The 121,896-nt window shown below is 38.0% G+C and overlaps 1 protein-coding gene across 1 annotated transcript; it reads left to right on the forward strand.

The window, feature by feature from the left end:
- The first annotated feature begins 30,628 nt into the window (after positions 1 to 30,628).
- PRKAR2B (protein kinase cAMP-dependent type II regulatory subunit beta) lies at positions 30,629 to 121,514 on the forward strand. The gene is made up of 11 exons (XM_019745385.3): positions 30,629 to 31,197; positions 53,078 to 53,113; positions 92,460 to 92,512; positions 95,089 to 95,172; positions 105,013 to 105,119; positions 108,208 to 108,361; positions 112,794 to 112,895; positions 114,075 to 114,149; positions 116,339 to 116,404; positions 116,534 to 116,672; positions 119,531 to 121,514. Exons 1-11 carry the CDS (start codon positions 30,888 to 30,890, stop codon positions 119,662 to 119,664), a joined length of 1,260 nt encoding a protein of 419 aa, XP_019600944.1. The 5' UTR covers positions 30,629 to 30,887; the 3' UTR covers positions 119,665 to 121,514.
- The last annotated feature ends 382 nt before the right edge of the window (positions 121,515 to 121,896 follow it).

Consider the following 121,896-nt stretch of genomic DNA (forward strand, 5'->3'; position numbering starts at 1 on the left):
AATAACAATTCTACACTTATATGGGACTTAAAGTGTTTTCAAAGCATTTTCATATCCTTTCTCATTTTGCCCTCTCCCAGCCCATTATCTCCATTTACCAAATGCAGACACACTCAGTCTCTCTGAAATCCAGGTGCAACCACTCAACACCATGAAATGCTATGATGAGATACAGTCCAGAATTTGGAGTAGATCAGAGAGAAACTTCTGTGACCTACCCCTTGCCTGGTTCTCAAAGGCAGAGAGCAGACCTACCACTGCCAGAAACGAGTCACCAGTGTGAGGTTCTTATGGGGGTGGACAATCTATTGGACCTCTGAGTGGAGGTAAGGACAGAGGCTTCTGTGCCATCCTGCCCTCAAATCCTTCCTTCATGGGATGAATCACTGTGTCAGATTAAGCAGAATGTGCACTGTTGTACAATAGGCCCTGTGAGGTATCCCAACATTCCATCCCCAGAGTGCAGTCAAGCCCACTGCAGAGTATGTATACAACGATCACTGTATACGTGATCCAACCTCATACTGGACTGGCCACAGTGTACAGAATCCATTATGAGGTCTACCATGAAAACCTTTACATTCTTTTTAAGGGGGGTGGGGTGGGGGTGGGGAAGGGGAACAGGACTTTATTGGGGAACAGTGTGTACTTCCAGGACTTTTTCGAAGTCAAGTTGTCCTTTCAGTCTTAGTTGTGGAGGGCGCAGCTCAACTCTAGGTCCAGTTGCCGTTGTTAGTTGCAGGGGGCACAGTCCACCATCCCTTGCGGGAGTCGAACCAGCAACCTTGTGGTTGAGAGGATGTGTTCCAACAAACTGAGCCATCTGGGAGTTCAGCGGCAGCTCAGCTCAAGGTGCCGTGTTCAATCTTAGTTGCAGGGGATGGAGCCCACCATCCCTTGCAGGAGTCGAGGAGTCGAACCGGCAATCTTGTGGTTGAGAGCCCGCGCTCCAACCAACTGAGCCATCTGGCACTGGCCCATGTGGGAATCGAACTGGCAGCCTTTGGTGTTAGGAGCTCAGAGCTCCAACCGCCTGAGCCACCAGGCCAGCCGGAAAACCCTAACATTCTGACTCTAAAATGTCCAATCTAAATTAAGTTAAAATGAGACACATTCAACATTTTCCAAGAAATGAAGTATGAGTCCATTTTATAGATCAAAGAAAGCCAAGATAACTAGGCAGTGGGTTTTGGAGAAATATAGCTCCATTTTAAAATTGAGCCAGAATTCATATCTTACCCTCTTAAAAAAATTTTTATTTTTACCAAAATCACAAGAAACTTCTAAATTTTCTTTAGAAAATTCCTAGTGTTTGTTTGCAGTGGTAAAGTGTGACACCTAAATATCTATTGGAACGAATAACTTGTTTTAGTAACCAACTTACTTTGAATAGCATCATGGCTGCCAAATGCTCCATAGGAAGTGTTTTCCTATCTGTTGTACAGGTATAGATTTCTGCCTGTCACTGTAGCATTTTTCATATTATAATTTCAGAACACTTCGAAATACTATTATTATCACCATATTTTTACAAAATGGAAATTGAAGCATAAAAAGACTGTCTAGCAATTAGAATCAGTTTAAGGTAGTGCTTCTCAAAGTATGGGCAGAGGGTCCCTTTGAGTTCCTGAGACCTCTTAGTTGGTTGGTTCTTTGGGGTCCTCAATAAATTTTCAAAGAATCTTGATAGCAAAAAGTTTGACGTCTGCTGGGTGAGGGACTAAAACCCCCCATTAAAAGAGAAAGTCAATGGGGATCCAAGATGGCAGAGTAGATAAACACTCTGACTGCTTCCTTCTGTGAACAAATTAAAATTACAACTACATTATAGAACAATCAATCTGGAAAACCATCTGAAGTCTGGCTGAACAGAAGTTTTATAACTAAGGATATAAAGAAGAAACCATGTCGACACTGGCAGGAGTTGCAAAACTGCCTAACCCCAAACTTCTGTGTGGTGGTTGAGAACTGGGAGGGATAGCTCAGCTATGGAGGTTCCCTCCAGAGGAATTAAGGGACCCCAGCCCCACTCCGGCCTCCCCAGCCCAGAGTACTGGTGCCAGGAAGAGGAGCCCCCACAACATCTGGCTGTGAAAAACAGTGGGGATTCCAACTATCTGGGTGGGACATAAGGCAACAGGAAACCCAGGAGTCCTCTTAAAGGGCCAGCACACAACTCTCTCAATCCCAGGCACTCACCTTGGGCTCCAGCAGAGGGACAGTAACTCAGGGGATGTCGGAGACATACAGGTGGCAGAGTGAGTTGTGTTTCTTCCAGACGAGGCCTGGAGGACAGTTGGCATTTCCCCTATGAGGGGTCCTCTTGCCATGTAGCTGGCAGGCAGGCACCATCTTTCCTGTGTTGAGCCTGCCCCCACCACTACCAAATCTGAATCTGATTGGTCTGATGAACTCCACTGCTCTGCCCTGCTGACTTACTGGGACCCCACTTGACCCAAATACCCCAACATCAGCGGCATTTTCTCCAAGAGCAGCCAGCCTTGTCATCATTGCAGTCTTTCTTGGAAAACTATCAGGGTCTGACAGACCACTGGAGGGTGGCAACTGGCATTGGTGTTACTCTGAGACTTTTGCTGAGTAGCTTCAGGCTCAGCACTGGCAGCAGACCAGAATTTACATTAACCTGGTACCACAACTCTTCCCACTCTAGTGACTCCTGAGACACTGATTCACCCAACTTGCATACCACATGAGGCTTTATCAGTGGCTGAACCTTAAGAGATGTGGCAGGTGGCACCAGGCCTCGAGGTATCCCAGCATTTTGTAGACCTACCCCCAGGCCAGATACTGGTGGCAAACGTCCTCGGTTCACAGTGTGGCGTCTTCCACATGCCTCCAGGGTTAGCACAGGCAGCAAACAACTGCGGATCTCTTTGTATAATAGCTGTTACCAGGTAGTCCCTGGCTGGTCACAGGCAGTGGGTGAACTGAGCTTGCACCAGAGCACTGTACAAGAGGCCCTGAAACCAACATACTTGGAGATTGGCTTCAGAACACAGCAGAGCACTGCCCAATTAGCCCCACAAGTGCCATACCCAAAGGGTGGTCTCAACAGGCACCAGAGCCCACTGGGGTGAATCTGACTCAGTGGTGTAAGCCCCCTGCACAGCGGCCCATAAGTTTTGGATGTGGCTAAACCCCACAGCCAGTCAGCCTGAGGGTCAATCCCACACATTGACATGCCAACAGTAACCAAGGATCAACTATAACAGGAGGGTACATGCAGCCTGAACAAGGGCCACTCCTGGAGCACCTGTTGCAGGTGAACAGGGAGACTGTGCCCCTGGGCCTTACAGGGTACCTACTACATAAGGCCACACAGTCAACACTTGGAGATGAAGTGGATCCACCTAATACATAGAAACAAACACAGATAGGCAGCTGAAATGAAGAAACAAAGAGATACATCCCAAAGGAAAGAGCAGGAGAAGACTCCAGAAAAAGCACTAAACAGAATGAAGGCAAGCAACCTACCAGATACAGAGTTCAAAACAATGGTTATAAGGATGCTCAAGGAACTCAGTGAGAATTTCAACAAAGAGAAAGAAAACATTAAAAAGGACATAGAAACATAAAGAAGAACCAGTCAGAAGTGAAGAATACAGTAACTGAAATGAAGAATACACTAGAAGGAATCGTGGAATAGATGAAGCAGAGGATCGAATCAACAATTTGGAAGACAAGGTAGCATAAAACACCCAATCAGAACAGCAAAAAGAAAAAAGAATCCCAAAAAATAAGGGTAGTTTAAGAGACCTCTGGGACAACATCAAGTATAACATTTGCATTGTATGGGGTACCAGGAGAAGAGAGAGAGCAATGGCTTGAGAACCTGTTTGAAAAAATAATGACTAAAAACTTCCCTAACCTGGCAAAGTAAATAGACATACAAGTCCAGGAAGTGCAGAGAGTCCCAAACAAGATGAATCCAAACAGGCCCACAACAAGACACATTATAATTAAAATAGCAAAGGTTAAAGACAAAGAGAGACTCTTAAAAGGAGCAAGAGAAAAGCAACTAGTAACTTATCAGGGAGCTCCCATAAGAGCTGATTTCTTAACAGAAACTCTGCAGGCCAGAAGGGATTGGTACAAAATATTCAACATGATGAAAAGTAAGGACCCACAACAAAGATTACTCTACTCAGCAAAGCTCTCATTTAGAATAGAAGGACAGATAAAGAGCTTCCCAGACAAGAAAAAGGTAAAGGAGTTCATCACCACCAAACCAGAATTACAAGGAATCTTAGAAAAACATCTTTAAGAGAAGAAGGAAAAATCGAAATATGAATAATAAAATGTCAATAACTACATATCTATCAACAATTACTTTAAATGTAAATGGATTAAATGCTCCACTCAAAAGATAGGGTAGCTAAATGGATAAGAAAACAAGGTCCTTACATATGCGACCTACAAGAGACTCACTTCAGATTGAAAGACACACACAGACTGAAAGTAAAGGGATGGGAAAAGATGTTTCATGAAAATGGAAATAAAAACAAAACAAAACAGCTGGTGTAGCAATACTTATACAAGACAAAACAGACTTTAAAACAAGGGCTATAACAAGAGACAAAGCAGGGCCCAGTAATCCCACTTCAGGGTATTCATCCAAAGAAACGCAAAACACTATTTCAAGAGGACATGTGCATCCATATGTTCATTGCAGCCTTGTTTACAATAGCCAAGATATGGAGGTAGCCTGGGTGTTGGTCAATGGATGAGTGAATAAATAGGAGGTGATAAATATGTACAATGGAATATTGCTCAGCAAGGGAAAGGAATGGGTTATTGCCATCTGCAATGGCATGGATGGACCTGGAGGGTATTGTGCTGAGTGGAGTATGTCAGACACAGAAAGACAGATGCAATATGATTTCACTTATTTGTGGAATCTAAAGAACAAAATAAACAAACAAAACAGAAACGAACTCATAGACACTTATTAAACAAGCATTTTGATGGTGCAAGAGGGGTTCGGGGAGTAGGTGAAAAAGTGGAAGGGATTAAGAAGTATAAATTGGTTGTTACAAAATAGTCGTGGAGATGTAGAGTACAATATAAAGATTATAGTCAATAATATTGTTGTAATAACTACGTATGATGTCAGATAACTCTATCACCCTATAGATTTATCAGGGTGATAGATGGGAGGGGGATTGGGGCAGGGTGAAAAAAGTGAAGGAATTAAGAAGTACAAATTGGTAGTTACAAATTGTCATGATGATGTAAAGCACAGGAAATATAGTCAATAATATTGCGATAATGTGGTGCAGTGTCAGATGGTTGCTGGACTTATCATTTCTTTAGGTGTATAAACGTTGAATAACTATTGTATACACCTGAAACTGATAACATTATATGTTAGCTATATTTTAATAAAAATCTTTTAAAAGAAGATTCAAAAGAGTATTTGGAAGTCCAAAATTTGTCAGCTAAATTAATATGAGCTCTCAGATTGATACATAAATTGATTTTAATTAAAAAACAAGTAATGATACAACCCAAATGTTTAATAATTGTGAATTGGTTAAATAAATGCATGTATTCTTATTATGACATATTCAGCCAACTATGTTCTGGAAGAATAGCTAATGTTCACAAATCAAAACGCTGGTTCCAAAACAATATTTGGAAAAATAAAAGTATAGAAATAGATAGGAAGGCTATAAACCAAAATGTTAATTTTGGCTCTCTCGGAATGACAATATGAGTGATCACTATTACATTTTTTGTATTTTATTGTATGCTTAATTTCCACAAAATAATAATAACAACAGTAATGTTACACCAAATTTGTTTTGGTAGAACTGCCTAACATTCTTGTCTTCTTCAGAGGGTCCCAAGTTGGAGCCACCACTACTCAGACAAGCCACACCCACTGACTCTTCCCTGGTTTTAATAAATACGCCCAGGAAACCAGTATCTTCCTTCCTCTTACAAGGGCCAGGGAAGCACTCGGCACTGCTCTTGAATTCAGCAGTTCCAGCATGTGCTAATTGATTTTATTCTGCGAATTTAGAATTAGGTAATTTGATGCAGAATGATGAACTCTCCCTGAAATAATGAATGCAAATTAATGTGAAAGCATATCCCCAGGATTTCCTGTAAGAATCTTTTATTTCAGTGACAGTTAGGAGTTTTTATAAGTACTTATCATAAATAATTTATTGCCTCTGGTGGCGTGCCAGAAACCTTATGTGACTGTTACTATGGGAACATCAATGTCCATATCCAGTTTAATTCTATTTCCGGAAGCTGAAATGAAAGTCGGCATTACCTTAATGTTACAGATGTGAGAACTGAGGCATTTAAAAGCTAAGAAGTTGGCCTTGATCCAACAACAAATCAGAGGAAGAAGAGCTGTAACTAGTCCGCTGACACCCAAGCCAGGTCCCTTGTGGCCTCTTCAAATTGTGTGCACTGCAAGCTTGTTTTGGCAAGGACCCTTCTATACTATGGTGATTCTAGAACAGCCTATCACAAGCTCAAGGTGGGTGATGATGTGGTTACCTGGAAGCAGTTTCCAGGAGTTAGAAGAGGGTGCAACCCCAAGTGTCTGAATTATCCTTAGGGGTGAAAGCCAACAAGCCAAGGCCCTGAGTAAGTGGGCACTAGCGAGTGACCCTCCTTTGCCCAAGTCAGAGTAGCGGGTATTGGCAGGAAGGGAAAGAAATGTACGTGTGCATGAAAGAGCAAGAGAGTGCTAAGAAACAGTTAGATAGAAGAGGGCTGTTTCATCTTAAATAAATGTGGCACAGGGAAGAAATGCAGAGAGAGCACATTTAGGTGGAAAGACTCAGGGATTTTTAAGTTGTCATTGTCAAAGGGCGGGAGTTTCAGCAGAGTAACTTTTCTTCTGCCTTCCCCATTATCATAAGGAAATGATGACCCTTCTTCAGGTCATCGTCTAATCCTCCATTTTGGTACAGGGGTTAAAAAAAAATAGAAAAATCCAAGTAAAGCTAGATAGAGAAGGTCCACATTTTATGTGGAGAATAGAGTCTAGGAAAACAAAATTATAGTCAAATAACTTACAAAAGAGAATTATGTTCTACAAAATTGATATAAAAGTCTACCCTCCTACTATCCACAACTTTTTATCATTTAATACTGTTTAACAGTCATAGTAACATAATAATGCTTTATGTAAATAACAAATTATTAATTAAAAAGACTATTATTTACACATGAAACTGTTTACTCTGGTCTTGATGAAAGAATTATAGGTCCCTCTAAAACAGGGGTCAGCAAATATTTTCTGTAAAGGGCCAGATGGTAAACATTTTAGGCTTTGCAGGCTACACAGCATTTCTTTAACAATGTAAAAATCATTCTAAGCTCAGCTGTACCAAAACATAATTTGCTGCCCCTGCCCTAACCTATTGCAGCAAGCATAGGGCTGTAAAGGCCAGGAGGGCAGAATGGACGGGTCATCCACACCCACCTCTGTCCTCTCCACAGACTTGGTCCATCGTGTTCATACTGTAACTCCAGCCTCTAGAACAGTGCCTAGTGTACATTAGGCCTAAACATATAATTGTTGATTCAGTAAACAGTTCTCTCCACATTCAGATGAGTGGAGATCGCTTCTTGGCTTTTTGGCTAAGTTCAAGTGCAGATGACTGGAGAGAAACTGCAATTTGTTGAAAGTCTGCAGGTCTTTTCCTCTTCATCTTTCTTGGACAAAATTTAAAAAGTAATTTGATGTTGATTCTTTTCTGCTACGAATCTTAGTGTTGAGAATCCACAGTAACAAGCCTCTGCTCTCTCTCCTGGCCAACAAGTCTTATCAATAATGAAATGCCTAAATATTATGACTTATAGCACAATATGGTCTACATGCATGAACATCTCAATGGAAAACAGTATTTAAAGGGAGTTAACACATAACAGAGACCTCTTTTATGTGCAAATCATCCTGGATGGAGGAACACAGGTATTTCCTAGTGCAGTGGAAGAAAACTAACAATTCCTGAGCCAACCTTATGCTAATGCGTTTATCACATTATTTACTATAATCTGCACATCATTGTAAGGTAAAGAATATTATATTTAATGGTACAAAACTGAGGTTCATGGAAATTGAATAACTTGCTCAAGTTCCAAAATTTAGTGAAAAACCAGGAAACAAATCCAAGCCTGTCTGTTCCCAAACTTCAGGCTCTTTATATTATACCTGACTGTGGTTGAGGTTGTATTTCTAGCTCTATCAACAATTTGTCTTGTGATCTTTAAGATGATCACTTCACCTCATTCAGCAAATACAAATATAAATAACTACCCACCTCTCAGGGAGTTGAAGGAATTCATGAATGTTACAAAATATAGCACATAGCACTACCTTGCACTCCATAATTCTATGACCCTGTAGATTTATCAGGGTGATAGATGGGAGGGGGATTGGGGCAGGGTGAAAAAAGTGAAGGAATTAAGAAGTACAAATTGGTAGTTACAAATTGTCATATGATGTAAAGCACAGGAAATATAGTCAATAATATTGTGATAATGTGGTACAGTGTCAGGTGGTTGCTGGACTTATCACTTCTTTAGGTATATAAATGTTGAATAACTATTGTATACACCTGAAACTGCTAATATTGTACGTTAGCTATATATTAATAAAAATCTTTTAAAAAAAGATTTAAAAGAGTATTTGGAAGTCCAAAATTTGTCAGCTCAATTAATATGAGATCTCAGATTGATACATAAATTGATTTTAATTAAAAAACAAGTAATGATACAACCTAAATGTTTAATAATTGTGAATTGGTTAAATAAATGCATGTATTCTTATTATGATATATTCAGCCAACTATGTTCTGGAAGAATAGTTAATGTTCACAAAGCCAAGGCCCATAAATATTTGCTGAATTTGAATTTTGTTGAACATCTGAATTGGCTGACACCCATGAGCAAGGAGAGAGGAGTAGGTGGAGGCAATGCCTGATTTAACACCTCTGAGAGGGAGAAGGGAAAAAGTATGAAGTGATTATGTAGTTGGGGATATAAATTCAGACAAAGTAGGGTACAATGCAGGAGTTAGAGAGTAGAAAGTGTTGGGTTTCTAGGAAAACTAACATCAATGTTGTGTCAATGACTTCCAAAGGATTGTTGGTTTTGCTTTTGTTAGCAACAGAACCTTTTTTCAGAAACCTTATTTCAGATACTGAGCTATTCTTTGCCTTGCTTTTGGGTTTCCATGGTGTCCCCTGAGGAACTTTCATGGAACCCCTCAGGCCAGCTCAGGGCATGGTTTGAAACTTCCTGCTTTTATATCTTCCTCCTCCCTCAACACTGAATCAAATATAGAATTTACATTGGATGAAGGGTGGATGGTCTCTTTCTCCTAGTAACAGTTCAGAGACCTACTCTGTAGAGTGTTTTCCTGTTGATGTTATCATGTCCAGAGGTTGAGGTGACTTTAGGCATGGCTTGATTCAGGCTTTATACTTTGGGGTCAGGAATCTGTGTCTCTCCATTTTTGATATTGCATTCTCCGTGAAGACTCCATTTTCAAACAGACTCTTTCTACTTGTGGCAGAGATGGCCACCAGCAGTTTCAGGCATATTTCATCCTAACTACCAACCTACGCTCTCAGGAGAGAGTGACACTTATTTAATAGCACAACTCTCCTTAAAGGACTTGATTGACTCATCATCTGTCTTGTACTCATCCTGATCCAATTACTATGGTTGGAGTAATTCAGGATTATAATTGGCCAGGCCTGGTTCACGTGCCCACCCCTAGAGCCAGGGGGAATGCCAGTTCCACCAGAACACATGGATTGGGAAGGATGGGTGTGAAGGGTGAGGCCCCAACGTCATATGAGCACAGAAGAACATATGTCTACTCTAGTGATCAGAGACTTGGTCATGAGGGTAGTAAGCAAACTCAAGACAGGGAGATTTGAAGACCAGGCTGACTGAAGTGATGAGATAAGAAAAAGGTAGAAATAGAATTTGGGAACAAATAAGGAAAGAAAAAAGATGAAAGAAATGTCCTGTTATTAGTGTGGACTTGTGCTTCCACAAGAAGAAGAAAAAAATTCAGTCCCTGAAGGAAAGGCAACTAGATTGTGAAGCCATCCAAAAGACTATTTATCATCAGAAGATGAAAAACAGTCAACAAGTGCCTACATGAGGATTTTGTGTGGGAACTCAGATTATAAGTCACTGGGGTGGACTTCAAGAGACATTTTTGCAGTGATTCAGTTGCCAAGGGTGAAAGGGCAGAAAGAACAAGCCTTAAGCCTTAAGTGTAGAGCAATTTCATATTTATTTTGGGCACAGTATCTAGAGGAAAAGATTTAGAGCTATTGGCTTGACACAAATAGCACTGTCAACCAGAGATAGAGATGACTTCCGTGGTAGTATGCCCAGTGGTTAGATGCTCCGGTTCTGGAATCAAATAGATCTAGGGTTAAATATGGACTCTTTCATTCACTGGGAATGGGACCTTTACAAGTTACTTATTCTCCCTGGACCATGGCTTCCTCATCTGCAAAATGAGGATGATAATAGTTTCTATTTCATGGGCTTTAGTGATTTAGGATTAACAAAGATAATATTTGCAAAGGACTTTGTACAGTGCCCAGAACATTTAAGTGTACATAAATGTTGGTGTTTACGTCATTTTGAAACAAAATGGTGGATAGATACGATGTAGACATTGTATAAATGATGATATCAAAACACGTCACCTAAATCAACTGAGTGAAAAACTGCATTGCCTCAGAGGGAAAAGTTGGAAATAGAGGTAAGGGAAGAGTAGACCTTTGCAAGGAAGTGACCAGAATACATGTTTTTTTGTTTGTTTGTTGTTTGTTTGTTTGTTTGTTTTGCTTGAAATAGAGATAAGTCACTGCAGTATATTTTTGCATTCATTCATTCTTCTTTCCTCATTCAAGAACTTTTTGCTAAGAGCCATTAAGTGTCAGGCACTGTGAGCAAGGTGCTAGGGGGTATAACAAAAGAAATGAAACTCCCAGCCTTATAAAGCTCATGGTCTAGGAGAGGAGACAGAAAGAAGAACATACATGATGTCAGAACAGCGTGATAAGAGTCACACAGGTGTGTTCAGAGCGTGCGATGGGAGCAGAGCGGTGAGCAGCCAACTCTACCTGAATTTTTATGGCTCTGGAGGGCATCAGAATACAATCAGCTTCAGACTTGTAGGTTGGCATAGAGACTAGGAGCTCAGTAATCTGTAATCTTACAAGGCCACATCTAGAAACAATCTTGAAGCTGGGCGACAGGGATTCTTTATACTATTCTCCCAGCTTTTATGTATCACTGAAAATTTACATTATAAAACATTTTTCAATGGCATACGAAAGCTAATTTCTCAGAGCTAGAAAAGAACCGTGAGGCAAAGAGCACTTGGCAGCAGCCATAAGCAGGAAGTTCCAGGAAATGTGTGCCTCACTTGATATGGATGGAGGAGTAAAGAGAAGAAAGTAAGGGGTAGGGACCTGAGAAAGACAACTGAAGGCAGTGATAGCAAGGGGACAAGGAATAGAAATGAAAAGACAAATGGAGCAAAACAGTGAAAACTAAACCAGAAATTCTGAACACCCACTTACAAAAAAAAAAAAAAAAAAAAAAAAAAAAAAAAAAAAAAAGGAAGGAAGAGGAGGAGAAAAGAACGGAAGGAAAGAAAATGATCAAAGCAGGACTAGATGAAAGCACTATGGTGAAACTGAGTGACAGAGGTTAAGACATGAAAAGGGATTAGGACTCGGTTCCAAATGAGGACTAGTGAAAGATAAAACAGAAGAACGCTCCAGAGGAAACCAAGTTCAGAGTGAGAGTGAGTTCCAAACAAGGTCTACAGCACGATGTTGATTTAAGGGGCTACTGTTTAAAGAAAATTTTCAAGGTGAGGTTGGGTAACTTTGGGGAAGATCCACAGCCATACGTTGCCAAATTCATCTGCTCATTCATTCATTTCAACAAATAGTTATTAATATTTTTCTGTGGCAATAAACCAGAGACAAGATCAACATGTTGATAACAGAGCTTAGAGCCTAGCAACTGAGACAAACAAACAAGCAATTAGAAGAAACTGTGATAGGTGCCAAGACAGGTAAGTTTACATGGCAGGTCCTCACAGGGCTGCCTTCATTCCATGCAGGGTGTTGCCCCTTCACAGGCTGGCCCTGGGGCTTTGTAGTAGGTGCACAACCCTGACCTGCTCCCACACCCGCATCCATTTCTTGGGGATGGACACATCTTAGCCAAGCTCACAAAGACATAACCACCAATTCATTGATTTATAGTAGGAAAAATAAAATGAAAGATTTGGATATTTGTATTTTCTGACGAGCACATCTTTCATGATGGACAAATCTAAGTGGAGTCGGGTTACCACCAAAGAATTACTCGAAGAGAATGGATCCCAGCAGCGGGAGGTGACCTGGATGGCATTAGTGCTCAGAGTCATGAAGCTGTGATAGCCCATGCGTTCCCCTGCACTCTGGTCATTATCTGCCTCACAGAAGAAACTGGTGTTCACAGGTCAGGGCGCTGTCCCTCTGGCCACTACCAGAGGAGTTGTCACAGTCTATCTTTCGCAATATCCTGTTTATAGATTCCCCTACTTCTTTTTACACATTCATTCTCCAGACATGGTACAATTTAATTAACTAAATATAATTTTTTTAGATATAATCACAGTTCAGTCTTCACCCCCTAAGGTGATACACAGATGTTATTTGAGCACCGATAATCTGTTAGGTCCTTTCTCTGTAGGTCTGATTTTATCTCTAATGTTTTAATTATTCCTATTTTCATGTTCAAACGGTAATTTTAACCTCATTTTGAGGGTGTGCTGCCTATTTTCCATTTATTAGTGTACTCTCTAGCCAGGGTTTGGCCAAGGAATGGGACATCAGAGATCAGAAGGAAGGAGGAAAATGCAGTTGGGATATTTAATGCCTCAACTCTCTCCTTACCGGGTCGCTATAAACAGGCTCCACCTCTGAGAGCAAAGATTACAACTCATGTGGGGAGGGTCCTCTCTGTTTCTGTACTGTTTTTCCTTTCGTCTTTAGGGGTGGTAACAGTTCCCTGGTGTTGCTAGTCCCAAGGTAGTGTGCTGTCTCTTGCTGGTCTCCCTAAATCCTGTCCACACCCATGTAAAATCTCTTTATTAAACTCTCCTCAACTATCTACTTTGGACAGTCTATCTTTCTCTTGTTGGGACCCTGATACAGGTTGGGGTTGAATTTAAACCCATCTATTTACAAAGGGAGGTAAAAGTAAATACAGCTGGGACACAAATATGTAGCCAACTAGATTATATAGTGATTGAGACCCAAAGAGCTCGGCATTTAATTTTGGGGGCAGTGAAAGAACAAATGTTAGGTATTACTTTCCTGCAAAATAAATAGATGAAATAGAATTTTGAATTTAAAAGAAACCTTAAAGAGTGTCAAGTTTCTTAACAGTGTAAAATTGAGGCAAGTTAGGTTAAGTGGCTCATCCAGGATCACAAAGTTCCTTAAGGACAGAATTGAGTGTAGATTTGGCTTTCTGGTTTTTAACTTCCCAGGGATATTCCCATAGTTCCTCAGCTTCTTGTCCTTTGATACCCAAATGCTTCCTTGTTGGCTGTTTTCCTCAGCTTTCTTGTCAGCTTTCTAGTCCCTACCTATGAGTCATCAGATACCTGGACTACATGGTTTCTGGACTGTTGTTCTCCACTGTCTCCGACTGATGTCCCCAAAAGGATGATGGACTCCTTCAAGCTGGGGTCTCTAGCTTTTACTTCTTCATCACTAAGTCCTGGCCCAGAGTCAGTGAGCACGATGTATTGGTTGAATGAAAGATATGATCATAAGAAACCTGGGTTCCAGCAGATGATTTTCCAGCTGAGCGTGGACCCGGCTGTCTCCCAGGCCGTACCTTGCTCACCTATATCCTCCCTGTCCTGGATCCTCTGCTGTTGCCTTTAAGGATGAACACTTCGGCAGCGTAGATAAAAGTCTCCAGGTTAGTTGTTGCAACACCCGAGTCTCCACCTTTGGGTTGTATCATCATGGGAAGTTAAAAAGGAAAGGAAAGGAAAGGGAGGGTTTCCCCTTCAGGGTTTCTAGGGAGAGTATAGGGTGGGAAATGCAATGTCATCTAAGGACAAGGAAACTTCTGTTAAGTCAAGAAGACCGGGTCAAAGGTTAGGGAAGAGACTGATATGATGACAAACAGGTTGACACTCAACACCTCAAACAGGAGAAGTGGTAGATTGCCATGTTGCGTAGACACTCAAACAACCCTATCAAGAGGAGCGAAGGCCAACTGCCAATAGTGCTTTCAGGGCTATTAGAAGCAGATTCTCCAGCCCCAGTGCAGACTTCAGATGATTGTAGCCCTAGAAAACAGCTTGACTTCAAGCCAGAGCCAGAACCACCCCCCTGAACTTCTTATGAATTCCTAACCCACAGAAACTATGAGATAATAAATGTTTGTTGTTTTAAGTTGTAGAGTTGGAGGGTAATTTGTTACACAGCAATAGTTAATTAATACAGCAGGGAAGGGGACGGAAGGCAAAAAAAAGAGAAAAAAGAGAGAAAAAGTAGTCAGCAAAAAAATGCTTGTATAATAAAACATTCTTGCACATCACAGCCAAAAATTGTTCAGAGAATAAGTAAATTAAAAAACAGTCGATGAGCTGGGGAGGTGCAAAATCAACCCACTTGGAACACAGAATGTCATGGTTTCTATAACAATATAAGAAAGAAAAAAATTTTTATAATTTAAAAACTTACAAAGTGTCACTGGTCAGATCATGATGTGTACAAGCCCAATATACTATTTATGATGGTGGAATGAGATTTTGTGGGAGAATATGATTACTCTTTATGGTACTAAGCCCTGAAGTCAAGAGAGCGTGTTCATCATTCTTAATTTCACACAAAGATATATAGACACACACACACACACACACACACACACACACACACACATCTATATATCAGAGATTTTTTTTTTTAAATATTGAACTCAATCGTTTTTTTTCTCCAAATACTGTCCCAAAAAACTGTCTCCAACCCTTGCAGTTTTTTCTCCAAAAACTGCAAGGGTTGATCCTTCTGTCTAAAATCCTTATGACATCTTTGTAGGAAATCGGGGATCCTAGAGGCTAAAGGAAGCTCTGCTAGTTAAATGTTAATATTTGGGGAAGGGATAGCTATCAGAGCCCAGTAAGTCTCCATAAAATAACTAAAATTACAGTCATTATCTCAACAAAAGATTTAATCTCAATGATCAGTTGTTCATCTTGTCAAACAATTAATTCTATGATTTGGACCTTCATAAAAGACACAAGTCCTTCTTGCTGAGTATAAAGGCTTCCCTATGAACCTCTGTCTTTGTGGTTTTATGCTATATTTAATACAGGATAGGGGGACCCTCTGAAGTTGCTGCTGAAAGACTTCTAATTGGTGATTCTGATATTTGGTGGATGTCATTCATCCTAAGTGTGGATTATTTCTTCTAGAATCTTTGATTCCTTTCCATTCAGCTTTTATCTCTCAGACTCAATGATGGACAAACATTAAAGGAGGAAAGCAAAGCTGAAGAAGTATGATTATCGTAAAAGGAAAGAACTTTTTTGAACAGCGTGGTATCCAGTATAATAATTTGCTCCCAAACAAGGAAGGATGTGTGATGAGAGAGGAGCTGCATTTCGTACTTGGAATCAGGACCATCGTTGAGTAAAACGCCTAACCCAGCATGTGTGAGAGTGGTGAGAGATGTCAGGTTATGGGATGGAGATGTCAGGAAAAAGGAAGGCGGTTTGGGGAAAGGAATCTGTGTGTGACGTCGAGGAAGCAGCCAAAAGAGTGGGAATCAATCAAGGAGAAGAAATCACTGAAAGTAAAAAAGAAATAAGCAAGCAAATTTATGAAAGGTGAAAGAGGACACTGAATCAGGTAAGTTTTATGAGAGATATACTAACATATATGTCAGATAAAGGAGAAAAAGGAGAAACTGATGCTTGGCTGGATAGATAGCTGGATAGCTAGCTAGCTGGTTAGGTAAACAACCAAACAAACAAATATAAGTTAAAAAACAAAAAGATGAAAACGGTAGTAGTCTACCTCGTGTCATTTTTCCCCCCTAGAGAATAGAGAAGTCTGCAATAATTTGTGACACCAACACGCCTGGAGAGTGATTAACGTCCACACAGCCCAGCTCTGAAAAGAGAGCCTCTGATAATTATGCAAGTATCAGGGAATGAAATAGGACTCCTTCTGATCATTAACTCTGGGGTTGTGCTGTTTATTTTCCTAATGGGAGACTAGATTTTAAGTGGCAGAAGCAAATGTCTATAGTTAGAAAGCCTAATAAAGTTCACGAGAAAAAAGAGAGTTCCTGGAACAGACTGGCTTACCACTGCATTTGCAAATAATTCCCCAACTGTTAAAATAAGCCTTTGGCAGTTATATTCAGCCTGATTCTGGAGAAAAGGGAAACAATAAAATCCATGACTCTAGTGTTTTTGACTATTTCATTTAGGGAAGCTAACAAAAAAATAGCAGTCATTGGAGATGCTCAACATTTTTGGATTCAGATTAAATTTTTTTTCATAATTTCATTACAGAGACAAGTAGTAGGCAAGTGACAGAATAACACTGCAGGCCTAAAATTATGCTACAACAAGAAGATGACAGACTAGACTTTCCAGTGTCTTCAAACCAAGAACAGAATGACTGCAAAGAGCTTGAATGGTGCCTGTGTGTCAGGAGACAGTCATCAATACAATGAGGCATAAGGCTTTTAAAAATAGAGCCAGCATATGGGTTGCTTTCTAACTGTGTCAAATATATAAAAACGCTAGGAAAATGTGATTGGAATTCCAATACATTACAGATAAAGCTCGAAATAAGGCAAGAATATTCATGCAATCTTTTGCAATATGCATAACAATAGAAAGTCTGAAAATATACCGCATTGTAAAATGCTAACGAAACATTAATAAGCAAAAATTTCTGTGCATAGTCAGTGAAAGTAGAGTTATCAAAGATTGGAAGTCTCTTGTTTAGGGAAAAGTGAAGCTATATAAATAAAGAGGACAGAAATAGAAATGGTAGAGGCTGTCTGTTTTGTGTATTAAAAAATCAGGAGAAAATAATACATAAAGTATGATCCCAAATTGTTTTTAAAAATAACAGCTTTTGTTTCTGGATGTGGGAATATGGAAATTTTATTTTTTTCTTTATATTTTCTTGTTCTTCAAATAATTTCATGTATTATTATTTAAAATATTATTTTTAAAAATTTGTACTGCAGATAGAAGGCCAGTACACCGTATAAATAAGGGAATGAGCACATGTAAGTTGTAGCCTACAAAAATAATATTATTATAAGGATGACAAGAAAAGATGGATTATGTTTTCATTTTGGTGACAAATACACAAGTCTAGATGCAATGTAACAACTATAGAGTGACTGAGGAAGAGAAGAGGGAAAATATAAAAAGAGAAAGAAAAGAAAAATAAATTTTCACTACAATCTTAAGAGTATGCATTTTTTGAAAGGTATGAAAAATAAAAATTGGAAGGAATGTTACATAAAAAGAATATCAAACAGAGTTGATTTCCTATACAGTTTAAAATTTTAACAGGTATGTACGTTGTATAGGATGTGAAGTATTTTTTTTGAGACATCGAATTATAGAACACTAGACCTGAAAAGAATCTTAGACAGTATCTAGTATCCAATCCCTAATTTTATAGAAAACACTGAGACCCAGAAAGGCAACAAAGTGACCCAAACTTAGAGAAAGTTTAGCATTTGAACACAGGACATCAGCATTCAGTGCTCCTTTTGTCTGGTTTTATCATGGTTTATATGGTATGTAAGCTTTGCAGTCATCTTACAATTTCCAAAAAAGAGAAGGCACATTTCATTAGGGCTGGGTCATGACATGATCAATGCATATTTTAAAGGGATGTGATTGACTTCTAAAATGGAAAAGGATTGGATAACTAACAGGGAACTGAAAGAAAGAGGTAAGTTACTTCTAGATTGAATGGGGAAAGTGGGGGTGTGGGGTGGGCCAGGGGGATGTCAATGAACTCAAACACAACTTAGAAACTATGAGCAAAAGAGATTAACCAGTTGAGACTGATTTGAATCAGGAAAGGAAAGGATAGAATGTGATGCTCTCTATAGAAAACTGAGGGTTGATGAAAGCAATGAAATTTGAGGTGTTTAGGGTCTAACTAAGTTTGTAGAAAGATGGATAAACTTTGAAAAATTTTTTTCTAATGGAAAGTCACATAGCAAAGTTTGCAGGAAGTGTGGAATGGAGACCAGAGGGTTAATAGAGTTCTTCTGTTCAGGGAACAATTACTTAAATAAAAAGTCGGAAGTAGAAAGAGGGTATATCACAGAGAACACTGACCACAAGAACACAGAAATACATTGGAATTTAAAGGAATTATTTGACATAAAATAGTGCATCCAAGCTTTAGGAAGAAAATGGTCTCTAATGTGTAGAAATAAAAATGCATAACAAAAAACATATAAAGTGTGGATTAGGGATATTTAAATTTAGGATTCTGTTACATAAACAATTAATAAATCTGAACTATAAAAATGAATAGAATTTCATTGAAGAAACTATCAGTATGTAAATAAGGAAAGGAGAGAAGATTGGCTTTTGATAAATACTACAATTGTGAGTATTTCAAGTTTTCTGTCTTTTTATTTCACCCAGAAAATTGTATTAAATTAAAAATACTTATGGAGTTTTATGAATACAGCATTGGCAGCTTAAAAGTTAAAAAATAAAAGATTGTTAAGTATTTGCTTCATGACTAATGCCCACTTGTCTGTCCCACTTCCCACTAGAATCAGAGGCTCCTGCAAAGTGCAATAAAGCCTGCTGGGGAGGCTCAGACAGGGGCCCTGCACCTTGTGGGAAGACAAGGTAATCTTGTGGGAAATGGCTACGTTTTGCCAACTGCTGTCTCTGGGGCTTTGGCTCTGAGCCAAGGATCTTCATAATGGTGTCAGCTGCTCCCGCTCTGGCAGACTTGCTGCCAACAGTCTCTGGCTCTATTTACTAGCAAAAGACGGCATGTCTATACACAATACCAGAAGTCAATAAAGAGGACGCATTTCCACTCATGTCCAAATGAAGTGGGTCTCACATTGTAGGTTCTCACACACCATCCTATACTCCTTCATAATTATGTAATTTGTTTTCTATGTATTTGTTTAATGTCATTCTCCCCAGCTAGAATATAAGGATAGGCACATTTTACCTCGTCCTACTTGGCCCTTTGTGTCCCCGTAACTCCTAGCATGGTGCTTTGCACAGAGGGGTCTATAAATAATGTTGACTTCCTCGATGAATTCTCTCTCAGAGCCACTATTGCTATTAAAGGAAATGTTCCTTAATCTATGTCAAACAGGTAACTTTCCATATTTTTTAATCCTGGAAAATGGTTGTATTTCAAATATCTTTCAAGGTTTATTCTTATTTATTTTGCTTAGTGCAACTCTCAGCATTAATATTTTTGATTCATTGGGATGTGTCCCCAAGATAAAGAAATCATATCTAAATACATAAATTGGCCCAGGAAGTAGCATCCTGGACATATTATTCTTATTGATGATAAACTCTCTTCCTAATAGCTTACCATCCTCCCTGGATTATTTCATGCCAAAAAAGGCATGCTTCACAAAGCTCTGAGTTCTTTAAGTGGGAGGTTCTATTTAAATACATAGATAAGCCTTGTCAGGCTGTGCTGCTGTTAAGAGTGAACTACTATTGTAAAGTAACATTGCAGTAAAAACAATACTTTGGGTAGCTTTCCACGTTCCTTCAATACTTCCTCATGTATGGGAGACATTGTGAATTTAGGGCCTGGTTTAAAAGAAGTTTCAAAGAAAAAAAAGTCAAGAACTAAGCAACAGCTAAAAATGCCATTGCAACATTATTATCATACATGAAAGCATGCACAAGTCATAAATATATTTGATATCCTAATTATTACATGGTCTTACTTTGATGTAGTCCCTGCAAAATCATGGGGGAATATTATAGGATCAAGTCTTTGCACAAAACTTACATTTTATGGAGTTTATGTGGTTTTTATCTCTAAAGACTGGACACTGGCCTTTTAAGATAACAGGTATATTCTATTAGGACACATTTCCTGAGAAAACACACAATCTTTCATAGTCCTGAAGTACCAAACAGTGCCTAGAAAAAATGATTTAACAAGATTTAACCTTAGGTGCCCTTACTGAGTTATTATGATTCGTTTCAGATGTTATCTTATTTTTCCCAGTAGCAGGATAGTATCTTTGAAAAGAACGAGGTCGCTAAGCTGCTCTATAAGGATATATTTCCAAATGCTATAGTTCATATATCAGAGTCCTGATGATTCTGCTTCTACCACTAAACAGTTGGGAAACCTTGGGAATGTCATTTTTAATTTCCATCTGACCTCATTTTTCTCATTTACAAAATGAAGGAGTTGAATAAGATCAATGGTTTAAAATACATGGCAAAAAAAAACACTTTCTCCAAATAAAATATTTTGTTGAAGCCTGAAGTATGGAATAGAATATAACTCCAATTAACATAGCTTGAAAATCACTAACCTAACTACTATCTTGTGTCCATCTGACTATGAAATATTGTCATTCCATTAATAGATTTGTGGTTCATATTAACAAGCACCCACAGGATTGCTTGCTGGTATTAGCCCCTGCAAAGATTCTGTTACCCCAGGTGTAAGCCAGGCCACAATCCAAGGCTTCCAACAAGTTGTTTTCCAGAGGGGTCCACATAATTCCACAAATAAAATAGAAAGTTACAATACAAGTACAAAAGGATGCACCAAATAGGGAGTAGTTACTTCTGGCCAGGGGATAAAAGAAGTAGCATTTGACTAAGAGGCAGGATTTCTCACTAGGTAAGAGGCTTTCCAAGTGGGGCAAACGAATGAAGGTACAGAGGCAGGAAATTGAAAGACACATTAAGAGAAAGGCAAGTGTTCCAATTTGGTTGTGTTATAAACTGCATGATGGAGACTTTGAGCTAAAGCCGGGAAATTAGGTTGGAATCAGATTATCAGAGTCCTTGAATTTCATGCTAATGAGGTTTGCCTTTCTTCTCCAGGAATCAGAAAGCCATCGGAGGTTTGTCATCACGCAGTGATATAAATGGAAATGTACCCAGGAAAGATTTCTCAAAATAATGTGTAACTGGAAATGAGAAAGACTGGAGACTGGAGGATTAAGCAGAAAACACATTCTGGCAAGAGGTGATGAAGACCCAGCCTGCTACAGTGCTGTGGACTGAAATGTAAACCCCAAAATTATCTATGTTGAAGCCCTAACCCCCAATGTGACAGTATTTGGAGATAGGGCTTTTAGACGGTTGCAAAGGTCATATGAGATCATGAGGGTGGAGCCTAACCCAATAGGATTGGTGGTCTTATAAAAAGGAGATGGAGGAAAAGCCATGGTGGGGACACAGTGAGAGAGAGATTCTCTCTAAGCAAGGAAGTGAGCTCTCACCAGAACCTAACCATGCTGGCATGCTGATCTCAGACTTCCAGCCTACATAACTGTGAGAAAACAAACTTCTGTTGTTTAAGCCACCCACTCAATGGTATTTTGTTATGGCAGCCTGAGCATACTGAGACAGATAGTGCTATTAGGAATGGCATGGAGAGGACAAATGTCAGCAAGACACCATGGAAATAGAATCAAAGGGATTTGACAAGTAATCCACTTTGGGACGTGAAAGGCCAAGGTCAATGGTGGCTCTGAGTCTAAGCCATTGACTAGAGGTGTTATGATGCTATTTACAGACGTAGAGAACAGATTGGGAAGAACAATTCTGAGGGGTCAAGCTCATTTTTTGTTTCTGACAAGTTTGGTGATTGAATTTGAGATGTTGGCAACATAGCTATGCAGAGGCTTCCAGCAGGTAAATGGAATTGTGGGTTTGGTGGTTAAGAGAGATGAGTGAATTAAAAATCTAAATCTTTATGGAGTCATTTGCAGCAGAGTAACACCAAGGGCTGCCCGTGTATGAACAAAACGTTCATGCATTTGAATGATCTCCATTATCCCGCGTCTACCAAAAATGGCACCTAGCTCTCCGTTTGGTACATATGTCCAGCTTACGTGTCTTTTTACAAATTCCAGAACTTGTGCAGTAAAAGAGAGTTGGAAAATGCAGAAGGTAGATCTTAAAATCGTAAATAAAATGTAGTTTAGACACCTCAAGTATTCCTTCTGCTGTGACACATGTGTAGTTTGTTTTGGTTGGCAAGAAAAAGACCAATCAGAATTTACTAGACCAAAAAATTTACTAGACCGCAACAAACAAAAGATAAGATGACTCTGAGGCAGGGTAAAGGGTAAACTGTTCTTCAAATAGAGCACACTTTAGCTCTAAGAGGACTGAAAGCAAAAAGGAACATTCCACCCCACAGGAATGATGCTTGGCTAGGAAATTCGACACCTGGGAATCTTGGTTCTTGAATTTCACAAATAACAATGGAGAAAAAAAATTGGAGACGGAAAACACGGAGCAAAAAAAGGCAATAACTGAAGTAGAACAAGATATAAAACAAAGGGAAGTTTCATAAACATTCAAGTAAGTGGTAAAATAAACAGGATAGTTAGAGAATGAATACTTTAAAAGTCCTTCCCTGTAAAAAGGGCCTACCTATCTTAAGAGCAACTGATTTCTAAAATTCATAGAACCTGAAGATGCAGGCTTGGGATTTCCCACTAGATGGTTAGCCCACTTCAGAGGGACTGGCAAATTTCAGCTATATGGTCCCCTGAACCCAGAAATAAAGGGAAGAGCTGTATGAAATGTGGGGATCCCTCTAACTTACTACCTGCTATAGAAATTCACTCTTAAGTTTAACAAATTAATGTATCATTCCAATTTCCCAGAAGCAACCACTTTCAATTATTTAAGCTATTTGTTTTGCTATTTAATGATGTATTTCTAAATAATACATATATTATTTCTTGTTCTTCAATTTAGACACTTCTATTGACATCCTGCTGTGGAATGACAGGATTTAGTGCTCTTACTGCGTGCTCCCACCACACACACACAGACACACACACACACCACACCACACACCACACACCACACACCACACACACTCTTCCTCTTTTTCTGCCCTATATAGTCATACCACACTTTTTGGTTGTGTCAGTACTTGTTGTCTTGATTGTTATGACTACATAAATATTGCTTATGGCTAAGCCACACAATGTTCTTTATTTTCTTTCTTGTTCAATCTTCTGTTTTCCCTGGAGTAGATTGCATTGTTTTCTTCAATTGTCTCGTTTTCTCTGAAACTATCATTTATTCATTTTCCAAACCCTCCGCCAGAAGTGTAGTTTTTCTCAATATAGTGAAACACATTAGAGAATCATCAGTGCCTTTCTTTTTCTTTGGGGACTTCCTTCTGTATGTCTTTGATTTCCTGCTTCAATTGGACCTGGATGAACAGCTGCTATCCCTGGCCCTTCTTCACCATTATCCTAAGAATTCCCTTAGCCTCTCTTCTGCATGCATTTCCTCCTCACACTACTTCTTTCCCCCCTGCTTCTTTCTTTTTGTTCAGTAAATACTGAGCACCCACTATGTCCTAAGCATTGTTCGGTGCGGTGCATAGCACAGAACTAGTAATAGGGTTCAGTGTTCAGGACATGGTGAGTTTGAGGTGCCTCACATATCTCAGGCAGTTGGGTATGGAAGTGTTGAGTTCAGAGTTAGGGCTGACAGTATAAATTTGAGAATCACTCACATATAAATAAGCCATTGGACTTGATGAGATCACTGAGGAGTGGTTGTGGGGAAAGAAGACATCTGTGGTGCTTCAACATTTAGAGGTCAGGAAATTAAGACACATCCAGGAAAGAAGACTGAGAAGATGGGCTAGAAGGTGGGAGGAAAACCAAGAGAAAAAGTAGTTTCTGAAAAATAAGTGAAGAAAGCATTTCACCTGGGCTTCCTCAACATGACTGCTCACTTCAGCCAGCCTCCAAGGAGACTTTCTCCCCTCAGGGAGGCCCTCGCCCCTCTTTAAAGGGTTTTTGGCTGATTGAGTCTAGTCCTGGATAAACTCTTTTCTGATTAACTCGAAATTAACTGTTTGGGGACCTTAATTCATCTGCAAAATTCCTTCCCCTTTGCCCTATTTTATTGGCAAGAAGGAAGTAACAGGTAGCACTCACACTCAGGAGGAGACCCTGCAGGGCTTCAATACCAGGGGGCAGGTGTCAGGGGTCCCCTAGAGTCTGTTGCCATGAATGGTTCAGTTAAAAGGGAAACATTGATGACACAGGAAAGAGGTGGCAACTGCAGAAACAATTTCCTTGAGTAGGTCAGGATGGAGCAGATAGGGCATGGACATCTAATTTAGGTCAGAAGTACAGGTGACGACAGGTGCAGGTAGGTTGGCTAATGTGGTGGGAGTATATGTCAGATCTCGTCTGCTTACTGGATCCTATATATTTCTATTTCTCGGTTTATTTCCTTGTTTTGGTAAAACTTACTCGAATTCTTGAGAAAGGGTAATGAGACTTTGTATTATCTAAAACTTGACATGTCTGAAAATATCTTTATTCTACTTCATTTTCCTGGGTACAGAAACCTGGGTTGGAAATAATTTTCCCTCAGTATTTTGAAGATATCATTCCATTGCCTTCTAGCTTCTAGTACTGCCGCTGCGAAGCTGATTATGTTCTAAGCTTTTAGACTTCTGTTGCCGTTAGTGTCCTGAATTTTCAGTATTATAGGCTTGGTGGTGGTGTTTTTGTTTATTGTCCCACAGGCCTGTCCATGGGCCCCTTCAACCTAGAAATCCATATCTCTTAATTCTGGGAAAAATTCTTTACCAATTTTCTCAATTTGTCATTGTTTTCTTTCTTGAACTCATATTATTGGGATGTTGAGCTTCTTGGGTCAATCCTCTAATTTTGTTATCTTTCTCTGTCACTTTCTAGAATTTTTATTTTTCTATTTTCTCATAAATTTCCTCAACTTTATCTTGAACCCTTTTATAGAGATTTTTACTATCATAATTTTAATTTCTAGTCCTTTCTTACTCCTCAAGTATGGAATAGTGGCTGTAGAGCCAGAGTGCCTAGGGTCGCATGCCAGTACCACTGTGAGCTGTGTGATCTTGGACAAATTACTTAAATTCCCTGTCTCTTGTTTATTCATCTGTAGTGTAATAATGTATATATGTCATAGGGTTCTTGTGAACTTTAAATGAATTAATGGATATAAAGTGCTCAGAACAGTAGCTGTTAAATAAATGTTTATTATTATTATTATGTATCTGAGGATATTAAAGTGCTTTAAAAAATTTTTTTCTGCTCACTGTGGTCTTTACCTCACTGCGGGTTTGTTGTTGTTGTTGTTGTTCATTTATTTTGATCCCAGTCTTTCACACTAAAAGTTTTTCTTGGACATCTGATGATTCTTACCTGAATTCATGTTTATGAAGTGTGTGGAGGTGGCAGTAGTTACAGGCCGGTCAACTTCAAAATGGGGTGAAAAGACAGAACTGGGTTTTTCAACCTCAAATGTCAGCATGTGTCCGTCTTGTCTCTTGGGCTGGTCAGTTCCTTAAAGAGGAATCCTCTGATTTGGGGGTCCAGTAGTGGAAGGAGACCACTGATATGTAGTTCCTCCAATCTGAGTTAGTCCCCTTCTTTCCAGTCTAGTACTTATCGCCACAATCGGCTGTGCAGAATTCTACAGAAAGTCAACCTCCATCTCCTGCTGGGAAAGGAGAGCAATTGCCAGCATGGACTAAGCGGGACAGAGGAGGCGCCAGAGGGGGACAGTGTTATCAGCTTCCTACGCAAACACTGCATGAATCCTCACTTCTTATCTGTCTTCAGAGGCAACCTGTCTTCAAGTTCTGTGCTTCTGCGCTCTGTGATACAGATGTAATCTTGCTTCTTGTTGGCTTCCTCTCACTGACCCTTCACCCAAGCTTAGGTTCCAGCATTCTCTAGTTTGTGAAGTTAGTTCCAAAATTCTAGCAGACAACTCCCATCTGTTCTTGTCTATTGTCCTGTTCTTTTTCTTTTGTAATTAAAAATATTTACATTGTGGGAAAATATACATAAAATACACAAAGTTTACCATCTTAACCATTTTTAAGTGGTATAGTTCAGTAGTGTTAAGTATATTCACATTGTTTTGCAATCAGCTTCAGAACCCTTTCATCCTGCAAAACTGAAACTCTTTACCCATGAAACAACTCATTTCCCCCTCCCCTCAGCTCCTGGCAACAACCATTCTACTTTGTTTCTATGATTTCTGACTACTCTAGATACCTCATAGAGGTAGAGTCATACAGTATTTGTCTTTTTTTTTTGGACTGGCTTATTTCACTAGCATAATGTCCTTGAGGTTTATCCATGTTGTAGTGTGTCAGAATTTCCTTCCTTTTCAGGGCTGAGTAATTTAAATTCTTTAATTATTTTAAATTTTATCATGGTTCTCTTGTTTTTTTTTTTGTCCTTATGGGTTTATAGTTTTATTTTCCCCACTCCTTTAGCCATTATTTTAGTGGAGTTTCAGGAAGCAGAGATAAACCTGTGAATCCAACCTAGTCCTGAATAGGAAACCCACATTCTATTTATGAAATGTAGCATTTAAGGACACTGCTTTTGAGGATCTCTTCAACTTTGCAAGTCCCCTTAAAGGAGAACAGAGTAATGAAGTTGCATTTAGTTTTCATTTAGCCAAAGAAAAATTATGGTTTGACGTTAACCAAAAAAGTTACTTCAAGCAGCTGTTTTTTCAGTATGAGTATAAACTCTTCCCTGGGAAATCTAATGTAGGATCTCAAACTGTGGTCTCTGGACCCGCAGCATAAGCATCACTCAGAAGTTTGACAGAAATGCAATTCTCCGGCCCCACCTCAGACCTACTGAATCTGAACATCCGGGGGTGGAGCCAGCAACTGTGTTTTAACAAGCCCAGCGAGTGCTTCTGAGGCTTGCTCAAGTTTGAGAAATGGGTCCTCCAGAGGCAACCTTTTGCAAAGCTGCATCTAGAGATTAAATATTCTTTTTAGTTGTAGTCCAAACGTTTACAAGATTTTCAGGCTATGTGCTAGCCATCTTTTAGCAGAGAAGTTGTAAGGAGCCTATATAACCTATAGTGCCCATGTTTGGGAATTTTCTCTCTGTTGAAGAGGCTGGCTGTGTCCTGTATGAATACCGCCTGACACTTCTTTATTTTGCATCCCACTGGCCACATGGACTGAACCAAGAGAGAATCTCTCACTCAAGGCCACCCAATCCACTGGATGGTCAGGACCAAGTAAGCGGATTCTCTCTCTTGAGAATATGAACTAGAGACATCGAAACTGTAATCAGTGCTGACCTGCTAAAGGTATACAAAACTGACAATGATGGTCACAGTGGGTCCTGTGCAAGCACAGCCTGTCTCCTTTCAAGTGCCCACTTTTTAAAATTTCCCTGAGTGCATATATATGTCTTGCACCAAAGACCCTTGATCAGGATACATCTTAACTGTTGATAAGAAATACGGTATGACTGATTGGTGATAGTTATTATTATCCATCGTAAAGCTTGCCAAACTCTTGGCTTGTCCATGCTGTTCTGTTTTGGCAGCTGCATATAAACAAATTGATGTCTTTGTCCAATATCTGTTTAATTTCCCATGTGTGGAAACAAATTTGGTAGCACTTCTTTGTTGAACTCTTGGAGTTATTTTGCAATAGCTTTGTGAATCAACAACCAAAGAATCAGTATCAGTGAGGTTCTCTTAAAGAATTCGAAGATAAATAGCCCCCATAAGCCGTGGTCATTGCACTCCAAGGTTCAAAAGGAAATATCCTGAAAATGAAAGCAAAGGAAATCATACAATATTACCGAAACGGTTATGTGCTAGTGAATAAAGCCAGAATATGATTTGAAAAGTGAACATTTGTTCTGAGAACAATATTAACATAATTGGAATATCAGGATCAAGCTTTACTTTTTCAGGTCATAACTACTGACTTAAGAATTGATGCAAACGAATATTGTTATTAGAGAACTGTTTGCAAAGATGTTTTAAATCCAACATATCTTTTGATATTATACTATTGTAGAATATCACAGGATGGGACAGACCATATAGGTTATCTAATCCAATAATGCATTTTGTTTGACTCACTTCTATACCTCTAAAGAAGTGATAGCCACATAACGCTGGCAGTGTGGTTGACGTCAGAGCCACCTACCACGCCTCATATAGAAAGCCCACAAAAAGGAAGAAACGCATTTTGAAACATAAAATGTAGGATGCTACTTTGAAATACGGCTCTTGTAAATGTTTGGAAAACATTTTTTCTTTTGTCATTTCTGGGGAAAAGGGTGTTAAGCATTGTGACAGACACTGATTATTTTCTCCAGAATTGGTTTTCCTTAATCTCCAAATGTTTGCTTGGCACATGACTGCTCCAAATAAAGATTACATTCCCAAGCTTTCCTTACAGCCAGTGCTTCAGTTACTACTGCTGTGTAACAAATTACCCCTGAATTGAGAGGCTTAAAACAACCTTCTTATTATGCTCACAGATTCCGTGGGTCAGAATTTCAGACAGGGCATCATCGGGCTGGTTGCTTCTGTCATACTGGCATGACTTCTACAAAAGCTGTCGTAAGCCCATCCAGATTCAGAAGAGGGGAACTAACATTTCAACTCTTGATGGGGGAGTGGCATGGTCACACGGTAGAAGAGCACATGGAACAGGAGATATTTTTGTAGTCACCTTTGGAAAATGCAGTTTGTCACACCATAGGTGTGGTCATCTTGACTAAGTTCTGGCCAAGAGAATATGTAAGAGTAATAGGTATATTTGACTCTGTGGAAGTGTCCTTAGAGAGGGGGGCTTTGTAGGTTGGGGAGAAATTCCCTTTTCTTTTCCACTTTCTTCTTGGCTGAAACAGGGATGAGATGACTGGAGATAGAGCAGCAATTTTGGACCACAAACTGAGGATTACAGAGCAAGCAGCTGGGTGCCTGATGATGGTGGAACCACCATACCAGCTCTGAACTGCTTATATCACAGAGAAATAAACTTCTATCTTGTTTAACCTAATGTATTTTGCATTTTGTGCCACATGCGAACAATGCTAATCTTAATAAAAACATCATAAAGATGATGCAAATTCATCTTAAATTACTAGGTTTATATTGATAATAATGCTTATATGGCTTATGTAATGCTAATATGGATAGAGTTTGACTAATATTGTGGACTATGCAATAAGGATCATGGTATTTAATAAAAGCTTACTTCTTAAAATGCTTGACACAATTAGAAGTACTTTATTATACTTAAGACAACATATTATTATGAGGTTGAAAAGAAATGGAAATAGAGAAAACATTCACTCATGGAATGAATACAAGCTGGATTATAAACAAAAGGTTAATATCAACAAGTATGTTTAGAAAAGGGACTAATTTGTTACATCTTGATTTCTAGTCTCTGAATTTCCTGAGTCATGCATTTACTCTATTTTATGGGTAGAAAATCAGAATAAGTGAGCTTGCTCTTGAAATATTTTATTTATAATGGTATGGTAGTCATTGTAGAAAATGAAGTATGTGTTTTTAATAGCATTTAATTGGCAAAGACAATTTGATAATTCAAAATTGTAAATATTTGCAGAAGAAGCCTCATTTCAAAGTCAAGGATTTCTACTTTAAAAGTACACATCTCTAATTCTATTTCTCTTTATATTGAAGTATTCTTATTTTTGGTGATATCATTTGAAATGACTCACGCATAAGGGAAACTTTTAGAATAATAAGAGCCTAATCAGGCAAAGCTTGTCTTGCTTTAGGGATCGTCTGTCCTGACTATGACATTTTATTCCAATTGCTGCACTATCCTGTTTGAAGGGTATCGACTAACTTTGATAAGTGCCTCACAATTAAATGATAGAAAATACATAGGACAGACAATAGTATGGTATTAGTAAAGCAAAACATATTCAACAGGATGGATGGAGAGAGGTTGGATAAAATGTGGTGAAAGAAAGAAAGGTGTCACAAAGATGGGGTATCACATCTTTGTCCAAAAGAGAACCAGTACCACTCTTTGACTTTAAACAAAAGACTTTACCCACACTTATCAATGCAACTAGATCCTCGGAGGAAAATAAAATGCCGCTACCGAGGTGGAGGCTGAAGTTTCAGGGCAAATCGCGTGGCACCGGCTCTGCGTGGTTTCCCCGCGGTGCACGACGTGCGGGAATTCGGCCGAGTGGCTCGCTGGCTCCGGGCACGCCGACAGGTAGACAGCGAGACGCGCCTGGTCGGCGGGGGCAAAACCCGAGGTAGTGTTGAGTGGGGGCCCCAAACCTCGGCCACGCGCGGGGCAGCGTTCCCAACAAGCCCGCAGGCGCCCGCCAGCGTCCTGGGCCCCCGTGGAGCGGCGGGTGCGCGGCGCCTGCCGGCGGGGTTGCCATGGTTTCCGGAGTCACGTGGGCGCGCTCCGGCGCTCCCTCCAGCGCGCCGCGGCGGGGCGGGGGCGGGGCGGCGGAGAGAGGCGGCCGTGGCGGGAGCGGGAGGAGCTGGAGATGCTGCCAGCCCTCCCGGGGCCGCTCGCTCAGCCGCCGCCGTCGCTCGGAGCAGCCGCGCGCCGGGAGCCGCGCGCCGGGCCAGCCGGGCCGCGGGGGCCCAGTGCTCCGCGCTCGCAGTCGGTAGCGCCGCCAGCGCCGTCCGTGCTCGCTTGGCGCCCGCGGGGCCCGAGGCCGGTCCGGGGAAGGGGCGAGGGCGGCGCCCAGGCGCCCGCCGCACGGGAGGCAGGATGAGCATCGAGATCCCGGCGGGACTGACGGAGCTGCTGCAGGGCTTCACGGTGGAGGTGCTGAGGCACCAGCCCGCGGACCTGCTAGAGTTCGCGCTGCAGCACTTCACGCGCCTGCAGCAGGAGAACGAACGCAAAGGCGCCGCGCGCTCGGGCCATGAGGGCAGGACCTGGGGGGACGCGGGCGCCGCCGCCGGGGGCGGCACCCCCAGCAAAGGGGTCAACTTCGCAGAGGAGCCCATGCACACAGACTCGGAGGACGGGGAGCAGGAGGAGGAGGAGGAGGCCGCCGACACCGGGGCGTTCAACGGTGAGGATCGGCCCCTGCGCACCCCCGCTCCCCACCGCCGTTTCCCCCTTTGCTGTTTAATCCTGTAGCTGTTCTCACCCACCTCTCCCCGCATCCTCCACCTTCCCTACCTTCCTGCCCACCCCCTCAGCATCCATTTCTGTCTCTCCCATTCGCCCACCTTCCTACTCTGTTCTCGTCAGCTTTCCTCTCGTCCTCTCCTCTGGAGGTCGGGAGCTGAAAGGTTAGAGTTCTCTGCCCATCTACACCCTCTGGTCCTGGGCTGGGAAGCGCAGGACGGCCGGCTTGGGGTTGGCATCTACAAGGCAACTTTCACTGTGGTTGGCGATACTGCGCTGGGCAGATGCCATTGTGCATAAAGGAAATTGGCCCACTTGGCGTCCTCTTTCAGCCGTTATGTTTATTAACGGAGTGTTCAGAGCGTAAAGGCGAGGGATGTTCAGCTGGATTGGCTTTGTTTAGGAGGGCAAATTCTCTAAAAGGAGCATGAAATTGTATTCACTGGGGCAGGACAAAATTTATGGCGATAGCTTTGACATTCTTGAAAACAAAGTAATCTATTATTTTCCAATTTACCAACCGCGTTGTGTTTTTTTTAGATGCACAACAAAGGATTCTTTTTAGCCAGCAGCCCACGGGGCCTGTGGAATGAGGAAACGGGCTAATAGTTTGCTTTTCATTTAAAACAAATACTGAATGATTTGGTGTCTGTTTTAAAAAAGTGTGTGAAAAATACTGTAGGAAGTTTTTGAAAGCTTGTTGGTTGTCTTTACAATGAAAAGCCAGTGAGTAATTGTAAGGACTGTGCCAGACACCGAAGCTAAAAAGAATGAATGGGGGAAAGAAAAAGGGATTTTCTCAAATAGCTACTCCTGGCAAGTCCCACCCCTTCTGCTTACAACCCTCTTTTCCTAATACAGACACACATGCACATTACAGCTTCCTGTATTTACACAAATGCCTAGATCCCATCTTTGTGGCATCCCAAGCTGAAACAACATGGTGTGCAGTGTGCAAGTGTTTCTCTTTGTGGTATAAGGCAAACCTGCATTCAGCATTGCACCAGCTTTTATTCACTTACACTGCTTGTGGTTTGTGTGTCTGCAGCACATTTCATATAATGAAAACATTTTAAAGTGTCATTTTCTTGTGTATGTTTCCAGGTAGGTGTTTCCTTTCTTTGCAAAATTCTTGCAGTGTGTTATAAAATTAATATTTTTAGCTTGTTGGAAACAGTCACAAAACCCCTGCAAATTAGTGCTCTGTAAAGATAAAAGGAAAGATTGTACTTAAAAAATTTTCATTTTGGATTTTTTAGTGTTTCCAAGGGTAGGGTAATCAGTCTTAATTGTTCTTTTTGCACAAGAATTTAATCAAATGCTTTTCTTACTAGAAACAAGGAAAGGATAAAAGAATACATCTTTTAAATAGATGCAGAAGAGAAGCCATTAGTGGATGACACAGAAAGAGCAGAGGCATCTAATACTTCTTTTAATGCTCCAACATGTAAACACACATGCGTACATGCAAACACATGCGTACATGCAAACACACATGCACCCACTCAAAGGAAAAAAGGGTTAGTTTCCAAGATTGGAGGAAACTAGGAACTAAGGGAGTTGGTAAAGAACCTATACGTGTTCGATACAGTATGTTGTTAGTATAACTAAAATATTTTGTTTGTATAATGCTTTTGAAGTAATTGGCATTGATTCCATTTTTTTCCTTACAACAGTGTATATTGTATACAGAACAGCTTTTATTTCCATTTTGCAATGAAAAAAATAATCCATTAAGTTCTAAGCAGCAGGAATCATTTTATATGGTTTTATATTCTCCAAGATACCTTTATTGTAAAAATTACTGAGTGAGTTTTAATAAATACTTGTTAGCCAATTGTACTTCTTAGCCCCAGCCATACTCCCAAGGGCTTAAAAACTTTTTTGACTGCAACCAGATACAATTTGATCATAACCCAACACACACACACACACACACACACTTTGGCAATGTTACTTCCCTATAGTAGGTGTAGTTGTAAATATCTACCCAAAGATTTTCTTTTATAATCAATTCTCTCCTATTTTTTTTTAAATAAATTATGTTGAGACCTGGAGTTTAAAAACAATTACAGGCTACCAAGGGGCTGGCATACTTTTTTGTAAAGGTCGAGACTGTAAATATTTTCGACTTTGTGAGCAACATTTGGTCTCTAGTTCAGTCTTCTTTTTTAAAACAACCCTTTCAACACATAGTCCCTCTGGAGGTTGGGATTATACAAAACTGGCCACAAACCAAAGCCATAGTGTGCGGACCACTGGTTGGAGAGGGGCAAAAAAATCAAGATAGTGCCATTGGGGGGAAAAAACATTAACAATGTAATGTTGAGATCCGAAAAAGTGCCAAAAAACAAAACAGCAACAACAGCAGCAAAAAAAAAAACCAAAAAAAAAACCCCACCCAGATACTGGGTAATTCTAGCATAGTAAAGTACTAGAAGACAAGTCTTAAATTATTGTGACATAGCAGACGACCAGCTGAATCAATAATTGTTAATTTTTAGTATGCATCTCAAGGACCTTTGATTCAGAAATGAGTATTACCAGGTACTATTCTTGGAGATCTTTTTGAGTAGGTTGGGGAGGGATACAGGATTTTTTTTTTTTTTTTTTTTTTTTACAAACATGCCAGGTTATTCTGATATCCATTGCTCCCTGACCACATTTTGAGAAACATTGATCAACAGATAGTGATGTTTGTATTAACAATTAAAAGAAAATAGCTGCCATTTTTTGACATTCACTATGTGCGAGGCACTAGCTAAATGCTTTAATTCATTATCCCAGCTTCATGAGAACGATGAGACTGTCCTTTGCTCCATGTCTCACAGCTAGTATGCTGCAAAACCAGGATCAGAACACATGGGGGCTTCTCCCTGTGCTCCTAACTCTAGGAGGCAGTGGGGCCGCCCTGGCTTCACTTGAGCCTCCCTTTCATGTCAAACGCTATTGTAACGTGTTCTGTCTTTAAAGCTCTGAAAAATTAACCTGTTCAAGGTCACGCATAGGGCTAGTAAGTAACAGAGCCTGGTTTCTCACATATCTCTGACCCAAGACCATCCATAGTTTCTCCTAAATGAAATCTGTACTATGGGCTGAGTCACAGGTCAGGTTTTCCTGATTATTTTTCCAGTAATTGTGATGAATTTGCATTGATTGGTTCATATTCATTCTTGTGAATCCATTTAGGACAAGTGCTAGTATTTATGAGAGATTGGGCAAAAAGGCAAGTTTTTGACCATGAAGCTCGTACCCATTGACTCAAATCGGGATCAAGCATATGACATTGACCTCCTGGTGTGGTGGTTAAATAAAATAAGCCATCCAGGGTCTGGTAGCATGGCCACTGATGGCACCTGGCCAAATAATCGGATGGGTGATGGTGATCTTTACTCTTTCCTACCCTTCCGAAGGATCCCTTCCTCTGCTGATAGCTTTCCTGTTCCTCTTCCATTTTCTTCTAATTTTATCACTTCTAATTTCTATTTTTAGTTTGCTATCAATTCCGGTTAAAAGGGCAACCTTTAGGTGTTAGAATAATAATGTCATATGGTGATTCCCCCTTTCAGCCTTGAAATATGCTATAATGGAGACTCTGCCTCCCTCTTCCCCATCATGCCGAAAGTGAATAAAGCTTGACATGTCACTTCTGAAAGGGTAGTTCTCCCAGGCTTAGAATTTATTAGAAGGGTGTGCAGTTTAAAGGCCAAAGAGTTGGATCAGTACCAACTTGGAGTGGAATCTATGGTAATTGGTAATTATAGGTGTGCCCCTCATCTGAAAGTAGAGTGTTCCTATGAAATCTTTTGTAAAGTGAAGAAGCAATTACAGTTGACCCTTGAACAACAGGAAGTAGCGAGGAGAAGGAAGGTTAGGGCACCAATTCACTTAAAACTTGTGACTTCCCCAAAAACTTAACTACTAATAGCCTACTTTTGACCAGAAGCCCTACTGATAAACAGTCAACACATGTTATATGTATATATACTGTATCCTTATACTAAAGTTACTGAGAGAAAAGAAAATGTTAAGAAAATGATAAGATAGAAAAAGTACATACCTTTTCTTGTATTTATTGAAAAAACTATATAAGAGGATCGCACATTTCAAACCTGTATTGTCAGCGGTCAATTGTAGCATTAATTTATATGGAAAAAATTTTGACCCCCCCAAAAAACGTTACCAAGTCATACACATAAAACCTAAAATAATACTAACATATAGTATAAGCTGATCTGTGTACGCACTGCCTCTATAACAACTTGCAGCTAAACAAATGCTGAACACCTCTCACTTTTTGCCTTTTTTTGTAAAAACAAAATTCCTCTTTGATTTCGTTCCATTAGCGAATATAGGTGTGTATTTATATACATCTTTTTATAAAACCGAGGTGCTGTAACGTGAACTTTTGAAAAGCGGGGAATACCTGTAATGGTTCTATACTAGCATCATTGTGAGATCTTGTTGCCCAATAATTTCTTCAGTGAAATTGCTGAAATTATAAAATGAAGTAAGTAAAATTCCAATTTACCCTGTTAATCTGACAAGTGGCCAGAACGAAATAAATTACATATGGCTTAAGAAGGGCAATCAACTTGGGAGAAAATTAAACTAATACAAAATATGGAAGAACTAACTTTTTACATTTTGGAAGAAAAAGATCTAGAATTCAAAGGGGATACACAAGCTGAAGATATAGACCTATACCTAATAAGGAAACATGTCAAAGGTATATAAATAGAAATTTACCGTGTAAAAACTATGACTTAATCATCTTAACTCTGACATACGTCAAACCTTTGTTGGAGAATCTTATTTACCTTTGATTTTTTTTTTTTTTTCAATTTAAAGGGAATGTGGAGAATTTACCAGAGATCCTTAAAACCATGCAAAATATTTGAAAGTTGGAGCTGCTAGTGGTGGTGGGAGGGAGACTAAGAGAACAAAGTTGTTTATTGTGAGGAGAAATGGTTGAAGGAGAGTTTAGAAGAATATTCATGTGTATGAAAAAGTTTTCTTAGAGGATTATGAACAAATATTTCCGTTAGATACAGAATTAGGAGAACTAATCTTCATTCTAACTTGAAAAATAAAAGTCAGAAATTTGTCCGTTGAAATGGTTTATATGGTCTTCCTGAAATGAGATGGCAAAGCAGTAGGGCAATAGATTGACTTCCCAAGAATCTGCTGTAAAAATGTTCTTACACGTGGTCATACATGGAATGAAAAATATGTTTACCTATGAGTTCATGGCCTAACTGATAGCAGAAAATTGTAGAGATTAATCATGGCTTTAAAGAATTGTTCTTTGACTTATTATACACACTTCTGTGTGCCCTTATTTAAGAACTTACTCTCTCTATGGCGACTAGAGATTATTATGAGACAAAGCAGCCATTGTTAGCTCTTGCGTCCTACTGCATGCAGCTGTCAACTTACGACTAAAGAAATTTATTTTAGTGGTTGTACTTATGCAACTAGCTGAAAGTTAAAATATCTTTTAATATATCATAAACCTCTTAAATACATTTAATTGGTTTGAAAATGTTCATGAAAATCAGGTTTTTTGCATTAACTAAATTCAGACAACAGTTATTTTTTATGTATGAAGTGCTAGGCATGTTGACATGTTGTCATACTAATAGTACCTCCCTCATAAAGTTGTTACAAGGGGGGATAGATGAATATTTGTGAGGCCCCTAGGACTGCACGCAGCAAGCACTGATTACATGTGAAACAAATGTCGCATTAACATGAAAAATTACAGAAGTGTAAATTTTTCTTGCAGAATAGCAATTTCATTGTATTTGGTGGAAATGAATCTAGCATTTGCACTTTTTAGAGAGATGAAGTAGGAAATGAGCTTATGTGCAGTTCCGCTTAGGATTTAATGAGAAGTTATGTTGTATAGTAATAAAACCCACATCCTTTCAACTTGTAATTTGTAGCTAAGAGCCCAGGATTTTGTAATTAATGAGACTTTCTGGTCTCTGGCTATTAGAAATGTATGTGGTAGTTTTAAATCCTCCTGAAATTCAGGATTACATCATTCATGACAAATGGCTAAAATATTGAAGCCATTATTTTGAATATGATCATAACACAGTAATATTAGAAAAGATTTTTAAAATGGTAATTGTGATTTTCAGAGTAGAACAGTTAAGAACATTATTAATTTTGATAGTAGTATTAAGTGGATTGCTTTAGGGTTTGAAATTGGGAAATCATAGGACTTGAAATAGCATCTCCAATGAGAAACAGCATATTCTCAAAACTCTTATCCATCTGTTAGGCTTTGGGAAAAGGGAGGGAGGAAGGTAAAGGGAGAACGACAGAGAGGGAGGGAAGGAGGGACAGAGGGATGGGGGAGAGAGAGAGGAGTGAAATCAGTTGGGACTTGTGAAGGGTTCTTTGAGTGACTTATACTTTGAAGAGAGGGCATAGAATGAAAATACCTAAACAAAAATTGAAGCACTGGATAATTTCATTTGACTACCTATCTTAAAAATCAAACTGTGTAGCCATTATTTAATGTCAGATAATTACAAGTTTTCCATGTGAGGCTGCACATAAAGTGATGTACTGTGGGTGGGAAGGAGTAAATAATTAATGATTTCTTATTGTTGCCAGTCTCGTTTCATAGATTCCAGTAAATTTCCAGCTGTCAAGATTTTGTTCATAGCTATAGCAAAAAACAAATGTGTTTTTTTAACGGTGTAAATACTAACAAAAGACTTTTGAATTGGTCAATGAGTTTATTTGTAACCCATTAAGAAAGGCATTTAATGAAAGTAGCAATGAAGAAAGGTCTGGTGGAGATTGGGATTAATGGACTGTGAGGGTGAGGGATTCAATGACGAGATTGAGTGACTGACTACAGGGTCTCCCTTAGTCGTGTCTAGTCACATGATACCGGAAAGGGGCTGAGACCTTGGGTGGCCTATTAGAAGAAGGAACGTGTGAAAGTTGGAAGGTACGATACTGTGCTGTTTCACTCTTTCACTCCCTGCAGAAATTTTATTGAGAGCCAACTCTTCTCTTTTTTTTTTTTAAAGAAAAAGGAAATGATTATTCTCTTAAATTTTCTGTCTGTAGACTGCTTGAGAATCAATCCTTTGTCATAGACTGTTTCATCGATAGTATATATAATCCTTTTCATTTAACAGATGAGAACCAGAGAAGTTCTTTACCCAAATTCAGTTGGTTTTGGTCTTCTTGTTCATAGATCTGTCACTTACATTTTGTGTGCTGTTTATATTAACTTAAACGTATTATGAATTCTGTCTTCTATCCAGGTGATAGATAAGACTTAAAAGGTTAGGCTAAAGAGAAGTGCTTTTCCCTATTACCAATTTTTTTGCTCTTTGATTTTTTTTTCATTGCAGTGAAATCTCATATTAGACTTTATTTTTGTACCAATTGCTTAAGAAGAGAGAATTGAAAAGAAAAGAGTCCAGTGATTTTTCTGATTTTGATGAATTATTACCCTTGTGTTCTCCGTCCTGTTCTTAGTATCCTTCCACTTTTATCCATACCATTTAGGTGTGGTTGGGAGAATCACAAAACCCCATATAGAAACCTCACTGATGCCAATCATTATCTTTATTTTATGGGACTGAGATTTGTGTTTCGGTAATTCAAAATGACTCAGACTGTTCCATTATGTAAGTATTTTGTGGAAAGAATTTGAGCTAAAATTTGTAGGTCATGGCTTACATGAAAACAAAACAATCTAAAAAAGTCAGAAATATAAACACAGTTGGTGTAACGTTTATAAATGTTTCAGTAATAGTCTCTGCCATGTGCAGCTTAATATGTTTGGAAACTAAAAAAGAATTCATTCCAGTTGCTGCTGTTTAAAAATGTTTCTGTATTAAAAAAAAAGACAAAAGGTCAAAATATAAACACATGTTCCACATAAAAGTGTAGCCAAGAACATATACTGTATACTGTTATTCCGGTATCTGTTTGGCTAGAGACTGACATTTAATTTACATTAGCTGTTCCAAGACAAAATAGTTCATGGGAGTGATACTGAGGGGATTTTTTTTTTGGATTAAAAGAAGGGAAAAAGCTTCCGTTTATTTAAATACGTTTCAGTCAGACCCCCAAAAGCATCATTCCAAAAAATTATGCTAAATTAACACATGACTCTGCTGTTTCATTTCAGTTACTATAGAAAGCTAATGTTTGTTAAATGATATTCTTTTTATTTAATAATTGTTAACATTTTGGCAGCAAGTATCAGACACTGAAAAAGGCCGCTTCTACCTAGAATTTAGCCCTCCCTAAAGTAGGTGGAGTAGGATTTGAACCCGCCAGTGTGAGTGTAGAGCCCATCTCCTTAACCATGGTACATATGCTTTGTTTTCAGTAACGTTTACAGCAGTGACATGGTTGAAAAGAAACACATATCGAAAAGGAAACTATGTACTTTTCCCTCGAAAAATTTGCCATCTAGCCTAGCATTGATCTGTCCGTTTTAAAATTTGTTTTCTCTCTCTATTCCACCCAAATTAGCCCTTCATATACTTTATAAACTCAATAAAATGTTTATTTTTAGAAGTGAACACCTCATATACTGAGCTGTTTAATTCTCAAAACTTTTAAAATTACATACCCTCGTTAGCAGAATACATTTGAATATGCATTCCTAATATGTCTTTATATTTTATACATGTACCAGTATATTGATTTATTATTAAATGATAAAGCTTCCCACGATATAAATTTGTAAGGAATAAGTAAAAAGTAATTGTAAACAAGTTCTAATTTTTCCTACACCCCAAAGGATTGACTTATAGTCTGCTTTGGGGTGCATTGGGTCTCCATTTTGGAGACCACAACTCTGAACAATTCAACACAACTTGATACTCTATTAATATACAAGGTAGCGATGATCCACTTTGCTTTCCTGATTTAAACTCTTAGATTATAAAGGACCTGTAGGTAGGCAGGGTTCGTGTATGTGTGTGTGTGTGTGGGGGGGGGGGGGGGCAAAAAAGGGTTAATAAAAGTGGGCCAGAAGGGGGACTGCCCAGGCCTGCATCCTCTCCCAGGAACCACCCAGGCTCATCCCTTAGTGATCAATCAAGCTGTCCAAACACCCCTAAAAAGAGGAGATAAGACCCAACTGGATTTAGCTGGTTCCTAACACAGGCACAGACTGCTGACACCTGGCCGTTATCTGAACTCTAGCCTCATTATAATACAATTAAAATAAAGTGAATATTAAGCCTTGGCCCCCCTGTGGGTTTTTCTGTATGCATTCTGGGTAAGAGCTTGTGCAGAAAGAAACTAGTTATATAACCAACATATGTCAGTCAAATGATCTCAGTCTATACGTCACCCCTCCTGCTGTAAGGAAATTTACCTACCCTTTCCTATATAAGAAAAAACTAACCTAAGTTAGGTGCAGTTGGCTGCCCCTGGCAACCTCTCTGCCAGCGCCTTTCTTCTTGAATAAAACTTTCCTTGCCCTCCTACTTTCTGAGTCTGAATTCTTTCACCTTTTGTGAACGACCAGGGGTTAATTCTAATGACACTGTGTGTGTGTTTGTGTGTGTCAAATAAGTTGTTTGACCCAACAGAAGTTTGGCAAAATAAAGAGAAAAATTCTATCTTATAAAAAAGAAGTAAAAACGTATTACTTGAAAGGTAAGACCCAGACTTTTAAACCTGTATTCCCGCCTGCACCGCCAGCTCCAGCCTAAATGGTAGATGCCAATGCTCTTTGTACAAATTATGGAGATGTGCCGAAGCGAATCATATCATATAGGTGTTTAGTTAGGAATCACTGAATGAGAGAAATGCCAACCGGAATTAGGAGAAAAGTCTAAGTTTAAAATAGTTTAAAAGAAGCAGTTTCATAGAGTATTTCAAAAGAGATGTTTCTGGAGATGACAACTGGTTAGGAGTGAGACTTTTTCACTATCTCCTTTTCTGTAACTTTTGAAAAAATGTTTATCATATTTTTGTATTACCGATCAAGTAGATTTTAACTGTAAAAAGACATGAAAGAAAGGTAATTCTTTTGTAAAAATCCATTAAGTTGTCAATAAAACAATCTGTATGTAGCCAAATATTCTTGCATAAGTTATTCTCTTGGTCCTGATTGCCCGGTCGTCTTTCCTTCACTGTGTGCCAAATCCCACTCTTTCTCAAAGGCTGGCTTACATTGCACCCTCCCAGAAATCTTTGCAAGAGTCTCTGGTTGACATTAATAGTATCAATATGGCAGGATGAATATGCCATACATCAGAGTGAGCTTTGCAGATGTCAGGTGTCCCAGCGCAGGCAGGAATATCCAGGAATATGCTCTCCCTCTGTGGCTTTCCTGCGTGCACTGCATTTTGCCTGCTCAAACATACTTTAACCCTAGTTAAATACTAAATGTCTAATTAATAGTATGTGTCTGTACCGTATGTTTCTAAAGTGACTGAAACCCTCTTTTAGGCATGTAAATTTTAAAATAGTCTCCTAATAATCATTTACATTAATGCATTTTTAAATGTTTTCCTGAACTATAAAAGGCTTAGGCTATCTCTAGTTTCATAGTTTTAGATGTCATTGTATTAAAAATGTGACTGTGTAATATTTTGGCCTGGTATTTGATCACTCTGCAAAATGCAAAGAGCGCTGGCACATCAGCTTGTCCTGCTGGTGAGGATTTCACATGCTGATGGAGGAGCCGTTCTGATCCACCTGAACTGCCCACGTCATTGCTTCCGCTTATATGAGCCCCGTGCCAAGTCCAATACTTGCTTTGTCCTTTTCTCTCTCTCCTCCTTTCATATTCCTACCACATTGAGTGCGGGCTGCCTTCCTCCCCTTACTAGTGAATCCAGCCCACCCCTCACGGAGCACTGTCCCCTTGGAGCCCTCCAGTTTTTCCTCTAGCTCCAGCACAGACCCCCCTCTCTTTAAGAGTCAGAATGACACATTCTCCTCTGCTTACCAGCCACCCCTACTTGCATATTCTTCAGGCACCCCCAACTAATTTTGTCCTAAACTGAATGTGTTATCTTCTGCATCAGTTATTATTCTTCCCTGTACACTCATGTCATCCTTCTTTTTCCTCCTCTAATTTAATAAACACAGTCAATAGAGCTCCTTTCCTTTGCCTCATACTTCTTAAAGCTGCTAGTTTATGGGAAACAAACAGATTGCTTTTAGATGCCAAAATTTTAAGGGTAGTAACATGAAAAATCAGAAACAATCGAAAGTTTTTAAAAAAAATGACTTCACTTTGGCATGGACTCTGGGTTTGAATCCTGGCTCTGACGTTTATAACGTTTGGACCCTTGAGCAAATTACTTTGCCTCCTTTGCCTCAACTTCCTTCTTCATCTATGAAATGAGAATAATGATAAAGTTATAGAATGTTAGAATTAAATGAGTTAGTGTCTGGCATATACTAAGCATTATTATGGGTTTGTTAAGGAAAGAAAGAAAGGAAGAGGAGGGAAAGAGGGAGAGGGAAAAGCAAAGCAAAGAAAGAGTGAGCAACTTTTAGATGTCAGTGAGAATGTGAGTTTTTAAAAATGAAGTTTGATTGGAAATGTAAGAAACTAGAGGTTGCTTTCAAGGCAGTGTAGTAATAGTAACTTTAAAAAAAAGATATTAATGAAAAATATAAAAGTAGTCTTTAGATCTTTTAGCTGTTCCAAACTTAAAAAAAAAATCTTTCTTCTTTAAATCTCAAGCCCTCCTTTAATTCTGTTTGAAATACAGGGTAAGTAGTCTGACTTTAAAAAAAAAGTGAAAAAAGCAGTGGGATAAAGCTTGGCTTTGTTTTCACATCATCCCCTACTTTGAGAATCAGTGTTTAACTGATAGAATAAATACAGTTGTTTGTGCAAAATCTCTGATTTTATGGTTTTATTTAAGTTTTAATAAATCATTTTAAAACATCTTAGGAAAGAGTAGGTAGTATTGAAAATTGTCACTTTATTTAAATGAGGCAGATGTTTATAGTAAAAAACAATATGTGTCTAAAATATACATTAATTAGAAAAAGTTAATTGCATTAAATTGACAGCTTGTTGCCATTTCCTCATGTCATAATATTTAGCTCAGGGTAGGACAAATTTATACCAGTTTTACATTAGAATGGGTTTTATTCCAAAACTCCATAATTCTGTACTTGCTCCACTACAAATTGCTATCTGAATAGATTTTCAGAAGGAAAAAAAGATAGTCCTTTTGGATAACTTTGTTTTTATGTGGAGTTGTTACAGGTCTTCTTATTTGATGACTCTCATTAGCAACAATTTACCAACTAAGCAATAATAGGACTTGATTACTTAAAATAATTTCCTTATAATTCCTTAAAAAGAATCAGAAAGGTATTTTAGTGTTTGAATATTAACATTCATTTGTTTTGTAAAAAGGATATTTTGTGAAAAATATTTTAGGAGCATGTTTAGCATTAAAAGGGTACAACATTTCAGTTAATGCAAGATGAATTAGTTCTGGGGACGATAATTACCAATGCTATATTGTATACTTGAAATTTCTTAAGAGGATAGATCTTAAATCTGGACACGTACACACACACTGGTAGCTATGTAGAGATGATGAAGAAGTTATTTAGCTTAATTGTGATCTTTTCACAATGTGTGCATATATTAAAACATCAAGTTGTACACCTTTAATGTGTACAATTTTTATATGTCAAAGATAATAGTTAAAAAAATGTTAACTAATCTGGGTGGGCTGATGATGATAGTGGTAGAGCACACTGAGAAATGTGTATTTGCCAGAACCAAGTAGAGCAGGACATTTTTTCTCTCTTTTTTAAAAAAATTGTGAGATATTTCCAATATACAGAAAGGAACAGAGACTATATAAAGAACACTCACATAAGCTATCCCCAAGCTCCTAACACGTTTTAACACTTGAGTTCTTTTTCTTTTAAGAAAATATCACATGTGCAGTGGAGGTCCTCTTGTGTATCCCTCTCTTACCCATTCTCCGTAGGTTAACTGCCATTATGATAAATTTGTTGTTTGTATTTCCTATGCTTGTTTTTGTGCTATTGCTACGTAGGCATTTATCCATAGATTAGAAATAGTGCTGTTTTGCAAAGTTTGTATAGATTGTGCCACTTATAAAAGTTTCATTATGTAAATTATCATCTTTCAACTTGTTTCTGAGAACAGTTTGAGATAATGTTACATTGATTCCTGTAGCTGTATTTCATTTATTTTAAACTGCTTTGTAGTATACCCTTATATAAATAGACACTGTCCATTCTTTGATAAATGTTTTGGTTTCCAATTTGTTATTACAGTGCTGTAGTAAACTTAGTGTTTGTGTGTGTCTGTGTGTTTGTTTTATTCAAATGTACTACAGTTTTTAAGGTGGTTTTCAAAGTGTGATCTGGGGACCCCTGGAGGTCCATTCTCCTCTTACTCGTAGACCTTTTTAAGGAGTCCATGAGGTGAAAAATAAAACAATAACAATAGCAATAATAATAACGTTCTTTGTTGGGTTTCCCCCTCATTCTCACATAAGTAAATAGTGGAATTTCCCAGAGGGTACATGATTGCAACAGATCTGAATGCAGAAGCAAATATGAGAACCCAATTGTCTTCTACCAGATTTGCAAACAAACAAACAAACAAAAAGTCATTCTTTTAATGAAATTTTGCTTGTTTTGGAAAACATAGTTTTTTTAAATAAAAATATTTATGATAACGTAATTGTTTTGTTGGTTGTTTTAAATAAAATGATATTTTTTAATTTATCAATTTTAATTTCTAATACAATAAATATCGATGGCTATAAACCATATAAGCAAATAATTTTAAGAGTGTAAAGATGTTTTGAGACCAAAAAGTTTGAGGACTGCTGCTCTAGGGTGTATGCCTAAGTGTGGAAAGGCTGGTTGTCGGGGAGGCACAGCTTTAACTGCACCTTGTACCACCATATTTGCTTTGCAAAGTTGTCACACTGCTTTGGCAACAGTGTAAGAGTTCCTGGTTCTCCATATTCAAGCTAACGTTTGATATTGTCAGATTTTAACAAGCTTTGCCAATAGGATGGATGTTAGATGGAATCTCATTGTGAATTGAATTTGCTCTTCGCTGATTATTAGTGATGCTTAGCATCTTTTTGTGTTCATTGGCCGTATTTGTAGTTTATCTTCTGTGAAAAATATTCTTGTTTTTTGCTATTTTTCCTATCTGGCTGATTGTGTTTTTCTTACTGATTTTTAAGAGGGTTTTTTTTCTTTCCCCTTCCCTTCCCCCTTCCTTTTTCCCTTCTTCCCTTTTTCCCTCCCTCCCTTTCTTTTTAAATGTTCTGGTTACTAATCGTTTGTTGGTAATATGTATTAGAAAAAATCTTCTCCCAGTCTTGAGCTTGTCTTTTCATTTTGTTTATGGTCACTTTGATTGAACAGAATTTCTTAATTTTAATGTAGCCTAACATTAATCCTTTCCTTTATATTTTGCTTTTTGTTTCCTTTACATTTATGCCTTGTTTAAAGAATCCATCTCTACCCCAAATTAAAAAGATAATCTCCTTATTGTAAAAATTAAAGTCTTAAGTTTCAGACTCAAGTTTTAGTCTAGTTATAATTTATTTTTGTGTATAGTATGAGACATAAGAATGGCCAGTAAGCCCAGGAGATGGTGCTCAGGAATTTCAGTTATCAAGGAAATAAAAATTAAAACCACAATGAGATGCCATTAAACACACACAAGAATGGCTGAAATAAGAAGATGTACCTTATGTTGGCAAAGATGTGGAGCAACTGGAACTCGTGTGCATTGCTTATGAGAGTATAAAATGGTCCAAACACTTAAGGAAAACTCTGAGTTTCTATAAACATTCATCTTCCTATGACCCAGCAATCTTACTCTAGCCATTTATTCAAGAGAAATGCATGTATTCACAAAAAGACCTGTATGCAAATATTTACAGAAGCTATATTCAAAGTAGTCCAAACGGGAAACAACCCAAATGTTCATCAGTAGGAGAGTGGGTAAACAAATTGTGGTTTATTCATACAATGGACTACTGCTCAGCAATTAAAAAAGAACAGATTATTGATCCTCCCAATAGCAAGAATGAATCTCACATTTGTATGAAATTCAAAGACAGACAAAACTAAACTATGGTGGTAGAAATCCTAAGAGTAGTTTCCTGTGAGATAGTAGGAATTGAGTGTAAGGGGGCTCATGGAACCATTCCAGGTGTTGGAAATGTTTTATATTCTGATTGGAGTCTTGGTTACATAGGTGTATACATTTGTCAAAACTCACTGAATTGTGCATTGCATTGTATGTCAGTTTCACCTTGATTTTTAAAAAATTGTAAACATGGATACTCTTGAAATCTTTTCCACATTTTAATTGAAAAATGCCATTGCTTTCTGCACTGATTATCTTGTGAGATTTTTCATTATTTCTGTTGGACACTTAACATCTGGGTTAAATTTTCATAATTATTGGGCATAAATGGGATTGTTTTTTGCTATTTGTACAAAAAGCCAAAGGGTAGTCAGGCTCTACTGTTTTATGTTTTCATAATACTGTATTTTATTTTATAGTTTTCACAAATTTTATACTTGTATAAATATCACATTTGTCCAAATAATCTTTAGGTGTCAGGGAGTGTCTCCCATATTAATTTTTCATTAGCACTATTTAGTCAGTATTTGTTGATCCTACTATATATCAAGCAGTGTTCTAGGGCCTGGGGATAAAAAAGTTAGGCAGACAAGGAAGGGCCCTGCCCTCACGGAGCTTGTAGTCTAGCTTGGGAGAAACACAATAGACATAACACACTAGCTACCTTTTGGTAGGCACTGCTTGCTCTGAGGAAAATGAGACAGGACGCTGAGATTGAGAGGAATTGGAGGGGGCTTCTTTGAACTGTGTTCAGAGAAAGGCTACGCCAGGATGAGACATTTCACCTGAGACTGGAATGGCAGGAACATCTTCATTCTGTGAAGATAAGTGGGAGGATTTAACCGAAGGAGGATTTTCTGTAACACTACTTTTATGATTAGGCAACCTAAAACACATCCCTTGGTTGTTTTCTCACTTGTTCTGCATTTCAAAGCCCTTATATTTTTCTTAACTACCCTATTGTGGATCTGTTTTGTTGTGACTTTATGGATGTGTGACAATTTGAACTTTTAAGCTTTTGGCTTTCCTGGTAGTCTCAGTAATTTGCTCTGTGTTGTTCATTCTTAGAAACAGAACATTAGTCTCCATAAATCTGCCCTTTGCACATACTTGACCACAGAGGTTTAGAAGAGACAGTGTTAGCCTATGCAGAAGCAGAGATTGAATTTATGGAGTCTTGACAACAGCTTTCCTATATCCTGCTTCTCTTCTGAGCCTGCATTGTAAAATCCTGAAAGTATTTGGAATCCTGTCTCTCGGCATTGCTATTGCATGAACCCTGTGATTTTAAAAGCTTAGCTACCTTAGGACTCTTCTAGCTGAAACTGAAGGGCATTTTTGTTTAAGTTCTCATGAATTAAAACGTCGAGAATCAAGTTCATTCATAAGCAAAAGTAAGTAGGAGTGGTTTTTTTCCTAGTGTAATTGTTATATTTTGTTACCATGGTATTTTAAAATATCAGTTATATTTTGAGGAGTTTGGTTTATGAATAGAAAGAACGAAAATGCATCTTTTCAGTGGTCCTTAAAGTTGGCACTTTCTAAAAGCTAGTGTCTGTATTTCATCTCAATCTGCCCTTCCTCCAGCCATGCTTCATATGTCTAGGTGGGTTGGACACCTGACCACGTGCTGTATAATAAAAAAGGAAGAAGAAAATTGGTCCCCCAAATGCCTGACTCTAAGCAGATCCCATTATGTCTGATCAGAAGTGCTTTGAGGACACAGTGGCTCCTAATCTGCCTCCTGAGGACACTGACGGGAAGCTTTGGAGGGCACCCTCCAGCTCAGGTCTGTGCTCCTACCCCAGCCCCCCCAGAGGCCCCGCGTACCTGGAAACCAGCTCAGAGGCTCGCAGCACCGCAGCCGCTGAGTGTCTCTGAGTGCTACTTACTAAAGTCATCAAAGCTCATCATCTTTTAACAAAAGTATAGAAAATAAGTGGTCATTTTCAATGTCAGGAATTAAACACATATGAAACAGTTTGAAAATCATGTCTGTTAGGTTAAGTAGCAAAATATTTCCAGTTTATTGTCATTTGCTTTTCTGCTATTGATCTTTTTTGAAAGTTAATTCTTCCTTGGTTCAAGGGTGAGCCCTATTTCATTTTTAATTTTTGAAGCATGGGCATTAAGAGACATTAATTTATCCTGAGCTGCGTATTTACTCTGTCAAAAGTAATTAGCTAACATGGTTTCAGTTTACATAACTTCTAGTATCTTTTGTTTAGACAGTTAACAGATTCAAAAAGTGTTTATTGCTGGAAAAGCCGACTAATAGAATTAGGGACGCTCGTTATTCCACTGACTCCAAGATCACTGTGTACATCTCACTTCAGGGTCACTTTTCTTCAACAGGTCCATTGAACTAACGAGGCTTCAGTACAGATGGTGTGAGTGTGAGTGTGTGTGTGTGTGTGTGTGTGTGTGTACCATGGATCACAGCTCGGGGCTCCTATTTCCTTCTCGGAAACTTCTCTCCCAGCGTTTGCTCAGAGATGCAGCCTGTATGCACCACTGTCGCCCTGGCTTTTCTTCTTGCCGACTGGACCTCACTGGCTCATGCTTTTGTCCTTAGAGAATTTCTTAAGGTTTTTAGTCTTCTGTGGAATGTCTCTTTTACCTAAATGTTTCAGTTAGGTAGCTCCTCGCATTGTGTAAGCCCTCGCAATCATGGAACTTGAAAATGCGGCTCGCCTCAGCCGAGCTGTTCAGGGCAGGACTCTGCTGGGTCTCCAGTGCTCAGCAGTTGCAATCAATAAAGCAGTGACATCAGTGGGACAAGGGCTCTCTCTGTGCTCTTCTCAGAAGTTGATTGATCCGGCCGCAGGTGTTTACTTGGACGGCGTCTTGTCTGCCAGGCACTGCTTAGGCTCTGGGCAGAAGGAAGTGGGGAGATAAGCACGTCCTGCTGGCACCAGTGGAGTCACAGGTGTGGGAGGCTCAGTCAGTGTACGTGAAGTGCTGGAGGGTTTTTCCCGTAGGGATACTCCAGGGTTGAAGGAGGCTTGATCAGTTACACTTCTGGGTCTCCTGGGAGCAGAGGAATTAAGACCAGTCTAGTGGAATAGGGTTTGGGAACTGAGGGGGTCTGTGGTTAGACAAGCGTGAAGGTCTTCACAGGAACACAGCACTCTCAGGAGGCCCCTGGAATGGCATTTTTGAGAAAGTCAAAGCTATATAAATATTTCTGTATTTTTCCTTGAGGAGTCACTAAGATCTTAGGTTTTATCTCTTTAAAATGTTTAGTATAGTCTTAAATTGTATTTCATGTTTCTCCAGTCAGATAATACATTTCTTATTTTTTTCTATACTTTCTTAGTTTCTAGTGTTGTTTTTTTTCCGTGTGTGTGTGTGTGTGTGTGTGTGTGTGTGTAAATACAGAATATTCACAGAATAGGAAAATCTAAAGGTGGAAACCAAGAGTCTAAGAGAACTTAATTTGAGTTGTCACATTTTAAAACATCATCTGTTAACTTTTTTTGTGAATTTATACTACTGTTCATTTTGTCTGTTTAAAAAATGGTAATATTAACGTTAGCTCACAATAAACATCAATCTCTTACATTTGAATAGGAATTTATAGTTTAGAGGCACTCTCAAAGATGTTTATTTTTTTCTTGACAAAACCCCTCTGAAAGAAGGAGGGCAGGTCTTGCTTTTCATACTTTGTAAGTTGAGAATTTAAGTCAGAGTTACGTGCTTCATCCAAGGTTTCTCAGACGACGCGGGGCCAGCCGTGGAACCTAAGCCTTCTGATTCCAGTGGGTACCCTGCCTTGAGTCCCAGTCTCATCCCCAGTGGAGAACGGTGGCCATGCCCTTCCTCATCTTCCTGCTGCTCCCTTCCATGTACTCGGGTTCCTGAGAGAGAAAACACCAAGCACATCCGCCCAGATGTGCATTGCTTTGATTTCCAATGGGGCTTCCACCCTGAATCTCAACCTTCTTCCCCATTTTGGTAGCTAGACTAAAAAATCTAGATGATGGTTACTGTTTCCTTTTCAGAATTTCGTAGGAAACGTGTGTTTCATCTCTGCGAGTGGGTGTGGAAGGATATGGACTGAGGGGTTGGATTTTTGGTAAGGGTTGTCAAAGCCCAGTATTTCCTTGGCTGCTGCATACCACTTGCCTGGTGCCCTCGTCTTCTTAACTGCCTGTTCCTGTGCCCACTTACTGTTGGGAAATGGAAATCATAGTCATAGAACCTATCTACCCACAATTTAAAAATTTATATAGTTTCTAGCAAAAAATATAAAAGAAAAATAAAGGAAAGTAATAAAGAAAGTGGTAGGTATGTGCATCAGTATGTACACAGGAAGACATAATGTAGAGTCTCCCTCTTACATGTGAAATCACTAAGCTGCAGATGTCGTCTGATTGAGTGTAATGTACTGGCAGCTCAAATACCCCAAGTGGCATTGGCACAGTGACATGAGTTTTTGAAATGATGAACATTTATTAGTAAAATTCCAAATAAAATAAAATACAAAAAGTCCCTACAAAATTTCTTTGATTTGTGTAGTAGTGGTGTTGTGGAAAATTTGATGTAAGTTAAAAACCTGCATAAAATAATCATGTTATATAAAACACCGTTAGGATCCAGGCTCACATGGTTATCAGCTGACTTTTTTGCCAACATGAATGTTCAGTGGGCTATTTGAAAGTAGTGCAGGACAAAAATTGTGGGATTCAGGACATTTTTGTTGTTGTACAGGACTGTCCTGTATGTTTTCTGTCAAGCGCCAAGGATGTCCTCTGAATTATTGTGAAAATTGAAAAAATTGCCCCACAAATTTAGAATATACCTCCTAGATGGCGATGCCACTTGGGTTTGAAAAATCTCTGCCTTTAAACATTTAAAAAAGATGGCAGAAAGCTAAGGGACCCCATGAGAACAAAGACATTCCAACATTTCGGATCAGAGGCTCATAGTGTCATGTCGGTGTCGAGAGAGGTGGGAGGAGAATGTCTGCTCGGGCTTTTTTCCAAGGCTGAGTTGTGTGTTTTGCCTTCATCTTGCCATTACCAGCCTGCACTATCTCCTGCATTCCTGTGATTGAAGCTTTTCGCATCCTTGCAGTTCCCTGTCCTTGTAGTTTTCTGGGGAGGCTAAATTTCTTTAGACTATTGATACCTGAAGGAGATTGAAAAACAAATTGGAAAGTATCCAAGAAAACTGATGGAAGCTTTTCTTTTATGTGGTAAATATTCATACCATACAATTTACCTGATGAAAGATTTTCACATAAATAATTTGTGACTGCAAATATATTGCTAAATTATTTTGGAATATAATTTGGTATATAAAGTAGGAGAATTTTATCCCTCTTGATTAATCTGGAGGACATAATTTTGCTATAAACTATAGTATTTTAATAATTGGATTTGTGAATTATTTTACAAAGTTGATCTTTAAGAACAATGGAAATCAATATGGAGGAAAATATTTGCCTATTGTGTGATTTCAGGAATCAATATTTTTGCTTTCTCTTCTTTACGAGGCAGTATTTTGGTGCTAGATGTGCCTAGGTTCAAATTCTACAACTCTGCCACAGGGTGGTTGTGTGATCTATAGCGAATTAATATCTCTGAGCCTTAATGTTCTACAGTAATGTGGTGATGCTGATATGTAATAGTGTGGTTGCGAGGCCTCAGCGAAAACATCTGAGACTGTTTCCTAGTATGTGTTCCTGTGCCTCCGTATTTTTCATGCAGTACCATAGTGCTTATGACAAATTTGTCTTTTTTTTACTTGAGCTATTTCCATAGTGTAAATAATTTTTATAATTACTGCTCTAAAAATATTGAAGTATTAAAAAGTATTATACAAGTCCATGACATTTTGCCCCTAAAATATACTGTGTAGTATGCGATGTCCTTTCTGTAAATAATATGAACCACAAACTCACCTGCTTCTCTCAAGAAATAAAGTTTTTAAAAACCTCACTTCTTGAGGGAACTGTAAGCAAAACCAAGAAGCAACAGCAGAGCTGAGCTGAATCCGGGGAGTGGGCCCATGGTCAGCTTACCAGCTGTGTGGTGAACTTCCGCCCACCAGCCTGGAATTGCAGCAGTCAGTATACAGATTTGCGTGTCATCGACCTTTGGGTTACACAAAAATTGACAAAACCACAAATCTTAAATCTGAGACTATCAAGGATGTATCATCCTTCGCCTAATAATAATTTCAAAGTATATGAGCATTTTTAGTTTTATTTCCTAATTTTTCATTGTAAAACTGATGCTGCTGAATAGAGTATACATATATTGTGTTTTCTTTCTCTAGTGGTATTTGTTTAGGATAAATCTCCAAAAGGAGAATTATTCTGTTAAAGGGCAAACCTTTTATGGCACTAGATGTAATTGCCAAATTGTTTACAAAAATATTATATAGAATTACACTGTCCCTAGTTAAATAGGTTCAGCTGTCTATAAGTAGGGATTTTTATTTAACATCTTTTGGGGGGACTAACTGATCCCTCCCAAAGGTGAAATAATTTATTTTAATTTATTTGACTACTAACAAATTTAAACAGTTAATTTTCGTGTATTTATGATATTTCCTCTTGATAATTCACTCATATTTCTCATTTAATTTATGGTATCACTTAACTGTTTTTTTTTCAGGACTTTGGATAAATTAGATTTTTACATAATATTATTCTGCTTTTTTTTTTTTTTAGCTCCAGTAATAAACCGATTCACGAGGCGTGCCTCAGGTAAGTCTGACTGTATTATGGATTTTGCTTACTAATAGTGACATTTAAAAAAATGATAGCAGTGTTGGACAAGAAGGTATGAAGAGAATAATTGCTGTAGAGTAATAACTTATTTGTCCATCACTTTCCCAGAAAAACAACTTCTGATATAATCAAGAACTAAAAAATAATTGGAAATATTTTCTGACTGGGTAAACTTAAAATCACACAGAGGCTAATGTACCTTTTTAAATGGAGACTTTTACCCCAATTTGTTTATTGTTACTCTTGATCAGTTATTATCTGTATGGGTACCTGGTTGACCAACCACAGCTTAGAAGCAGTGATTTAGGAGATTGGGTAAAGAACACTCTAGAAACAGTGAGGGATGAGAGTTTTGAATATGGAACAGGAAAACTGAAAATACAGATTCCATAAAAACCTGTCATCATGGGGCCATTTAGAATAAGGAGTAAATTGCTTTCCATTTGTGAAGGCCCCCGTGGTTATTGCTGTCTGAAAGATCCCACGGTAACCTAAAGCATATTCACAGTGATAGACCTTAGCTTAAATTAGGTTCACTAGACTGAGTACTGCCTCTGCTGACTGGTAGGGAGGTACAGGACACAGTTAACAGCGTTTCTGTCCAAAATGGTTTCAGTGAAATGAGTTTGGGCATTGCAGTGGATAAACTATTATTTGGAAACTTCACCCCTGTGGAGTAGCTTCTTCTCTGAACATAGAGGACAAATGAAGTGTTACTTTGTTTGGTTTGAGAAAATTATCTTTCTTTTAAACATAACTAGACTTTTGTTGAAAAACATTTCAAACACATCATCCGTGACGTTTATATAATACAAATGAGTAATTTATTTCATAAAATTACCTTATTTCTACCTGTGCTATATTAAAAGCGTTTTCAGATTGAGTTTTATTTTTAATTTGTCGATGATAGTTGCTGGTACAATTTTCTGTTCTTATGTAGGTATATAAGGAAAAAGAGATTCGGAAAATGTGCTATGTTAGGATGGTATCTACTTTACCCTCAAGCTTTTTGTAATCTCAAGGCACATTTGTTTTAAATCTTGAATACAAGGAGTAGATTGTAATAACTTTTGTGGAATGAGAGGTTACATTCATTTAATAAGTCATAAAACTTCATCCCAGAAAAGAGATATCATGTGTGATGGCAGTCTAGTATAGTATGTATGTAGTCTTTTATGATCAGTGGTGGAAACAAAAGAGGAATAATAAGAGAGAATCAGTAGTACAATGTCTTGTCTTTATGATTTAAAATTCTTTCCATAAAAACATAGTTAAGTATCTTAGAATAAATAATCTCCTTTTCTGTCTCAAACTGTATGACATGAGATTTATTTCTGGGCAAGTTTCATTAGTATTTGTTGCACAATAGACATATATATCATCAATTGATGGGTCAGGGGCGCCAGTATGTAGGTTGTAGGTTGCTTTTGAAACACCATTATTTTAGTTCCCTGCTACTACTAAATCTGTGAGCAGTGTATCTCAGCAAGACTTGGCTTAAAATGTAGAGAAGATGGGATACCAGCAGAGAAATACTCATTAAAGTCAAATGTTGCATTTACTCCTATAATGATAGGCCATGGGAAATGTCAGTGAAAACAACAGGAAGCAATTTGATTCAAAGAAAAATAATAAGATGATATCAAGTTCAAGAATCGTGTTATATATATAGCAATAAACCTTAAAAGGAGTAAAATGTTATCCTAGTAATATAACACGGTGGATGGAAACCATTATGAGAATGAATCTTGACATTGATTATTGGAAGGCAAAAATAACTAATTTATGGAGTATCCCTGATGGATCAGACACTGAGCATTTTACATACACTGTTAAGCATTTTATATATATTTTCATCTTTCAGGCAAAGGGAAATAAAATTGTATTTACTACCCTACCTTAAATAAAAATAACTTTTTTTTTTTTTTTTAAAGGAATGGAGCCTATTTAATCAGCTACCTGTTTATAATTTATATTGACTTTCTTATTTTTTATGAAAGTTTGCCTAAAACTTCTCTGGCAAAGAAGAATATGGAAACAATCTTAAGACATCTAGCTTATGGAGGAAATGCTATAGTTCTCTTTGTTAGTTTAATTTGATGGCTAAAAGTAATTTAGTAATATATATACGAATTTATTTTCAAGTAGCATTTCCTGAAAATAAAAATAAATTTGTGCTTAAAATATAGATATTTGTATTTGATAATTAAAAGTATTTCTTAGGATATTTTATTCTGATGGAATTTTGTTTCAGAAATACCTTTTCTTTTCAGAAATAAACTATAAAACTTTAATATAAGACCTGTATTTGGGGTGGGGGATGGGGTAGTAAGTCAGGTAAAATCAACCAGAAATCTGTAGAAAGTTTTTCTTATTCATCTATTTTTTAATAATTACAACAATAATGCTGTTTGTGTATATTACAACAACAAATATACCATGTATAGTGCTAGGTATTCAATGACTGTTAATTGAATGAAAAAAAGTTATATTTCTAATCTTCTGACTGAGTTTCCCAAATATTTGAGGTTTTTTGGCTTTTGATACTCATACTGCATCTATCAAAAATAAATATTTCACCTTGAATAATTCAGACAAAGCATTTCTCCTTTTTATGCCTTTTTCTTTTGTTATAGTTCATGAGAATGAGAGGAATGTTTATATTAAGAAAGTGTGTAACAGATACATTATTTAGGATCACTTTTACACTTTTAATAATGCTGTTTCTGCTTATCTCTCCTCATGTGTTTTCAGTGGCTGCCCATAAAACTGGCAGTTTTTATTCCTGTAAGTAAAAGGAATCAGTTTCACTCAGTATTTTCAAACTAAATTCTTAGAATCTTGAATTTGTAGAGATTTCAGGGTTTCGTAAGATAGTTTTCCACTTGGTGTAGGAATGAAAGGCGTAGGGCAGAGTATGACTGACAGAAACAAACATAGATGGGCATTGGAAGAACAGGGTCTTGCCTTATAGAGTAGATCGGATAAATTCTACAAAACATGACCAAAACTGTCAGGTAGCTTCTGAAATCCAGATAAAATGTACCTTTGGTATCTTCCTGACAGCACCCCCTCACCTTAATTTCATTACTTATTTATAACATTGTGTACGTTTAAGGTGTACAACCTTTGATGCATTTATATGTTGCAATATGATTACCCATAACCTTATTTTCAAACAGCACCCCATAATCCTATCTTTAAACAAAAGAAAAAGAAATACTGCTTTCATTCTTTTTTAACCCATTCCTACTCCTAGTGATCACTTCTCATCTGTGTCTTTTTAAATACACAAAAATCATACACAATCTATTTTAGAATTTTGATGTATAATAATTAACTTTAAAAGTTTGGGGTTTAATTTCTCTTTATTTTTAAAACTAATTATGAATTTTTATTGTGTTTTCAGTACTTAAACAAATACATACACGTACTCGTATTTAGAAAAACAGCCTTAAATCGGTAATGCTATTAAATAATTACAGCTACTTCACTAAAGTATTTACAGATACAACTTAGAAAAAAGTTTCAATTATGACATATTTAAAGTGTTAAATGAAAATTTAGCAAAGCCTTGTGAGAAAGAGAGATTTTAAATTTATCTTCATTTCTAGAAAAGGATGTGTAAGTATTTGAGTATGACTTCTTTTTAGCTTATGTTCTGAAGCATTATTGATTAATATTTAATTGAGCTAAGGACAACCAATACTTTGGCTCCTAATAAAACATATTCCCTATAGGTAATTGAATCCATTCTTTGAAGGTTGTTTCTTGTTATCATACCGTAGCTTTTGAGGTTTGAATCATTGCTCTCCACCTTCTCCCAAAAAGGTACCTTATCAAAGTATTCTTTCAAGTCACAAAAAGGACAATATTTCAGAGGCTTTCTTCTAAATGAAATATTCTCCATCTTGATAGTTAAAGAACCACAGAAATGGCTGTTTACGCCTTTGTGTAGTACTTGAAACAGGAGTTTGATTCTTTGGAAAAGACATGGCAGGGTAGTTTATCACAATCTTTACTTGGGTTTTATTATTTACTAATAGTGTTTTTCCCTTTTCACTTTCTCATAAAGTCTTTTTTTTAAAAATGTCTTTGTATGGGGAGCTGGATGACTTTGTAGTGTCCTTTTATGACATGTTCCCTTCCTAGTATTTATTTATTTATTTATTAATGTTTCAAAATAGTTTTTTATTTTTCTATTATAGTTGACATACAATATTATATTAGTTTCCGGTGTACAACACAGTGACTAGACATTTATATAATTTACAAAGTGATCACCCTGATAAATCCAGTACCCATTTGACACCATGCATAGATATTACAATACTACTCTATTCCCCATGCTATACCGTACATCTCCATGACTGTCTTGTAACTACCAATTTGTACCTCTTAATCCTCTCTCCCCCTTCACCCATTCCCCCAACCACCCTATCCGGCAACCATCAAAATACTCCCTGTATCTATGGGCTTGTTACTGTTTTGTTTGTTTATTTGTCCTGTTTTCTAGATTCCATTTATAAGTAAAATCATATGATATTTGTCTTTCTCTGTCTGACTTACTCTAGTAAGCATAATAACCTCTAGGTCCATCCATGTTGTTGCAGATGGCAAGATTTCATTCTCTTTTATGGCTAATATTCCATTGTTATATATGTATCACATCTTCCTTATCCATTCCTCCAACAACAGACACCCAGGTGGCCTTCACATCTTGGAGAGTGTAAACAGTGCTGCGATAGATATATGGATGCACACGTCCCCTTAAAGTAGCAGTTTAGGTTTATTCAAATAAATACCCAGAAGTGGGATTACTGGGTCCTTCTTTGTCTCTTGTTATAGCCTTTGTTTTAAAGTCTATTTTGTCTAAGTATTGCTACCCCAGATTTTTTGTTTTTTGTTTCCATTTTCATGAAATATCTTTTTCCATCCCTTTACTTTCAGTCTGTGTGTGTCTTTTCAATCTGAGGTAAGTCTCTTGTAGGCCGCATATGTAAGGGTCTTGTTTTCTTACCCATTCAGCCACCCTGATTTTGATTGGAACACTTAATCCATTTATATTTAAAGTAATTGTGATAGATATGTAGTTATTGCCATTTTATTACTCATATTTTTTATCTTTTTACTTTATCTTCTTTTTAAAGAAGTCCCTTTAACATTTCTGGTAATAATCGTTTGGTGATGATGAACTCCTTTGTTGGCTTTTTCTTGTTTGGGAAGTTCTTTACCTGTCCTTCAATTCTAAATGATAACTTTACTGAGTGAAGTGATCTTGGTTGTAGGTCCTGGCTTTTCATCACTTTGAATATTTCATGCCACTCTCTTCTGGCCTGCAAAGTTTCTGTTGAGAAATCAGCTGACAGTTTTATGGGAGCTCCCTTGTAGGTAACTAACTGCTTTTCTCATGCTGCTTTTAAGATTCTATGTTTTTATTTTTTTGCATTTTAATTATGATGTGTCTTGGAGTGGGCCTCGTTGGATTCATCTTGTTTTGGGACATTCCACGCTTCTTGGGATTGTATGTCTATTTCCTTTGCCAGGTTAGGGAAGTTTTCCATTATTATTTCTTCAAATAGGTTTTCAATTTCTTGCTCTCTCTCTTCACTTTTTGGTCCCCCTATGATGCAAATGTTGGTACGCTTGATGTTGTCACAGAGACCCCTTATACTATCTTTTTTTGGGGGGCGGGGGGTGTTTTTCCCTCTGTTCTGACTAGGTGTTTTCTGCTCCATTGTCTTCCAAATTGCTGACTCAATATTCTACTTCATCAAGCTATTGTTGATTCTCTAATGTATTCTTCATTTCAGTTATTGTATTCTTTAATTCTGACTGGTTATTTTTTATGTTTTGTATCTTCATTTTTCTGTTTCCTATCTTTGTTGAAGTTCTCACTGAGACATTGAGCATCCTTATAACCAGTGTTTGGAACTCTGCATCTGGTAGATTGTTTGTCTTTATTTTGTTTAGTTCTTTTTCCTGAGCTTTGTTCTTTTCTTTCATTTGGGACATGTTTCTTTGTCTCCCCATTTTGGCAGCCTCCCTGTGTTTTTCTATGTATTAGGTAGGGCTGCTATGCCTCTGGTGTTAATAGAGTAGCCTTACATAGTATGTGTCCTGTGGGGCCCAGTGGCACAATCTCCCTGGTCACCTGAGCCGAGTGCTCCAGGTGTGTCCCTTGTGTTCTTTGCCCTCCTATTGTAGTTGAAGCTTGGTTGCTATTTGCATGTCAGTGAGAGGGATTGACCCTCAGGCTGATTGGTTGTAAGCACTGGCCATGACTACAGTGGAGGAATGGTTGTGCAGGGGCTGACCCTACAGATCAGGATTTGCATTAGCGGGGCTCTGATGCCAGTCCAGTCTTCCTTTTGGGTGTGTCCTTTGTAGAGGTGGTTGGGTGGTGCTCTTGTGTGGTCTGAAGCTGACCACTGGGTATTTTGGTTCTGGGGCCTCTTGGGAGGGGCTCTTTTGAAAGCCCAGGTCAGCTGCTGCCTGTGCCCTGCCGGAGGCCACTTGGGATGAGCTACAAAGTGATCTGAGATGGTTGCCTCATGTGCTGGGCTTGGAGGTGACTGGGAAAGGCTAAGCTGTGGACTAAGGCTGGCTGCTGCTAGTGCTGGGCTTGGGACTGCTTAGCAAGAGGTACGGAATACACTGAGGCCAGATGCTACTTGTTTGGGATTTGTGAACCTTTGGGAGATTTTAGGAATGTCTGCAGTATGAGCTAAGACAGACTATTTGTATGGAAAAGCCACTTGAAGCAGCTTGAGTGGACCTGCAAGTTGGGTGGGATGGGTTCTCAGAGAATCACCAGGGCAGGACAAACAAACGGTGGTAGCTAGGTTGATAGAGACTTACATATGGTGGCCGCCTAGTTCTGCACACTGGGAGCGGGGGAGGGCTCAACTAAGCAACAATGTCTTCTTGCAGCACTCTGGGAGAAAGCTGCCCCTTCAGCCCTTGTCTTGGAGCCAGACAATTCAGTTCCTCCCCACATTCCCTGGTGTCTTTTGAGCTGCTGCCCCAGTGCTGGAGCTCAGAGTCTGTGAGCACATCAGCGAGTATGTCCTTGTGTGGGCCCTTTAAGAGGATCGCTTGGGACTCCTGCTGCCCGCTGGGTCAAACAGCCACAGTGTCCGCTGGTTGTCACAGCCAGAAGTTATGGGGACTTCTCTTCCCAGCACTGGAGCCCTGGGCTGTGGAGCCTGGTGGGGGGCTGGGACCCCTCGGTCCTCAGGGGGACCTTTGCAGCACAGATATCCCTCCCGATTTTTAACCGCTGCGTGTGAGTGTGGGTCCAGCCCCTTCCTCTTCCACCCCTTGTACCGGTCTCAGTGTGACTTCTGTATGTCCTTAGTTACAGGAATTCTATTCAGCTATACTTCAGGTGATTCTCAATGATGGTTGTTCTGTAGTTTCATTGTAATTTTGATGTGTTCATGAGAGGAGGCAAGCACAGCACTTACCTACACCACCATCTTGAATGGAATTTGGGGCTTAATTTTTTGTAAAGCTTATTATGAGCTTTCTGTTTGGGAAGATTATTCTTTTTGGTGGAAAAATGAAAATAAACCATTTACTTTTGTAATTATTAAAAATTAGCTGTAGGGGCCAGCCCGGTGGCTCAGGCAGTTAGAGCTCCAAGCTCCTAACTCCGAAGGCTGCCGATTTGATTCCCACATGGGCCAGTGGGCTCTCAACCACAAGGTTGCCAGTTCAACTCCTTGAATCTGGCAAGGGATGGTGGGCAGCGCCCCCTGCAACTAAAATTGAACACGGCACCTTGAGCTGAGCTGCTGCTGAGCTCCCGGATGGCTCAGTTGGTTGGAGTGCATCCTCTCAACCACAAGGTTGCAGGTTTGACTTCCGCAAGGGATGGTGGGCTGTGCCCCCTGCAACTAGAAAAACGGCAACTGGGCTGGAGCTGAGCTGCGCCCCCCACAACTAAGACCGAAAGGACAACAACTTGAAGCTGAACAGCACCCTCCACAACTAAGATTGAAAGGACAACAACTTGACTTGGAAAAAAAGGCCTGGAAGTACACACTGTTCCCCAATAGAGTCCTGTTCCCCTTCCCCAATAATAAAAAAAAAAATCTTAAAAAAAAAAAATTAGATGTAGTGGTAGATATAGTAGCTTAATAAAATTTTGAAGAGTAAAACTTTAAGCAAACAACAATCTTGTTGCTTCATTGTTCATCTAGTATACTTTGTGGGAAGACCCTAGGATTTGGAGTTATACAGACTTGAGTTCAAACCAGCCATTTACTATGTGAATTTGAATATAAATGATTTACCTCATTGAGTTTTATTTACTTTCATTTTTTTTTCAGTTTGGGATCAGAAGAGCTATATTCATACTTATTGTGATGGTTAAATTAGATGGTTTTTATAAAGGAGAGTGGCTAGGCTCTCAGAAATGTTAGTGGTCAGCCCTCTCTTTTGAATACAGTTTAAGACAAAATAATAAAATCCTCAGCTCAGTGCTTTAGTATGTCATAAAAAAGCCTTAGAGAGTCATAACACTATTTGATAGTCATCGTTTAATATGTGCATCTGTTTTTATTATTTGCACTTTATGATTTTTAGAAAGATTATAATAGTGTTCTTCTGTAGTTTTGTTTTTCCCTGAATTGAAAAACCAAAAAAGAAAAGACATGTCCCGAAAAATTTCATTCTTCTTGAGCAAATGCCTTGACGCATCAGATAAGACTTCTTCGTAAATTTTTTTAACCCCAGGATTTTATTTTGAAAAAAGTCAAGCTTATAGAAAAGTTTGAACAATAATTCAGTGAACACCTTTATCTAGATTTCCCAATTGTTGAGATTTTTCCACATTTGCACACTCTTCCTTCCGTCCTTACACATGCACATGCACAGACTTTTTTTTTTTCTTCACTGAACCTTTTAGGAATCCTGAATACTTCTCGGATATCTCCTAAGAACAAGGAGATTCTTCTACACTATAAAACACTCAAAAAACTTAACCTTGATACAATGCTATTATCTAATATACAGTTTAGAACCCTATTTCCTCAGTTGTCTTGATATATCCTCTCTTCCTCTCTCTCTTTTAAATTCAAGCTCATTCAAGTATTTTATATTGCATTTAATTGTCATGACTGCTTTTCTTGTCTTTCATAAATTGAGTCCCTGAAATCTGGTTTTTGAGCGTTCTGAAGGTTATTCGTAACAATGAAACAGTTCCCTGTATGGCCTGTTAGGAATTCTTAGATTGCACGGGCACATCCAACTGTCGGTCACTGTGCCCCCCTGATGTCTGTGAAACCTTTGCATTGACATTTAGTATTGCTTTGACGGACCGCTGTTGAGCATTACTTGTTCTAATACATAATTATGTCTTAAATACAAGTGAAAATCAAACTCCAAATTTTGAGCTTGCTAATTTTCTTTTCTCATGTAGATAATTAGCCACTCTTCAATTTTTAGCTATAACATGAGCATTGCATTTTATAATATATTTTTAGCAGAGCTAAAATTTTATAATTTTTTCTAAACTTGCATTTAGAATAATTCAGAGGCAAAATTAAGTCTTTAAATCTCACACACCTACTGTGTAAAATGACATATTAAAAACTCAGTGAAGTCACCTCAAACAGAAAACAATTAGTCCCCAAGAAAGTAGTGAAATAGAAGAAGTTCAGATATTGTCTTGAATCCAATTCAGGGAACATATGCTTCCTTGATTCAGGGAACATATGCTTCCTTTTGTTTTGTTTTGAAAATATTTTGTAGCCATGGTGTTCGTTGTTTTTATTCTAAAGTTATTTGATGAGCTCTTTTAACCCCTCGATGATTTTTTTCCCCAGAGGTCATTCTCATATTGTCAGACTAATTTGCTGGTATGAATACATTTACATTTATATTTAGTTTTGTAATGAGCATTTTGGAAGCTCATTTCAAGCTTGGTAATTACCAAACTAGGTAGATAATGCACACTGGAAGAATACTATGCTAATTAGTTTACGAATTCATTCAGCAAACATTTACTGAGTCCCTACTGTGTGCCACATACAATGCTAGGGATGCAAGAAGAGTTCAATATGGCCTCGTGGAGTTCATAGTCTGGCAGGGAAGCTGGCTGTGACTCAGTGTGGTAAATACCACACTACCCACAAAGGGAAAAGGAAAAAATAAATGTATAGTTCTTCCAGGGCGAGGCTCACAGATAGGGTGCCATTTAGCTGGTCTTTAAGGCTCAGAACATGGGTGTGAACAACAAAATCAAGGGAACATTTGTGCCTTATCACTAGTAACGGGTTGTTTTTATTGTAAGAAGTCCTTTCTCATAGTCTGCTCTGCACTTTGCCTCTGTCACCAAGCACCTGTGGCATGGCTGGAGTAGCAGATGGGGCTAAGGCCAGGAGTTACTTCTGCATTTATCTTACCATTGTTGCTCTCTCACAGTGTGTGTGTGGGGGGGGGAAGGGGGGACAGTTTGGACTCAGGATTCAGATAGACCTGGGTTGGAGTACTGGCTCTGTTACTTACATGTCCACTTATGAAATGTGTGTGTGTGTGTGTGTGTGTGTGTGTGTGTGTGATTACTCAACTTTCTAATGCTCAATTTCTCCACATAGAAAATGGGGATAATACTTATCTCACAAGATCATTGTAATGATTAAACAGCAGATAATCCATGAAAAACTCTAACACTTAACACAGTCTTCTCTTCAGTTTGGTTTCACAGGATCAGCCTGTTGTCCAGATGTGTCTCCTGGATAGGCAGGGGCATTCAGGAGCCTGGACTGCGTGGGCCAGGAATAGCTTGTGGACTGCACAGCTTGACATGGAGAGTTCATTAGAAAGATGATACCCAGGGTGAGGCTGAAATCAAGAGTCAGACGGTTCAACTGAGGCAACAGGATGAAACTAGATGTGCCAGCACTGGGCAAGGGAGGTGAGAAGAAAGGGTAGAGGGTGGACCTAGAGAGTTCTCTGAGATGCCAGAGCACAGTCCCCAGAGCTTTTGTCCAGGCATTTCCCTCAGCTGAAGTGGAAGTGGCTTCAACCACTCCATGCACCTTTTCTCTCTGGGCCCAGGCTGATGTGAAAACGGATTCTCCCCTGTGAACAGTTACAAAGCAAAGCAAGTGAGCACAGCAGGCGCTGCTACCACCTGGTCCATCTCTTCCTGCATCCTCTGCAAGTGCCCATTTACTACCACTTAAGCACGCTGTGTTCTGGACGCCTTGGCCTGCTGTGGGAATTAGAGCCCAGTGTAATCTGTGGAAAGTGTTGCGTCTGGTTTTTTTTTTGTTAGGCCCAGGAATGCTGATAAACTATCTCAAGGTCAGTGAGAAATTCATTTATCTCTTGAATTTAACTGCATTTTCTCCAGAGTTCTCTTGGAGCCCTCCAGTGAAGTGAGGAAGGAATGCACTAGTAAAAACATGATTACCGGTGCAGGGCAGGGCAGGGTGAGTGGGTGTCTCCTTCTCCTGTAGTGTCCTCAGGTTCTTCACACCAGCAGGTTGGGAGGGACTTGGGAGGTGGCACGAGAAGCCTGTGTAGCCCACCGTGCCCTCGTGTGTCCTGGTAATTGAACCCTGCCTGGAAAACAGACGTGAGTAGACAGAATGGACATTTGAACTCGTTGCAACCATTCTGTAATTATGATCAGAGTAGGTCACTACGCCACAGACTGTCTGTGAAGGACCAGCCCCCCACAATCCATTGCAGACCAGTACTTTTGTAAAATATAATAAAATTGCCACGGCAGTATCAAATAGTTATAATAGTTTCTGAACACTCCCACTCTGTACTTATCCATGTGGACCAGTGTGGTTTAGGTGACATGACCTTGGAGTGCTCTGTATGAGATAGGAAAGTTCTCATAAGAAGCTTTCATAAGGGAAAGTCACATTTATCTAAAAGAACTGACTATTAAAACAAAGCCACAAACCTTATTTTACTACCTTGGCATTTTGCAAGAACAGACTGCAGTGAAAATGGTGCCCCTCAGAGTGGTGGAATGGTGCTCTGCGGCATCCCCGCCCCGCATCCACGACACACACGGCTACTTCTGCTGCCGGCGTGTGCCGGTGCCTATTCGGAATATTCCACAGCCTTTCTTTGTCTAGCCTTGCTGCAATGCACCCCCTAAACCACGGTCCCTACCCCTCAGCATTCTTTCTTTCTTTCTGGATGCCATCTGTATATAGAGTACGTACTCATGCTGCTATTACTGTTACACATCATTTGATGTTGTAGTTTGTTCACGTGTCTTCCTCTACTGAACTGTGAGCATCATAATTGATGAACTGAGAGAAAAGGGTATGAAGTCAAAGAAAAAACAAAATGCAGAAATAGAGGAGTACTAAAAGGATGGCAGGAGTTGGCCAGATGTGTATAGTGAGGCTTAAGATTCCTGAAGTAAGGACCAGCCATGTGTGTAGTTAGAGTGAAACTGCTAAAGTGGATGTTGGATGAAGTTTTTACTGGCGCCAAGGAAGCAAAAACAATTTGAGGTTGGGCTTGGACATCGAAGTCTTCTGTGATGATGGCAAAACTGGAGTGGAAAGGAAACTGAGCCAGCTCTCAGGCGGGAGGGGTCCTGAATGCTGGGAATCTCAGGAGCATGGGCGTTTGCATGGCAGTTCCAACTAGTGGTCTAGAAGCCAGTGGGGCAGCCTGGAGAGTCCCTCGGATCCCACCATGTGCAGGGAGTGGCTCCTAAGAGAAGTAGTGTTCTTGGAGAAGAACCGGGTTTCAGCTGAGGCAGAGCCATGTCAGAAATGTATTAGATCACCGGAGGGTGAAAGTGCTGGAGAGGAGGAATCCCCCAGTCAGCAGTTCGGTAGAGCAAATATGTATTGAGCAGTTCCCATTGCCAGGCGCTGTGCTCAGCCCTGGGTACTGGGGCAGCAAACGCTCCCTGCCCTCGAGACACTTCCCGTCTCAGGGGTAAGGTGAAAGGAGTGTGGCTAGATGATGGGGAAAGGCGTTGTCCAGAGTGTCTGGCGTGTGGAGGATCGCGGATGACAGATCGCAGAAGGCGTGGTTGGATCAGGGGTCTTTAGCCTCCACCTGTTCACAGCAGCGCTTGTTTTACTCAGCTTTCTCTGAGGTAACTGTCGGGTTCCCAGTGAGGCATTTTAACCTCCTGAGGTTTACCTTGCGTACAAAGGCAGTGTAGTGTAGAAGTGAAGAGCTTGGATTTGGACCATGCTTTCATTTATTGATTAAATATTCAAGAGGGACTACAGTGTGTTTGGCATTGGGCTGGGCCTGAGGCAAACAGACATTGTTTAGGATCTTAGTTGCCTCTTTTATTAGCTCTGTGACCTGGGGCAACTTACTCAAACCTTCTGTAAACACCTGTAAAACCCGGTCTTCTGTAAAACCCGGTTGTTGTAATTTTTTGAAAGCACAGAGCCTGACACACAGTGTGTGCTAAATAAACATTTACATATCATTAGGCTCACGTTGTCAAATTTTACTCTAAAAAAATGCCGCAATATTAGTACCTCTGTAATCTCCTATAATTTCCCACTTAATTTTAGTTGGCCAAAGTATGTAATCTATGTATCTCTTACAGCTAATCCCCTTACCTCAAATTTGGATTGATTTAACATTGCATGTAGATTTGTGGAAGATGGTTTGAGGGCAGTTCTTGAAATTAGAATAATGAAAAGGCTTATAGATCCAGAATTATGTTTTTATTAAAAAGTAAACATTCATGTTGTATCACGTAGGCAATTACATTAGAAGTTAAATGAAATTAAAAATTTTCTTTAACTCTTTTAGAAGGGAGACTTGATATTAAACCATATAGTTGGTGAGACTGAAGTCCCTTGGATGGTTGTTGTAACCTTCAGGAGAGAGTCACACTGTCTCATCCCGGACAGAGATCATTACATATTTTAAAGGCAGCCTATGATTCCTGTTAAAAGATAAACTGAGGAATAGCAAACATTTTAAGAGTTTATTTGAGCAAAAATTGATTTGAATTGGGCAGCATCCAATCTAATAGCTAGAAAGGAGCTCTGAGGAGCTGTACAAAATAAAAGATTTATAGGCAGAAGAGAGTGGGAACAAGGAAATTGTACTAGACAAAAAAGTGAGTTGGTTATTGGAAGGTTACTTTCTTTTAGGGGATGGCAGAGGTGTGCAAGCAGGTTGCTCCACTAGTGTTGATCAGGCGATTCCTGATTGGCCGATTGTCGTGAGCAGGACGTGGCTATGAAAGCGGCAATCTCACACATGTTTATGTCTTTCCACAAGATCAGACTTTATTAGAATAAAGCCATGAATCTAGCCCTACTGACTCGGTTTACCACGGGCATTGACCAAGGCTCTGGCCAGAGGATAGTCTTCAATAGAGGGAGAACGATTTCACACAAGAGGGTCACACAGGTTTCCAAGCAGTAGGGTTAGTGTCATGCAGGGTGCCAGGTGGGGTCTCAGCTCCTGCTCCCCACATAAGAACGCAGAATATGGTGAGGCCAAAAAGGAAGACCCGGGGAGCCATAGATAGGGGAGTCATCCACTATATTCTCGCTGGTGGCATCTGCCTCTCTGCAGTCCACAATCCACAATCCGCCCTTGCTATCCCCATTTTCTGCTAACGTAGCCACAGCAGTTATATTAGTGGCCAGTGGCTCACCGGTCACAGCTGACGCCCAACTAGTTAGTCACAGCTGATGGCCATCTAATCACAGCCATTTACTACCCGAGCCAGCACCTTTCCATGTGAGGCCAAGAGCCTGGAAACTGCACTCCTGGCTCTGTCCCCACAATTAGGCAAGGTCAACAGTCTTACACAAGAAGGATGGGAGAGTCCGGTGTTCCATGAGAGTCCCTTCCCCGCTGGGGTGCATAGGGTTGGGCGTCAGGCGGGGCTGGTGAGACAGTCAGGACACGCCAGGCTTCAAGCGCCTCGTCTGGGACGAGTGCAGATGCAGCTGTCAGCTCCTCAGCTGAGGCCTGAGCGAGGAGCCCGCAGAGAGCTCTGATCTTATGCTTGAGACTGGGTGAGATGCCCCCATCTGCAGTCCCATAAAGCTCATCTGCAGTCCGGTAAAGCCGTCCAGATGGTCACACTCCACCCTGCGCCTGGAGTTAGGGCGTTCACTGGGTACGCCTTTCCCGTGATGCTCTGGCACAACTGTCACTGTGTGATTGACAGAGCTATCAGTATTATTAGAGTCCATTCTGTGTTCATAATTAATGCTCTGTACACTGGTGTAAGATTCCATTTCTGGGAGAGCTGAAACTAATTATGTCTTGGTTTGGTGAGGTGCGTCTTAGCAAAAGAAATTTCATTCTGGGTCTGTAGTCTTGTTTTGAAAAGTCCCAAGTGTTTTCCATGAATTTTTAATTTCCAAAGTTTTTTTCTCTTGCTTTTGTCGAAGAATATATTTCTCTAACAATGAAAGTAGCTCAAAAGTTTGAATAAGGATCTGTTATGTAGGTTATAAACCTTAGCCTAAATTGTCAAAGCAGCTGATGATGATGACGACACTAAAATGGACGCAGGGTGGACTGTGTGCCAGGAACCATTTCTCAACTTTATTTTCCCTTGATAATCCATGTGAGTCACTACTACCATATTTGAAGGAAATTTTCCTATTATTGCCATTTTACAGGTGTGGAAACTGAGACACAAGAGTTTAACATGCCCGAGGTCATGTTCTTTTTTTTAAAAAATATTATTTATTTTTAAAAATTGAGTCAAACTAATTTTTAATTGTTTCATTAAATGGGAGTTGCAGGCTGGTAGAACTATAAAAATCTTGGGAACTTCAGAGCCAAGTCATGCAGTTGTTGGTGAGGATATTGCAGGATTCTAAATCAAATAATGATACCTATTTTCATCCTGAATTATGAAATTATGTTAATATTTTATATACTAAGTTCTAACAAAGTAGAGAAAAAGCAATTGTTTATAGTAATTTCTAGTACCAGCATTGTTTTTCTATACATACTCTTAAACAGATGAAGCATTTAAATTGTTGTCATTTAGTAACACCCAAGGTATTTTCTACATTTTAATCAATTTATCATTCAAATTTTCTGTGCCCAAACTTGTAAAATAATTTACATTCTAATGCTTTTAGCAGTCAATTTGAGTGATTCAGAGCTCCTCTTCCCCCCCCTTCCCTCCCCTACCCCCTTCTCCTTTCATTCATCCCCCTCTCCTTCCCCCTCATTTCCCTCCTTCCCCTCCTCTCACTCCTTCTTTTTGGTATCAGAAAAGATTTATTAGAAAATTTTGACCCTGAACTAGTGTGGGACGTGACACAGCACCACTGTTCATTAAATTAAAACCTATCGGAGGAAATGCACTTGTTTCCAAAGTGGTCTTTTTACAAAACATATAAAAAGCAGTTCTGGTATGAACTGTGCTCTGCCTCTTCCCGTTGACATCCCAATTCAGATTAATTTTGATCTAAATTTAAGTGTAATCCCCTTCCCTTTACAGCTAGAAATCTGAAAATACTGTATTGCCACCCAAGTTAATGGATGAGTACCTAGAAATACGTAAACCATAATGCTATTTGTTTATACCTGGAATTAACTACATTTCTAGAAATGATTTGCTTGCAGTTTAGTCGGGTTTATTATTTTTCTTTGTTTCTCCCTGGAGAGGGAGGGAAAAAACTTTAATATTGAGAAAAATTAATTTAGATAGTAATGACTACCATCCTTAAAAGGCACGAATTAGAACATATAAGACTTTCCTATGTATGAAAAGTTTTATTTCAGTTTTATAAAACTACATTGTATATTATTTTAAAAGCCATGAAGTACATAGATACAAACTTAATAGACATGAAAATATAAGGCAGAATCAAAATCTAATTTCCCTATTCTGTTTCTTACTCCATAGTTTGGGTGGAACAATGGCTGCTTGTTACAGGAGTATATATTGACTAGTATATCTCACAAATGATAAATGCCTCTTGTTGGGGTCAGTACTTTAACCAACGGTTTCTAGCTAGATAATTCCTAGCTCTGATTCTAATTATTCACCTAAAATGGGATAGCACACTCAATGATGTTCTCTGAAATACACCTAAACAAACAAATATACCTAAATTCAGAGCTTGATTCTATGTTAAAAATGTGTTTCGATTTGTACTAAAATAATAATTGGCATGTGTTAGATGTACCTTCAGAACACAACTAATAATTAATGTTATGATCAAGGAGATTTCTAGGAATATAAAGATAGTTCAATATTAGAAAATCTATTAATACAACTTATATCATTGTGTTAAAGAGAAGAATCAAATGATCAGATAGATGCTGTGAAAGCATTTGACGAATTCTAGTCTTAATTTTTCAAGAATCTTAGTAGTATTAGTAATGCTACTAGCAAACATGTACGAGTATTATAGTCTTACTATAGGGAAATTAATTCATCTGTTAAGGCTGTGGTGTTATATCTTTTGGCCATCTGTATGTTCTCTTTGGAGAAATGTCTGTTCAGGTCCTCTGCCCATTTTTTAATCAGATTGGCTTTTTTTTTTTTTTTTTTTGGTATTAAGTGTGAGTTTTTTATACATTTTGGATATTATCATTGGCAAATATCTTCTCCCATTTGGTAGGATGTCTTTGAGTTTTGTGGGTGGTTTCCTTTGCTGTGCAAAAACTTTTTAGTTTGATGTAGTCTCGTTTATTTTTTCTTTTGTTTCCCGTGCCCAAGGATACTTATCCAAAAATAAATAATAGTAATAATAATAATAATAATAATAAAATACTATTAAGAGCAATGTCAGAGAGTTTACTGCCTTTGCTTTCTTATAGGAGTTTTATGGTTTTGGGTCTCACATTTACTTCTGTAGTCCACTTTGAGTTTATTCTTGTATGTGGTGTAAAAAGGTGGTCCAGTTTCATTTTTTTGTCTAGTTTTCCCAACACCATTTATTGAATAGACTATCTTTACCCCATTGTATATTCTTGCCTCCTTTGTCATAGATTAATGGACCATATAAGCATGGATTTATTTCTGGGCTCTCTGTTCTGTTCTGTTGATCCATGTGTCTGTTTTTATGCCCTGCTGTTTTAATTACTATGGCCTTATAGTATAGTTGGATACCAGGTAGCATGATACCTCCAACTTTATTCTTCTTTCTCAAGATTGCTGTGGCTGTTCAGGGTCTTTTATGGTTCCGTATAAATTTTAGGATTATTTTTTCTAGTTTTTTGAAAAATACCATTGGTATTTTAATAGGGATTGCATGAATCTATAGATTGCTTTGGGTAGTATGGACATTTTAATGATGTTAATTCTTCCTATCCATGAGCATGGTATATGCTTCCATTTATTTGTATCTTCTTCAGTGTCTTATAATTTTCTGAATACAGGTCTTTTACCTCGTTGGTTAAATATATTCCTAGGTATTTTATTATATTTTTTGATGCAGTTGTAAATGGGATTGTTTTCCTAATTATTCTTTCTGATAGTTTGTTATTGGTGTATAAAAATCTAACCAGTTTCTGAATATTAATTTTATATCCTGCTATTTTACTGAATTCATTTATCTGTTCTAATTGTTTTTTGGTGGAATCTTTAGGGTTCTCTATGTTTAGTATTGTCATCTGCAAATAATAAGTTTTACTTCTTCCTTTCCTTAATTCATTGTATTCCTAAAGCAGTTCTACACAACAACTATTATTAATGTCCTAATGTTACAGGTAAGGAAATTGATACACAAAGAGTTTTACCTTGCCCAAGGTAACAGCAACAGAATGACAGAGACAAGATGCAAATTCACACATTCTGTCTTCAGAGCCTGGGCTCTTTTAAATACTCCAATCTACCAACAAAGATGGAACTACTTTCATTCAACACATACTTATTGAGTGCCTACAGTGTACTGGAAATTATTAATTGTTGTAGATCTGGGGCAGCGCCATGGTAAACAAGACACACACGCTCATTTCTGTGTCATGAGGTGTACATTCTTTTGGAAACAGAAAATAGAAATACAAGTTCATAGTTTATGAAGGTTCTTCATTATGATGAATGTTTTTTGCCTTTTCCTCATTTATTTGGCTGGTTTATGAATTCCCTTTCTTCACTCTTGGTGATATGCTGTGTTTTTATGTAGACCCGGGAGACTAGACAGTGTAAGGAGAAATTCTTATTCTTTGGCATCTGAAGACCTGGGTGAGAATGACAGCGCTCCATCATGAGCTAGCTGTGTGTGAACGCTGAGCTTTAGTGTCTTCATTTACAAGGCATTGAGTGCCCGACCTCCTGAGGTGGTTGTTAGGATTAAATGAACATAGGCTCCTAGCATGGTGCTTGGCATAGAAAAGGCTAAATTACTATTGGTTTCCTCTTTTCTATACATTTACATTTTCTAATCGTAATAATTTTCAGCAAACGATGTAAATGTAGGTAGAGGGACTGCATTGAGTTCCCTATAAATGATGTTTTTTTCTCACCAGAATGCCGTATGTTTTCTAACTCAGATAATTTTTGTTTGAAATTATCATTTAGGAAAATGTTGAAGAAAGTTGATATTTCCAGGATAACTGAAAATTATCATTTTGAAAGAGTAAAGTACAAAAAATGCATAACTATTTTCTCAATTTCCTTGAATGACATTGGTATGTATTACATTACTGTGCTAGAATTCATTTCTGTATTTTGTACCATAAATATCATTCATGTCATTTTGGTATTTTAAAATGATGTTGCTTCTTATTTGCTTATACTTATCAAATACACATTTGTTTCATTGGAAATACATTTTTTTGATATTAGTAACTGAGTATAATGTGATAATTAGATTTTATTGTACTATAGTAAATTCTTGATAGAAACCATTTCTGTTAATTAAATTATTAATGTGTATACTTAATAACCTTGGCCTTTGTATGTAATGTGTTAGTGGATTAGTGCTGACTTTTATTTACTTTCTATTTCTATTGACACCATACCAACCACATACACGTAGGTTGCTATAGTGATGCTATGTGATCTCTCTTGCTTTAATCTTCCTCTTTTTTTCTTAATTTGTCTGGCAGATTTCTGTCATAATATCCTACATATCACACAGGGTAAAGTCTATACACTTTAAATCAATATTCAACTCAAGGCCCTTGAGAACCTAGACTCAGTTAATACATAACACTAGATTCTGGTACCTCTAACACAAACCTTGCTTTTCAACCAAGCTGTGGCTGCCTACTGTATTCTGAACATTCTTTAATTTAAAAGATATCATGTAGCCGTCTCATCAACTTTTTGAGTAAGGCACTATTATCTCCATTTTATAGACAAGGAAACTGAGGCACAAAGGAGTTAAATAACTGGTCCAAGGTCCCTCAGCTTGTCTGGAATGCAGTCAAATTTTGAACACAGCAAGTTTCCCTCTGGATATGGGCTTTTTTTTTTTTTTTATTAGTTTCAGGTGCACAAGACAAAGCAAAACTTAGACGTTTATCATTTATATCCCTCACACTGTGTGAACCCCCCTCCCCCCATCCACTGTCCCTCTGTACGTTCTCCAAATTAATTTTCAAACCCCCATGACCATCTTGTGGTTACCGATTATTTTTCAAAACCTCTCCCCTTCCCCTTATCCCCACCCCCCTGCCCCTCTAGCAACCCTCTGTTTTTCCTCCATGTTGCCAAAACTGTCTCTGATTAGTTCATTCACTTATTATTTTCTTTAGATTCCACATATAAGTAAGATCATATGGTATTTGTCTTTCTCTTTCTGACTTATTTCACTTAACATAATGTTCTCTAGGTCCATCCATGTTGTTGCAAATGGTAAGATTTCTTTCTTCTTTATGGCTGCATAATACTCCATTGTATAAATGTACCACAGTTTCTTAATCCAGTCATCTACTGATGGGCATTTCGGTTGTTTATATGTCTTGGCTATTGTGTGTAGTGCTGCAATAAACATAGGCGTGCATAAAGATTTTTGAATTGGAGTTTTGGATTTCTCCGGATAGATACCTAGGAGTGGGATTGCTGGATCATAAGGTAGTTCCATTTTCAGATTTTTGAGATACCTCCAAACTGTTTTCCGTAGTGGCTGCACCAATCTGCATTCCCACCAACAGTGCACCAGTGTTCCCTTTTCTTCACAGCCACGCCAGCACTTGTTGTTTGTTGATTTATTGATGATAGCCATCTTGACTGGGGTGAGGTGGTGTCTCACTGTGGTTTTTATTTGCATTTCTCTGATGCTTAGTGAGGTTGATGGATATGGGCTTTTTACACTGCCTTTCTTGGGGACTATAACTCCACTCGGGCGTTACCCTAAGTGAGCATGTGGGATGACTCAGTTCTTCATTGAGTGTGACACATGACACCTATTTACAGGAGCCAACTATTTACATGGGGGAGAATGTCTCTCCCAGGAGGTGGTTTCAGTCAAGACCTGGGAAGAAGTGGGAGGCAGGGCTTGGGTTGGGGTGTGGGGTGGAGCATTCTGGGGGAATTGTGTATGCACAGGCCTGGAGCTCACTCTCATTCATCGGCAGGTGTGAATATTATCATTCTACTTCATTATGTCTTTTGACAGTTTAAGCCAACTATATCAATCTACGTAATTTTCAGTGTTTACTATGTGATTCCTATATAGCTGGCAGTTATTTAATCACAGCAACTCGAGGTAGTTCTTAATAGCCACGCTTTACAGATGAGAAAAACTAAGATTCATAATGGTTAGTAATATATACAAAGGTCACACCATTAATAAGTGGCAGGAATGAAAACGGCAGAGCTGGGATGTGCCTCAGTCTGTCTGAGTCCTGTGCTCTTTCCCCACCATGTGTATCAGTCACTGCCTGTATAACCACACATAATAATTTACACTACTGCTTTACAGATGAATTAATCTCCCTAACCAGTTCGTAAGCTAAGAGAGTGCAGGGACCCTATTTAGTACTTGCATCACTCATAGACACCCAGCACAGCTTTACAAATAATCAGTAAGAGTTATTTCCATGTTACTTTCAGTAAAGCTGGAGGCATTTCGTGTAGGATAAAACAAAATTTTAATAGTTAAATGAATTGTTTGCAGAGTACATATATTTGCATAAAACGATAAAGCTATTTAAAAAAATACCAGTCAGTGGTTCTGAAATCCATGGAACATAAAAACTAAATTGAAGACCTAAGGCCACGATTATTCGTTCTGCAAGACAGCACAATTTGGTGGCAGGAATGATTTCAATTTTGTGGGCTGCTTTATCATTTACATTCTCTCGTGTCATAGACAAACAGTCCTGGGTACTCCTGTCAGAACCACACAGGGTCCCGAGTATGTCTCATCCACTTTTGTTGTTAGAATAATCACTAGAGTTTAAACTTGTTATTTTGCGAATACCACTTCCTTATCAGTGACTGCTCTGTGGTTTTATTCTTAGTTATCTTTGGTAATTGGCTGGTGATTATCTTGTTTTCCTTGTTGTCCTGATTTTTTTTGAACCAGTGTTTCCCTTAATTTCTGATGTGTCCTTGGTTGTGAGTTACTGAAACGCATTGAATTCAAGCAAGTGAAGATGAAACATTTATTTAAATAGTGGGGTTAGGGTTCTCACAAAATCACAGGGAGGGCAGTAATGTAGCCGGGCCTCTTGAGCAACTGGAACCTGGGCTTTGAACAGTGTTAGGGATCGCTCCATCTCTTGTCTCTGCTTCTCTCTCTTGTTGTAGGCTGCTTGGTCTACATAGTGGGGAATATGACCACCACAGTTCCGCACTTTATAGCATTAGCCCCCAGAAAGAGATTGACCTGACATTCCCTCTGATTCAAGACCCCCAAAGGCCCAGAAAAGGGTTCCAATTAGCTCTGTCATCCTGGATTGATCTGGAAGTTGTTTCATTTGCCCATTTGGGGTCTGCTGTGACAGAGGACTCAGAAACACGACCTCCCTGGGACTAATTTTAACTGATCCACTTTGGATTATGAGAATCATGTCTATTAGCTGATTCTTACTTTTGACCAACTATGCTGAAGAAGCCCTCTATCTTTCTTTGTTGAAGGAAGCTTCTCTGTTGGCCCTCTGAGTTTCCTTTTCAGCCTAAGGGGACATCTGCAGTGTACTCAGCATATCTGTAAATCAGAGAGGGGCTGACAAGCCCTGAGCTCTGTGTGTGAGGGAAGCTCAAGTAACTTGTTTGACTGCCTGCTTGTACGATTGCACTGACCCACTTGGATGTGTCGTTTTCTATTGAGAACCATTATTGTTTATGATAGAATAATACTTGACACATAGAATGACAGTAAATAACAATACCAGACAAACTGCTTCTCTTCAAAAGAATGGAACTATTATTATCTTGCATATCAGTTCATTTAACTACTAAATGAAAAGGCCCCAGAGAAGAAATAATATTTTACATTCATACCACACATTTTTTAAAGAGATAAAGTGGGAGACTAAAGGTCACTGTAATTTTCTTCGTACAAACACTTTTCTGATGTTATTTCTTCAGAACGTTAAGAGCAGCCAACCACCTGGTTCCCTTATACTATGCAAAATTACTGTTTTAAAATCAGATTGGATGTTTTTTCTAGACTCGCAAATGTTTTTAATTTGCAAGAGGATAACTTTTTTGTGTGGAAATGTTTGTTTTTGGAATGTTTATACTCTGACAACTGCAGACAAAATGGTTTTGTATCTGATTGGTTATGCAATCACTTCAGTTAAACTAAAAAAAAGTTAATCATTAATTCACTATTTGCAACACTGTTCTGTGCATACTGTGAGATTGCTGAAGATGAGGAAGACATAGCTTGTGCCCAAGCCCCTGGAAGAGCTGACTGGATCCATGGCTGTCCAAGCAGGCGGTTGTAGGACAGCATAGCACTTGGGCCATGGTCAGTGCCACCCACTCTGATTCCACTATACACATTTCACAGAGAGCTTGAGTGCAAAGGCAGAGAGCCATTCCACTCAGTGAGTTTGTGCCCTCAGTGGGTGAGGAAGGATCTGAATCTACCCTTCCTGCTGGCCTGCTTGGCTCCTGCATGCCTCTCAGAGTGTGAGCATTTCTAGCGTTTTAAAGGTATCCATTTTCCACACATGTAGCTTCTAAATGTAAGGCAGCAACAATTTCTAGTGCTCAGCAAAAGAAAAAGCAATCAGTTTTAATGCTGGAGGGAAAAACCCCTTGTGGACTTATTATGGGGCTATCTGACCATATTCAGCAATGGTTTCCTATGAGATTTTCAAGAATAACATTGACTATTGGAGATTTTTGCCTCATATATTGTATTTAGAATTTAGCTCCCATGTAATATGTGATTACACTGAAATAAAGATATGAATAAGGTGCATTCTGCGTTCCTACATAGAAGGGAGCGTTTAATCCCAAATTTTGTGCTTGGGAAAAGTGTCAGGGAGGCTGTGGCCTTTGTGCAGAGCTTTGGAGGAAGGGTAAGATTTTGATAGATGAGAATGGAGAGTGGAAGGGATAAATTTCCTGTTGAGCAAACCACGTGAGATAATATTGTGTTGAGGGAATCATGAATAGTCTAAAAAGGTTAGAAATTTATGGGCTTTATTATATTATAGTAGGAGGAAGGTTTCAAAAAACTAGGTTTGAATCAAATAATGGGAGACCCTTTTGGCAAGAGTTTGGGTTTTATTCTGTATGTTGTGGGAAGCATTAACAGTTTTTGGTCAGAGATGTACTGTGTCCAAGAATGGTCTGGATGGAATCCTGAAATTTCAAAAAAGATCCGTATTATCCTCCACACCTCTTTCACCTTGATCATCACCCAGAAACAAACTGAGAAGAGGTGATCTCTTTCTGGGCATAGCCACATGTAACCATCAGACTGCTTTACTAAGGTGTGTGAATGAGAAGAAATTGAGGGACATAGAGTTCACCTGTCAGCCCATTGTTCCTTTACTAACATATTATATATGTTATAAACCCAACCGTTAAGTGTTATAACTATGCTTTATATAATCTTGTCTTTTTAAATAAAAATTAAGAGAAAAAGAGCAAAAGTATGAGTTTATACAGTCTTTTTTATTTATTCACATATTTACCTTTTGTGGTGCTCTTCATTTCTTCCTTGTCACTTTGAGTTAGCATCTGTGTCATTTCCTTTAATCCTGAAGGACTTCCTTTAGTATTTCTTATAGGACACATCTGCTTGAGACAAATTTTCTCAGTCTTTGTTTATATGAGGATGAATTCGTTTCAGTTTCATTTTTAAAGGGTAGTTTTGCTGGATATAGAATTCTTGTGAGATAATTTTTTTCTTTCAGCAATTTGAATATGCTATTAATGTCTTCTGATCTCCATTGTTTTTTGATGGGAAGTTAAACATTGTTTTATTGTTCCCTTGTATACAAAGATGATTTCACATTCATGATTTTTTTGTTGTTTTTGACTTTTAACAGTTGGACTAAAATGTGACTATGTATGGACTTCTTTGTGTTTCTTCTAGATTGGGTTCATTGAACTTGTTGGATCTGTAAATTAGTGTTTTTCGTAAAATTTGGCAATTTTTTTTTTAGCCTTTATTTCTTCCTATTTTTTTCTGCCCCTTTCCCTATCTCTTCTTTTTTTGTGGAACTGTCATTCTATTGCTCTATCATCAAGTTCCTTGATTCTTTCTTCTGGCAGTTCAAACCTAGTGAGCTTGTCTAGTGAATTTTTTCATCTCAGCTATTGTGTTTTCCAACTCCAGAATTTTATTTAGTTCTTTTTCATAATTTCTACCTCTTTATTGAGGTAAAGGTATTTGTTGCATTATTGTCATCATACTTTAATTCTTTAATTCTTTCCTTTATTTCTTTGAACAATAGCTGCTTTGAAGTCTTTGTCGGCTAAGTCCGACACCTGGGCCCACTCAGAAATAATATCTATTAACTGCTTATTTCCTGAGTATGGATCACACTTCCCTGTTTCTTTGCTGTTCTTTCCTGTTTCTTATAAGTTTGTTGAGAACTGGCATTTTAAATTATATTTTGTAGCAATTCTGATTTTCTCCATCTTAGGGTTGTTGATGCTGTTTTTTTTGTTTAGTAATTTTCTTAGGCTAAATCTATGGACTCAGTCTATACCATGGTATGTGGCTGCTAATGTCTGTGCTTTTCAAAATTTTTTAATTAAAAATTTTTAATTAAAAATGTTTTAACTTTGGGTTTCCAGGGTTAACCCCATTTGTGCATGGCTTAGTGGTCAGCCAGTGATTGGTTAGAGGTTATACTCACACACCTTGAGCTGATGGATATGTGTATGATTTGGGGAGCATGTTCATATTTCAGATAGTTTTAAAGTGTGCCCCAACTTCTGTCATTTTTGTCTTCTCTGAATGTCTCACAGACATCTTCATGGACAGCCCAGGATTTATGAATGGCTTGGGCCCTGTCTAGTTTTTCCTGCATGACTGCATAGCCTTCCAATCAGCCATGGATGTTTGGAGAGTTTATGAAGCCGCTTTATGCTGTCTCATTTTTTGGTTTAATTTCTGGTTAGTTTGTTGGTCTGATGATGGCTGTAACCAGGACCACGACCTCAGGTTAGGCAAGCTGCCAGCCTTCCTTCTTGTCTGCCACTGAGCTCAGCGTTACCAACAATGCTGCTGGGCATTTTTTTTTTTTTTTTCCACACTCTACTCTCAATCAGGTTAGTCTCCTTCAGCAGCAAAGTTAGTAGAACTCCCCTACTGACCGGTCTAGTGGTAGGGGTTCTGGATAGCAGCCCCAGGCAGGATTGCCATAGACTCCCTGTGAAACAGTGGAGAATATATATAGATATGTTGGTTTTTGTCCCCAGTTCTTGGTACAGAACTCCTAAAACCCCTGTAATTTTCAAAGTGATAAGATCACTAGGGCCATCTTTTGTTCTAATATTTAGTCTTTGACCCTGGTTCCTGATATAGAACCCCTAAATCCTTTGGAATTTTCTGGGCGATAGGAGTGTTTTTTGTTCTAATGAGGTGACTCTTGGTGGGCTTCTGGATAATTTCAGTATGGGGGCTGGTCACCAGAAAGACCAAGCTGTGATTAGAAGCTTAGAACTTTTACCCACCCCCACCTTCTGGGAAGGGGAGAGGGGCTGGAGATTGATTTAATGATCAATCATGCCTACCTGGTGAAGTCTCCATAAGAATCCCAAATGTATGGGGTTCAGTAAACCCATCTACATGCTGGTAGGGTGGCATGTAGACTCCGTGGGGACAGAAGCTCCTACCCTTGGGACCCTTCCAGACCTTGCCCTACGTGTATCTTCATCTAACTGTTCATTTGTATCTTTTATCATATCCTTATATAATAAACTGGTAAACGTGTTTCCCTGAGTTCTGTGAGCTTTTCTAGCAAATGATCGAATCTAAGGAGGGGATTCTGGTAACCTCCAGTCTGATAGAAGTTGTGGGTAATCTGGCTTCTGTAGTGTGGGCGGGGGGTGGGGGGCAGTCTTGTGGGATTGAGCCCTTACTTTGTGGGATCTGATGTTAACTCCAGGTAAATAGTGGCAGCATTGGATTGAATTGTAGGACACTTGGCTGGTCGTGGAGAATGGCCAGTGTGAAAATAAACCTACATATCTGGTGTCAGAAGTGTTGTGAGTGTGACAGTAGTGTGAGCATAACTCCTGGTTTTCCTGTATGCTCCCACTGTTCTAACTTGAGGTTCAATAGTTTTCTATGAATAAATGATTCTCAATTTGTTACATGCCTTTAATTGATTTCCAAAGTTCTAAAATGTTTTTTGTTTTTTTTGTGTGTGAAATTTTAGTTTTGTTTTATCATTGCTTTTGGGGTGAGAATTTGCCATACACCTCACTCTGCTGTACTGCATCTCTGAAGATGGCTTTTAAGTATTCAAGGTGTAGAGGAAGCCATGTTATTATAAACTTGAGGTAGACATTAAGTCAGTATTCTTACTTTATGTAAAAAGTTTTATTAGAAAGAAAATTTTCCATTTTACAATAATATTGTTCATGAGATTATTTTTCATAGCTACTTTCTAAGTTTTAGTACCTTAACTCTGCCAGTTTTAGAAACTGTATGTTTTTAAGAAGCATTAAATTGTAAAAGTGATTTTGTAAAAGGATTAGATGCATTTCAAAGAAAGACTGATTAACAGCAAGAAAGCTGTTAACTGTTTTTAAGCCCCTTTTTATGTTTGAGATACGAATGTTTCAGGGAGCTTTATAATCATTATCATCTTTTAAAAAAAACAACAACAAACTTTATTTCTGAATATAAACATAGTACATTCTCTGTGGAAAATGAGGAAAACCTAGGAAAACTGGAATCGTCACAGTCATACTAGAAACAACTACTGAATAGACTTTGGTGTCTATCCCATCAGACTTCATGCATACTTTATGTGAGCTCAAACCATGCACCTGTCTTGAAACCTGCTTAAAAAACAAATGAACAAATAAAAACCTAATAAGATTTGGTGAACATTTTACTATTTCATCAGATATTCTTGTAAAACAATTTTTAAATGGCTGCATAGCATATCATAGTATGTAAGGACAGTAATTTATTATTTGTTTGTTGTTGGGAATTGAGGTTTCTTCTGTATTCAACTGTCATTATCTCTTCAGATCAAATTAGTTGAAGAGCACTTGCTGAATTGGGCATGAACATTTTCAGGACTTTCAATATTTCAGGCTGACTCTTCCATCTCACTCCCAGTTTAGCGTTTCACCAGCAGTGTATGAAAAAGTTCACTCTAATCTATGTATCTCTTCTAAAACTGGGTATTATTAAAAAACAAGTAATTTTACCAATTTATTAGATTTCAAGTGTTTAACTGGCTGTTTTATTTCCATATCTCCTATCTTATTGTCCTTATATCATTTTTCTTTTCTTTTTTTTAATTTAGTTTTTAAATTTACTGGGGTGACAATTGTTAGTAAAATTACATAGATTTCAGGTGTACAATTCTGTATTATATCATCTATAAATCCCATTGTGTGTTCACCACCCAGAGTCAGTTCTCCTTCCATCACCATATATTTGATCCCATCATTTTTCTTTTTAATTAAAAATTCATTTAAATTCATCGTCATCACCTCACAAATCTCAACTTTTTTTTTTTTTTTTTTTTTAAGTCTCCCTTCTTTTCTCTAAGAGGAAAATTTTCTTTTCTCTAAGAAGAAAATCCTGCTAGGCTACTTATAAGTACTTATATCTTTTGAATATAAATAATGAGAAAGCTTGACTGAATTGCATTTACTTATAAATATGTGATATATTTTTAAGTCTTTGGATGTTGATGTGTATTGTTCACAATTTGGTTATGTTTTTTGAAAGTAGCATTGAAATTCTTATTAGACTTCTGATAGTCACATAGAGAGGCTTGATTGAAAGATGTTCCACAAATGCTCACACTGCTTAGTTTTATTACTAAATCTGGAAGCCAAGAATTGACATAAACTATTTTCCCATTATTCTGACAATATTTAAATCCAAATTTAACTTCCTAGAGCCATCAGGTCAAATGATACTGTTTCTGAAAATTAATTAATAAATTAGAAGAATCCCTTTCGTGATTCTGTTCCTATAATTCTCTTATAGGTACATGTTAGGCAGTGTTAGTCTCAAAAATAGTAAACAAATAAAATTACTCAGAAGCTTTCAGTAGGTCCAGCTCTACTGCGTCTGTATTTTGATAAATGTGGGTATAGCATTCATTTTCAGCTAGTATTTATATTCATATGACCTTAATGTGATTCAAGGTCTCAGACCAAAATAAAATGCCACGAGATGATCACATTATCTAGACTCCTAGAGCATTTACACAAACTATTGGGAAGCTGTTGGCTTTTTAGTCAAAGGATCAGAATTCTTTTTTGATTTCTCCTTGGCTATTAATTTCTGAAAACCCATAATATTCATCAAATATAATGCTCAGAAATCCTCATTTTTTTCCAGCAAAGCATGAAATAGTTTCTATTACAGTACTGCCCTCTAACACTGATGGAGCCACTTAACTGTCTGCTACTTAATAGTTCTAGAGAATATCATTGAGGAATTATAGTGATTAGTAGCAAACACATACTTGGGGTTAAAGTATTAATGGTTATCAAAATACATTCTTAGAATTAATCTTCAGGCTCTCTGTATTATGTCTGTTTATCTTACCCTTGATCATTTGTAAGTTTTTATATTTTCTCTTAAAGAAAATTTACTTGGAATAGATTATTTGAGAAATACCCAGAAATTGAGTCCTTTGATTATGCGCTCTTGCCCTATCTTGGATCTTGCACATTGTTTATTTTCTTATATCCTTACTGATGAAATAAGGGTTAATAGCTACAGGGGACCACTGTTCCATGTGAGAGAGAGTGAAGACTTATGGTGTTTCCTCCATTCTCTGAATCCCACAGGCTACTATAGAGTGTATGAACAGTGGAATTGTGGAGTGTATTTGAGCCTACCGGATTCTGGATTCATCCTCACAGATACATTCCACATTGACTCAATTCTTTTTATAAACCTATTGAATACTTTATCCTCTTAATTGTGATATACTGTGTTTCCCTGAAAATAAGACCTAGCCGGACAATCAGCTCTAATGCATCTTTTGGAGCAAAAATTAATATAAGACCTGATCTTATTTTACTATAAGACTGGTCTTATATAATGTAATATAATATAATATTATATAATTTTATTTTACTATATAATATATATAATATTATACCATATAATATTATATAATTTTATTTTACTATAAGACCAGGCATAATATAATATTATAATACCCGGTCTTATTTTACTGTAATATAAGACCAGGTCTTATATAATATAATAACAATATAATATCAGGTCTGGTATTAATTTTTGCTCCAAAAGACGCGTTAGAGCTAATTGTCCAGCTAGGTCTTACTTTCAGGGAAACACGGTATATTCCTGTTTGGCAGAAGTAATATGTATCACTTCCAGGCAGAAGCTTTAGGAGTTTAGGGGAAGAAAGATTCTCCTGTACCCACTTGGGGTCTCTGGCTGGGTCTAAGATTAACAGGAGAAAAGCATACAAATTTTACTGAATTTTAACATGTGTATGGGAGCCTTCACAAGAAAATGAAGACCCAAAGACGTGATCAAAGCAGGAAGCTTTTATACTTTTTAGACAAAGAAACAATAAATCTGTGAAGAATTGACAAGACAGTTGTCGGGCTATAGGTAGTAAATAATGAAGTAATGAGGTTTGTTTCCACGGCCTTCTCTGCCCTAAATTCCCTGTCTCTAGTGATAAGGTGTCTCCCTTTCTCCTGGTATACGGAAGGTACCTCTCACATGGGAGATTTATCTCTTGCTTTCAGAAAAGAAGGGCAAGGTGGGGGAGGTCAGAGTGACCTTCCTGTTTCTGCCGTTTTCTCAGACTCCTTTGGCTTCAGATAGTTCAGTTTTTGATTGCGTGTCTTGAACTCCTTCAGGAGCCAGTGAGCAATTTGCCACAGCTTTGGGGACTGGTGACATTCCAAATGACGGCAGCTATATCAGCCTGCAGCCTTTAGTAACAACCACATGGAACAGATTACCCTCTATCATGAGACTGACAAATAGTGTGAGCAAGAAGTAAACTTCTGTTTTTAAGTCACTAAGATTTGGGGATGCTTGTTATTGTGCTATAAGCCAGCCTGCCCTGACAGATACAGTTTCTATAAGTCTGAGGATCAAAAGAAGATAAACTTTTCTCACCAACTGAAACAACTATTCATTTCTTCAAACAATATAAACTTTTACTTCAAACATTTTTAACACTGGTGCGAGTCACTGTTTTAAGTGTTAAGAGTATAGCAGTGAACAAAACACTGTCTTCTTTTCTCGGTAAACTTCTTCCCATTCTTCATTAACTATTTAAGGAGTTCTGCGAATCCTGGTGTCCTATAAGCAGCGGGTCACTCCTTCCCTTCTGTGCTTCTACAGTGCTTTGTACATGCATACCTTCATCATGGCACTAATATAATTGTTGATTATTCTATTTCTGTCTTGCTTTCTAGGCTGTGATTGCCTAGAGAACAAATGGTGTATATACAGTACATAGTTACATATAATATTTAAAGTAATGTATATATGTAAAACAAGTTCTACCCTATTTGTAATATATAACGATAAAATAGTATACATGCTTTGCATCATTCTTTTTGTACTCTTCATCTCCCACATTTCAAAACCTAATTTTTAAAAATGAATAAATAAGATTTCCTGTAGGTCTTTTTGCTTGAGTGTGATTTTGAGATCAGAACGTGAACTTTATTTTTGGACATGTTGTCCAAATGCCTTTGCTCTGTGAATTAAAATTTAAGATTATGGATGAGAGGAATATATCTGCCAAAAAGGACTCCTCATGGTTAACTGGTCACAAATTCCTAACTAGAGTCTAGCAGCCATTGCTGACAGAGGCTTCTCACTCACGCTGCATTTCAGGGGAAAGCTATGGACTGAACCTTCAGCCTCTTGCCTGCTGAGTCATCCCTCACAAAGGGTATCATCTTTGGACCAATAGGCTGAGACCTGCCCCATCCAATTGGAATTCTGCAGCCATAGCCTCATTTGCATATGTACTGACCAATCAGACCAGCTCCATAATGACCAATCAGGATGTGCAAAGCAGACCAATCGGGACAGTGCTGTTTGGACCAATCAGACTGTGCAGATTTGGAGTGGTCATTTGCATAGAATGGACCAGTCAGAAACCAGGGTGGGAACTTTCTCTATATGAGTGGGTCTCCTGTTTGTCTTGGTAGAGCACACTTTAGGTTTCCACCAAAGGCTGCGTTTCCCCAGTTGGGAAACTGTTCACCTGAATAATAAATTAAGTTCCTCCTTTTTTCGCACCCCAGATTGGGACTCCTGTTGACAAGATTATCACTAATGTGTCAGAGAAGATATATACTGTGTTTCCCCGAAAATAAGACCTAACTGGAAAATAAGCCCTAGCATGATTTTTCAGGATGACATCTCTTGAATATAAGCCCTAATGCATCTTTTGGAGCAAAAATTAATATAAGACCTGGTCTCATTTTTGGGGAAATGCGGTAGCAAATTATCTTGGCAGAAATACAAATGAATGCGGGAAGGGGAGTCTGTTGACTTACTGTGCCTCTTCCCTTGATTTAGCTATAACTAGTATATTCTTATACCAGTATTTCTCAATCTTATATTTATTATTGCCTCTCCAAGTATTTTTAGACTTTCCCCCCCCTTAACTGCCCCAAGACATTTTAATACCACAGATATGAGTATACTGTATATTGATTTATGTATGGTATATATGCGTATATCTGTGTTTTATATGAAAAAAGGGTACTTTTTTTATCCCCCAACTAATCTTGTTTGAGAATTCATGCCTTAAACTAATATTTGTAAAAGGTAATTTTTTTTCTCTTTGTAGGAGGGCATTTCCACTTCAATAAGCTAAATTTAACCATATTAAATCAGAGCTCTGTTGTCTGATACACCTGCGCTTTAATAATAGCTTTCTTTTAAGCTGATTATCATTTAAATAGTATGTTAAATTCTTAGTATATTAAGAACATTGCAAAAGTAAATTTTATATAGCTTATAGAAGTCAATTTTTTTTTCTAGGCTAAAGGGCTTTAAACCATGCAGTCTTTCTGTACAAGCCACATTTGCTTTTTACTCCTTCAACACATACTTACTGAGGGTGTACTATGTGCAAGGCTCAGTGCCAGGTGCTGAAGCCCAGTGGCTCATGGAGTTCAATCTGGTACCTTTATGTCTTGTTAGCTTTGTTGAAGCTAACTTGGGTTATGTAAACTTGTCCAGTGCAGAGTTGTTTTGACTCTACTGATTTTTATACATTACCAACAAAGTGCTATAGTGGGCACTTCGTGGAAGACCCTGGAAGTTGGTGTAACCACTTGTGTGGAATAATAAGAAAGATACTTGGTCTTTGCCCTCGGTACCTGGCACCGAGCTTCTAATACCCTTGGAATTTCCTAAATGATAAGAGTTTCTCTGGCGTGCTAACGAGGTGACCTTGGCTGAGCAGCCCCTAGATAGTTTCAGAATGAAGGCTGGTTGCCAGAAAGATCAAACTTTGATTAGAAACTTGGAACTTTCAGCCCAACCTTGGGGAAGGGGACTGGGCTGGAGACTGAGTTAATCACAAGTTGCCAATGATTTAATCAAGTGTGTGTGTGTGTGTGTGTGTGACATGAACCCCCCCCCCCCCCCCAAATGGCAGAGTTCAGAGAGCTTCCAGATTGCTGAGCACATGGAGGCAGTGGAGGGTAGCACACGGAGAGGGTGTGGAGACTCTTTTGTTCCCCCCTCCCCATATCTTGCCCTATGCCTCTCTTCCTTTTGGCTTTCTTGAGTTGTATCCTTTATAATAAACTGATACCATATAAGAGGAGGAAAACACCTTCATGAGTTCTGTGAGTCAGTCTAGTGAATTATCGAACCTAAGAAGGGGGATGTGGGAGCCTCCAGTTTATAGCTGGTTGGTCAGAAGTGTGCATGGCCTGGGAATTGCGATTGGTGTCTGAAGTGGGGCAGTCCTGTGGGACTGAGCCCTTTAACTTGTGCGATCTAACACTAAATTCAGGTCGATAGTTTCAGAATTGAGTTGAATTGTTCGACACCCAGTTGATGTCAGAGAGTTGGAGAAGTGGTGTTGGAGAAGATCGCACATTTGGTGTCCGAAGGGAAAAAGATCCCTTATCCCTTGTCTGTCACTCTGTGTGTGTGTGTATGTACCTATCAAATTACATGAGAAGATTGAAGGTAAAGCCCCCAAAAATACAAAGTCAGTGTAGTTCTCACTTTCCTGTTCTGGCCTGCAAACTGACAGGTGTGTGGTTACACCAGTGTACATTAGACTGTCTGCAATGTGAGAATCGATTTAAATTCTTGGACCATTCTAGATAACTAATGTATTATCCAAATGCACAACATAACGGGAACCTCAATATAGGGCTGACTTAAACGCTAAGGCTTTGTCCCTCACAACTGTGTAATTGCCAAACAAAGATGGAATATATAGTTTCAAGCTCGATTTTCAGATTGCCAGGGAGGGATGGGGCAAATACATTTCAGGAAGAATACAAGACAGGTAAAGTTATCTGGTGACTTTAGTTTGAGGGTCCATCTAAGCACAGAGCCTTTCATCGATTCATTCATTGTATAGATATTTACTGAGCTTCTAATCTCTCTGCCAGCCCCCTTGGTGAACAAGACAAAAGGTCCTTATTTTCACTTCTACTCTCTGTCCCAGTATCTTCGACAGACGCTGTAGGACATTTTAACAAAGAACACTTTTTTTTTTCATTCATTCAACCTGCTGTGTTTGTTTGAGAGCATATGATACGGGTCGACTATTGGGAGATATTTAAAAGACATCTCTTCCCTCAAAGACCTAGCAAGCTTGTTTGTTCTTCATTTATTCATTCATTCAAGAAATGTACTTTGAGCCAGGCAGTGTGCCAGGTCAGTGTAGTTAAAAAGCAAACTAGATAAATTGATTGTCAGAAATACGACAAAGTGGTATTAAGAGACTGATACAAGTCAAACAGAGCACAGAGTCAGTCCGTGAAGGGCTGCACATCGCAGCCTGGAGGGGCAAACAGAGAGTAACGTCTTTGGTAAAGTGTGGTAAGTGATAGCAAGCTCGGCACGCCATGAGGGAGGGTGCAAAGGGAGCACGGAAGTGGGGCTCCCCAGCTCAGCTCTGTGTGGGTGAGAGTTCAGCAAGTTCAACATAGGACTCTTGGTCTGACTTTTTAGTTGGGGGTGGAGAGAAGGGATGACTTGGAAAGGAGGATGTGGAGGGAGTTCCAATCGGAAGAAATGGTGTATTTGCAGATAAGGAGGTGTGAGGTGCCATGGCAATGTACAGAGTGCAAGAGCTGCATTTTGATTTGGCTGTAGAAGGGGGTGGGAGATGAATTTCGACACAGCGAAACAATTGTATATAAATGCCAAGGACTAAATCCTTGTAATGTCGGCATAGTAAATAGTTCAAGGAAATGGATAGTCCAGAACCAAACAGCAAATATATGATAAAATAGTTTTCACAAAGCAAGAGGGTATTAAATAATAAGTAATGCTGTGACAATTAGGAAGTTATTTAGAAAAATAATACTCATGATTTTTAGTCAAAGTTCAAGGGCTTGAAACTTAGAAATTAGAAGGTTAAGATTTTCTTCTGTGAGTTGAATTTTAAGATCAATGCTAATGGGTCAGAGGATATATAAAAGTTACTAAAGAACCAAATATCTACTATATCACCTCATTGTATGTATTGATCATATTAGCAGGGCTGACTTCATGGGCTCCATACTCAGAAGGGTTTGACTTAATGTTCTGCTGTTGCCCTCTTGAAATTTTTAATTTTTGAAAATGGGGCCTGTGTTTTCATTTTGCAGTGAGCCCTATAAATTTTGTAGCAGTCCTGCCTGTGAGATGGGTCATTCACAGAAACAAAGTCACAGAGCACGGCTTTAGAGGTCGGTGTCCTCACTTTTAGGACAGTTGCAGCCAACACAATTACATTGTCCGGGTCAAATTAGCAGGATCGTCTGTATTGTGCACGTGGATGCAAACGTCTGTCTCAGAATGATGCCATTAAACATTTATTTTATTTGACAAACGCACTTCCTCCGATCTCCTCACCAAGCAACCTTTTAATTGTGATTTGGCTTCCGTGGTCTTCCTGCAGGGAGAAAGCTGCCTGGTCATGCTGACTCCCTACTTGATTCAGGAAGTTACTTACTAACATGGCATGCTGGTGGCGTGCATCAGTGAGTTGTTTTAATGGGATGCTGTCCCTGAGACACTGGGCCCCTTCTGTTACATTTCTGAGACAGGAGCCTGAAGTCCAGGCATCGTGCTGTTGAATTCACCAAAGCAGTAGAGTACAGAACAGTGGTTAAGAACGAGGGCTATACTACTCGGCCATAAGAAAAGATGAAACACTGCCATTTGTGACAACATGGATGGACCTTGAGATTATTACGATAAGTGAAATAAGTCAGACAGAAAAAGTCAAGAACCATATGACTCATATGTGGGGTATAAAACTGAAGGCAACAAAGGAACAAGACAAGCAAATGAAGAAACAAAAACTCATAGACACAGACAATAGTTTAGTGGTCACCAGAGGGTAAGGAGGGGGATGGTAGAAGAGGGTAAAGGGGGATCAAATATATGGTGATGGAAGGAGAACTGACTCTGGGTGGTGAACACACAATGTGATATATAGATGATGTATTACAGAATTATACACTTGAAACCTATGTAGTTTTGTTGACCATTGTCTCCCCAATAAATTAAAAAAACAAAAACCAGGAAACATTACTATAAAAAAAAAAATGAGGGCTTTGGAGTCAGCCATACACTCTTGGGATCATGTATTGGTCCTGTGGTACTACAATGTATGATCTCCACCAAGATAAATAACCTCTCTATGCCCTGGTCTTTCATCTGTCAAGTGCTGATACAACACCTATCTTAGGGTTGAGAAATTGAGAAAATATACACTAGGTCAGGGTTTCTCAACCTCAGCACTATTGACATTTTGGGCCAGGTACTAATTCTTTGTTGGGGGGTGGGATGGGGAGTAGGGAGCTGTCTTGTACATTGTGGAAAGTTTAGTAGCATCTTTGAACTCTCCCAGTAGCTTCCCCCTAAACCCCCATAGTAGTGACAATCAAAATGACTCCAGACATTGGCAAATGTCCTCTGGGGGCGCAAATTTGGCCCTGGTTAAGAATCACTCACTGGCCTAGGTATGTAGAGCAATGCCTAGAGAAAAGAAAGCTAATGTCAGGGTTCGTAATAACGTAACAGTAATACTATTAATAATTATAGGGCGGCCGGTTAGCTCAATTGGTTTTAGAGCTTGGTGTTCGTAGCACCAAGGTTGCCGGTTCAATCCCTGCCTACGCCACTGTGAGCTGCGCTAGCTCTTCTTAAAAAAAAAAAAGTTATAATATGCTTGATGCCATCATGAGGCTCTTAGAAAGACATTTTTCAGTTTTTTACCTCTGTTCTTTAAATTTCTACATCTGTGGCAGAATAAAGTCCATGTAGATTAACGGGTAAATCTAAGATCTACTTTTAAAAAACTGAAAGAAAAGAGAGGTAGCACATTTTTAGATTTTCAAATAAAGAAAGGATTTCCAAGCTCAAAACCAGTGGTACTTTTATGATGTTTAACATTTGCATTTAAATCATATTGAGGAATTTTCTTCCTTGATGTGGCTACACTAGACACAAGTAAATATACATAATCTGTAAAACCTTTGTAATTGTAGTGAGAAAGCAAACTAGATAAATTGATTGTCAGAAATATGACAAAGTGGTATTAAGAGACTGATGTAAGTAAAAAAGAAAACCAAATACATATATAAATTCCTCATATATAAGAAAAAAGGAGGAAATATAGTTAGCTTATAAACATTTGAAAATTGTTCAAATTCAATAATAATTTTCACAAATTTAAATCCTTTTTCCATCCACATTAGCAAAATTTTAAACAATAACATCCAACTTTGCTGGACAGTTTAGAGGACTCTTCTTTGTAGGATAGTGGATGGGTGCAATCCCTCTGGAAAGAAACTTGGTGATAAGTATGTCTTAAAAATTGTTATATCTTTTAGGCCCTCCCCCCCAAAAAAAAAAAAAAAAAAAAAAAAACACATCTGGGAATAATTCCAACAGCATAATCTGAAATGTAGACAAATATTTCTGCATGAAGATGTTTATTGCAAAGTTGTTTTAATAGAAACCAGTTAAGTCTCTAGCATTAGGGGAATGGTTAAATTATAGCTTATGATAAATAATCAGCAGTCCTTAAAACAATATTTGCAAAATGTTTTGAATGGCATGTGAAATTCTTACAGTGTTAAATGAAAAAAGCAGTTTTTAAAATTATATATGCAATATGAACTCAATTCAGAATGAAGACTGCAAAGGAATATGCAAAATGTTAATAGTAGTATTTCCTCCTGGAATTACGGTTATGGATAATTTATGAAAGTTACTCCTAACTATATGATTAAATTGATCGTTTCATAGCAGATTTAGACTTTTTTTGGTATCTGTTTTTTTAGGTAATTTTTAGATCTTGTGCATTTCTATAGCTTGGAAATTAAAGTGAAAGAGGTTAAGTTGTGTTTCTCTGAATAGGAGAAAGCAACAAGCAGTTGTCAATGTCTTAAAGTTCAGCTCTGTAATTTAATAAATTACGTATATATTGGAGTAGGAAATCGATTTGTGGGTAGACTGCTTGCCCTGGATGAATTAATGTTTTTTAGGCTATGATACTCTTTTGTTTGTTAATTTTTAAAGATGTATTTACTATAGTATGTTTTGTGGTGAAAGAATCTTTAAAATGTCCATTTTTCTTTTGATAGTATGTGCAGAAGCTTATAACCCTGATGAGGAAGAAGATGATGCAGAGTCCAGGGTATGTAATTGACTGAATTAACTTATTTTAAATTACTTCTGTATTGGATAAGGAAAATAATAATAGGAAAGGTGTTAACAAGCATATAGGTTAACAGGATATATAATGGAGTTATTTTGACTATTTCTTTTCTTAGTCTTAGCTCTATCTACTTCTATTTCATGTTCTGTGGGATTACTTTTATCTAGAGAGTCTCTTTGTCTAAAAGGAAAAATAAACATAAAAGCTCATTGTAGTTGTGGTTTTATTTCTTTTGCAAAAACACAGTCTGGTGATGAAAAATGTTTTTAGCTATCTTTCTCATAGTGATAATTTGTTTTTCCTAGTATTTCTAGTAAAGAAAAATACTGGGAAGAGCCTTCTGCTCCTATTAATTTATGGCAACAGAAGCTTACTCTGAAACAAACGAAAAATCACAGTAAAATTACATCTGAAGTGTCAGTACAGCAATTATTAGTGTTTTTAAATCTATGAGTCTTAATAGTTTGCTCAGAAACTGATTTCTTGGAGGTCCTAATGTTTTTGTAAAAATTTGTCCAGTTTTGTTTGAAGCAGTTTTTTAGCTGTGTCCTTTAGCTTCATATTCCTATTATTTATTTAGTAAAAAGTAAACTAAATAAGAGATTACTGAGCCTGGAAATGGAAGTAATAATTTACCTTTTTTTTCTGAGTACATGCTTTGCAAAGTCCCCCTTTTCTATTTGGCCTTAAAAAATAAACTAAAATCTATTTCTGTAGCTCTAAAAAATACTTCAGTAAGATTGAGTTTTAACATGGAAAAGCAGATACTGTGTCTCTAAGTCATTACATCATTAAGCTCCCTGAAATATATGTAAAATCCAATGGTAGCAAGATCAGGAGCTTTATGTGACCAGAAGACCTTCAAGGAATCCCCATTTCACTCTCAGACCTATGGAGATTTCCAGCACCAGGGTTGGGGGAAAAAATAGAAAATGAATAAGGGACAAGGAGATTAGTATAGCACCCAGAGTTGGCTTAGCATTGGGGGATAGACGGACTGGATAGACTTGTTTCCGGTGACGCGGAGCATTTATAGGGACACAAAAGCTATGAAGGTTTTGGTTTGCTCACATGGTACCCAGGTGGGAGCAGCTCCATTTTTGGCCAAGAAAGTTATTTCAACAATGGTGACGTGGTATCCCTAACTTTCTCTCTCTGAGGATAGAGTTTCTCAGCAGGCAAGCGTTTATGATTACTTCAGCTTGAAGTACAAGGTGAATTCCATGAAGTGAGAAATAACTTTAGTTTTATTATGTTAGCCTTCCTTACTTGAAGTAGGGAGATGCGAATTTTGGTTGGCATGATTTAGTTAATACCCAAATTGTATTAACTAACAGAGTTTCTTGTATACAACGAGTTAATAGGCACCAAATCTGTTTTTTCTGTGTTCATACGACATCTTAGAGTCCAGTTTGAGATAAATAATTGATTAGATAATGAACAAAAGTTTGCATTTGTCTTACCCTTATAGAAAAAATGCAGTGGCTTTCTCTCAAACTGGCTAATAGACTTTTGTGTAGTGTATGAATAGTGCACACACACTGTAAATTTACTTTATTCTTCTTGGGCCTATGATTTTCATTCATTTTTAGCCATCTGAGATGGATTTGAAATACTTTCATCTCCCGTTATGAGTTCAGATATAGTAATGGGCACAGAAGTCAGCACTGCTGGTTCTGGGAGCTCTGGTGCTGGGCTGGCTGGCTGAAGAGGTGAGGCGCCAGCTCGTCATCTCCTGTGGTCACCGTGAGGGACCACTAGAATAGGAAAGGTGGTGTGTTGGGCCCCCGGAGACCGACTCGATGCCTGCTGCTCAAAGAACCAAAAGTCTCTTGCCTCTAACTCATGTTATAGTTGGCAAACTACCAATGTTCATGAAAGGATAGGCCGTTTGGTCCAAGTCTGTTGAGCCTTCTGTTAGTCACAAGGGACTCTGGCGAATTGGCAGAGAGCATTCTGTGGGTCTTACAGAGGGCATTCTGTGGGTTTTCACCCTCCTGGAATGAAAGTTCAGTAAGAATATAGGACACTGGCTTTGTTTGAGCTCATTCTAATGTGAGCACCAGGACTCTTGGATTCATTTTTTTCTCAGTTCCACACTCTTGGCGTGGCCGGGCATGATTGCTCCTTCCCTGCAGAAAGTCACTCAGTGTGGAGGAGTTACATATATTAACAATATTAAACAGAGTAAAGGTTGTCTCTAGATTTTCAACATAGCTGTTGTCACCTGTTGTCCTTTTATGTGTTCCCACTGGCTGGAAGTTTGGGCATCCTTGGTGATTGGCCAATCACAGACCTTTACAAAATGAATTTGCTAACCTGGAGGGAAAATTCCTTTGAAAAATTTTCAAGTGCTGTATTGATCAGTGTGCACCTCCCCCACCTCCCAGACAAATTGTATTACTTTTCCTACTTAATGGGCTGATAGTTGTCTAGTCACATACAGTGAACCTCGGCTTACAATTCTTCCTCGTAACATCCTGCTAAGAAATTGTATCCCTTATGAGTAAGAAGAGTAGACTAATTGTTTGTTTGTTAATTTGGTGTCCTTTTAGATTATACATCCAAAAACTGATGATCAAAGGAATCGATTGCAAGAGGCTTGCAAAGACATCTTGCTGTTTAAGAACCTGGATCCGGTAAGATAAATCTCAATATAGAAACGGTTGTCTTTTCAGTGTCAGTGTCAAGAACTGTGTGGAATCTTGCTTGGGTCTTACTGTCTTCACAAGCTCACCTCACCCCATCGTGGATGCCTGCACGCACAGTGGGTTGTGTTAGAAGAACACTTGTCCTGAGCTTGGGAGGTCCACTGCTGTTATAACCAGGAGTAGGCAGGCCTGCCCTTTGTCTGGGGGAAGACGTTATCTCATCCTGCAAGGTTTCTAGCTACAAACATAGCTCTGAGAAATGGCCCAGGTGAAAAGAAGTTAGGACCTTCGTTCTGTGTACTCCCAGCTGGAACACACAGGGATGTCCAGGGCCCATGATGGATTGCCTCTCTCACCAGCCAGAGACAGTAACTATATTCAAATGTATAATTCTTAGATTATGCATATGTTAGAAATAACATTTTACTTGGCTTTAAATGTGGGGGGATTTTTTGTTCTTTGTGAGGATTTTGAAATCTCTAATCTTTGGTTTGGGGTGTATTTCTAGAACACTCTCTCAGTATGAGTGAGCGTGCTGTTCAGATTTTGCCCTGTACTCTGACTTCAATATTCCGCCTCCATCATTACAGATTATGCTTTTTCGTTGCTATAGGGTCACTGGGGAAAGAGCTACTGCTGTCATGTTCCAAATGTGACAACTGAGTCAACTTTTGTAACTGACCTCAACATTTTTTTGGTCAAATCAATGTCTTACAGTTTTCAGATTGATGCCCTAGAGAATAAAGCACTAAATCAAGATCCACTCTTTTTAAAAGTTTTCTTTAAAAGGCCACTTTTATAAAGAGGGAGGCACTACATTATATCGGGTCTTCTACACTTCTATACATATTTTAAAAATATTTCAGTGTCTTATCACATACTGAAATACCATTTATGTTTATGTCAGGCCCTCCGGGAACATGGATTACATTTTGTGACTTTGGAGATCTTGTTTTAGGACCACACATTACAGGTTTTGTCCAGTTTGATCTAGGTCCTCTAGAATTATCCCTGAGTTTGCAAAACTAGGAGCTCTAAAGAATGGGATTGCTGGTTCTCTCTAATAATAGAAGAATAAGAAATGGAATTAAGATAGAAAATTTAAGAATTTAGTTTATGAGTGGAAATTTTTCCTTGTAGTATTAAATAGTGGAAAAGTGACTAAGTTTGTGAAATTTTGATGGGCTTCCAAATAATCCCAAATTTCATTTATCCAGAATGGTTATGATTCTGAAATAAAGGACACTAAAATATGTGATCTCACCAGTATGAATCCAAATAATTTTTAGTGGATAGATAGAACTCTGTGTGTGTGTGTGTGTGTGTGTGTGTGTGTGTGTGTGGTGTGTGTAAGATGATAATTTTGGTATTGGAATTAAACTAATTTAGAATTTAACTCTTGTTCCAGATACACACACAGAAGACATCTGTAAAATTAATCCTTCGATTTACCTTTACATATAGGCTTCAACCAAGGAGATTGTCTGTTTTTCAACTAGAACTTTACATTGGAGAATTTTGGAGGTCACAAAAACAGTGTTTCTCAAACTTTAATATGCCTGTGTATCATCAGGATGTTAGAAATGCAGGTTCTGGTTCTGCAGGTCTGTAATGGGGCCTGAGAGTCTGTTTCCCACAAGCCCCCCGGTGGTGGTGCCGCTCCTGCCCTATGGCCGTATTTTCAGTAGCAAGGAGTAAACCCAGACATGAAAATGCTCTCGCTCCGTATTTTGGTAGGACCATGTGTTACTTTGTTTGTATATTTCCCTATTCAACTGCAGTGTTTCAATGCTTCATCAGAGACTAAACAGTGATATTCTAGTGTTTCTACACTAAGGAACAAAGAGGCATGAGTGAAATAGCTGCCAATTATACTCTTCTGAGGTGCTGCCTCTTCTATTCCATCCTATAAATTAAATTGCTTTTTCTTGCCATTTCAACTTTAAACTCTTAAAGCATTGTGAAAATTTTGGTTGCATTTAAAATAATTTAAAAAAAACGTTCGCTAGTATATTCTGGCGAGGAGCATCTTTGTTTAATTAAAGTGATTATTTTTGTAAACATAAGAATTTTTAAAGATGTCCTTTCACTGCTCTGTTGCAGGTCTTCGATATATATATGTGTCTTCAATATATATTTTCAACATATACTCCTATAAATTGGTCTTCAATATATATATTTTTCTTAAAAGAGAAAAAGCCAGTTCCTGAAATTACAAAGTTCATGAATTACCATTATTGAGTGTTTTATAGAGAAGTAGCAAACAAATTTACATAGTTGTTTCCAAAAGATCTTTTACTGAGTTTGAGCTCAAACCATCTTGGTTTATTTCTTCACTATCTGAAATCCTTCTAGGAAAGATGCAGAATATAAATAAGTAAAAATTAGTTTTTCTCAGTAAATTACCACGTGGAATACGAAATTTATCCCCAAACATGGCAGATTGAAGAATTTAGGGAAGCTCATATTTCAAGTAGCTTTCTACTTTTTTTTAATGATATTCACTTTTTACAATAACTTAAATGCATTTAAATTGAATTACATGTTCAATTCATGTACTCTGCTTGTACAGCAGCTGCTTTCAAGTTCAATTCCTTAATTACCCACTATGTTCCAAGGCATGTCTAAAGTGTTGGAGTCCACAAAAGTACTTAGACATGGTTCTTGTCCTCTTGAAACTTAAACTTTGATGAAGGATTCAAGTACAAATACAAAGCAATGTGGTAAAACATGAGAAATGCTGTCATATAGATCAGGGTACTAAGAGAGAATGCGGGTCTCTTAGCATCACTAAGGATTCAAAAAGCTGAAGAGGCCACCTGAGCTCCACCTCAGAAAATGAGTAGGAAACTGCCCGTTGAAGAAAAGTACAGAATGGTATCACTATAGCCTAAAGTGGAAGACATCCTAAGACGTGTGTGCTGTGTCACGAAGGGCCATTCTTGAATGCCTCGCTGTAGCATGGGTCAGACACGTCCTGTATGCAGTGGGCAGGCACGACTGGCACAATTGGAGCATTTAAAGCAGAGAATATAACAATCAGATGTGCCTAAGGTCACTGTGGTGGTGGTGTAAGGGGTCGAGTTAAAGATGGCAAAGTGACAGGGCAAGAACAAAGGAATGGAGCTCAGTGAGGAAACAATATCATGACACAGGGAAAAGAAATGGGCCTACCTAGGGAAGGGGCGAGAGGGATGGTTTCACAAAATATTCAGGATCAGTAGAAGTTGGTACTTAGTGATTGAATGAATTGGGACCTTAAAGTAAGTCTAGGATGACTCCCAGTGTCTAGCTGGAATGACTGTGAAGGTGGTGCCTTTTCCTGAAATGGGAAAACTTGAAGGAGGAAAAGGAAGCAGTAATTACTAATTAGCAAGAAGAATGATTTTGGCTTTGTGTCTGCCTCATTTGAATTTCCTGAAGTTATTGTTTACCTTAAAAATCTTGTACTTCCTAGGCCTAAGAACATTTTTCCTTGGAGTGCTGTATATATATATGTCAGAGCACAGCATTTATACTTATTAATCTCTTTGAAGATAATCTTCATGAATATTTTAATGCTCAACGCAGTAGGCCATTTTGCTTCTGAATATTTCTAATATGAGGCAAACTGAAATAATTTTCCTAAGCTATATGATAGGCTCTTTCATTAATGGAGAGTAAATTGTTACTTTTAAGTGAGTCAGAGCCCTTTTACTGAGCTCAGTCTCAAATTTGTATTCTGTAGGAAAATAAGATGTGGATTTCCTGCAGTAGTTGTCAGTCATAGTGATAAGCCTTTGAATATTAAATATTTCCTAAGTTCTTTTTACTCTGCATAATTATGAGGAAGTTACAGTTTGATTGACTAAAACAGACACTTGTCGCATAGAGAACTTCTAGAAATAATTGTTCTGTAGTTTATCAGGAATTACTTTTTCATATATCAGTATATACATTTTTAAGCTTTATAATGTTTTAAAATGCAGCTAACTCCAAAACAACAAAAACATTGAATATAACAATGTTTTTCATCTTTTTTTCCATTTCATGTTTTCAGCCAGAGCCAATCAATAAAGCTGATATTCCCTCTCCACCTTCCCTGAAAGAGTTGAAATAGAAACAGTAAGCAGAGCAAAATATTAGTAAACCATTTAATCAAACTTCATAATTTTGATAGGTGACCATATGTTGCCTGGTTCATGAACTCATTAGGTAAAATGGTCCCCATGGGGTAAATTAGCACCACATCAAGAAAGCACAGTTTTTACTGCCATCCTGCCCTTATCTTCAGCCCTGGCTGCTGTTTCACAAGTAGGGCCCAGAGCTCCCACAGGGACCCAGAGCAGGGATGAAAACCACTTCCTGTAAACTCATCACCATTGTTCTCCCAAAAGTTGTTCTTAGCTCACATGAAGCTCCAATATTATGTTCTCTGTCTAAATGGAGAGTTTGGTTTTTTAATTAATTAAAAATTTTAAATCAGTATACGTACTTGTATACAATTTACAAAAATTCAAAAAGAACAAGAGAGTAAAAATTCTAAAAGAGCAAAAGAGTAGTCAGTGAAAGGAAATCTCCCTTCCATCCCTTTCTCCCAGCAACCCAGTTCTTTTAGCATTATCATGTGTATTTTTCCAGAGTTACGCTATGTATATACAAGTATATTCCTTTTAAAATATTGGTGGCAGCAAACTCTACAGTGTTCTGCCCAGTTCTTTTTTTTACTTAACAATGTCTATAAGAGATTCTATATTTTTTAAAGTTATTTTTATCAGTACCAACTTATTTGTTATAATTTACGTTGGTAATATTTATGTTATGAAGCTAAACTATGAAAATACTAACATTTTGCTGTTGTCTAATGTATTAAAATTGTATATATAACCCAGGGAGGGGGTCCCAATAGTCAAAATAATATTGAGAAAGAAGAACTAGTTGAAGGACACACACTTGCTGAGTTCAAAACTTTTCCTACAAAGCTACAGTAATCAAAACAATGTGTTACTGGCATAGGGAAGACATATGGAACAATGGGATAGAATTGAGAGTCTAGAAACCAACCTGTACATCTATGGCCATTTGATTTTGACAAGAGTGCCAAGACCATTTCATGGGGCAAAGAATAATAGTCTCTTCAACAAATGGTTCTGGGACAACTGGATACCCACATACAAAAGAACAAAGTTGGCTTCCTACTTTATTCCATATATAAAAATTAAGTCAAAATGGTTCAAAGACCTAAATGCAAGCTCTAAAATTATAAAACTCTTAGAAGAGAACACAGGAAAATTTTTCTTAGATTTAGCGATGTATTCTTAAATGCCAAAAATAGGAGTAAGAAAAAAGGATAAGTTGGACTTCATAAAAAAATAAATTTTGTGACTCAAAAGGACATTATCAAAAAAAGTGAAGACAACCTACAGAATGGGAGAAAATATTTGCAAATCATGTAGGATCAGGGCCTTGAATACAGAATATATTAAGAACTCTTACAACTCAATAACAAAAAGACAAACAACCCAACTTAAAAATGGGCAAAGTACGGGAATAGACATTTCTCCAAAGAAGAAATACAAATGACTAATAAGTATATGAAAAGATTCTCAACATGGTTAGTTATTAGGGAAATGCAAATCAAAACTACAGTGAAATAACACTTAACCCCCAATGGGATTGGTATAAAAAATAAATAAATAAAATAAATGTTGGGAAGGACTTGGAGAAATTGGACCCCTAGTACATTGCTGGTGGGAAAGTAAAATGGTTCAGGCACTGGAAAACAGCTTGATTGGTTTCTCAAAAGTTAAACATAGAATTACCTGCTGTATGACTCAGCAATTCTACTCATAGGTATAGACCCAAAAGAACTGAAACAAATATTCATACAAATACTTGTATACGAATGTTTGTAGCTGCATTATTTACAATAGCCAATAACCACATTATTCATAATGAACCCAAGTTCATTATGTGAACCCAAGTGTGATGGATGAATGGATAAGCAAATTGTGGTTGTGTTTGTGTGTGTGTGTGTGTGAATGCGCGCATACATAATGGAATATTATTCATCCGTAAAAAGGAATAAGGTATGATACATGCTACAATGGGGATGAACCTCAAAAACCTCATGCTGAGTGAAATCAACCAGACAGAAAAGATAATGTATTATGTAACTCCATTATGTGAAATATTCAGGACAGGCAAATCCATAGAGACAGAACACAGATTAGTGTTGCCAGGGGCTGATGGGAGGGGAGAATGGCAAGTGATTGCTTAATAGGCACAGGGCTTCCTTTTGGGGCAATAAAAAATTTTTGGAACTAGCTGGAGGTGATGGTTATACAACTTTGTGGCCACTGAGTTGTTCACTTTAAAATGGTTGATTTTATGTTATGTGAAATTTCACCTTAAAAAAAATTGTATAGGGAGCATTTTCTCAATCCATTGAGATTTTACTTCCCGGCAGTTATTGTCAGTTTGGCTCAATTAAACTCTTATAAACTTTCAAAAAAAAAAAAAAAGGTTGTATATGTAATCCATCTAAGCATTTTTATTTCCGTTAATTTTAATATTTAATGGCTAAAATACACTTTACGGATGCAATTAAATTAGCTGTTTACAGAATTAATCCTTGAAAGGCCTCCACAAAATCCCCGGGTTCCACAAAACAGTTTGAAAAACACTGAGCCCTTGTGACAGCATGCGGAAGATGGATAACCTGCCTTGAACACTTCCTTGAGCTACAAGAAGCTTCTGTCTGTGCAGGGCAGCCCATGCCACTGCTAGACAGCGCTCATTCTTGGGAGGTGTTTACATTGTGCCAATGTCTCCGTGAAACTTCCACCCAGCAGTCCCAGTGTGGCCTCTACAATTACTGATATCATCAATGTGACAGAAGATAGCAGATGTGTTCACGTGCAGGTCTTTTCTCTCACCTAAATGCCCCAGTTCCCTGAACTGTTCCCCCAGTGGCAGGTTTTCAGATTTCTTGATTACCCTTCTTTGAGTATTCTCAGTGACTCCATGAAAGATAGATGTCTTAAAACCCTCCCATTCTTTTTGATAGCTGCATAGCTTTCCAGTGTATGGATATACTAGCTTATATATCCAGTGCCCCATAGATAACATTAGTGTTTCCAGTGTTTTGCTATATGCTGCTGCAATGAAAAATGCCTGTGCACATGTCATTTCACAAATATCTGTACAGTAACTTACCAGAAAAAATGAGGAGAAGGTTATGCATATTTGAAATTGTCTCCAGTATTGACATATTGCCCTCTGTGGAGTTGGTTCCATTTTACCTCCTGTCAGCAGCAGACTGTATGAGAATACCTCTTTCCCACACTGTCTCCAACACAGTATATTATTCTAACATTTTTATCTTTTTGAATCTAACAGGTGAAAAAATGGTGTCTCATTTCAGTGTTAATTTGCATTTCTCTTTATTTTGAAAGGATTTGAACATCTTACTGTATTTTTAAGTGCTCCTTCCCCCTTTTTGCCGGAAGCTTTGCAGATCTGTTCTTTATCTTTGGTGTTCTTAAATGACATTGTCACTTTAGGGTGTGGTTTTTGGTCACTGATTGTACTGGGCATTTGAGTGTGCCATTTTAGTCTGAGAACTACGTCCTTTGGTTCTGGAAAATTCATCCCATATTTCTTTGATTATTTTTCTGTTTTGTTTTCCCTATTTTCATTTTCTCTGGAACTCTTGTCTTTTCATCTCTATCGACTTTTTTTTTTGAAGTTTTTGGTTTTAATTTATTTCTTACCCTTTAATTAACTTTTAAAAGTATTTTGTAATGATAGGTACAGGTCATTTACATTTGTCATAATGTACAGCACCAAGAATGAACTGTAATGTAAACTGTGCACTTTGAATGATCATGATGTGTCAGTGTAGATTCATCAATTGTAACAAGTACCGCTCTGGTGGGGATGTTAGTAGTGGGGAGAGGCGAGGGGTGGGGCAGAGGGTATGAGAACTCTGTACTTCTTGCTCAGTTTTGCTGTGAACCTAAAATTGCTCTAAAAAATAAAATATTTAAAAGGAAGAAAAAAATTGACAATCATGTTTTTTATTTCTAGCTTACTCATTTTTCTCAGATTTGCTCTTTTCTATTTTTCATGTCATGATGATCTTGAATATCGCTGGGTGTACAGAGTAGAACTTTCTAAAAGCTCTCTACTGTTCCTGAATTCTCTTCCATCTGGTGTCACTTTGCTGTTTATCTTAGTCTTGTAGGCTACCGGAGGGGTAACGCAAAGCTGACTGAGACCTCTGAGCAGTAAGTAGGGCAGGCCTTTCAACCAATGAATGACTGTTTAGTTGAGTGGACAGGGAGTCAGCTGTTATATGGGGGAACCCCTAAATGCCAGTAGCTGTTCTGGTTTTCTTTAATTTGTTTAGTTTCTGCCAAAAACCTGACTCCGATCTTTTGTCTGGGAAGAGTTGGGGGTCAGTACTTGGAAGGCGTTCGGTGTTCAAGGTGGTGGCATTTGGAAGATATCAACTGATTATGACTCTGAATCAGTCCACTTGTTTTCAGCTGTGACTCAGCCCGGTCCTGGCTGAAGCAGGTGTTTCCCAGCCTGGTGGTGCTCTCACAAGTGGTTGATCCCATCTGCCCTACTTTGGGCTGTGCCCTCTCTGTCCCCCATTTAACTCACTTTTGTCTGGAAATCTCTCCATCAATTTCCCTTTCCCATACTTTATGTTATTGTATATTCATACCTTCGTATTCCCTGTGTCATGTCAACAGGGTCTCAAAAAGAAGAGAATCACGTGTGGTCTGTTCATGCTTTTGATCCAGAATGTCTTGTTTCTTTATACTGCATTTTCTACTTGTATTTTTCCCCTCTCTAATCTAGCTTCAGCTCCTTAACTTACAATAATAACTGATTTTGGCCTGGGAAGTTAGTGTTGTACCCATTTTGAACCTACAAAGAGTGACTTGATCAAATGTTCAGAGCTAGTAAGTGGCAAAGCAAATAACCCTCTTAAGCCTTTTGACTTTTTTATTACTATGCACCATACTTTTTCTCCATATCCATTTGTTCTATTTGAAGGCCTTTGAATTGTTTCTTTTTGTGTTTGTTCTGAGGATTTCTTTACCTCCTAGTTTATTCGCACTAGCTGAAGTTTATCCCGGACCCTTGTCAACTACACTTTAGCCGAATAAAAATTTTAGATATTTTACATAGTTTTTGGATAATAGATTTGATGTTTCTGGCATCATTTTTAATAAATCTTCCCTAGGGAGGTAAATGGTTGCTTCTTAAAGAGAACCTTAGTGATAAAGACTAGTAGTAGAATATTTGCCGCAGCTGTTATTGGTTTTACATTTGTTGATTTTCTGTTTTGTTTTCGGTGCTAAACCAAAAATGAGTGGAGTCAGGGTTTGAATTCACTAAGTATTTAGGTAAACTCTATATAAATTCTGGTGATGACTAATATAGGAAAGTTTTAAAAACCGATATTTTTAAAAGATATTTGCAATAGGTCTTTACTAACCTGGTAATTTTAGTTGCTAATATTATATTTCACAAGGTATATAGTGGTTTGGTGGCTAATTTTTCATATTAAAGTGGTGATAATTATAAATATTCTGAAATAGACTAACTATAATTACTTTCACTCAGATATTGAATGTAAGATAAATATACAATCTCATCTGTATGTGGCCAGAAAGAATGTACTACGTATGTTTTTGACCAGAAAATAGCAGTGATGGTATTTCCATTTCTTTGCACTTGTTCACAGAAATATAAAGCTAATCATGGTTGTTACTTAAGGAAACGCGCTAAATGAACATAAAGATGATATCTTTTCTTTTTAAAAAATAGGAGCAGATGTCTCAAGTATTAGATGCTATGTTTGAGAAATTGGTCAAAGAAGGGGAACATGTAATCGATCAAGGTGATGATGGTGACAACTTTTACGTAATCGATAGGTAAGTTTTGCGTAACTTTACTACGGAAATGTAACAAACTGCTTGTGTAAAATCTCAGTGGTTATTATAATGACTGACAAATATATGGTAGTTGCTATTGCCTCTTTACTCTTATGATTACATAATAGGCACTGTAAACCTGCTGTGAAACCCACAGTGAAACCAGACTAGGGCGTGAAAAGAGGCAGAGTGTATAGGAGAACTGAGGATTCTGGGTAGGTTAGTCTATGCAGCTCAGCCCCTGGGAGCCTGCTCATTTGTTAACTCCTAATTGAGGGGTAGTTAGTATGGAATAGATGCTTGTTATAGTGGGAATTAGATGCATAATATACAGGACCTGGGATATTGGATTAGTATTAGTCGATCTGGGTTATGTTTTCTAAAAGGTTCTTTTTTATTAACTCTAAAGCAAAACATGCTCGTGGTTTAAAAAAAATCAAAGGGGCATAAGGTAAACAGTCAGTTCTCTTCCTACTGGTCCAGCACCATTCAGTCAGTAGAGTGAGTAGTTTGTGTATCCTTCCAGAATTGTTTATGCGTTGTTGTATTTGTTTTCTAAAAATTCTCTAGAGGAATTATTTTAAGTAGGAAGGCATGCATTTATATTGAAAATCTAATTTCAGAAAACATAAGTTGTGCTTTACTTTAAAGCTTTGTGCTTTAAGCAATAATGAGGTAAGAGTTCTAAATTATAATAGGGGAGCAGTCTGAACTGAGTCTTTATTTCTTCACTTTTGTAAAGTGACGATGAAGTGTTCACGACACAGTTGGTATCCCCAGCCTCTCCCGTTTTGTGTGGAACATAGAGAATCTCCCAGCCTGACTTACTGGATTCTGTTTTCTTCTCTGGGTAGAGTTGTGTTCAACTTAGAAGGCTTGCGGAAAATTACTCCCCATCTAACTGCTTAGTCCTCATTTCTTGGTCTTAGCTCCATGGGTGGTATCTTTCGTACATCAGTAGTGCGTGCTCCCTGAACCAGGGGTTTTCACTGATTCTTCTGTTCCCTCATCCCAAATGCCTTGTTGACGTGTAGAGCTGTTGCCAAGACACTAGCCAGGGCCCAGTGGACTCTGATTTTAGAAAAGAACAGAACCAGTCATCCCGTATGTAAATGGAAGTCGTGGTTTTGGTATCATTAACAGCTTTCATCAATGAAACACCTCAGAAATTCCTTCAGCTGTTTAATTATGTTAATTGTAGGAGTATGTGAGAACCCCAAATATACAGGATTCATCTTCTTTTAGTAGGCATTTTGACTATAAAAATGGCCTTACATTTGTATATAGCATATCCTTTTCAGGTAGATCCTAATCCTATGTTTGCCAGATGAAAACTCTCAGGAGTACAGAAGTGGTGTGAGCGGGTTTAGGTCACCAAGATGATCATAGTACAGCCAACCCCACAGCGTTGGTGTTCTCTCCATGGCTCCACTGTGACGCCTCAGGGGGACGACTATAAAAAGCAGCTCATAGTATTTTAATAGATTGCAGTTGGACTGTAGCTCATTTTACTTCTCATCAGCACATTTGTTACATATTTTATCTTAATTTAAAGTAGAAAATGTAGACAATAGTTTTAGTGCAAAAGTATGAATAGTATAAATAAAATTAATCTATACTGGAAAAATAATTATTCATGAAGCAAATTCTAGACAGTATCCTTGAAACAGCTATTCTATCCATGAGTTATATTCAAAACTAATTATTTCTTCCTTATTCATTAATATCTTTGTCTATTATCTTGTTTTTGCTTTTATTGTATTTTTACCACTCGTAATCCATTTTTAATAAAAGCACTGCTTTTTTTGTCTTTGTTAGGGATTAACCAACAGGATAAAACCAAAGATTTTCTCCTGTTTGCCTTGCAGTTTCTTTAGCAAGCCTTGAAACCATGTTCTCTGATAAAATACAGTATACGGAAAGACAGTCCTCCACAAGAGTGGAGTTCGTATAAGCACAGGATCTGGACAATATGTAGTGCAGTGGCATGGAAACAGGCTTATTTGCCTAGAAAAAGAACACCCATTAAAAGATAAGCACAGAGAAATGATAAAAACCCTGTTTCCCTGCAAATAAGACCTAGCCGGACAATTGGCACTAATGCATCTTTTGGATCAAAAATTAATATGAGATCTGGTATTATACTATACTAATATTGTATTGTATTGTATTATATATTATTACATTATATAAGACCAGGTCTTATATTAATTTTTGCTCCAAAAGATGCATTAGAGCTGATTGTTTGGCTAGGTCTTATTTTTGGGGAAACACAGAAACAAACTAGGGTCAGATATTTAGTCTGGATTTCTCCCACTTAACTTTTTTACTTAGAGTGGGGGTTGATCTGAATAAAGGGCCAGATGATGTCAGTTCTTTAGGCTTTGTGGGCCACGTGGTCTCTGTTGCAGTTACTCCACTGTGCTGTTTTAGCACAGATCAGCTACAGATGATACATAAACTAGGGTGTTTGTTTTCTAGGAAAACTGTTTACAAAAGAAGGCGGCCAGTCTGTAGGACATGTTGGCCAGCCCCTCCTTTCAATTGTAAAGGACCCTCTCAAGTGCTGTCCATTTGGCTGACCAAATTGTTAGAGCTGTATTGTTTTTCTAAGTTATTTTCTTCTGATCTCAAAAGTAATACCTGTTCATTTTAGAAACAAAAAGTCTTTAATTAGAGAATGTCCCTGGAATCCTTCACTATTCTTACGCTTAGAGATAACTGCAGTCAGCATTTTCATTCACATTCTTTCAGATGGTTTGCCCACACATGTGCTATTTGGTTGCTCTGTCAGTTATATTCTTATCGTTGATGTTATCTTAAACATGTATTGCTTCGTCTCATTTTCCCCAGCAGGCACATGCATGGTGCTTCCCTAGTCCAGGTGATGGTCTCTTCATGCTTGTCTGGGACAGATAGTGTGTCTGGCGTGTACTGATGGCCTTTTATTGCTTATTGTCATCAGAGGGGGAAAAGGAAGGCTGGGGATGAAATTCTATTGCACAGCGCTGTTCTCTGAAATCAGGTTTTGTTGAAATGAGATTTTACTTGAATTACTTTCACCTCTTATTTTTCCTGTGTCCAACAGAGGAACATTTGATATTTATGTAAAATGTGATGGTGTTGGAAGGTGCGTGGGAAACTACGATAATCGTGGGAGTTTCGGCGAACTGGCCTTAATGTACAATACACCCAGAGCTGCTACAATCACGGCTACCTCTCCTGGTGCTCTGTGGGGTTTGGTGAGTGAAATGTTTCTTTGACCTGAATATTATTTGTAAAAGGCCTTATGACAGAAGCCAGGTAGATACAGTATTTGTTAGGGATTAACCAACAGGATAAAACCAAGCATGCAAGAACTAATAGGTAGATTTATCTGGGAACGTCACCAGGCACCAGATATTTTATTAAACAACTACTGGATGCTGGAATGTTGGGTGCTGAGACACGGCTGCTATGTGAAATCTTCGTGTTCAATTCCCCAGTTAAGTCAGGCGCTTCACTTACTGGCCTTCCCTGGGACAGAGAGACGCTCAGATCCAAATCGGCGTCTTTTACCGCCTTGAACCAACCTGCCATACAAACAACCAAAGCCTTCAGAGCAGTTTTCTCAGTTAGCTTTTTGTGTTAAGTATTGTAATCTGTGGTTCCCAAAGTGTGGTCCCCTGACCAGTAGCATCTGTATCACCTGGAAGCTTGCAAGAAATGCACATTCTGGGGCCCTGCTTACCGATTTGTGTCCACTGAAGCAGACACTGAAGCAGGCCCAGCGATAGTATTTGAGCAAGTCACCAGTGAATCTGCTGCACCCTGGAATTGGCGTCACATTGTATCTTCGTGTGGTGTGAAACCGAGTGGTCGCGACTTTGCATTTCAACAGCTGTGTAGAAAATATACTCCATGCCTGGGCCTGTCACCTGGACGCACATCAGAATTCCTTAGGGGGTGTTAAAAACAATCCTCTTGCCTAAGCCCCACCACAGACAAATTTAATCAGATGCTCCTGGGGTGGGGCCTACGCTTTCAAAATAAATTTCTTAATGGTGATATTTCTATCACCATTTGGGTGAGGTGATATTTCTATCACGTTTGGGTGAGGTGGGGAGGGAGATTTTTTTCATAGATGAGATCAGGATGCAGGGTAGCAAGTAAAGCTGATTCTAGAAGACTGTTTAAGCGGCTCTTCTCAGATTACAGATCTCCTGGGGGTCCAGTTAAAACACAGATTCTGATTCAGTGGGTCTGGGATGAGGCTTGTGACTGCATTGCTCATAAGCTCCCAGGAAACACCAGTGCTGCTGCTGCCCAGAACACCCTTTTGGCAATGATTTCAGTGAATGCTAACAATACTTGTATTTTCTTTTTAACAACAGCCCACTCTGTAGTTTTGACATGCATATATCTGGTAATTTCTCTCAAATCCTTTGAGAGAAATCAATCTCATTTCCAAGGACTGTAGCTTCAAAGAAGGTACACGTTCTTTAATCTCGACTCAGCATTTGACTCTGAACTGGATACAGCTGATAAAAATATCGCTTGATCAGAGAAACAAGACAGTGTATGTACATTTCTTCTTATGAGAACCAGGCAGTTGCTGTCTGCTTATTAAAAATGTGATGAGTCAGTTTTGAAGTTGTAGAAGAAAAATTGGAATTATTTCAGGTAGAGGAAACTCATCATCTGAAGTATTTTTAAAGGCTATCAAAGATTTGAATATCCAAAGCCTGCTGGACAAAACTCCAATGACTTTTACTGTTGGAGTAAAAACTCTAAACCAGAGCAGACTTGGTCTGTTGGAAGTGTTTGCCTGTCATGAGAGTGGCGGGTAAAGTTAGAGTCTGCCAAGACCTGTTTCATTAAGGAAGGTATCATTTAAAAATTTAATCACCCGCACGGGGTTGCCTGCCAGGGTCAGATTGTCACACGATATAAGGAAGCCTCCTCCTTGCATGTCCTGGGCATGAGATCATGTTTTTATCCGGTTGGCCCCTTTGAGTATTGATCGTTTTCAGCCCTGGCAGAAACCTTAAACGAAGTATAAACTGTGCTTGATACTTAAGCTTTCAAGAAGGATCAAGCATTTTTCAGAGATGTTTTACTAATCTATACATGTTATTAAACTTTATAAAAGTGGGCACTTTGTGATGGTCACCTTGGGTTTTGTGTGTAAGTGCAATAGCTTTTTTTTTAAATTAGATAATATAATCTGTTAATACTTCAGACCTGCTTTTTAAGAGCAACTAGGCGCTTTTCAGGGAAAGTCGAGTAGAAATTTTTCTTTTAAGGCCAATGGATCAGAGTTCTGCCATGTAAGTGCTCATGTAAAGATCCGTCCTTTATAGACTAGTCTAACTTTGCAAATACTACTCAGTGACTGTTAAGTCTTAGAGGGTTAGCTGTCTCCATGAGCAAGCTGATGACTCAGAGAGGCGACTATGGAAATGACTAGGATGAAAACATTTGAAATGGGACTTTCTGGATTTTAGTTATATGTCACAGTGGGTGTGAGGAGGTGGGCCACTAATAGAACATTTCTCCGGAGACATATAGCTCACTGTGGTTAATTTCTGAATCGCTAAACTATGTCTAGTCTTTTCTGTTTTGCAATAAACTCAGCCCATAAAATGGTGTTGCAGCTGGTTCCCAAACTGGACTATATCTCAGAATCCCTTGGGGAGCTTTTATCAACTATTGGTTATTGAGCCTTACATGCAAAGATTTTGAGTCATTCAAGTCTGGGACTTGAGAATCTTTGTTTAACTGATTCTGATGCAGAGCCAGGCTTTGAAATTATTTTAATATTTTTACTAATTAACCTTGTAAAACCTTCTCTTTTTAAAAAAATTATTAAGAGTACAAATCCAAGAAACAACCAAAGCCCTTATTTATAAATTATAATAAACTAAATTGGAGTACAGGATGTTTAATTTCCTAGATACTTACATTCCACACTGGCATTTTTCTCCATCCTATCAGTTAATTTAAATTTAGCCTTAGTATGTTGGCACAGTAACTTATTAATTAAAGAACATATTCCAGTTAATTTTATTTTATATTAAAATGGTATAATTACTTATCAATGTGTGCCAAACTAACATAATTCTGGGGGCTCTTTACTAAGAATTAAAATAATGTTTTGTAGGAATTTTTTCAAAATAAAACTTGTAGGAAAACCATTTTTTGAGCTGTTATCTTTAAAATTTCCCTAGTTCCTTGAGTTCTGTATCTTTGAGGTTAAATAGTATAAACATAGGAACATTTTAGAATGATGAGCATGAAATAAACACTAGAATTAGACTTTCCTCAAGAAAGTTGTAGTTTCTCTATGCACATTTAAAAAAGAACTGACATAATGTGGATGTGACTAAACACCAAATAATTTTTCAACAACTCTTACAATTGCTTTATGATTTAAAAATATTTCCTAAGAGTGTTTTCCATTATTTTTTTATCATAATCCATATTAAAAAGCACATTAGGAAGCATCACGACCAGTGCATATGTTTGCGTGTGTTTGTGTATAAATATATAACTAAAAATCACTTTACTAAGTGGAATACGCACTATTTTCAGTTCTATTTTATTTTTTATAAAAATGTTGGTCATGGGTGAAGGAGGTCAGAAGGTACAAACTTTTAGTTATAAAACGAAAAGTCTTGGGGATGTAATGCACAGCATGGTGACTATAGTTAATAATAATGTATTGCATATTTGAAAGCTGCTAAAAAAGTAGATTTTTAAAGTTCTCATCACAAGAAAAAAGTTTTCATTAACCATGTAAGGTGCCGGATGTTAACTCGACTTACTGTGGTGATCATTTCACAATGTATACAAATATCAAATCATTATGCTGTGCACCTGAAACTAATGTGTTACATGTCAATTATACGCCCCTCCCCCCAAAAAAAAAATGCTTGCCATGTCTTATCGAACTGATTTTGTAACACTCGAGGGCTGTCATCCCCATAAAGAACTGGTTGCCAATCTGAACTGATCGAAACTGAATACAATGGTGGTTGCCAGGGGTTGGGGGCTGGGGAAACGGGGAGATGTTCATCAAAGGGTACAGACTTCAAGTTACAAGATGAATAAATTCTGGGGATTGAATGTACAGCTTGGTGGTTATAGTGAACAATATTGTATTACATACTTGAAAGTTGCTAAGAGAGTAAATTCTTAAATGTTGTCACCACAAAGAAGAAATGGTAATTATGTGAGGTGATACAGGTGTTAACCCTATACTCCACACATTAAATCCACACATTAAATATCTTAAACTTACATAATATTATAGGTCAATTATATCTCCATAAAGCTGAGGGGGGGAAAAGAACACTGTGTGTGTTAATCTAGTTTTTTAAATGGTGCGACAGCGCCACCTCGTGGGTTTAGCCTAATTACATGGTGGTCAGATCTCTGTTCTGAATAAAAGTAAACTGATGCTTCCTTTAAAAAAATGAAAGTGATATTTTATATGGTTTTATATTTTATACTTGAAGAAATAAAAATATGAAATGAGTTGCATTAAAAGTATAATAATGTTAGTTTTTTATTTCAAAATCTTCAATTATTCTTTGTTCCTTATAGAGAATGAAATGAAACTCTCTCTTCAAACTTGTTTTTCCCATAAAATCTACCTTTTAACTGTTTTTGTATTTGATATTCTGTCTTCAGGACAGGGTAACCTTCAGGAGAATAATTGTGAAAAATAATGCCAAAAAGAGAAAAATGTATGAAAGCTTTATCGAGTCACTGCCATTCCTTAAATCTTTGGAAGTAAGTATATGTTTATGCTTTCATTTTATTTTGCTTTAAAAGCTTCTGTTTTGTTAGGAATATTTACTTCTGTACAAGACTTTCTTTGAATAAAAACCTGTCCATATTTTCATTTGAAAAGATTGAATTATGGTGTTTGTATAAATCACTATTTCTTTTACCTAGAACTGCTTTTGTTTTGTTGCTTACAAGTAATAGATTCCTGCTAGCATCTATAGCAGAGTGACCTGTGGTCTTTATCTAAAAGCAGACTTAAAGTAATTACATAAATGTCAGTGATAGCCACTAGTTACACCTTTACAGGGAGAGGTTATCTAAATACAGAATGTCCTCATGGCCTCTCCTCCTCAGTCAACTTCGCTCTTCTCCTTTCCTAAAATTGGCATTCCAGGCTCTCTTCTTTTTTTCTCGGGCTATTGTTACTCACTTGGTGAACTTGTCCAATCTCCTGGCTTTAAATACTGTCTATACATTGATGCCTTTTAAAATTGACATCACCAGACAAGGCCCCTTCCTTGAATGCCAGTCATTTATCCAACTGCATAGTTAACATTTCCTCAGACACCTAATAGACATCTGACACCTAACGTCCTAAATCTACCCTTCCCCTTTCTTCTCCATCTCGGTGGATGGCAACACCATCCTTCCAGCATCTTGGCCAAAAACCCTGGGGCTAGTACTGACTCACCTATTGAAATATTTGTTGTATTGTCAGTATATGCCTGGCCACATTACAGAATGCATATAAAGCAGCTGATCTTCTCTAGCAGTCTCTTTAAATAAAAATAGATCAGGGGTTGGAAATTCAGATGCCTTCAGAGCTAGGCAAGTAACATAAAGAAGAAAAGGGAGCCAGGATGAGACTTTGGTAAACTGGAGAACATGTGCTCTCTCTAAAGAAGCAGCTGTTATCCCACCACAGTGTATTGTTGCCATGTGGAAATACGGGCTGAGTGTTGCTGAGTCTCCTGATTTTTCAAGATAAGCTGGAAATTCAACTTCTTATGAGAAATTTATTTTAAAATGCTGGCTGTTAATAATATAACACACACATACACACAAACCCACACACTGCTCAGTTTATTTGGTTTATAGACTACCCATTTTTAAACCTCTGAAATAGATGATTACCCAATTAATCTGTTTCATATTGTCGTTTGTTTTTTTTTTTCTTTGTAGGTTTCTGAGCGCCTGAAAGTGGTAGATGTGATAGGCACCAAAGTATACAATGATGGAGAACAAATCATTGCTCAGGTATAATTGTTTTTATGTAATTCACTTTAGGGTTATATTCTAAAAGGTTCTTAGACACTGTAAATCTTGATAAATTTTTCACGTGTCTGTAATTAGCATGTAGACTTAAATGAATATTACTTCTACCAAATGTCCTGTTAAAAATAGTTTAATTTATAGCCATTAAGATATTTAATATTTTTTCTTATGTAATTAACTCCTAATGAGTATGTATTAAATTATCAAGTGAATTTCTGCATAATATTATATTTGTACATGACATGAAATTCACTTGTATATAGAGAATAAGATGTCATTTGTAAGAGGAAAGGAAAGGTGAGCATTCTGTGAGATTAATAAGGACCCAGAAGATGCATTGGAAGATCTTGTAGAGTTTTGTACGATCAGTTCCCGATGAAATCCCATGGCTGCTCCCTGATAAAACCAACCAGGAAGGGAACACACTGCACCATATAGTGTATTGGCTGGCAGGCACTCAGGAGGGGCCAATATGTTCTTTAACCCCTACCGCTTTTCCAAGGTCCCAGTTGGAACCAGTTGTAATACATATCTAGGGCTACCAAGAAGGAGGATTTATGAAGATGGTTGAAGTCCACAGACACGGCACGCAGATGATAGTATCTCATTTCCTAGTTACATTTTTGAATCACTGAGCAAATGATTTAAACAGATTTTTAATAGATTCTGTAACTTTTATCATATTATACTGTATTGTGCTATTTACCTAAAATACTGTCTCAATATTTGTGAAACAAAATTCAAGGTCTGTGAGACTGAGGAAAGAATTATTTTAGAAGGCAATTAAACAAGTAAATCAATCTGTACACACACACACACACACACACACACACACACACAGATTAGAGCAGTGAGGGATTGGGAAGAAGTGGAGTCAAATTGGAGAACAAGGTGAAGCCTCTACTATATAAATAAACAACGAAGTATAGAGCACTTTTGAAATGATTTTTTTAGCTTTTTATTTTGAAATAATTATAGCTTCACGGGAAGTTGCAAAAATAGTAGAGAGGCCCCATGCACTCTTCACCCAGTTTCTCCCAGAGCATCTTGCATCACTGTATGCAACATCGAAACTAGGAAACCAACGTTGGCCTCATCCACAGACCTTATTCTGTTTCGTCCGTTTTACATGCACTTACAGCATGTTTGGAAAACAAAATTACACAGCAGTTGGTAGCCCTACTACTATTCAAAACACTTGAAAATTTAACACGAAGCCCCTAGAAAACCTGATGTAAAGATAAGGAAAAGGGGATATGTATACCGTACTTAGAGTTTATTAAAGATATATTGAGGTATATTAGTTGTCTTTTAAGCATTTATAAATACAGGTCTACACTACATACGTCTAGATTCCACATTTATTTTTGTGATGTAATTGGATACTGCAATTCTTGAATTGTCTGAAGAGTTTTGAAATACCTAAGTTTCTTCAGAATCACTTTGAGAGGCTCAGAAAAGTCAGTATCTGTTGTCTTCTGTATTATACTATTTAATTCTGAAAGCATCCTTGGAAATCATGGCAGATTTTATTCAAAAATACCACCAAGAAAATATGCGTATGTAGTTAGAAATGGCAACACTTTAGAAGTCTTTTCAAGACCTTGAGGTGGAGTGTCAGTAAACTGGCATCTTGGCATTTGGTCCCTAGCTAACTGCAGTCAAAACATCAGGACCCACATCTACTGTTTCCAAATAAGTCTGTATGTTCTCCCTTTTTGGAGTCGATGGCTTATCTTGGGTCACCACGCTGCTTGTCATATTAGGACGACACGTGCACAGCCTTGGCTGACATACTCCTGCTGACTGCGGACGTGCTGCTGGGACCCCTGCGGCCTTTTCAACCCTGTGCAGTTATCCAGGCTGAAGTTTGGGTGGAATTCTTACCCCCATGTTATCTGCCATGTTTTCTTGGCTAGCTTTAGCAGAAATGCTACGGTAGAGTATATTATTTCAAAAAATTTTATAAATGAAATCATTACTTTGTAATTGTCCACTGTAACCTGTCAGTATAGAAAGTGAGAGATGATAGCCTGTTTTAATGGGGTTTCACTTTTCAGGGAAATCCTCTGTACATTGGGGTTGGATTGACTTCAGGGGTATAATAAGCAAGAGAATTGTTGTCAACTAAATTCGCATTTTCACCCTTTGTTTTTGTTTTATTCTGATAGGGAGATTTGGCTGATTCTTTTTTCATTGTAGAATCTGGAGAAGTGAAAATTACTATGAAAAGGAAGGTAAGTTCTAAAAAATCCATGTGATATTAGCAAGGAACATAATACATTTTCTTTTTGATGTCTGGACTAAGGTTAATGTCTAGTTTTTACAAGCTGAGTGAAAGTTGATGCTTTTAATTACCTTGTCAGGGTAAATCAGAAGTCGAAGAGAACGGCGCAGTGGAAATCGCTCGGTGTTCTCGGGGACAGTACTTTGGAGAACTTGCCCTGGTAACTAACAAGCCACGAGCAGCCTCTGCACATGCCATTGGGACTGTCAAATGTTTAGGTAGGACTCACCACGGCGGGCATGCTTCTCCTGGTGGAAGTTGTTACAGGAGAACAACTTCCTTGCACGTATTCAGTACAGATTATTTGTTGGGGTTCATAGGTTTTATGGTCCCCACAAAATAGAACAAGATTAGGATTCATTGCATTATAGACTTAGTTTGTGGAAGACACTTTTTTGTTTAAAAGTTTCATATACATATATATCGTGTTTTTTTATAGGCATGAAATAACATCTTATTTTAGTAATTAAAATAATTCTGAGTACCAAGTTTTATACCTGATCTTTCAAATGAACAACATGCAATGTGTACCTCACAAAAGAAGGCTAAAACAGTATTTTTATAAAGTGCACGAAGCTCTGTGGGGGAAGTTGGAACATCTGTGGGAATATTTATTCTAGTACTGGGAAACGTAAGTTCAGGTTTGTCAAAGCACAATATAATTTTCTTTATTGTTCAGCTGTTTACTTTCTTATACCATATAGTAGCTTGGCAGAAATGCCAACTTCAGCTGGAAAATATATATATACTGTTGTTTCCTCGAAAATAAGACCTAGCTGGACAATCAGCTCTAATGCGTCTTTTGGAGTAAAAATTAATATAAGACCCAGTATTATGTTATAATATATTATACCTGGTCTTATAGTAAAATAAGACCCGGTATTTTATTTTATATTATATTATTATATATTATATTAATTATATTAATATATTATTATATATTATATTAATTATATTAATATATTATATCTGGTCTTATAGTAAAATAAGACCTGGTGTTTTATATTATATTATATTATGTAATTATATTATATTATTATATTATACCCGGTCTTATAGTAAAATAAGACCAGGTCTTATCTTAATTTTTGCTCCAAAAGACGCATTAGAGCTGATTGTCCGGCTAGGTCTTATTTTCGGGGAAACACGGTATGAGGTTTTATATATGAGAAATAACTTTAATAATGAAAAATAAAATTCAGGTAGTGTCTCTATAGATGACATTTTTCTTTTTTTCTTTTTTTTAAAGATTTTATTGGGGAAGGGGAACAGGACTTTATTGGGGAACAGTGTGTACTTCCAGGCCTTTTTTCCCAAGTCAAGTTGTTGTCCTTTCAATTTTAGTTGTGGAGGGTGCAGCTCAGCTCCAGGTCCAGTTGCCGTTGTTAGTTGCAGGGGGCGCAGCCCACCACCCCTTGTGGGAGTCGAACCGGCAACCTTGTGGGTTGAGAGGATGCGCTTCAACCAACTGAGCCATCCAGAGGCTCAGCGGCAGCTCAGCTCAAGGTGCCGTGTTCAATTTTAGTTGCAGGGGGCGGAGCCCACCATCCCTTGCAGGACTCCAGGAGTTGAACCGGCAACCTTGTGGTTGAGAGCCCACTGGCCCATGTGGGAATCGAACCGGCAGCCTTCGGAGTTAGGAGCATGGAGCTCTAACCGGGCCGGCCCTGACATTTTTCTTTTTTAAAGAACTATTCAACAGTAATTAGCCACTATTCTCTTCATCCACAGTTTAGTAGAATAAATTTAGCTTCAGTGTTCTTAAGATTTGCTAATATCCTCAGAATTAACTTCTTAGAGAAGCCACTTTTAAAAAGGTTTTAAAGTATAGTATTAATCAAGTGTTATACTTGGGTGAAAGAGAAGACAGTAACTAATAGGTAATTTCCCTGAGTAGAGATATTAGACAATAAGAGTAAAGGTGGTATGAGTGAAACCCCATTATTTTTTTCTATAATAAATTATAATATTCACATAAAGAAAATTTGAGAAATACAGAAAAGCTAGGAAAAACTAAGAGCAACCACACCACCACCACCCAGTGACTACCACATCCGATTATCATCCCTTCTTGTATTTTATTTGCATGGGTTTTCTGTTTTTAAACAATTTCGTAAACTGCTTTGTTTTAATGCAGTATAGCTTAGGCATTTTCTCATTTTATTACATCAAAGTATAACATTGTATTAGGGAAATACGTACATTATAAATTATTTAATGATCCACCACTGGTAAATATTTTGAGAGTTTTGGCTCCATTTGGGAAGGAAGGGATTTTTTGATGTATGTGCATAGACTGCTTTCCCACTTATAGGATTTTTCCTTAGAAATGGTTTCAGAAGTCCTTTTATAGCTTTTTTTAAACTTGTATTTCTACCAATTTACATGCTACCAGCAGTACAAGAATGTCCATTCACTCTAGTCTTGTAAACGTTGCTTTTTACCTTTGCAAATTTGAAAGGTGAAAAACAATTTTTTAATTTGTATTTTTATGGTAGAGCATGTGATACTGTTTTCCACGTGTATTTATAAATTCATTTTAAAAAATGGAGATGGGCAAGCACAGTGACATGCAGCATTTGCTTATAGAAGTGGACAAAAGCATGATTTGGGCTGTAATTTTAAAGTGACTAGGCAATAATATAAGAGTAAAAACTATAAAAGGTGACATTTGGTCTTCACAAGGTGGCATTATAAACCCTGAGGAGGGAATAATGGGACAGAAAACACTCCCTTGCCATCTTTGAGGAGTTTGTATTACTCAGGTGACGACATCAAAACTAATATTTTTAAATTCCAAGGTCTTGCCCATGACAGTCCCGCATTTTCTTCTCAGCCTGGATCAGGAACTTCCCACCAAGCTTACAGATCAGATTGCCAAGGGAGCCTGGCTACTTCTCTGGGAGTGGGACATTTTTGTCTTTATGCCTTTTTCTTTTATATTTATCTAAAAATACCACTGCATTATTGACATTTGCAGAACAGACTGAGTATCAGAGTATCAGAAATGACTCCGAAATTCTGCAGATTTTCAAAGAACGTCATTCATTTTTCTTTTATTCTCCCCTTTTCTTAGCCATGGATGTGCAAGCATTTGAAAGGCTTTTGGGACCTTGCATGGAAATTATGAAAAGGAATATCACCACCTATGAAGAACAATTAGTTGCCCTGTTTGGAACAAACATGGATATTGTTGAACCCACTGCATGAAGCAAAAGTATGGAGAAGAAGACCTATAGTGACAAAATTACACAGTAGTGGTTAGTCCACTGAGAATGTGTTTGTGTAGATGCCAAGCATTTTCTGTGATTTCAGATTTTTTTTCCCTTTTTTTACATTTACCATGTATAGTAAACAGAGTAGTGATTCAGTAGGCAATAGGCTTTAACATCACTTTCTAAAGAGTAGATCATGAAAATATCGACATATTGATAAAAATGATTTTCTACTCCACAAAGGTATGTGACTGAAAGGTTCATTCAAATGATTGTAATATACTGAAAGTATGTGTTTCAGAAGATAATTAAAGGATGTTATCATCACAGACGATAAGCGTTCATTTTAACTTAACTCAGATTGATATGTTAGTGACTGGCCATGTAAGAGAGAACTTGGCAATGAGTCATGCTATACAGCATGGCATCACATTCTTTTTACAAGTCATTATATATATAGTAAGTACAATTTTAACTATTTTTGTTTTCAAGTTTTTCTGGCTTGATAAGTTATGTGCTGGCCTTGGCCTGTTGGTGAAATGGTATAAAACATCATATGCAATTCTAAAACCTTTTCTATTTTTGCAATAAAGTACATTTTGACTTCTTTGGCATAATGTCAGTAACCTACATATTCCAGTGGTTTTAAGGACAGGCAATTTAGTCATTGTAATAGGGAACAGTCTTTTTTCATGGGAGATCATTAACACTTTTTCCTCATAAAGCATATATCTCTGCTTCCTTTTTCATTTGCTATTCTCTGTATTCATTAAAAATGTGAGTTTGACATTTAATGCCACAAATAAAGTTTTTAAAAAAAAAGCTATTTAAATTTACTCGTTGTCTTCTAAAAGCCCAAGATCTTATATATACTATAAAAAACAAAATAAAACAAAACCTCCTATACCAAAAATAATTTCAGGTCCTCCTGAACATGCCCACAGAATCTTTCTTTGTTCTTCACAAGGCATCCATAACACAGTCCTTTCAGACATCTGTTCCTAGGGGGTTCCTCCAAGGTGGTAGAAATAAATTTTTATAAGCAAAACCATATACAAAGACAAAAGGAATTTCTGCCCATTCTAAATACACCATTAGGCCTTGCCATTTGCTTTAATGTAGACTCACATTTAAAAGTGCAGAATGAACTTAACCTGAAGAGATTTTCATTGATAATTGATACGCTTATTATTTGGCTACATAAGATGAATTATATTCAACCAAAGCAATATAGTCTTACATGATTTCTAGCCTACATGATCCCAATGTCTAGAGAGATTCATTCTAATCAGCAGTTCACTTTTAAATGAGCAACTCTATTTTGGGAAACATGTTTTAAAGAAATATATATATGGGGAAAATTACTCTGTTGCTAGTGTGGCCTCAATGGAGAATGTTTATGGTTTCACTTGTATAATGAAAATGTGGTTAAAATATGTTAATCAGATAATGTATATATGAGGTTAAAGTATGTAAAGTATAACTTCAGCCACATTTTAACACTGTTTAACAATTTTGCACTTTCTTGTAGGAAGAGAGCTTATTACATGAAGATGACTTGTTTTCTGTTTTATTTTAAAAGCCATGTCTGTTAAACAGGAAAAAACACACAGAACCCCAGATTTCTGCTTCACCATTCTGTATTCTTTATTCACTTTTTCAAGTTACCTATTTTGTTGCACAATGATTGTTAACTATTCATGGAATAGCAAAAAATGCCTGTTTAATAAAGAACTCTGACCAAGGCTGTAAATGCCAGTTACATTATTTTCAGTATTGTTGGTTATATTTAAATTTTCCTTATAATAAAGTACACTTTTATAATAAACTGTTGTTTTTAATGGAGGCTTTTTTTTTTTGGCTTTTTTCTTTAATATGACTTCCGTAGATTATACTATGTGAAAAGCATGATAGAGATATGGCATATGTGAAAACTAACTCCGTGGGCATAATGTAGCAAGAAAGTATGGTTCTGAATGGCAATAGATTTTTAAAAAAATTTTAACTATTAGTCATAGGTATGTGATTTTGGTATGTTGCGGGCTCATTTGGCCATTTAGAATAACGAAATAAATCTGGCTAAGGAATTTGTATCTTAAAGTAGCTAAACCATCTCTGATTTGATTTGTGGATGTTATTTATTCACTAATTAAGAATCCACACTGTTTGGAAATTGTTGAAGTTTCATTCAAGGGTATAGTATGTGGGCCTAAGAATTCTTCTTGGA

The sequence above is a fragment of the Rhinolophus sinicus genome, chromosome 4, assembly GCF_057876585.1.
Source record: "Rhinolophus sinicus isolate RSI-liver-muscle chromosome 4, RSI-T2T, whole genome shotgun sequence".
Lineage (NCBI taxonomy): Eukaryota > Metazoa > Chordata > Mammalia > Chiroptera > Rhinolophidae > Rhinolophus > Rhinolophus sinicus.

What these genes read in the sequence shown, in the direction of transcription:
- PRKAR2B (XM_019745385.3), top strand. Translation starts at nt 30,888, where the DNA reads ATGAGCATCGAGATCCCGGCGGGACTGACGGAGCTGCTGCAGGGCTTC. An exon ending in TGTTTAAGAACCTGGATCCG is followed by an intron (nt 95,173 to 105,012) that starts GTAAGATAAATC and finishes TTTAAAAAATAG; the next exon opens with GAGCAGATGTCTCAAGTATT. An exon ending in AACTTTTACGTAATCGATAG is followed by an intron (nt 105,120 to 108,207) that starts GTAAGTTTTGCG and finishes TGTGTCCAACAG; the next exon opens with AGGAACATTTGATATTTATG.